Genomic DNA, 144,179 nt, shown 5'->3' with positions numbered 1-144,179 from the left:
AGTTACCACCAAAGACCAAGCAGATGTTCAGGATCTGGACTGCCACCAGAGACCATGTGGGTATCTGAGAGGTGTGTTGCCGCGTGGTGGGGGTGGGGGCACAATGACACAGGGAACATGATCTGAGTGGCCCACACTGACACCTGAGGCCATGGTGAAACACAGGCCCATGCTGCTGCCAGGGGTCATGTCTGTCTGTCTCCATGGTCCTAAGGCAGCCAGGATCTGTGTTGATGTCCAAGGTTTGTGTTACCCCAAAGGCCATGCAGATATCCCTGGTCTGGGCTGTCATCTGAGACCATGTTGATATCCAAGCACTGTGATAAGCTGGTCCTGCCCCTCGTCTGTGCAACCTGGGCGAGCTGGGTCTGGTGACATGGGTTTGGGAAAGCTGGCCCCAATGGTGTGAGTGCGGGAAGGTAGGCACTGCCCCTTGCCAGCTGCACTACTCTGGAGAATGGGCCCTGAACCTCGACTGGACAGCAAGGAGCTGACCCTGGTAGTGGAAGAGCAGGTGAGCTGACCCTGAGGGAGTAAGGAAAGGAGAATTGATCCCACCACTCATGCTGTGAGGTGGCATTGGCAAAAGAGAGATGCCCTTTCCCCTACACACACCTTGACACCTAGGGTAGGCACCTCACCTGAGGAGCACAGTAGAGCTGGCCCTGGTGGTGTGAGGCTGGGTGAGCTGGCCCCAAGGGCAAGAGAGCTGGCTCTGCCCCTTGCCAGCTGCAGAATTTGGTGAGCTAGCCAGGGCAGTGCTGGAGAGCTCACCCTGGTGGTGCAGGTGCAGGAGAACTGGTGGGGTGACCAACTCAGCTACCATCCAGGGCTTTGAGTTGGCCCACACTAACATCTACCCCACGTATGAACTGCTAGAGCACAGGAAGGGACCAGTTCTGTAGAACCAAAGCTACAGGATCTCCATGATACAGGATGAAAACAGAGTATCTGAGAGGAGTCCCGGTGAGGATCCAGAATTGATGGTGTAGCAGAAGCCAGGGGCCTCAAACCAGACAAATGACTCCTTACAATGTACATTTGCAAGTAAAGATATGTGGACGAAAGGGTACACTGTGTGACACCCTGTGACACACCACAGCTTCCATGACAAGATTTGTTGTTGCTGTGGTGGTGGTGGTGGTGGTGGTGGTTGCTTATTCTTTTTTATTTTATTTTATTTTATTTTATTTTATTTTATTTTGGTGGGGAGGTTGCAAGGGCAGAGGATGGATACAAAGAGATAGAGAGATGAGCATAATCGGGATGCATGATGTGAGATTCACAGTCAATAAAAAGGTTTTTAAAAAGCATATTCCCCCCTGAAAAAGAAAGAAATTGAGAGGGGAGGGGAAGAGAGAGAGAGAGAGAGAAATACTAATGCCAGGTATCATAAAATTACCCAGTCATTTTTCAAATTTCCCACTTTGTTTATGTGTTTTTATAATTTCATTCAAAAATCAAATACCCAGTAGCTATCAATAATAAATACCAATATCCACAGCAGCTCCCTGTCTCCCAGTACTGTCGGGTTTTAGAAACGCTCTTATTGTCCATGAAGCCAGGTCTTGTTTGTTTGTTTGTCTGCTTTTCTTGTAGCATCCCTAAAGCTGGAATTTTTACTGGTTGAATCTTGGTTGTGTAGTGTTCTCTGTTTCTCTGTCCTCCGTATTTTCCACAAACAAGTACTTGAGTTAAAATACTTCAACAGATTCAATATATCATGCATTGGCAAATTACATCAATGGTTAATATGATTTCATCAAAGGGTCTCTTTTTTAAAAAATTGTTAAACAGTTTTTGATAGTTGTTTCTTGTGTTCATGAAGAATTAGTTCTTTGGGGTTGCAAAATGGTGGGTTTTTAAATTTTTAATACATTTCTTAATTATTTTTTCTCTGTGTATACATGCATATGTATATATGTACACATATGGGGGGGCTTAGAAGTCCACTTTCTCATCCTACCATGTGGGTCTTAAGGATGGAACTCAAGCCACCAGCTTGGTAGCCAGCCTCTTTACCCACTAAGCCGTCTCACCAGCCCCACAAAAGTGATATTCTAATATTCTAATGCTTAAAACCCACTTCCATTTGTCAGCTGAAATATTTCTATGAAAACTACATTCTAAAAGCCCCTTCTAGCGAGCTATTGGTACCCCAAAGGTGAGGATACCAATATACATGCTTGTTTTCCCTTAACAGTTTTCAGAATAATACATTGGTTCCTTGCACTACTACAGAGGGGCATCACTGTGGGCTCCACATAGTATTTTTCATTAAACGAACTAAGGACACTTGAATAATTTCTATGTCCTGATCTGTAGCAGGAAGTGTGTAGGATGTCTACACTGTCATAACTAGAAACAAAGAAGCTACCAATATTGGGAGAATAAATAGTCTTCAAGAGCCAACTTCAAAAGTTTGCACAGACCAGATACAAGGTAACCCACACATAAAGGAAGAAAAGGAGGAAGAAGAGGAAGAGGAAGAAGACAAGGAGGAGGAGGAGGAAGAAGAGGAGGAAGAGGAGAAGGAAGAGGAGGAGGAGGAGGAGGAGGAGGAGGAGGAGGAGGAGGAGGAGGAGGAGGAGGAGGAGGAGGAAAACAGGGAATAGAGGTGGCAGAGAATACTCAGAAGCACTTCTTGCCCTTCCAGATGACCCAAACTCATTTCCCAATGGCTCAGGCTGGGACAGAGGCTGTGGTTCTCAAGTTCCTGGGCACCCAGACACTGCTGGGAGTTGAGAAGGGGTTGAGGCCAGGGGTTGGGGGGGAGGCACCTGAGATGAGCCCTGGGCAGAGGAGAGGGAAGAGCCAGGAGTGCAGAGGGTCCTTCTGTGGGAGAGTCAGGCTCTGCTCTGTATGATGAAGCCCCATCCCAGGCTGTCCTTGATGAAGGAGACAGTCTTTGCTTGTCCAAACTTTTTATTCATGGTGGGAAAAGATGCATATGCCTTATTCGGTGTGAACAAGAGATTAAATACCCTTTGCAGGAAGGAATGCCTGGGAAAGGATGTTCACTTGCTAGACATTGGGGCCTATCTAGACACCTCATTATCATGAAGACTCTGAGCTCTATGCTGTGTGACTTGTTGTCATGGTCCTCTTAGTGGGGTGTCGTGGTCATGTGCTCCAGGGCAGGAACCTGATCTGAAGTAGATTCAAACGCCTACCATTCTCAGTTACTGAGATTCCTTAGTCAGTTCGATCTTCCCAGTTCTTCTGTCTGGTTGCACAGTTCCACTTGCCCCACATTTTCCCTTAAATTTGTGCTTCATTATGTTTTGTTCAAGAAATCCCCCTTATCTTTGTATCATAAAAATAGCCTCCTAAATTTTTTAATTGCCTTTCATATGTAAGTCTTACTTCAGACTATTTTTCAATATCATGCAAGAGATGTTTCTGTGTTTAATTAAAGTCTCAGAAGGAAAGATTAGAGAAAAATCAAAGAAGATATTTTAGAAAAACTGTAGCTAGGACTTTCCTGGAATTAAAGTATAAATAAAAAAAAAAAAGAAATCTATTTCCCCAATTGATAGTCCCTCACAGATGAAAAATTAGTTTTCTCCAACAGAGCTGGGGTGGTTTGAATGAAAATGGACCCTATAAGCCTATAGCGAATGGCCCTATTAGGAAGTGTGGCCTTGCTGGAGTGGGTGTGGCTTTGTTGGAGGAAGTGTGTCACTGGAGGGGTGGGCTTTGAGGTTTCAGATGCCCAAACCAGGCCGAGTGTGTCTCTCTCTTCTTTCTGTATGAGGATATGAATGTAGAAGCCTCAGCTCACCCTCCAGCCCCATGCCTGCCTCTACTCTGCCATGCTTCCCACCATGATGAAAATGGACCAAACCTCTGAAACTGTAAGCCAGCCCCAATTGAATGTTTTCCTTTATAAGAGTTGCTGTGGTCATTGTGACTCTTCACAGCAACGACATCTAACTAACAAGAGTCTCACTGGGTAAACAAACCCCTCTGAAGGACAGACCTCATGCCCAACGGTAAATGTCCAGCACAAAACAAATTCAATGGCGTTTTTAGAGGTTCCTTGTTCATAATGCTATGTCTAGACGTTACTTTTTCCCCCTTATAGGTCTGTTGTATGTATACTATAGTTTCCAGCATTGTGTCTTTATGGGACTTCTCTGTGTGAGAATGTTTATGTCTCTGCATCTATGAGTGTTTCTTCTGCCCCCACCCCCCAGCTCTTTTTCCTATGTTTGTTTGTTTCATCCTTTTCTGTTTGTTTTTATTTATGATCTTATTTTACTTTACTATTTTTAACTGCTTGTTTGTATTCTAATGGGAGAAAGAAAGGGTGTGGATTTGAGTAAATGAACAATTCCTACAACTCCATAAAATAACAGAAAGCTCAGTTTCCTAAAAACCCGAAGCAGGCATTCATTTTAAAAAGACAAACCATATTTTAAAAAGTACAAATATCTGAATATACACCTTTCTGGAGAAGACATTAAAAAATGGCCAGTAAGCACCAAAAACATGTTTAATATCATTACTCAAAGACATGCAAACTGAAACCACAACGAGAAGCCAGACATAGTGGAACACACCTATAACCCAGTTTGGGGGAGGCTAAGGCAGGAGAACTGTAAGCTCAAGGCAAGCCTGCACTATACTGGAAGGCCCTGGATAAAGAAAGAGAGAGAGAGGAAGAAGGAGAAAAGGAGATTGGAGAGAGAGGAAAAGGAAGAGAAGGAGAGAAAGAGAAAGACAATACAGACTAAAACAGCCATACTCACTAGCACAGCTTTTCTTTTCAAATAGCATTTGTTGGAGAAACATATGTTATTAGTGAAAATGTAAAGTGGTGTAGTCACTTTGGAAAAGTTGGGCAGTTCCTCAGATGTAAACACTGGCTTGTTGTATGTGATCCAGACATTCCAGTACAAAATCTTTGTGCAAGCAATTCAAGATATGTATACACAAATGTTCACAACAGTATGCTCAAACCAATTAAATGTGTCCTTCCTGTTATAAAATATTAACTCATAACAAAAATGCAATACTGATATATGGAACAAAGTAGAAGAATTTTGAAAACATTATGCTGAGAACAAGAAACCAAGTCACAAAGGCTACATGTGGCTGGGCATAGGGAGCAAACATCTTAAATCCCAGCACTCAGGAAGCAGAGGAAGGCAAATCTCTGTGAGTTCAAAGCCAGCCTAGACTAGGTAGCAAGTTGTAGGACAGACATGACTACATAGTTAGACCTGTTTCAAAATAAAATAAAGACTGAATTGTATGATTCCATTATATTCACTATCAAGGAGAGGCAAATCTATATAGAGACAGAAAATAGATCAGTAGCTGCCTGGGACTGGGGAAGTTAGGGAGAAATGAGACTACTCAGTGATAGGAATTTCCTCCATGGGCTGTAAAAATATATTAAAGTTAACTATGCTGATGACTATACTAAACTTATCTCTAGCCCTCAGCTCCCTGGTTGGTATGATCACCTGAAAATTCAGAATAAACACATACAGTGTAGTATAGAAGATAGGTAGGATTTACTAGAGTAAAATTAAGTTCTGTAAAGACCTAAGAGTGGACTATCGCCAAAAGGACCATTGTGACCACCTAGATTTTTGGTAAGCTTTATAGTATTTCTAAAGGCTCTGGGGAAGAGAGCTCTCCATTTACAGGAGATAATGAAATGTCATGGTTCCTTGCCAGAAAGTCTGTGGGTAGATAGTAATTTTAAGACCTTCCAGAAAAATCCAAAGCATCATATCCACAACCAGGATCAAAAACAGGACTTGAACTTGATTCATTTTATCAGTATTCAGAATCCACAGCTTCAGTTCCTGACTTTACAAGCCGCTTGTTTTAGTTACTGTGCTGGCTAGTCTTATGTCAACTTGCCACAAGCTGGAGTCACTGGAAAGGAGGGATGATCAACTAGAAAAAGGCTTCCATAAGATCCAGCTGTAAGGCATTTTCTTAATCAGTGACCAGCATGGGAGGGTCCAGCCCACTGTGGGTGGTGCCATCCCTGGGCTGGTGGTCTTGGATTCTATAAGAAAGCAGGCTGAGCAAGACATAGAGAACAAGCCAGTGAGCAGCTCTCCTCCATGGCCTCTGCATCAGCACCCGCCTCTAGGTTCCTGCCCTGCTTGAGTTCCTATCCTGACTTCCAATATGAAAGTGTAAGTCAAGTAAACCCCTTGTTTCCCAACTTGGTTTTTTTTTTTTTTTTTTTTTTTGAGGGGATTGTGGTGTTTTGTCACAGAGTAGAAACACTAACGTAGACAGTTATCTTTCCTGTTGCTGTGCTCACGACAGCAGCTTATGTAAGAACAGGTTTATTCTTGCTAAAGGATTTAGTTTATCATAGCTGTAGAGCCAGGGCAGCAGGAACTTGAAACAGCTGGTGACATTGCATCCACAACCAGGAACAAAGAGCAATGAGCACATGCTGATACTCACCTGGCTCCCATCTTTCCCCATCTGCCACTCTCCTTTGTATATGTCCCACGGCCCAGGCTCGAGAATGGTGTCACCTACAGTGGCCCAGTCTTCCCTCAATCAAGGCGATCAAATAGATTCAGTCAAGCTGGTAATTAACACTGCTCGTCATGAAGGAAGCTGTCCATCCTCAATGATCTTCAAGCCCCGCCCCCATGTGTAACTAGCTACCTAGCATAAGTTAATGAAATGAAAAGCCCTCACTTGTGCTTTCTGTATAGTAAGTGAATTATATATCCAGCAAAGGTGCTGAAAGTAAAGAAAACAAATTAAAAGATTGTTGGAGCCAGCATAGTAAGCTCTTCCTCAGCCATGCATTCCCTTGTCTCCCATATCAGCAAAAGATTGCTCACAGTGCAGGGAGGTACACTGCTAGTTGTCTTATAGACTCTGACCAACGAAAAACCGGGCTTTTCTTCCCAGAACTGGTTTGAAGTAGTGCAGAATGTCTCTAGTTGGCCCTACTGAAGACTTGCCCTCACTCTTCAAGGCACACTGGCAAAAGACATAAAGGATTGTGATCCATCAAGTTTGAGCAGGTGGAATAGGCTAGGCTGTTACTAGAAGTCAAAGAGAGAACAAAACAAGGAAGGAGGGAAGGAAGGAAGGAAGGAAGGAAGGAAGGAAGGAAAGGAGGAAGGAAGAAAGGAAGGAAGAAAAGAAGGAAGAAAAAGAAAGATAGAAGAAAAGAGGAAGAAGCAAGAAAGATAAACACTCAAGCTGGGATTTACTGTTCATCTACATCCCCACATCAAATAGCTTTTTTATAAATCACAGTCAAGAACCTTAATCAGTTTTCTAACCGAATAATTTGCATCTGGGCAATAGAAACATCCAGCTCAGGGGTCAACCTGTGGATGCCCATATTTATGTGAGCCTGGCCAGCTACTTATTATACAAGCCTTTGTCTAAAGAAGGTCTAATCTACTTGGATATTACACAATACAGAAAGGTTACATAATTGAATGATTTTGCCTAGCTTTATGATGACATTTATGTGATTGCTTTTTGGCAATGGCCAAGGCCAGAGTCCCTCTGATAAATTAATTTCTTTTAATACCACTCTTAATCATTTTTCTCAGAGGCTCATATACTTTAAATTTTACTTGTATTAATTCACCTCAATAAAAAAATCATTTTTTCTTCCTTAGCTTCTCATTTATTGTGCTTTTTAAAGTCAATTGTATCAACATAACTTCCAAAATTGCCAAAGTACAAGGATGAATGTCAGAATGCCAAGGGTTTTCAGATGAATCTGACAAGACAGAAAAGGTCAGAGCAGATTTCTTCAGCATGTTTAAATGTGATCCTGATTATAAAGATTTTACAAGGAGTATTTAGGTTATTTCTTAAAATGACTGTGGTATTCCACTCTACTTGACGGATTAAATTTTGCTTGGAATGTTCTTTCTGGAGCTCCCACCCTCTGCCTGGTTTCCAGTTCACCCCACCTCATGTTTCTGCTCTTGGTTTAGATGTCATCTCGTCAAGTCTTTCCGTGCAGGACAGGACAGGTGCCATTCCCAATACCCTCAATGGGACAACTGAATGGAGCCAATTAGATCAGATAGTAATATGCTATAAGTATTAAATTTTTTGGTTGAATCAGATCTAGCTGAAGGACATAAGAGAATTTTTGAATCTTCAGACTTTTTTAATCAACCTAAAATTATTTCAACACGGAAAGCTATTTTTTAAATGGAAGCAAGTTTGTATCTGTTGACTTAGTATAAATGGGGAGACACGATGGAGAGAGGCAGCGAAGGCCAGAGGAATGAAAGCCAGTAGCTAGCTGGCTCTGGGAATTGAGCTAAAGGGATGGGCTTGGGGACTTTATAAACATGGTAACTGAAAGGCCATATTGTTGTTCCATTCTCAGCAGCCCAATCAGGAAATCCCGCTTCAACCACAGCGGTATGCAATCCTTTGCTACTTACTCCTGAGTTTTGTTCCATATGCTTTCAAATTTTGTTTAATTCTGTTTAACAAATACTTACTAAGTGCTTGTGTGCCAGGTACTAGGTATAAATGCAGAGGTAGTAAAATTGATCCTTGTCCTGGGCAGGAGCCCGGCACAGTCCAAAGGGAGACTGAAATCACAAAATGCCCACACAGTGAGAAGCATGCAGTTGTAGACTCAAGATCTAAGTAAAGAAGTAACATAGTATTTTTCTTGGACCACAGAGGCCTCACAAAAGGTGTGACATGCAAGCTGAGTTTTGAAGATCAGTAAAATTTTCCCAGGCAGAGAAGTTGGAAAGAAACTTCCAGGCACATCCAGGGTAAGACCTATGTCGCGATGAATTCCAAAGAGTGAATTCAACAGAACTAAAAAGAGAAGCAGCCACAAAAAATCGCCCTTCTGTTTTCAGTAGCTTTATTGGGATATAATTCACTCATCACTTAGTCTTCGTGTTTAATGTCTATCCTCTGGTGGTTTCTCAAATCTTCACAAGGTTGTGCAATTGTCACTACTATCTAATTTCAAAACATTTTTGTGGGACTGGAGAGATAACTCAGAGGTTGAGAGCACTTGTTGCTCTTCTAGAGAACCCAGGTTTAGTTCCCAACATCCACATGGCAGTTAACAATCATCTGTGACTCCAATTCCAGAGAATCTGATGCCCTCTCTGGCCTCCATAGACAGCAGACCTGCATGTAGTTTATAGACATGCATGCAGGCAAAACACCCATACACATAAAACAAAACAGATTTAAAAAAAAAAAAAAAGAATCATTTTCTGGGGTTTGGAGAAATGGCTCAGCAGTTAAGCATGAAGTGCTGCTCATCCAGACGACCTATGTTCAGTTCCCAGCACCCATGTCACATGCTCACAACCACATGTAACTCCAGCTCCAGTCACATTAAATTATGTGCCAACTCTAATCTAATATGACCTTATTTTGACTTGATTATATCTGCAAAATCCTTATTCCCAAATAATGCCATTGTCATGAACACAGGACCTCACTGTACATATTAGAGAGACACAAATAAACTCATAACAAAGCTTCTCAGTTATTCTATAGAAACCTTTAGGATATGTTTTGTTTTGATTGGTTGGTTGGTTGGTTTGGTTTCGAGACAGGGTTTCTCTGTGTAGCCCTGACTGTCTGGGAACTCACTCTGTAGACCAGGCTGGCCTCGAACTCAGAAATCCGCCTGCCTCTGCCTCCCACGTGCTGGGATTAAAGGCGTGCGCCACCACCGCCCGGCCGTTTTGTTTGTTTTGATGAAGTATAACATCTATATTTCTGCTGCTTATACTTTGGCTGCTGTTTTGTGTTTATAATTTAAATCCATTCTGAACTGATACATAATATCCTGGTGAGTTTTTACTCCCAACTTGAAGCAACCTAGACTCACCTGGGAAGAGGGAACTTGAACTGAAGAACAGCCTCAATTGGCCTGTGGAAGTATCTATAAGAGATTATCTTGATTATGGCTGATGTGGGAGGGTCCAGTCCACTGTAGCCAGCACCATCCCTAAAGAGGTGGGCCTGAGACATGGAGCAAGGAGAAATCAAGCTGGTGCCAACCTAGGATCTTTGTCCCTCTAGCTAGCTTTAGTAGTGATAAAGGATTTTATGTATGTTACCAGGAAAGCAAAAATTGTCATCACTCTTACCCAGCTGAGAACTCTGTGAGCTACAGTAATTTCCAGCCTAATAAGACACGCCCACTGGTATGATAGTGGCACAAACGTAATGGGAGTGACCAATCACCTTACACTTGGTACTAAGGTACATTCTACAAAACAGAATTCATGCCCGCCACCATCAACAGGGACAAGAACCTTCCTTTTCTTTATGTGTTGAATTATCTGCAGGTGAACTGAAGTACCTGACATAGTACAAGTGCCACATAAATAATTATTATACCATATTGCCTGGGGAAATAAGGACAAAAAGTATCAGTACATGTTTACAAGAGGTGAATTTTGTTCCTACTGATATTTCATCCACATTTGAATCCTCTATGCAGACTCCACAGATACACACATCCAACTAAGACTATCAACTGTTCCAAGGGAATGCTTTCCTAACTTGCAGTGGGATGGAAATAGTCTGTTAACTGCATGCTACCGCAATTGGCAAGTCCATGAATGGAGAACCTGGAGGACAGACAGTACTCTTCACTCCTTTCCTGTATGTAAAACTCTCGAATGGATAATTCCTGACTTTTTAGTAAATTGTCTCTCGAGCTCTTTTGCCCATTTCAAAACCATGTGTTCTCCTTCTTGACCATATTTTATGAAACAAATAACATAATACATGCTCAAATCTATAGGCTGATCTCCCAAATCCCATTTTAGAAGAGCCACAAATCCAAACTTGAAATAAAAAAGGATGAAAAAAATCAAGATAAATTATTTTTACTAATACCAATTTAATTACTTGGTTTTTTTTTTTTAAATTAACTACAAACCTTGCCCTTCACAAAAAGTATTTATACACAGAAGTTGGAGAGATGGTCATTTGAGATATCCATGGAAATCCTAAAGGAGACTTCTAGTCCCATCCAAGGGATTCAGAGAGGGTAAGAAAGAATCTTGGCTGATTCTTTTTCTATCTTTTCTAAATCCATTTTTTAAGTATGATTTTTTTCTCATGCAGCCAAGTGAGAATATTTAGTAATAATATTTTAAGGTATTATTTTTCTTTTATATGGGAATTACAGGAAAAGCGCCCTTTCTAGGATCTGGAGTATATAGTGCTTTGGATCGTTCATCCCACCTAACCCCGTATAAGTCCTCCCACGGCTAAGAAAGTGCTCCGCCTTCTTGCCTTTCTATTCTGCTGACCCTCACTTAGCTATGTAGTTCCAGAACTATCAGTTTACTTTTTAAAAATTGTTTCTTTTCAAGTCTTAAAATTCAATGGTTTCTTTCTTTTAAACAGCGGGCGTGTTTGTCGTATGCTTTACTTTCTGTTTGTTTATTTTAATCTGTGCAAAGGGCCAGGCATGGTTGGTGCAAACCTTTAATCCCAGCACTTAGGAGGCAGAAGCACTCGCTGTGAGTTTGAGACCAGTTTGGTTTCCATAATGAGTCCCAGACCAGCGTAGGCTCCACAGTGAGAGAGTCTCAAGAAAAATCCTACAAGGCACAAAGAATTTTTAAGCCTAAAAATGAATGCTTTGATGTCAAAATAGATCAAAGATATCACTTGCCAATTTTGATGATGAGATAGATAAAACAATGTGTATACTTTGATTTAGAATCAATGTACTTGATTTATAATATAATGGGAATTCTGTAGCAGAAATCTGACCCTGCTTCCTAACTTTATGATTCCTATTACTTCCAGGTTCCAGTGTAGGATGTAAGAGGCATGGGTGTCGAGCATTCTGTGATGATGAGCATTAAGTGTGCTGAATGATACTCCATTTTTTTTTTTTTTTTTGGATAAGCAGATGAGAAGAAATTCTATATCAAATGTTCTCAGTAAAATGTAAGTTAAGACAATGAGGTAACCACTACGTAACTAGCCCAAATTCAGACCATGGAAAATGCCAAGTCCTGCTTAGGGTATAGGTAACACAACTGTCACCCTTGCTGACAGGGTTGTGAAAACCACAGCCATTTAGAGAGACAGTTTGTTCTTTTGGGTTTTTTTTTTTTTTTTAAGATTTATTTATTTTATGTATTTGAGTACACTGTAGCTGTCTTCAGACACAGCAGAAGAGGGCATCAGATCCCATTACTGATGGTTGTGAGCCACCATGTGGTTGCTGGGAATTGAACTCAGGACCTCTGAAAGAGCATTAAGTGCTCTTAACTGCTGAGCCATCTCTCCAGCCCAAGAGACGGTTTTGAAGAACTGAATAACCCAGCGATCATGGTCCTTGATATACCCAAAGCAGTTGGAAAATTATGTTCACATGAACCCCTGTATACATATATTTAGCACCTTCATTCGTTACTGCTAAGTCTTGGGAACAACAGAATGTCCTTTAAAAGATGAATGAATAAGTTCTAACATACTCAGATACATCCAAATAACCAAATGACAGAATATTATTTATCACTAAAAAGGAAATTGGCTATCAAGCCATGAAAAGACTTGGAAGAAATGAGATACGTGGTACCCAGACAACTGACCAGCTAGTATTCAGTCACTCAGCATCATGGAGAGGGCACAGTCATGGAGACAGCAGGCTCCTGGAGACAGTGGGCTCCTGGTTGCAGGGGATTAGAAAGAAGATCTCAAAGAATGGACGAAGCACAGAGCTTTAGTTTCTGTAAAACTATTCTGCATGATACAGTCATGGTGAACATATGTTATTATACATTTGTTTAAACTCAGGATGATGACAGCAAAGGTATAGAATGTAAACTGTGGGCCTCGGAAGATGATTTGTCAGTGTAGGGCCATCAGTTGTGATGAGTGTCCACAGTGGTGGGGAACGCTGACAGCATGCGTGGGGATCGGGGCATGAATGAGCAAACTCTGTAACTTCTCTTGCTTCAGAGAACCTAGAGCCCACCTAAAAAATTAAATCTATTCAAAACATATGAGGTAATTTTACCTCAAAGGCCAAACTAGAGAAGGTTTTCAAGTACAGATTATAAAACTACCGGGGAGAAAAAATCTAAATCAAAACTTAAATTTAAAAAAAAAAAAAAAAAAAAAAAGCCAAAACAAAGAGCTAACAGCGTCTTCAAAGGCGCAACGAACACAGCTGCCCGAGCCTCCAGCTTTCGAGCATTACAAGTGTGCAGTTCTTTAGAATGGCTTCGAGCTCGCTGAAGAGAGAGCACTTCTCCACAGGCCGAATTACAACACTGAGGCAGATCCAGAGAGAAATCTAATCAACCATTTGTTGATTATTGATTCTTTAATCATGTCCTCAAGCACCTACAGATGCAAGGAGGCGTGTGGCCTTAGACTGAAGCTGCTTGCGAACAGCAGGATTGCCTGGCTCAAGAAATGGCGCTCGCTGTGTGGTGAGAGCCGCCCCTCTAAAACCGTGTCTGGTTAGCACCTATGCCCTACTCAGTTGGCAGGGCACATTCTCCGTGGGCATGCTGCCAGCCTAACAGATGGGCCTGGATGTAACCCTGCCAGAAAATCAGTGTGTGCAATGAGTTCACAACTGTGGTTAGATTCCTTTCCAAGGATGTTGCATCTACTTAGGCTGCCTGACAAAAACAGTCAACTTCCCGTGTTTTCAAATAGCATTAATAAATATGCAAATCATTCTCCGTGTCAGTGGTTCTCTGGAACAGCAGTACCAGCAGCATCAGGGAAATTGGTAGAAATGTGACTTCTCAGGCTCTACCCTAACTTAATAAACCAGAAACTCTGGGAAAGACCCAGCTATGTATGATAGATATACCGAGCCCTCTAGATAACTCTGATGCAGCTGGCATATGAACTACTGCTGTAAACCCCTAAGGTTCCCAGTGCATAGAATTATTTGAGAAATTTTTCAAAATAATGTTGTGACTGGAGAGATATCTCAGCAGCTCTTGCAGAAGACTAGAGTTTGGTTCCTGGTGCCCAGGTGCCCACATTATGTGGCTCACAACTGCTTATAATTCTAGCTCCAAAGGAACTGAAGCCCCTTCTAGCCTCCAAAGGCACCCACACATACATGTACACAAAATAAAGTGGTTTTATAAATAATAATTAAAAAAAAAAGCATTTAGCCAATGTTGTCAAATTTCCTAAAATATACAAGATGGCTTTAATCAAAATGGCATTGACACCATAGTGAGAGCAACACAATAACAGACTCTTAAGACATGACTGGGGTGTAAGAAAGATCCCCAGAACAGGGGCTTGGGAGTAGGAGCTGGGGGGGGGGGCACAGAGGATTAACTGAGCCCCAGAATGTAAGCAGAGGCCTTTGGTGTGGTATTTATTCAGTAGCAACCTTGAGACATTTATCTGTGGAACATATCAACATATCAACATCTGTGGAACAAGTCAACATAATTTGGGCAGAGATAGTATCGATACAGTTAGGGTTATGTAGGTGATGTGCCCTGGGGAGGTATGACCTGGGATTAAACTGTTCTATTTTTCTAAACACTGAAGAGGCCAACAAGTGATAGTTGCCAACCCATATGGCTCTGAGCGGCTGAGCTGACAGCTCCTTCATTACAAAAGGATCTTTGTGTTGCATCACAGAGACGGACACAGTATGCAGAACAGCAGGAAACTCTAGTAGTCTAGTAGTAGTAGACCGACAACACTGTTTCCTAGGTCGGCCTTAATGAATAACAAATAACAAATGCCCTAATCAGAACAGACTTGCCAGAGCCTGGTTGTTACCTCTGACGATGAAAAACTGCATGTTTTCAGATTAGTGCCCACTATCTTTGTGGTGATGTTGTCGTTGTTGTTGTTGTTCTTGGTGCTGGTGGTGGTGGTGGTGGTTTGTGCACCTGTGTGGTCATATGTGTGTGACCACATGCATGTGACCATATGCATGTGTGTGCATGTAGAGGCCAGAAGACACCTCAAATGTCATTCATCAGAAGCTATCTACCTTGTTTTTTGAGGCCGAGTCTCTGACTGGCCTGAGCTCCCCACGTAGTCCTGTCTGACTGGTCAGCAAGCACCAGGGAGCTATTTGTCTCCCATCCCTTTTGTCAGGATTACGAGCACAAGCCACTGTGTCCAGTTTTTTGTTTTGTTTTGTTTTGTTTTTTGTTTTTTGTTTTTTGTTTTTGGTGTGTACTGGGGAATCAAACCCAGGTCCTCATACTTACACAGCAAGCACTTCACCAACTGAGCCATCTCTCCAGCCCCCTGTCACACCCCAACTATGTTTACTTAGAATGGTCTAAAAGATGGAATTGGTCAATGACACCACAGAACTTCCCTAAAACCAACAGAAAGACACTGTCCTGCTGCCTGCTCCTCCCTGTTCAGTACAGAAACAGCCACTTCATAGAGGCAGGCTACCACTTCCATCCAGCCCAGTGGGTAAGTGTGCCCAAGTGTGGTTGTGCCTCTCTGTCATTTCATTAGCTTTGTCAGGGTGAAACACTGATATCTGCTACAGCAGGTTAGACAGTGTGGCCTTTTGGTAACAGCTCCAGCCTATTCAGTAGGCCATGCTGCCTTGAATATAGGAATGTTTCACTCAGACTCTACTAATTCATCTAGTCTTGGCCAAATTATTTACTCGGAATCTGACTGTGTTGATTCTACCCCATGTTGTACGGGATCCTGCTTTGACCTAAATCAAACTCACTGGGCATCACCAACATAGCTGCTGCTCAGAGAAACATACAGCAGGATTCCCAGTTCACCTTAACTAACAACTTTTTTAAAAAATAAAAAACCTTTTTACTGATTCTTTGTGAATTTCACATCATGCACCCCAATCCCACTCATCTCTCCATCCCTTCAAATCCACTCTCCACCTTTGCACCCTCCCCTACAAAATAAAGTAAATAATAAATAAATAAAAACCATCTTGTGGAAGAAGCTGTCTTAGTTAAGGTTTTACTGTTATATAAAACACCATGACCGAAAGCACTGTGCAGAGAAGAAGGCTCATTTCACCTGACAGCTTGTAAGTCCATTACTGGGAATCTAGAGCAAAAGCTCAGGGAAGGAACCTGGAGGCAGGAGCTGTAACAGAAGCCTTGGAGAAGTACTGGAGGTCAGAGGCAACTTTGTAGAGCCAGTTCTCTATATCCATCTTTTCATGGATTCTGGGGGTTGAACCCAGGTTGCCAGGTTTACAGCAAGTGTCTATCCACTGAGCCGAACCTTCTGGTCCTAGCCTCACATCCTCACAAATCTACTGTTGAAGGTACAGGCCAGCCACCAGTGAGCTATAAATAGTTGATGACATATCAACAGCCCTTATATGGCTCTTTTAACAAATTGCTTTGCTTATAAGACCAAAGATATTCACTGCCGGTTCTCTGAGTCATTTCTTTCTAAGACTTAGGGTGAAAACTGAAGTCTCGGGGCAGTCAGCGAGCGGAAACCAGAGCATGAACAGAAGCAGAGACTCAGGAGTTTTACCAGAGACTCAGCCCAGCCCTCTCCCTTCTCTTCCCCTGTCTTGTTGGCATTTCCCCCTAGAACTAGACCCGGCTTCCTTACCTGATTCTTCTCACAGTCGGCTTAATTAGCATCCTACCTACTTTCATCAGAATGTGGCTTCCTCATAACCTGGCTCTGCTCTTGGTCTCTAGCCTGTGGTACCACAGGGATGGAAATCCTCCATATCAATTACTGTTACCCACCACATACTCTACTTCCCAAATCAGATCCTCATAAATGACCAGACGACTGGTCCAATTTGTTCCCCTTTTAATAGAGTCTTTTGAGTCATGTCACCTCATCAGTTGTCCTCTTATCTTATATTTTGGCTCCCCCTACTCCAGTCGGTCATATGAAAGGCAGATTATATGGCACCAGAAAACAGTTACCCTCAAATGCCTCTAGTTGGGACAAGGTACAACCACATCTAGTAATTCTCATTCTTCTCCACACCTTCTCACTCATGCTCCAGAGTCAGAACCCCTTCCTAAGGCATTGTCGCAGCAATGACATCTGAGCTGGGAGCATCTTTGGCATTGGTTTACCCCAGCAGAACCTCAACTGTTGGTAGATGACTGACCAGGAGATGACCGCTGCAGCTAGAGCTCCAAGACTCCCTGCTTGCTCTGGGGACCAACAATAATACAGTCTTATTGGAGAGCCAGTAAGGTGAGAATACAAGGCAGGAACACGTTTTTAAAGCACATAGTTTGGGGCCCGAGGATACAGCTCAGTCGGTACAGTGCTTGCCTAGCCCCTTCATCCCGCCCCCTCTCTCCTGCCTTCATGAGAGAGTCCCATCCCTGTTGCCACATACACTGTGTCTGAACACAGCACTCACTTATTCTATGAGGCCAGCCTGGACTACATGAGATCTTGCCTCAAAAAATATATGTAGATTTAACTTGACTTTTCTTACTGCTAAATTATTGTGTTCTTAATTTTGGCACAGCATAAATTTTTAAAATGTTACGCAAATATATCTTTTTTATCAGCAAAATTATTTTTAGTCTTTGGTCTTAAATCTTAACATTATATATAGCAGCACATTTGGCTTGTAGCAAAGGTACTAATTATTGTTTTAAGCAGCACATAATGGTTTATGTGTGGGTAACAAGCTGAGTTACTCCCTGGACTTGAAGAGAAAGGAAGTCGGTTTTAGAGACATCAGATCTGGCTGTCTGGGTCTTCTAGAACAGACTGAGCTTGTCGGCTGGCTTCATTCCAGCTCTGCAGGGCTGGAAGCTTCTAGGCAAGAGAGCAGACAGAAAAGCTGCATTGTGGGTGCCCCCAAGTGGGTACTCTCTGAGGTGCACACTGCAGAATTTCTGGTCAATGCCACTAGCACGAGTTCCTGCGTGTACAGTGCTTTAAGAAACAGAGAAAAGCTAAAAAGTGTATATGTTTTTCAGCATTCACCTCTCACTGTCATATAACAACAGAACCAATATTTAATATAATATTCCAAGTTATCACAGAGCATTTATTTACCTCCAGCAAATCTCTTAAAGGAAGGTTTTCAAGTTATGTCTTATGTGAACTTGGGCAACCACGTAACCTCCATAATCCATGGTTGCCTCATTTTTAAAATTATGTCAGGAGTGCCTAAAATTAAATTTACCTCACAAAATTATATGTGTTATGAAACAGTTCATATAATAGGACCAAGCCCACCACATTATATGTGTTTAAGAAATATAACTTATCATTAGTATTTTATTTATTAATACTAACATTATTAACAATATTATTATATTTAACATACATTGAAAATAAAATGTATGAATTGAAATATATCTATATATTGGCTGGAATTGTAGGTGCTCCTAGATACCTTTTTAATAAGCTCCTTTCTTACTTTAATCATGAAGAGGAGGCAACTGCTATTACTCACAACTAAGAACTAGACAACTAATATGATTATCATAGTGCAAAAAGATGAGGTTGACTCACATTCAAAATGATGACTAGCATGAGAAATAATGAAAAGGTGAAGAAATGTTACAAATTATAATAGAATAAAAAAGATACAGCAACTAAACATAATTTTGCACAAGACCCTGCGTTAGAAATGGGTAATCCCATAAATAGTCTGAAATTTAAATTGAAATATGGATTGTGGAATGGACAAAAGGTTTATATCAATGAATTATCTCCTAAATTTGATAAAGTATTCTGGTTATATAAGATAATTTTCTGGTTCTTAGGAAATATATACAGAAATGTCAGTGGGTATAATGCTTGCTTTTATATGAATTCAAAAAATAATAAAATATGAGAGAACTTGGCTGGAGTAGTAGCTCAGCAGTTAAGAGCATTGACTGCTCTCCCATAGGACCCAGGTTCAATTCCAACAACCACATGGCAACTCACAACTGTTTATAATTCCTGTTGCAGGTGATCCAACACCTCACACAGACATACATGCAGGTAAAACAATGTACATAAAAGATTAAAATAAGTAAAGAAATTTTTTAAAAATATTAATTTTTCCCTTTTAATTTATTTTTTAATTCACTTTACTTCCTGATCTCAACCCCCCCTCCCTCCTCTTTTTCCAGTCCCACCCTTACAAATCCCTTACATCACTGCTCCCTCCCCTTCCTCTAAGAGAAGGGGAGCCCCACTTGGGTACCACCCACCCTGGGACGTCTAGTCCCAGCAGGACTAGGCACATCCTCTCCCACTGAGGGTCAACCAGGCAGTCCAAATAAGGGGAAGGGGATCCAGTGTTAGGGAACAGAGACTGAGACAGCATCTGCTCCCCTTGTTAGGGAAACACATGAGCACCAGGCTGCACATTTGCTACACATGTGTAAAAAGTCTAGGTCCAGCGCCTGCGTGTTCTCTGCTTGGTGGCCCAGGCTCTGTGAGCCCTCATGGTCCTAGTCCAGTGTATTCGGTGGGTCTTTCTTCTGGTATCCTTGACCCCCTCCAACTTGCTTACCAAGAATCTTCTTATAGTTACAAAAACTGTCTGTACATATAGACAGTACCACATATGTGGATGTGTGTGTAATAAAGACAGACAGGCAGGCAGGCAGGCAGGCAGGCAGGCAGACACACACACACACACACACACACAAAGAGAGAGAGAGAGAGAGAGAGAGAGAGAGAGAGAGAGAGAGAGAGAGAGAGAGAGAGAATCTAAAAAATTAAAAACAGAACTGAGGAGATGGCTCAGAGATCATGTGCTTGCCACTCAAGCTTGAGGACCTGAGTTCAGATCCCCTGCACCCAAAGCCATAAGCACAGCAGCACATGCCTTTAATTGAAGTACTGAAGAGGCAATGATAAAAGGACCCCTGGGTCTCAGTGGCCAGCTAGTCTAGCCTAGTCTGTGAGCTCGAGGTTCAGTGAAAGACCCTGTCCAAAAAAAAATGTAGAAAATGATCAAGAGGACTGGACTGGACAGATGGCTCTATGGTTAAGAGCACTGACTGCTCACGCAGAGGTCCTGAGTTCAATTCCCAGCAACCATCTGGGATCTGATGCCTTCCTCTGATGGGTCTGAAGACAGTTAAAACTACTTATGTTTCATTCAGGCAACTGGTAAGTAAGCAATTCATCATATCTTATCTGTTCCAACTGTAAGACAACACAATAGTTTACAAGGGGAAAAAAATCTTTGTAAAATAATTCCAGCTGATAAATGAAAGAGAAATGACAGAAAAGAACACTGTTGTTTTTCAATTCTAAAGAATGAATCGTCTGGGTGGTATCATTAATGGATACTAGAGACACTAGGCGGAAAGCTAGTGGCAAAAGACAGTGAATAAATTCAATCTGACCTCACTGGTCCATTTTACCACCAGAAAAAAGACAAGCAGATAAGTGTCTCTTAAATAGAGCACATGGAAAGACTATTTTAAGAAAGTAAAACTCCAACCTGACCATGTGTGCTGCGATGGTGGTATAGTGGAGAGCACAGCTGCCTTCCAACCTGGCCATGCCTGTAGGGCAAACCAATTTACAGGAAGCATGGTGTTCTGATAACAGTGTTAAGTGACGTCATGAAGATAAAATTGTCAAGATTCAGGAGGTGGGATGCTATATGGCCACCGTTTCTTCAATTACTAAATTTGAAAGAGGGAGGGTGAACCTGGAGACAAGAAGAAATGGTGAGTAACTGGCTGTAGAACATAAGCTTGTTCCCAGCCTGTTTGCTTACCTCTGAAACAGCGGCTCCTGACAGGTATGGAACTTGCACCCCTACAGGCTCTCAGACTCCAGTGCTGGGACTATCATTGTACACTCCTATGCTGGCCATGTCCGTAAGTTCAACAAACTTGTTTTTAAAATATAGTATAAGACATAAGGGATGTAAATATCAGCTGCATGTTGATTTTATAGAATTATTACTATATATTCTAAATATAATAATGCCATTGAGATTATAATTTCTCAGAGAGTCCTACACTGAAACATTTATACTTTAAATGTTATTATTTTAGGAGTTTATTTCAAAAATGACATGATAGTAGGAAAAGGAATGGAAACCAGAACACACAAAACTATGTGTTGCTGCCATTGAAGCCGAGATAGATAGAAATAGAACACAATCCCTCATAACTATGATTATGTTTTACATTTCCATTACAAAACCATTAAGAGGCAACTGTGGTTAGTGCTCATAAGTGATCAATGGGCAGAAGCAGAATAATCACAAGTTTGAGACCAGCCTGAGCTAGAGTTCTCGGCCAGCCAGGGCTATAGCAAAAGACAAGAAAACACACACACAAACACACACACACACACACAAACACACACACACACACACATACACCTCTCTTTCTCTCTTTCTCTCTTTTCCTCTCTCTCTCCTCTCTCTCTCCTCTCTCTTTTTCTTTCTCTCCTCTCTTTTTCTCTCTCTCTCCTCTCTTCTCCTCTCTCTCTCTCTCTCTCTCTCTCTCTCTCTCTCTCTCTCTCTCTCTCTCTCTGTGTGTGTGTAGTTCTAGCTGTTCTGAAGCTCTCTATGTAGACCAGGCTGGCCTCAAACTCACTGACATTCTCTTATCTCTGTCTACCAAGTGCTGAGATTAAAGGTATGTGCCACCACACACAGCTTGTCAATGTGTTTTTTATTGGCTTTTCTATTATGCTTGATGATGATACACTTCTGTGATGAGGTGTGAGGACTACATCTATCAGTGGGTATAAGAACAGGTATTTAGAATGAAGTTAATGCTGGCTTAGTAAAGTGATAGGTGTAGGTTCTTCTCCAGGTCCCATGACTTTACTAGCCCAGGATAATTGGCTAGGTTCCAGGCATGATTTCCTTCTTGTTGAGCGGATCTTAAGTCCAACTAGAGAGCTGTTATTGCTGCTAAGACACGGGTATCACGACTGCAGTTTTAGGGTTCTTGTGACAGACTGATCATTACCATGGTTCATAGGTGTCAAAGCTGGGCAGGACTGCTGGTTGCCTCCCTTCTTTGGAAGCTTGCATGGCACCTTCTGGTACCTGTATTCCTCAAGAAGGAGACTTTCCAACCAGTGCCACTTCAGGAGTCTCAGGACCCTGTGTCTGAAATTTATGGTGTCTTCAACAGTAAGGATTTACTGTCCACCTCAGGGGACAACCAAAAACAATAACAAAAGCTATCATGTTTGGGAGTCTCTTGGACAACCCTAACCAACAACTCAAAAGAAGGCATCTCAAGACAAATGTCACATATTCTTTCTCATCTGAGGCTTTTAGCTCAAACTCTTTATATAAGTACATATCCCTAATGTAATTGCAGAAACCAGGAGAGAAAAAGGGGGCCATTGCTGAGGCAGAGGGCAATAGAGAGGGGACTTGCAGTCTACACATGATCTGAACGGAAAAATGGAGACTCTAATTGGGGAAGCAGAGAGACAAATATAGAAGATAGAAGGAGATAAATGCAGAAGAGAGGCAGGTAAATAATAAAAATGTCTTTAAGGTCATAAGGAATCATACTATTAACTTTCTACTTAAAAACTTATAATGCAGGTAAGTCTCGTGTGAATATATGAAGGGATGTATAGACAGATGGACAGACAGACAGACAGACAAATAAAATTTAATGAAATTTCCCCATTTGGGCTGACAATGCTTTCACCAGGTACCAAAAAAAAAAGATGTAACAAAAACAAAACAAACAAACAAAAAACCAACCAACATCAGACATGAATTACTTATAATTTTTAAAAGATCATTTTACTTTTTTTTTAAAAAAAGAAGTTGGTCAGATATCAAAGCACGTGCCAATGAGGCTGAGAGTCAGTATTTTGGCAGACTGAAGATCCAAATTAAATAAAAATGCTGAAGCAAGGGATCTCTAGAAGGAATTAGAAAATCTCAGGGGTGGTGCTGTTTGTCTAGATAATCTGGCAACAGCAAAGGGAGACAGTAAAGGATTTTGGTCTGATTTTAACTTCTACCTGGCTGGCAGCGCCACACCCACACACCCGAGCTCTGTGAATTTGGGGTTTTACTCTCCGTCTGTGTTTTGGCTGCACATGTTTGGATTGTATCCACATGAGACAGCCAAAGACTCAGAGTTCCCTGTGAGTTTTACTGATGCAGAGCAGACACAGTTACAAAGTATCAAAACTTTCAGTGCCCAAGCCATGTGGTGGTGGAGTATACCTTTTAATCTTAGCACTCGGGAGGCAGAGGAAGGTGGATCTCTGTGTGTTCAAGGCCAACCTGATCTACAGAGAGAGTTCCAAACAGCCAGGGATACATAGAGAAACCCTGTTTCAAAAAACTTTAAAAAAACACAAAGCTTGTGTCCTGAATCAGCCTGCTGTCACTGCCCTTTTGGATGATGTCCTCATTTACCTGCCACTGCTGTTTATATCTATGGCATTGTACAAATTTAAAACCTGTAACAAATGGCCTATCTCACATGACAATGGATAACTCAACAGCCTGAATCCCAAACCAAGGCTTCAGCCCCACCTGCTTGATTTGTGCTTCATATGAATAGACCATTCATGGATAAATGGAATCTGACAAGAGCTTGACAACTTTTTCAGTTTCAAAATGTTATTATAACGAATTGTTGCAGACTTAGTGAATTACAACAAGATTTGCTGTCTCATAGTTTTGGACTTCAGAAGGCTGACCTGGTGTCTCAATAGTCTAAACTCTGTGTATAGGAAGCATGCTTCTTCTGCAGGCTTTGCAGGAAAATCTATTCTGAGCCCTTTCTAGATCCTGGAAACTACCCTCCATGCTTGGCTAGTGGCCACTTCCTTATTTTCAATGCTTATAACAATCAGTGGAGTCTTATGCTGCATGACTCTAACTCTGCTTCCATCAAGGCATCCCCTGACTCTCCTCTGCTTCACTTATAAAGGCTCTTGTGACTACATTGTGTTTATCCAGATACAAGATAATTTACTCATTTCAATATCCTTAATCTCATCAGGTCCCTTAGACCACGTGAAACTAAAGCAACATTCTATCTACCAAAAGGACACTTCATGCCAGACATGGTAGCCCATCCCATAACCCCAGTATAGGGGAGATGGACGCAAGGGAATCAGGAGTTCAAAGATAACCTTGACTACACTGTGAGTTCTAGTCCAGCCTGGACAACATGAGATCATGTCTTTAAAGGGGAAATAAAAAAGGTCCTCCAAAAACTTATATAAAGAAGCTGCAGAGCAGAAAAAGAAACATAATAAATAATAAACCTTCCAATGTAACTGGAGCTGATATACTTATACCTTTGGTGTAGACAATGGTGGTGGGGGGGAGGTGAAGATAGGTGGGGAAATCACGATGTGCCTCTTAGAGAATAAAATGGGAAAGAATTAAGTAACTTAATTGGCCACTTGATTTAGATGTTAGAGAGATGGCACCAGTTTAGAGCACTTGCTGCTCTTGTGGAGGACCTGACCTCTGTTTCCACCATCACACAGCAGCTCACAATAGGCCCTAACTCCAGAACCAGGGGATCAGGTGCCCCTTACTGATTTTTTTTTAGGTACCAGGCAAATACGAAGTGTTCTTACATACTTTCAGGACAAACACTCACACACATAAAATAAATCTTTTTCAAAAACATTTAAATTACATTAAAGTATGAGTCTAAAATATAAACATTATATGATTTTTTTTTACTGACTTAAAGAATATTAATTATTGGGGTGGCTTTGTGGGCACCTTAAAGGGGGTTTGTTCTGGTTTAGTTTGGTTTGGCTTTTTGGAGACACAGTATCATTATGTTGCCTAGGCTGCTTCAAAATTATGAACTCAGATGATACTCCTGTCCCTGTCTCTCAATATCTGGGACTACAGATGTACTATACACTGTTTGGAAGGTTCTCTGCTCCTTTAAGGATAAATGCTCAGTGTTTGTGTTTCTTTGTGGATATGAGTTCTGGTCAATGAAGTTTAAAAGACCCCTTAAATGGTCAAAAAAGGGAATCTGACAGTAGACTAACTGAAAACAACTGATAGAACTTGCAGTTAAGTAACATGTGGAACCCCATGACGTTCACACAGACACATGAACACCAGCCACTCTCTTATAATGACTGACCTGCTATGTAAGCAAAAACAGGACAGAGTGTTTTTCCACGCACAGCTTTACAAATCGAAATGTTCTCACCTCACAGAAGAACCAGACCTTCTCAAATCAAAGCATTCATTCATTCATTTGTGTGTTTATTTAGTTATTCATTTAATTATTTATTTAAACTCTTGGCTTTGCTGTATTTATTGATCATAAGTATTCATCTTCACTGTTGGCAAAAATTAAAAACGTTGGTCTTGCCTATTTCAAATGAAGGAGGCAATTTCAGCAAAGCCCTAATGTAACATATGAGCAAATCTTAATGTTTCCACTTACAGATTCTATTTTGTAGAATGTATTTTCTTAATGCTTTGCTTCTGAAAAATGCACTTTAAAATTACATATCCATCACTACTTTAGCTAAGTTACCTGACTTGGAGCTGTGTCATTAAAAACTAATCTCATTACCAAAGCATTTAGATTAGACATTCTTAGAAAGGTGAAATGGGTAATGTAAAGTGTGACATTATCTATATAATGGATACCTTTTAAAAATTAGTAGTGAGGGGAAAGTTGGCAAGTAAAGTATGGTTATTGCTGTACAACCATGGTATTCCTTTATAAGGCCGTAATGACCCAGAAATGGATTCAAAATTAATATTAATCAGTATAAAGCATTTGTACAATATAGAAGCCCCCAAATCTCTTAATTGATAGAGTAGCTTCATAATCACATGACCTGAAAGCTAGTAATGCATCCTATAAACACCTCCTAGGGGCTAGCATAGGAAAAATGGCAGAAAGAACTGTCTTGGGTCTGGCTCAGTGTTTAAGACTATGTTCTGCTCTTCTAGAAGATCAGAATTCAGCTCCTAATACCCCCAAATTAGGCAGCTCTAATTTAATTGTATTAAATTAAAAATTTAGTAATTTTTAAATTATTTTAAAAATAATTTTTAAATTAAAAAAAGAAGAAAGGACTCTCTCAGATATTTCGTTAGTGTTTTAAAAATTCTCATCCCTTGAGTTTATGTTAAATACCCCAGTCTTCTTAAAAATTGTTTTGATTTTTCAAGGGAGAATGGGGACTTACACTAACAGTTGATCTTCAAAAAAATAAAATAATACAACCCCACTGAAATTTATGTAAAACCTCCCTGTGTACAAAATAATTCTAGTCAACATAAAGAAGCCATGCATACAGACACATGACAGTTTCAAACAGGGACAGCTTTGCCCTACATATATCATTAAGAGTTTGAATATAAGCTAAAGAATATTGAGTAGGGCTACTGCCTAAAGTAGATCCAAGTCCATTACCAAGACCTGAAATTTAGTCATGCTAACCTTCGTTTTTATTAATGTAAACACAATAGAGAAAATATTATTTTTGATCACTGTGAATTATTAAAACATTCCTAACATACTGATTTTTAGATTTTTACGCAATCCATTTTTACTATAGCACATCAAATAATACAGACAGATGGAAATAAAAGATTAAACAATTTCTGTATTCCTCAACCTTATTGCTCAATAATTTGCTGACTGCCCAAATTAATTAATGGATTAGTAAGCCAAGCATTTTTTTTTTAAATTGTGTGGATACAGCAATAAACACAACAAAAATCTCTGTCCTTGTGGACTAATACTCTGTAAGAAGCAAAAAATCAAGCAATAAATAAAAGATGAAGAAAGGAGGTCTGGAGAGAAGCATAAGAACCCTGGGGAGCCTCCTGCCCTTCCCAGCACTCAGGTCAAGCGGCTTAGAACCACCTGTAACTCCAGCTCCAGGAATCCGATAACCTCCTATGGCCTCCACGAATACCTTCACATGTAGCAGACATTCACCCGGGAATACATACAGACACATTAATAAAAATAAGCAGGAAGCTCAGTGGCTAAGTAAGTGCATTTGCTGTTCTTACAAACTCATGGTTCCCAGTACCCACATGATGTCTCCTTACCATCCAATTCCAGGGGATTTGGTAGTCTTTTCTCACTTGCTTTGCCACTAGGTATATATACGTATATATCTATGCAAAACCCTCATACATATTAAATAAAAATAAGTATTTTTTTAAAATTAAAACAAAAATAAACATATTTTAAGATGAAAAAAGGCAGCCAGGCATTGGTGGTAAACACACTCAGGAGGCAGAGGCAGGCAGATGTCTGAGTTCAAGGCCAGCCTAATCTACATAGTGAGTTTCAGGATAGCCAGGGCTATGAAGAGAAACCTTGTCTTGCAACACACTCTTTTCCCAAAATAAAAAAATAGAACACACACACACAGAGAGAGAGAGAGAGAGAGAGAGAGAGAGAGAGAGAGGTAGGTATAACTAAATTCATTCATTCTGCATATTTCCAATTTCTAGGGATTTTCAAAACATTAACTTTTGTAAGTAATTTCCATGGTTCCAAATTCAAAGAGCAGTATTCATAAAGTCTATTTTCTGGAGCTGAACATGGTGATCAATGACTTTAATCTCAGCACTTAAGAGGCAAAGGCAGATGAACATCTATGAGACCAGCCTGGTCTCCATAGTGAATTCCAAGATAGCCAGAACTACGTAGAGACCCTGTGTCAACAACAACAGGAAGACAGAGAGAGAAAGGGGAAGAGAGAAAGGGAGAGAAAAATAAAGAGAGTAGAGAGAAAACAAGAATGAACGTGCATGGTAGTAAGATGTGGAGGGACTGGAAGCCTTGTATTTACTTTAGAAATATACAATGGTACAGCCACTGTGAAAGATAGTATATCATTTTAAAATATAATTATTATATGATCCAGTATTTTGTGCTATATGTCCAAAAGAATTCAAAGGTGGGGACTTAGATGCATTCTTATATCTGTGATCATAGTAGCAGTATTCACAATAGCCAAAGAGTAAAAGCAACCCAAGTGCCCATCACCAATGAATGGTTAAGCCAAGTATGATGCATGTGTATATACATACAGATATTCAGCCTTATGAAGGAAGAATATTCTGACACATGCCTCTACCTGGATGAACAATAAAAAACATCTGCTGTGTGAAAGACATCAGTCTTTAACCAGGTGCTGTGACCCAGGACTCTCAAGACTGAGGCAGGAGGATACAAGTTCCAAGCCAGCATGGACTAAATAACTAGATCCAATCTTAAAATCCAAAACTTGAACTTAAGAAAAGGGCAGCTGCCTAGCTGTGGAGGCACAAACCTTTGATCCCAGTACTTGGGAGGCAGAGGCAGAAGAAATTCTGTGAGTTTGAGGCCAACCTAGACTACAAAGTGAGTTCTAGGACAGCCAAGCCTACACACACACACACACACACACACACACACACACACACACACACACAAAACCTGTCTCAAAAGTAACCAAGAAATGGCTGGAGAAGTGGCTCGGCAATTAAGAGCACTGTCTGCTCTTCCAGAGGTCCTGAGTTCATCTACCAGCAGCCACATGGTTGTATCTGAAATCAGCTAGAGTGTATTCATATACATTAACTAAATAAATAATAAAAAAGAAAAGGACGAGTATGTTGTGAGATAGCTCAGTGGGTAAGGTGCTTGCTTGGCCCTATGCTGCCGACCTGAATTCAGTCCCTGGGATCCACATGGTGGGAACAGAGCGCTGACTTCCTCGTGCTGCTTTCTGACCGTTACACGCATACTGTGGCACATGCACCTCTACACGTATGCCTGCCCTCACGTGTGCACAGAGGTAAGTAAATAAATGTAATGAAGAATTCAAAGAAACAGCAGCTAGTTACAACAGACAACTAATGCAGCACTTAGATGAAGGAACTAGAGTAGCCAAGTTCACAAAAACAGAATCAATGGTGATTTTCTGAGGCTGGAGAGAGGGCCATGAAAAATACCGTGGTTAAAACATACAGGCTGAGCAAGTTATTTTACATTTAAAAATATATTGTATATCATTAGATATAAAATATATCATATATATCTAAATATTTATAAAACTAAAGAAAAAGAGGACACGGATTTGAAAAGGCAAGGAGTTGAGTGTTAGGAGTGTTTGGAATGAGGAAATGGGAGGGAGTGGTGTTTGAATAAAAATTGGCCCCTATGGGTCCATAGGGAATGGCACTGTTAGGAGGTGTGGCCTTGTTGGAATGGGTGGGCCTTGTTGGAGGAAGTGTATTACTGGAGGGGGTGGGGTGCAGGCTTTGAGGTCTCCGAAGCTTAAACTAAGTGTCTCAGAAGCTTAAGCTAAGTGGTTCACTGTCTCTTCCTGCTGCCTGTCTCCTTCCTTCGGCTAGTCTCAACTCTGTCACCACACTGCCTGCACACTGCCTGCCTGCATGCTGCCATGCTTCCTGCCATGCCGATAATGGACTAAACCTCTGAAACTGTAAGCCAGCCCCAATTAAATGTTTTTCTTTATATAAGAGTTGCGGTGGTCGTCTTTATATAAGAGTTACAGTGTCTCTTCACAGCAATAAAACCCGAAGACATGGGAATCTGTGCGATTATATCACCTCAAAAAATATTTTTAAAAAGTCTGTAACAGGACCAGAAGTTGAACAACAGCCATTTATCTGAGACATTTCTGCATTCATCTGGTTTGCTCAAAATTACCAGAACTGGGTGCTCAATAGATTTTGAAAAATATTCAGGTACTTTTTAGTCCAAAATTATGATACATTGTAATCTCTGAATTCTTCAGATTATAATGGTGGAAGGCAGCAGAGCACAGAGGCACATGGCTTTAATCGCAGCCCTTGGAAGACAGGAGGATTTCTGTGAGTTGGAGGCTAGCTAGCCTGTTCTACAGAGTTGCAAAGCTCTTGAACCCTCATTTGTTCATCCCAGGACTTTTAGTCAGGTCTTCTTTCTGAGAAAAGACTTGCCATCTTTAAAAAATAAATAAAAATAAAAAGAAACCCCTTTTAAGGTTCTTATAAAGAAATAATCCCGCTGGACCTGGTGGTGAAGACCTGGAATCCTTGCTGGCTAGCTACTTACTTGTAAGGCTGAAACTGGATGATCAAGGCCTGCCTGAGCTACTCACCCTGTCTGAAATAAAACTGAAAACAGGGTCGGCTTATAGCTCCCCGGTAGAACCCCTGCCTGGCACGTGCAAGGAGCGAGGCTCGGTCCGCAGCAGCGACAAAAATTAAAAATTATCTTCACCGTTACTGACACTAACAATGGCAGGAGTAGTCTTCAGTGTGCTCCTTTTCATTTCACTGGCCGCCAGCCTGTTCCCGAGGACCTGTCATTGTCTTCCTCGGCTGGTTACCAATAAAGTTGTTACAAAGTGACCTTGAGCGTCTTCCCCCGCCTTCTCCATCCGGGTGCTGCGGCGTGGATAAGAGCCGCACCGCGCTTGCGCGCCCAGCCCCACTGCTTCGACCTCTGCCGCCGCTGCCGCCGCCGCCGCCTCGGGAGGTAAGCGGAGGTAAACGGAGGGCGCGGGGCCGGGGCGGAGCGGGTCTCCGGGCCCTATCCACCCGGCTTGCGCCTCCCGGGCACGCGGCCACGCAGACAGCCTGCGCGGGCCCCTCGGGGCCGGGGTGGGAAGGCCAGGCCCCGGAGGGACACTTGACCTTAAGCCTCTTTTCGCTCCGCAGAGAGGAAGCGGGAGAGGAGCCCACGTCGCCTGTCACCTTTATCCACGCCGCGCCGCCAGGAAGAAAGATGTTCGCCTGCGCCAAGCTCGCCCGCACCCCTGCTCTGGTGCGTAACCCGGGCGTTCACGCCGAGGGACCGGCTCTCCTTCACCCTTGCCCCGATGTCCTCTCCTCCCTCCCTCCCGACCCTGGGGCCTGCAGACTGTTCCCGGCCATGTGTCCCCCGAGGCCTAGCTGTCAGGCCTTCTGGGCGTAGGTCACAGCCTCCTTGCTCGTGGAGCTCGCCCCTCCCCCACCTCCCGGTCCCTATGGAGTTGGGGCGACGCGAAGGTCGGGGTGCTGGGAAGTTAGGAAGGGGGCCGCTGAGGCCTAGTTGGCTCCACAGCGTTTCCCATGCGTGTCTGTAGGTCACACTCGCCGCTGCAGAGGGAGGGACTTTGCTTTCTTGTGTGGGCGGAGAAAGGTATCGGGGAGCCCCGAAGCTTGCTTTTTTGAGGCTTTAAGTGAAGTCTGATTCTAAAGGATTTGTCCTAGAGAATGGGGTCCTGGTTCTGAAGGTATTTTCCATGACCTTTAGTGTCGTGGACATTCAAGGACAGAGAAGCCAGACTGCCAGATGTCCTTATAGTGAGAGTACTGCACCGATTGTTAAGCTGACACATCGAACTGCTTAACTCTTTAGTAAATTTAGAATTAGTGGGCATTTAGGAATCCTTTGTAACAGTAGGAGCTCCGTTAACTGCTAGACTATTTTAAATGATCACATTCACAGCGACACTCCTATGAGTCCACACAGACGTACTTGAATTACAGCACTACAATTACTGAAACTGCTCCAACATTCAGACACTTTGTAACTAATTGTTCTTAGGATTTTTGTTTACAACTGGATTAGGTAGATAGAATGTTCCACGGTTCATTAGCGTGAAGTTTTAGGTTGGCTCTGGATTCAAAATGACCAAAAGCCAAGCTAATTGCACAGATAATAATCTCTGTTCTTTCTCTCCTGCTTTCTCCTTTAGAATTTACAGTTACACAGGAGGTCACTGAAGACTAATCTGTTCTCTTAATAACTTGAAATTCTTTCCTTCCATTAATAGATCCGAGCTGGAACCAGAGTTGCATATAGACCAATTTCTGCATCAGTGTTATCTCGACCAGAGACTAGGACTGGAGAGGTAAGTAGTAATAACAGAAATTAGGAAACACTCCCAAATGAGTCTTACAGTGCTGTTATCGTGAAGGGGTGTATTAATGGATGGCTCCATGGAGGTTTCTTTCCAGTTTTATTAAATAATAGGTAGAAGGTGAGCCACTGAAAGGAACTTTGGTGGCCAGCACAACTCCCTGAATTAGCAAATATTTTAGGCTGTATTTATAGTTTTGAGTTGTCTGTATTTAAGATTAAAATAGCCATGGTTATCCAAAAAAAAAAAAAAAAAAAAAAAAAAGCCTGCTCTGTTGAAAAGCATACTCACAGTTCTGTTTTATACTTTTTAACAATCCTAAGAGGTATGGGTATTGTTAACTATCTTATACGAGATAAGAATTATATCAAACTCTTGGTTTTCTTTTTCATTGTGCCATATAATTATTCATACCAAGCTGCAATATGAGTTACTGTTTTGGCACTATAGTAGTTAAAATCAATGTGATTACTGAATTGACCTTTGCCTTATTTCTCTTCCCAGGGCTCTACAGTATTTAATGGGGCCCAGAATGGTATGTGTCAGCTGATCCGAAGGGAGTTTCAGACCAGTGTAATCAGCAGAGACATTGATACTGCTGCCAAATTCATTGGTGCAGGTGCTGCAACAGTAGGAGTTGCTGGTTCTGGTGCTGGTATTGGAACAGTCTTTGGCAGTCTTATCATTGGATATGCCAGGTAATCACATCTGTCTCAGAGTAAGGTAAAGACACAATGGGAAGCTATAATTGGAAATAGGAAAGTGATGAAATAATAGTAGCCCCTTTGAATGAAGTGCCTATTGTGTGTCTTGCATTATATTGTGAGCTGTGTGTGCATTGGTCACTTAAATGAGAAGGATAAAGCCAAGGGCTAGGGCACATGCCTGTAACTCCAACCAGTCAGGAGAGTCAAGAGGATATCACAAGTGTCAGGACCCCTCAGAATGCGTGTAAATTAAACATATTTCCATTACAAAGATAGCTCCCTAACTGTATGCCTCATGATTAGGCGTGGGTAAAAAAATCTGAGAGACAAAGCAAGTGGTATATGAGATAGCACCCCCATAGAACTTTGTGTTTGTGAAGATCCCCATACTAGTTATCTAACTCTTTACCATTTACCGAATGTGCTGACATTAATATATTACTTCAAAGTAACAGTCATCTGTGTTGTGTCTCTTTTAGAAACCCTTCACTGAAGCAGCAGCTGTTCTCATACGCTATCCTGGGATTTGCCTTGTCTGAAGCTATGGGTCTCTTTTGTTTGATGGTTGCGTTCTTGATCTTGTTTGCCATGTAACAGAAATTACTGCCTGAAATGTTGGCATTCATAGTAATTACGGATGTAATTCTGTGTATCTTGCTGTGACTCCGAAGACTAGTACTGGTGTCATGGAAATATGTGTTATTTCCAAAGTCATTTCATTAAAGATGAAAACTTTAATTTTTGCTGTGATTTGTACTTAAATAAATGTGGATCATCATAAAGATGATGCATTGAGGTAGGTGGTTGTCCAGGTCAGAGGAAGGGATAGCAGGTACTCCGGTTTTGGAAAAGTGCTCTATATGATTTTTATGGGAATTCTCTGATGTAGTGTTTCACAGATTACAATATATGGGGCTTTTGTTTCTTAATGTAAAGAAGAAATATTGTAGTCCTTTGAGCGTCTTTGAAACAATAATGCAAACCACATCAAAATAGTTTTGTGTTTTTAAAAGTTAACTATGAATCAGTACACATAAAAACATAATCTCCTTCCAGGTGGATATGGCCGCCCTTTCATTGCTGTTCTAAAAAGAACTCATGGCAGCTTCCTGGGACTAGGAAGCAGTTCCTGGAAGGGAATGAGATATTTGTGTTTCTGTAAACCTCACATTAAGTAGATCAGTATCTACATAAGTAATCACTTGTCTTTTGAGAAGGGATCCAGGCAAACTGGCAGCTAGTTTCTTATTTTTAACAAGTCTCTTTTAAACAGTTGTCAAAAGTAAATTGGCTACATTTTTTTAATCCTCTGAAACACTGCTGCTGCCATTTGTAGAGGAAGTTTTAGGAATGATGGCCAGGCAAGTGTCTATCTCCAGTACTGCATGTTGCTTCTTGCTCGATCAGACTTTTCCTGCTAAAAGGAAAAAAGTGGGTGCTACCATAGAAAGACCAACCGTTCTTGCCCTAACAGATTAAACTACCATTAGCTCAACATCTAAGTTCCTGGTTTGGGGTAGAAGATAGTGGAAGGTGGCAGGGTAAAAAGGGGCAAACCAGAACGATAGGATGTGTGAAAGGGCCGGGATGAAACCCACTACTCTGTATGCTAACAGAATTTTTAAGTTTCAGCATTTTTTTGTTTGAAGACGTAGAGAATTAGTACAAACAGGAAGAGTGCTTTACTTTAGTGCCCTCTGCCTAAGTTAGTTTCAACTGAGAAGTAGAATGGGTGAAGCACAGTGGGAACCCATCTGCAGCACCTAGATGCTTGTTTACGTTAGTCCCTCCTTTCTTAGCCTGTAGTGAGAGTCCTGATGCTGGGACTTAGCAATCTGAATTTTAAACAAGTTTCCTAGGCAGCTCTGTGTGTGTGTGTGTGTGTGTGTGTGTAAGTGTGTAAGAGAATACACACAGACACACACTATTAGAGAATCACTACTTAGACAACCTTGCTTTTTCTTTTTTCTTTTTCTTTTTCTTTTCTTTTTTTTTTTTTTTAAGAGGGCCTAAAAGAACAGAAACTATGTCATTCATCTGGTCTATCACAAAATTTCTGGAAAAAGTTTGCAACAAAATACACAGTAAAGTCATCACATTTTTTTTAAATCATAGGGAAAACTTAGATGAATTAATTTTTTCCAAGTTCATTTTAAATAAAATCAGTCTTGGGAAGACTTCCCTGTGGGGCTCCTTAGAGATCAAAATGGGAAGCAGTGTTGCTGGGAAAGAGATGCTGTGCTTGGGGAAATGCCAAGTATAAAAACTCCCTGTGCGCAGAGTATACAGACTTCAGTTTAACCGGGCAAGTCTTTTAGAAACTGATTAGAGCTACAGGGTCTTTTACCTCGACGGGACAAATGCTACATCAAATTTTATGCCCGGAGAAAGAGTTACAGTGTAGCATTTTGCTGTTTTTTAAGACAAATCTCACTAAGTAAGCCAATGCTTCTGCCTGGGGTCCCAAGCACTGGGCTTACAGGTTTGTGCACCACTCTTGGCTCTGTGGTGCCACCACAAAGCTGTGTTGTTAACCCTGCACTGCTTTGTAACAAGTGCCACCTCCCTTATGTTTATGAGCTTAGAAATAGATACAGAAGGGAAATACTTTTGAATAACTTGTTTCTGATGGTGCTAAAAGAGACGTTACTTTCATACCAACCAAAAGTTCTCTGTTGAGAATCCTAGGCTGATTTTATAATTCCCAACAGGCACGAGCACCTCAGAACAACAGTGCCAGTTCAACTCGTTTACTCCGAATGTTCCTTGGCACGTTGGCAGATTTTTCATTTGATTTTGTGTTTTCTTTAATAGAGGAATGTGTGTGAGGAGGTCATGCTGCTGAGTTATACCCTTGCCTTAAAATATGGTGTTTTTAATAGTTCAGTGGTTAACTCAGTTTGAGTATAAAATGAGCTTTGAACTAATGAGAAACTTATGTAGCTGTAAACTCCAGACATTTGATTAAAATTAAAACAGTAGGTGAATTTCCTACTGTTACAAATAAGCATAAGAATGAGATGTTTGGAAGGGGTAGGAATCATTTTCCAGGAAAGAGATCATTTGGAAACACTACTGCAAAACTTGCAGCTGTGTTTTAGAATTGTTAAAAGAGACCAAGGTGGGGTGGTGCTTGTGCATGCCTTTAGTCTGGGAAGGAGAGGCTGTTGTAGCTCTGAGTTCAAGGCTAGCCTAGTTTAGAGATTGAGTTCCAGAATAGCCAGGACTATACAGGTAAACCCTGTATTGGAAGAGAGAGAGAGAGAGAGAGAGAGAGAGAGAGAGAGAGAGAGAGAGAGAGAGACCAGTGTAGAATGGCTCTAAGGCAGCAGTACCAGTGGTTACCATAGCAGATCTTCTAGGGATAAATAGGATGTTGTGTGGCCAGAAATTTCCTGGAGAGATGCTAAATAGGGGCCCGTGATGAAACATGTATGGATACTACCAAACCCTAACTTAAACCAATGAGTTTTATTGGAATTATTTACAAAAATATTGGTGAGGGATTACTTACAGTAGCAGAAATGTCTCAAAGGCAGCCACATCACCAAAGCCCATCCCAGCACCTGGGACAGCTCACAAATCTGGAGCAGATTTACAAATCTGCAGATTTACCTTCCTGCTTAAGGAACTTTTCTATAGGTTAGAATGTTACAATCTCCAAGGAAACTGTTACTCAGAGGCCTTAGTCTAAGATGGTGCCCACGATAATTATAAAGAATCTTCAAAGGACCGGAGAGATGGCTTTGTGGATAAGAGCACTTATTACTGTTGCAGAGGACTAGAGTACTATTCCCAGCCCAAATATGGGGGTTCACAACTATAACTCCAGTTCCAGGGAATTTGAGCCCTCTTCTGACTTTTGCCCACACCAGGCACACATGGGGTGCACATATACACACAGGCAAAAAATTCATACACATAAGATTAATTTTTTTTAATTTTAAAAATAATTCTTAAAAAGAAAACCTTTAAAAGTAGTGTTGGGACCTTCCTAGATCTCTAGGGCCAGTCAGGAAAGGCAAGGGTGTCTATTCCCTAACTACTGAGTACTATTCCTGAGGAGAGAGACTTCACATGTGTTGAGGCCCAAGCTTGAGTCCCTGTTCGGGCGCCAAAATAATGTTGGGGTCCACACTAGCCCCACATTGGGGTGGCCAAAATAAATGTTGCAGCCCAGGCAAAATGTTGAGGCCCAGGCCGACCCACGTTTGGGCGGCCACTGTATCCTGGCCCAAGCTGCTGCTCTGGTCTGCGGGTCGGGGTTCAGCAAGAGCGAGGGTGAGGTCAGACTCAAAGAATGGAGACCAGACAGGGTGTGATTCAATCCCGTTTATTCTTCAGTCTCTCTTCCTCTAAGTGTCTCCTGTCTGATTCTCCCTCTATAGTCTGAATTCTGATCTGTTCTGTCTCTGCCTTTTATATGTCTCACTTCTAAGCCACGCCTTTTGGTCACACCTTTAATCATGCCCTTAGGTCTTGTCTCTAACTCTGATTTCTATACTTCTAAATCATACTCTTAAGTTACACACCTTTAATCTCACACACCTTTAATCTCACACACCTTTAATCTCAAGGTATCTAAACCAAGATTATCGGAGTGTGCTCAGCTGTTGTAGGCTATTGTAATCCAAATCTCATGTCAGGGTATATGGCTCAAGATGGCTGCAAAGCTGATAGCCGCTTTCTGCTAAAAGTCGGCCCCCAACACACATGTATACTGTCAATACTCAGAACAAGCCTGCAAAATTAGGAAAAATCAACCCATTTCCCAAATTATTTGGCCATTGTTTGGCAGTACCCAGATCCGAGTTCATGACTCCCTTGGTTTCAGAATGATGCTTGGATTTTCCATTTGATTAGGGATGCCAAAGAGAAATTGCTTTGGGAAAATAAAGAATTTTGATTTTTGTATAATCACGGTGATCCGCTCAATGCTCCAGCCCAGACCCGGATAATCACTTTAAGTATGAGATAGAATCTTACAAGTAGACTCGGTCCTGTATAGAGAGGACTAATGCAGTGTGCCTAAAAGCTGTGAATACAAGTTCAGAGCACAGGGTCTGAGAAGTGGCTCAGTTCAGAATGTGTTGCTGAGCCAACAACTGGCTCCACATTCAGCTCTTGGGAGAACTGGTACAGTGACTGTTATAAATAAGGACACTAAGAAAACCCACTTACATTTTTATTAGATATTTTCTTTATTTACATTTCAAATGTTATCCCCTTTCCCAGTTCCACCCCCCCCCCCCAGAATCCCCCTATCTCACCCCACTTCCCCTGCTTCTATGAGGGTGTTCCCCCACCCACCCACTTCTTCCCTGGCATTCCCCTACCCTGGGACATTGTATCTTCACAGGACCAAGGGCCTCTCCTCCCATTGATACCTGACAAGGCCATCCTCCACTTGCATTTTTTAAATTTATTTTATGTATATGAGTATTGGTACACTACAGCTGTCTTCAGACACACCGGAAGAGGGCATCAGATCCATTCCCAGAATGGATGGTTGTAAGCTACCATGTGGTTGCTGGGAATTGAACTCAGGACCTCTGGAAGAGCAGTCAGTACTCTTAACCACTGAGCCATCTTTCCAGCCCCCCTCCCCACTTGCATTTTTGATGTCTTCATTGTCATGGCTAATTGAGATTTATCAACAGGGATACAATTATTAAGATGGAATAGAGAGAGTAGAATAAGGCACATTATTTGAGAAAATGATGTTGAATCTCTTTGCAATAATTGTAGGATTTAATTTCATGGCATCTTCCTTGATGTCTTAGTTAGGGTTTTATTGCTGTGAATAGACACCATGACCAAGGCAATCCTTATAAGGACAACATTTAATTGGGGCTGGCTTACAGGTTCAGAGGTTCAGTTCAGTATCATCAAGGCAGGAACATGACAGCATCCAGGCAGGCATGGTACAGGAGGAGCTGAGAGTTCTACATCTTTATCTTCTGGCCTCTAAGAGAAGACTGACTTCCAGGTAGCTAGGGTGAGGGTCTTAAGCCCACACCCACAGTGGCACACCTACTCCAACTAGGCCACACGTCCTAATAGTGCTACTCCCTGGGCCAAGCATACACAAACCATCACACTTGGTATTTGTTCAGCTGAGCTTCTCTTGGCTGCTCCCAAACAGCATTCATTCAGTGCCCGTCAAAATTCTCTACAAGAGTTAACTCATGGTGACTTGAATTAGAAGCCAGTAGTGATTTGTCCAAAGAAAATGTGGAAAGATATTTAATGTATAAAATATATTATTTTACATTCATGAAAACTGAGTATTAAGGGCTAAGCATAGTGGCACACACTTTAATTTCAGCACCCAGAAGACAGGCAGGTGGATCTCTAGGAATTCCAGGTCAACTTTGTCTAAAAAAGAAAAAAAAATACAGCTTTTAGTCAAAAAATTTTAATACAGAAAGGGGATGGTAGAATTGAAATTTCTAAGATTTTTATTACAGAACTCATTCAATAATAAAATAATTTGGACACTAGCTAGTGAATACTTTTTCCTCCTTTAGATCAGTGGTTCTTAAATGTTAGTTGTGACCCCTTTGTGAGGTTTGAATAAAACCTTCACAGGGGTCACAGATCAGATATCCTGCATATCAGATATTTATATTACAACTTATAATAATAGAAATTACTGTTATGAAATAACAACAAAAATAATTTTATGGTTGGAGTCACCATAACATGTATTAAAGGGTCGCAGCATTAGGAAGGTTGAGAACCATGGGTTTAGATAGAGGTTTTATTTTTTAGTGAGAAATATTGAAAGCATCTTGTTTTCTTTGGGGGGATGGGTGGACGTATTGCTTTTTCAGAGGAGACCTAAGTACAATTCTCAGTTCCCTCATGATCACAACTACTTCTAACTCCACTTCCAAGGGATCCAATACCTACCATCTTCTGGTCTCTATGGGTACTGCACTCAGGTGCACAGACCCACATACACATATACATAATGTTGTTTTAGGATAGGATTTTATTATGTACCCCTGGCAGGCCTGGAACTTATTAGGTACACCAGACTGGCCTTGAACTCACAAAGCTCTGCCTGCCTGTGCCTCCCAAATGTTGGAATTAAAGGCATGTGCTATTATACCTGGCATAATTTTTTTAAGCAGCAGAACTTACTCCAGGTAGATAACTACAGAAATTGGTAACAAATTTGTAACAAGCCTAATTACCCCAGTTTTGTGAATTGCAACAATGTTGAGGATCATGTTAATTGTTATGAAGAGCAGAGAAGGTGAGCACTGGCAAAAGAAATAACAAAAATTCAGCAGTTAGAAGTACTGGCTATTCTTCCAGATGATCTGGGTTCAATTCCCAGCACTGACATGGCAGCTCAAAACTGTAACTCCAGTTCCAGGGGATACAACACCCTCACATAGACGTAAAACACCGAAGCATGGTAAAGTAAATAAATGAATCTTTTAAAAAATGTCAAGGAAGCTGTGGATAGAAAATGAACACATACGTTATTTAACTGAATGACCTGTAAAAGTGAATAAGGTCAGGAACAAGGGAAGACCATGAGGGAGAGAAACTAACAACTCAAAAGCCCTCGGCTTCAGTAAGATTGAAGAACCATTTCAGTGAGAGCTATAAGACGACCAAGAAATTTAGAACTTAGAACCTTAAGAAATGACTAAGATTTGACAAATTTGTGGTTACTGGCTATGTAGACAGTTTAGTGGATGAAATGCTTGCTGTGTACCCATGAGCGTCTGTCCTAGTCTGGTTTTTGTTGCTGTGACTAAAACCATGACCAAAAGCAACTTGGAGAGGAAAGAGTTTATTCAGCTTACAGTTGTAGTCTATCATAAATACACTGGATATGTTAGCCACACTTCAGGATAGGCCTCATGTCCGCCCAGTTCAATACAACTAACTCAATGGTGTTTTCATGCACTATTTGTCTTATACTGCTTTGTTTGGGCATTTTAAAATCTTAATAGTCTTTAACTTGTGTATTTAGGTTTCCACTTTCATGTTTCTGTGTGGACTTTTGGGTGGGGGTGTGTTTCTTGCTTTGGTTGTTTTTAAAGAGAGAAACAAAAGGCGTTGAGTTGAGTGGGTAAGAATGTGGAGAAGAATCTGCACAGGGACCTGGATACAGAGTGACAGAGAAAAACACCTGACACCAACCTTTGTCCTACACACACACACACACACACACACACACACACACACTGGTGAGTGAAAGACAGGCATATAATCACTACAGACATACATTAAAAAATACCCCCAAAATGTGTAGTGCTAAATTCAGCTATAAATACATGTCACTGACATGTTAATCTTCAAGTCACACTATATTGCAGTACTGCAATTCTCTCCATGTCATGACTCAGATTCCATAGCTTTCAACGTTGTCAATTCATTCACTGGAGACATTTTTTTCTCCCTGCACTGGAATGTATCCCTAGGCCAGTGATGCTCAAAGTGTGGTCTGATCTGATGACCTCTGGGTCTCAAAGGCCTTTCAGAAGATCAAGGGCTATGTTCCTTTTCACCTACCCCATGAGACCAAGTTTTCATTATATACTTCAAAATATGTCACAACTGACATCGTAGAGGCAGATGTGAGAATCCTTCTGCCTCTTATTAAGCATGACACAATAACTTACAAACATGAAAATGTGCCAGGTGTAGTGGCCCATGAGTCGAAGCAGGCAGAACTCTGTGAGCTTTCAATGCATAGTGAAACCCTCTCTTAAACAAATGAGAGTTTCTGGAAAATATGTGTTGTATATTATTAAGTGTTCAAAGACATCAAACCAAAAATGCAGAGAACCACTGATTTAATATCAGTGAGAAACATACTCTTAATATTTCATTTTCAACTTTGTAGACATCTCATTTACATTTTACTTAGAACTCTATAGAGAGGTACACACGCTTGGCTGGGTCTTTTAGATGCTGTTCAGCTCAGTTTTGTGAATTTTGTAACCCTATCTCTGTAGGTCACATTCTTTCAACTATTAATCTGTTTATACTTCCTAACCTGCTGCCTGGAAGAAATTGATTATTTTTTTCCACCTGAATGTCATAAATAAATGTTATCTCCTCTGAGAGATTTAGTAACTTAGACTTTTTTTCCCTCCAGGGAGTTTCAATACTGAAAAAAAAAAAAAAAAAAAAAAAAAAAAAAAAAAAAAAGCAATTGACCTAAGATCAAGAGAGACCCATAAACCAAAGACTCTTGGTTGGTCTTCCTGTTAGCATGAGCTAGCATTCTGCTTATGTTGGCAGAGACTCCCAAGGGAAACTATGGGTCTTGGCAACAGTGGCATTCAGTTAACACTTTCCAGCCATAGTGATTCCATTTCTTACATTTTAGTCCCAAGAACTGCATCCTTAAACAGCTACACAAGATTGGCTGGGTCTCTTGGCTTCTGGACAACTCAATATTATTCCCTCAAGTCTTGTATTTAGCAGAGAATTGGCAGATTTTCCTATCTCTCAAGATACCTAAAGTATCTGCTACTCTCAAACTTTCTGAAATAGTATAAAAAGTGAGTTTGTTACATTGCATGCTATCACATCTCTATTTGCACCATAGCACTTAATTTTTTTTTTTCCCATGAGGGCGGAGACAAACGGGACTGAGCAGGATTCAAACAGGCAGACAGAGAGCAGAGGGCCCGCGCCCTCTGAAGGCAGCCGCCTTAGCTGCTGTGCCACCGCTGGTTGGCTAGCACTTCATCTTTTAAAAGTTATTTTATTGGGAAAAGGAATCTTACTTAAATTGGGACTGGTAATGTACACCTTTAATCCCAGCACTTGGGAGGAAGAGGCAGGCGGATCTCTAGGTCTGAGGCTAGTCTAGTATAGATAATGAATTCCAGAACAACCAGACCTATATAGAGAGAGTGTCCTAGTTAGGGCTCCTATTGCTGGGAAGAGACATCATGACCATAGCAACTCTTATAAAGGAAGCATTTCATTGGAGTTGGCTTACATTTCAGTCTATTGTCATTAAAACAGGAAGCATGATGGCATGCAGGTAGAAATGTGCTGCAAAGAGAGCCAAGAGTTCTACATCTGGATTGGCAGGCGACAGGAAAAGAGAATGACACTGGGCTCGGCCTGGTGTGAGCATCTGAAACCTCAAAGCCCATCCCCTGGAGACACATTTCTTCCAACAAGGTCACACCTGCTAATAATGCCACTCCCTATGAGCCTATGGAGGCCATTTTCATTCAAACCACTACAGAGACCTTGTCTCAAAAAACAAAACATAAAATCATAACTTATGCAGCATGCCTCCATACAAGAGTCTTATTGCTGGGCTGCATTTCTGCCTTGCTGCTGGAGTGCCTGGAGGCACCAGCACATCCTGTAGGAGAGACAGAACACAGTCCATAATGGGGGTCCTCAGTCTGTTTTCCTGGGCGGGAAACAGCACAGTCTGGGATGATCGCTGTGTACTCAGAAGCTGCTGGTTGTTTCTCAGCCAGTAGCAGTGCCTAGAATGTTCATTCTTGAGAAGCACTGATGTTTTACAAGTAAATCACCTGGAGTTGGGAACAGGGGTCCCTGGTCCATGCTTCCCCTCAGGGCATCCACATGCCAAGCAGGAAGGGGAAGGTAGAGCCTGGGAATGGGGCAGAACTAGGTTTGATTCTGAGTGACTGCAAAGAGTGCAGAGAGGTTGGAAGAGAGAAGGTCTTATCTGGGATCCTCGACAGAGAGACAATCCTTGCCTGTCCAAACCTTTATTCGATGACAGATGTATACACCTTACACAGGGCGAACCAAGGATTAAATACCTTTTGTGGGAAAGAATGGCCGAAAAGGGAAGCTCATTGGCTGAACGATAGGCGCCTATCTCGTTATCATGGAGAACTCCAGGTTTGTATGCTACTTAACTGATTGCCATGGTACTCAGTGGTGTGTCATGTTCCAGAGCAGATAGAGTTAGGCAGAGAATTGGCTCCACTCCTACCATTCTCAATTCTGAGATTTATGGGGTTTAGACTAACTCAACCCAGTTCTTCTGACCGGTAGCACGGTCCACTTGCCCCACAGATAGTTTCTCCAGGAATGTAGTCTCAGCCAGGAGCAGTGCCTAGGATGTTCATTCTTGAGAAGCATTAATGCCTTACAAGTAAAGAGCTAGAGTATTGGATCGACAGTTTACCTAACAGGCTGTGTCCAAGGTAAGAAGGCCCCTGGAATGAACAGTGTATTAGTCTAAGAATCTAGGTGGGTCGGCAGGGACAGAGAGGCCTCCCTCAGTTTCTGGCATAAGGAATCATGGCTTTGGTGCTATATAGGCCTTAGGTTAACAGACAGACTTGTGGGGAACCATGAAGGACAGGTAATGGAATTGTTTTCTCAAACAGCTACACAAGGTTGGCTAGGTCTCTTAATTGTTCGGAAAGTCATTGTTGTTCTTCAGTATTTAAACTTCCCAGAGGCAAACTACCTATGTATCTCAGAGGAGATACATTATATCATTCAGGAGAGAAAAGTATACACTTTGCCAAGAATCAGGGCCAAGTTTTCTATGCCAGAAATAGTTCCATCCACTTGTATTGCTAACTTGAGAGTGTAGAATACGACAATCCCTCCATCTATCAGGTTAGATGGGAGACAAGAGGAGACACTGGTTGTCAAGGATAAAATCAAAGCTCTGAAGGTCCATTTTCCCTTGAGCTTCTCTCATAAGCTAACTGGTGTGATATGAAGATGAAGCATAGCCTTTTAATTTCCCCCACAATGTCATACAACATTAGCTACCGTTCTTTTAAGAAACCAAGGATTTGGTTTCACTTGGACAAGTCTATACTTATAACATTCGGAATAGAAGCCTCCATGGTGAAGACAGATCCTAATAGGTAATTCAAACATAAACATTTCAATAATGTGCCAGGAATCCCTGGGCCATCAGAGGATGGGAAAGACAATCTGCCATGATACGGAAGAGACTGGGATGTCTAAGGCCATGCTGTCTTTGTGTCACCTTAGACATTAGCCTAGTGGGCTTGGCCCCACTTTCTCCATACTTTCTATATCACATCATCTACATCTCACGTGACCCAACTGGCCAAGTCTAAGCTAATCCACTCTGCTAGGATGTACGTTGATACCATGAGAATGGGGACGCTTTTCCCAGGGGCTTGAAGTTAGCTGTATAAAACATACACAAGAGCCACTGGAATACTCTGTTTTGCTTAGCTAGACACACAAAACGTGTTTCATCAGTTAAATACCCCTCCCATGTATGTGTATGTGAGTACATACACCTTTTAGTAGACTTTTAAATGAGCAATAACAGACTAATAGATTAAAATAGCCCAGTCACAAGGCTGAAATAGCACACTCCATGACATCTAGAAAGTTTGAAAGCATTAACAGCTGATTCTTGTAGCATTTAGTAAAAGAGCACTTTTATGATAGAAATGAGTTTTCCCCAAACAACCTCTTCTTGTACCTAAGGGATGTTACTTTTGCTCAATAGCTGTGTTCCCTTTTTGTCTTAAAACAAATCATTGTTACCAGGTGATGGTGGTGGTGGCACACGCCTTTAATCAGCTGGATATCTGTGAATTGGAGGCCAGCCTGGTCTACAGATTGAGTCCAGGACAGCCAGGCGTCCACAGTGAAACCCTATTTCTAAAAACCAAAATGAAAAGATGTGGGGGTGAGGTGGAGAGATACTCAGCATTTAGGAGCACCAGCCACTCATTCCCAGCACCCACATGGCAGCCGACAACTGTCTGGAACTCCATACATACATGCAGGCAAAACACCAGTGCACATAAATTTTAAAAAATTATTGTTGCCGGGGGTTGGGGTGGGGGTGGGGGTGGGGGTGGGGGTGGGGTGGGGCGGTGGTGGTGGCGCACGCCTTTAATCCCAGCACTTGGGAGGCAGAAGCAATTGGATTTCTGAGTTCGAGGCCAGCCTGGTCTACAGAGTGAGTTCCAGGACAGCCAGGACTACACAGAGAAACCCTGTCTGGAAAAACCAAAAAAAAAAAAAAAAAAAAAAAAAAAAAAAAAAAATAATAATAATAATAATAAAATAAAAAATTATTGTTGGTTAGTAAATATATTTTGCATATAGGGACAAATATAACTTGATATTGGAACTCTCATCAGAAGAGATGTTCCTAAGGCATTTATACAAAAGGAGATAAAGACATTTCACACAGATAGTCCCTATATATCAAGTCACCAAGTAAGAAAAATGTAAAGAAAAACCACATGGAATAAAATGAAATACACGTTTTCAAACTGACAGCATTTCACTTCAAATTTCTTTAAATATTTTTATTTACATGTGTGTGCATGCATGTCTATGCCTGTGGGGAGTTGTGCGGGGGGAGGATCTCTCAAAGACCAGAAAAGTGTGTCAGATCCCTTAGAGCTGGTTACCAGTCCTTTTTGAGCCACCTGACAAGCTGTGATCTGGCCTTCGTGACACAGCAACCATGGCTCTTACCCATAGATCCATCTCTCTCTCCAGCTTTTGTACCAAGTTCTTAAAGGAGACTAACTCTCTTTGGAGATGAGGTAGATACATGTATGCAACAATACAAACATGAAAATAGGGCCCTACAGGAAGCTCCCTGCATTTGTAACCAAAGGTTGCAGAGAATTTTACAGCAGATGGGAATCTGAGAGGGAGAATGGGAAGCATAACATTTTATTAGGCTGGAAACAGAGTTGCTGGTACATGGGATCAGAAGTGAAAACAGTAATTATCCTCATTTAGCATGTTTCCATTTGTAGAAAAGCTAGGGTAAAAGAGTTGTTCTAGCACGGAGGTAAGGAAGCGTCTCTGTGTACGGCTGTCCTGCCAACTCGCCTAGTCAAGAGCACTCTTGCACTGGATTTGTTCTCCACTTAGATCTCCTCTGGTTTTTTTTTTTTTTTTTTTTTTTTTTTTTTCCCTCTCACTTTAGGTGTCTTTAAAGAGTTAGCTAAAACTTAAAGTTCAAAACAAAGCAAAAAACCACATTCCTTGCTTATATAAAAGAATTCTGAAAATATTTTCCTTAGAATAACATGTTCCTCTAGTACACGTTAGGCCTCAAACCCAGGACAAATAACTGAGGAGCCTATTTAACTTACCAAAGTCGACCTGGCCACCAGGTTTTCAGTATCCCCCAGTCCCTACCTGCTAAAGATTTTGGCTGGATTATTTAGGGAATGGCAGCCCTTCCTGAGACTGGAGACATTTAGGGTAGGAGAGCTGGGTTTGAGATCTAAGTGTACCAGATGTAGATAATGAATTACTTGGTAGCAGAAAATTTAATGCCAAAGCTACTGTCACTTGAGATGAAAATAAATCAATCTGCAGACAAGAATTTCAATTTTTACCTAGGTGGTGGTGGTGGACACCTATAATCCCAGCAGAGGCAGAGACAGACAGACCTCTGTTAGTTCAAGGCTCACCTACCTGGTCTACAGAGCAAATTCCAGGACAGTCAGGACTACATAGTGAAAAACAGAAACAGACAAAAAGTTTTTTTTTTAACACATATGGTGGAAAAGCAATGTAAAACTCAATTCTAACCAACTTAAAGTTCTTTTGAAATGCCTTAACAGTTTTAGGTTGTTTTTTTTTTTTTTTTTCTCCCCTCAAAATAGATATTGTTGGATGGAGGAAAGTAGCATTTTAGTGAAAGTTTTCTGGACCTAGAAATTTATGAACTGGCAGTCCTACATTTTTGTCTGTCATCCTTTCAACCAGTAATCTGAGCAGCTGACATCTTGCTGATATGATTAGTGTTTAAATATACTAACATTACTGCAGTATTACTAAGATTACAGGATGGTACTTCATTCTAACTTCAGAACCAACACTGTTAATATCTGGTTTCTTTCCAGTTTCTCAAGTAATTAATCTAGTTTTAAAGGAAGATTGAGTTGGCTCACATACATGTATACGGGCCAGGAACCTATTAAAAGGTCTAGTGACATTACAACTTCACTTTCATGGTAGACATCATTCTTAGACTGCAGGCTCATTAACTCTCAGACACTATTTCCAACAAACTTACAATTTTGTACTTTATGTAAATATACAAATTGTATTCATAAATCTAAATTAGAAATAAGCATTTAACAAATGGAAAAGCATAGTAAAAAAAAGGCTTGCTTTTTAAAAAATAGTGCAGGATTTCACAGGCACCTTAATCACATTTTGCAACTTGTACATATTTATTGGACAATCAACATCCCTAAAATAAACACCAAAATCTTCACTGGGCGTAAGTTTGTTTAGGAGTGTACCTGAACCAGCTATAGAACTGTAAAGGTCTGTCTCTTTTGTTCTCATTACACTAATCAGTCGATCTTTCTTCTTGCCCCCAGTTTTAAGGACATTATTTTGTGTCTATGAGCGTTTGCCTGCATGAACGCATCTATGTGCACCACATGCCCACGGAGGCTGGAATAGGTTGTACAATCGCCCTGTTTCTGAGTAGCCACGTGGTGATAGGAAACTAAACTTGGGTCCTCTGCAAGAGTAGCAAGCACTCCTAACCATTGAGCCATCTCTCCATGTCTTCCCCGTTTTTTGTTGAAACCTACTTCCTACATTAACAGACATTTCTTTGGCATTACAATTTACAAAGCGAAAGGAAAATATTGTGGGAAGAATGCCACTTCTCTGCTGGGTTCTCATTGGCGTCCTTTAGTTCTCTTTAAAACATTAATACTAATTTCTTAAGCTTTAAAAGAATGAAACGATCCTATTGAAATTAATAATTTTTAATTAAATAATTTTTATTTTATGTGCATTGGTGCGTTGTCAGGACCCCTGTAAGTGGAGATATAGACCGGTGTGGACTGCATGTGGGTGCTGGGAATTGAACCCAAGTCCTCTGGAAGAGCAGCAGTGTTCTTAACCGCTGAGACATCTCTCCAGTCCCTGAAATTAGTATTTTTATATGTAACTAAGTAAAGGGAAATTTGATAGAAGAAAGCCCCATAATTCCAAGAATTTTACTCCAGGAAAAAGATCGTGGCTTTGTTTTTAAAATATGGTGACATGGGGGTGGAAGACGGTGTATTTCCTTTTGATTATTGCCTTTAACATACTCATATGTAATGTAATATACTATGTCCTTGACGCAGGGTGGGGGCTCCAGGTCTGGCTTAGTAAAATCCGAACAAAGACCCCTCTGAGGAAAGATTTCTTTTTTTTTTCTACGCAGGGCTGACTTATTTTGCTTCAGTCCGCACACGGGGGCGGGGGTGATGACTGGCAAACCCCCTGCTCTCCAAAACCTTAAGCGTAGCTCCCCAGCTCTGGTTTCTGGGTACTCGGAGGGTGGTCCAGAAGCGCGTCTCCCTTCATATTTCCACATCCCTAACGAGGCCGGAAACCAATATGATGGAGACACCAGGAGCCAAGACTGGGTTCCTTTAGGTTCCCCCGACCTCACCTTTCTTCTCTCACACAGCCCACGCCCTCCTGCTCCCTCCACCACCACCTGGGCGCGCGCGCCCCAGATCCGGTCCCGCCTCCCGTGCCCGCCTCCCCAAGGCTGCCAATCACAGCTTTCTGCAGTTCCCTGGTTACAGAAACAACGGTCCTTGAGCGCCTTGGCCACGCCCCTTTGGAACTGCTTCCCGCCTTTCATGCTCTTCGCCCAATCACTAGCGTCCGAGTGTTCTTTGGTTCCCGCCTCCCTGCCCCCGCCCTCCTAAAGATTCCCCCCCCCTTTTTTCTTCTGTACGACGGCGTCACCTGACCTGCAGGCGCTCCCTCGGTGGAAAGCAGGAAGGGGCGTGTGCGTGAAGGGGAGGGGCGCGAGAAGAAAGCGGCGGGGATGCCGGGAGTGGGGCGGGGAGAAGGCTTGTCAGTCGGATCTCGCGAGAGAGGACGGAAGCCTGTGGGAGCCCGTGGCCTTTAAAGTGCGATTCAGCCCTTTCCTCCGGGGCTAGTTTGTAAACACGGCTGGGCTCCGGGCTCGCGGGTGGCTGAAAGGACCATGAATTAGTGACCTGGAAAGGTGAGTGATGGCGAAAGGACCACAGGTTTGGAGGTTGTAGGGATGCAGAGGAAGAAGGTGCTAACATGGCGACGTCGCTGCCTGTAGTCCCCACCCCCCGCCTCCCACCCCTTTTGCGCCCCTGCTGTGGACCCCAACCTTCCGGACGGCTGTAGCCGCGCCGTCGCCTCTGGCCTGGCGGACCGACCGGACCGTTAGGTAACGCGCTGCGGCTCCGGCCCCTCCCTCGCGCGCTTTCCCAAGGCTGAACAAGAAGGAATAACGGCTCCTCTTAGACCCCTCCCTCCGACTTATCCTCTTGTGTGGTCACTTGAGAGGTCCCCGGGGTGCTCTCCGGATCCGCCCATCTGACGGGGAGACCCCCGCCTCGGGTCCTTGATCGGGCCGCCAAGAAGGCCCACGCTGGGCTCCCCACCGGGACTCGGGACTCGGGCGATTGAGGACCGCGGGGTTTGCGATGATGCGGTGAAGGATTGGGGAACCGGACTGAAAATCTATCCGGGGTCTCTGGCCTCGGTGTAATGTGATGGAGCCAATGGTATGGAGAACCTGGGACCTGGTGGTCTTGGCCTTTTCTGTCCTTTCTGCCACCCTCACACTCCCGCCACCCCCCCATTTTTGCAGGTGGGGCGGGGCTGAGGTGTGGGTGCAGGTTGATTCTGCTATTCCCCCCCCCCCCATTTACTTCGACGAGTGTTCTGCAGAGCTTTTGTAGGGAGATAAGCTGTGCCTTTTATTACCCCAGGGACAAGGAAGAGAGGTAGGGAGGGAGGGATGTGTGTACGTCTCCCCGTGGTGCTCACTCATTGAAGCAGACCTTGGAGGAGGTGGGAACTATTTTTATGCACATAGGTAATATAAAATTGTCTCTTCTTAATGGGGAGTCTTAGAACTGAGGAGGTCGAGTAAAACTACCACCAATATAATGGAGTAAAAGGAATTACTCATGATAGATCCCTAGGCTTGTTGACTAATAACCTAGATTATCTTGTGGAAGTCACAGTTTCTTGGGGATTATAAATTATGAACAGGTCCACACCACATACATGTAATGCTATATTTAAAATCTGACCAAACACTGACTATTCTGAGCTCATTTTGTCCTGTTTGAAGGAATTCTTAACCCTTGGCCATTGTCAAGTAATAACCCTTCCAGGAATACTACTCATTCAGGGCCAGATGACCTGGGTCTCTTGCACCCAAACTGTAAGACTTTATAAAAGCTTATTTGAAAACAATTAACTCTAGATGACTTCCTGAAATAGAATCTTGTATTTAAATTTGCTAAACCTATTTGAAGAATCCCTGCAATAAACTTTTTTCAAAAGTATAGAACTATTTTGTGGATCATGCTAAAAACATATCCTATATAAGTCAAGAAAGTTAAGTACATGGATCTTTAAGGTCATCAATATTTGAGTGATAATTAAGCTTCTAGGTCTTAAAAATCATTAATAAATAATTGGAGAGATGTTTTCATGTGTATTTAAAATTTTAAAGCTATATTGTTTTGAAATGATACTTTTCACTAAATATTTCATGACTAACATTAAGTCAAGAAATCTAGGGTTTTGTTTTTTTTTTTAATTTTTAAGAAATCTTGAAAACTTGAGTTTTAATTATTTATCTATAATCTCCTAATCAATTATATTGCTAGATCTGGTAAATAGTTTTAACTTACATGCTGTTTCCACTCATTTTTGCCTTAAGGCTCTTTCAATATGTGTTTCTGTGAACTGGTATTACTTTCTTTTGTTACTCATACTGAAATGCCCTTAGAAAATCTTTCATATGTAAAGCAAAATATTTACTGGAACCCTCCTTGATTAGAAGTCAATGAAAATAATTGGATAATTCAACTGACCTGTATGAAAATTAATACATATAATACTCCCTGTATTAACTTGTAGCCTATAAAACCAACTGTCATGCTGGGCAGTGATGGCGCATGCCTTTAATCCCAGCATGTGGGAGGCAGAGGCAGGTGGATTTCTGAGTTCGAGGCCAGCCTGGTCTACAGAGTGAGTTCCAGGACAGCTAGGGCTATACAGAGAAACCCTGTCTCGGGGGAAAAAAAACCCCAAACAAACAAACAAACAACAACAAAAAAAAACCCACCTGTCATTATATAGTCAATAGTTTAACATTTTGTGTCTATCTTTTATAGTCACGTCTACTTCTTTAGACTGAAATTTTGCCTGACATGCAGACAAGGCATTTTTTTAAGATTTACTTATTTTTGTGTTTTGCTTCTATATATGTATATGCACCACTTATGAGCAGTGCCCTTAGAGGACATCTTACATCCTGAATCCCTAAAACTAGAGTTACAGATTATTATGAGCCACCATGTGGGTGCTGGGAACCTATCTAAGCTCCTCTGCAAGAGCAACAGGTACTGTTAGCTGCTGAGCCATCGCTCCTGCCCTTTGTTTGCTTTTTACCCATGCTAGGAAAGCTCTTTTTATTTTGTTGTTTCCAGACATGGTTTCTCTCTGTAGTTTGGCTGTCCTGCAACTTGCTTATAGACCAGGCTGGCCTCTACCTCACAGAGATCCTGCCTACCTCTGCCTCTGAGCACTGGGACTAAAGGCGTGCTCTTTTTTATGAGGTATGTATGCATCCTCAGAATCTTTATATGTAATTTGTTTTTTATTTTCACAGCTGTGTGTGTCTGTCTGCTTGTCTGCCTTCTTGCCTGTGTGGATAATGGCATATTTATGGAAATTAAAGGACACCATTGAGGAGTAAATGTTCTCTTTACACCACAGGGGTTCTGAGGATGGAACCCTGGTCAGCAGGCTCAGTGGCAAGTGCATTGCCCACTGGACCATCCCATTAGCCCTAATGTAACTCTAATGTTAAAGAAATAGTGGGCACTATCACTTTTTTTTGTCTGTGGGGAGAAAGTGCAGAAAAACACTTTCTTTGTTCTGTTTCTCAAAGTTAAAAAGTTAAAATTAAGGTATCATTTCATAGAAAATGGAAGAATCCATGAGTCTTAAGGCCATTGGTAATTGTAATTACATGTTTTATATTATATAGATATGAAATATACAATTATAAACTTGTATGTGATATATATGTCTTCTCATTTTTTTAAATTGACAAACCTAAAACTGATATATTTTCATTTTAAGATAAAGTCTATAATGCTTACTTTCTTCTTTTTGGCATTTTGGTAATTATAAAAGGATTTAAATGTTCTTTTTGTTACAGTATATGTGTATAATATGCCTGTATTGGTGTGTACATGCCACAACTTAGTTTGGCGGTCTGAACAATTTTATGGAGGTAGTTCTTTCTTTCTACCTTACAAGGGTTATGGGTATTGAACTCAGGTTGTCAGGTTTGCATGGCAAGTGCCATGCAAAGTGCCAGGTTTGCTGGCTGAGCCGTATCACTGCTTCTAAAATAATAATTATTATTTCTATTTCTTCTCTTCCTCCTCTTGCTCCTCTGGTTGGGGAAACAAAAGGCAGTGTGAGTGTATCTTCAGGGTTTAGGTATATTTACCCGGGTCCATATCTTAACTGGTAATTGTCAACCTTTCCCTACATTAATACCCAAGAAATTAAAAAAAAAAAAAAAAACAAAAAAAAAAAACAAAAAAAAAACAAAACCACTTGAAATATAGTAGTGAGTGATTTGTTACCATAAGACCCTTGAGAAGTTTCTTAGAGAAACAGAATAATTGTACTTGGCAAATTAGTAAATGGACTTGGGTTAATTTTAGTAATATATGTTTACATTCATCTATACCATTTGCTGTTCTTTTTTAGTTGTTGTTATTTTTTTGTTTTTGTTTGTTTGAGACAGGTTTCTCTGTGTAGTCCTGGTTGTTTTGGAACTCACTATGTAGCTGTGAGATGTCAGACGGTCTCAGACTCAAAGATCTGCTTGCTTCTGCCTCCTGAGTGCTGGGATTTAAGGCATGCACCACTTTTGAGGTGGTTTGTTTGTTTGTTTGTTTGTTTGTTTGTTTGTTTTTTAAGATTTATTTATTCTATTTATGAGTACACTGTAGCTGTCTACAGACACACCAGAGAAGTGCATCAGATTCCATTACAGACAGATGGTTGTGAGCCACCATGTGGTTACTGGGAATTGAACTCAGGACTCTGGAAGAGTAGTCAGTGTTCTTAACTACTGAGCCATCTCTCCAACCCCACCACTTTTGATTTTTAAGTATGTTCTCTAAAATGTTTTCATTTTGTCTAGTGGAACTTTGCATTCCAGTTTTCTATCTTTACTCAGTTTTACCTTTTCTACCATTATAGTTTTTTATTATATAAGCTTTGTGATGTTTGATGGTTATGTACAGTTAACCAAGTCACTTAAGCCACTTAATAAATTTCTTGACATTAAATGCCTAAATGAAAAAAAAAAAAAACTGATTTAAATTTTCGCTATTTATTTGAGATAGGATGTCACTCTGTAATCCAGGCTGCTGGACCTCATGGACTCAGACCCATGGCAGTCTTGTAACAGCCTCCCAAGTCCTGGGATTTCAGTCATCAGCCACTCTGTTATTTAAATTTGAAGACAGGAGCTCCTTGTGTAGCTTGCTCTGCTTTTTTTTTTTCTTTCTGATTTTAACATTGAATTAATGAGCATGTTTTTGTTTTTTTGAGACAGTGTTTCACTGTGTGTGTAGTCCTGTATTCTGTTGTCTAAACTTTGTAGTATTTGCTACCATTTTCTTCCTTTGAGTTGACTCTATAAGGTAATAAACTCAATGGAGTTACTAATCAGAGGATATAAATATTTGTGGAGTTGCCAGGACTTTTGCTTTCTTCCAGAAAAGAGGTAGGATCACACTGGTGTTTTATTGTGAGTGTGCTACTTTTGCCATCATTTTGTTAACTTGGTGGTTATGATTCTCAATATGATGTCATTACTTGACTGGGAGTTATTAATGGAAAAAAGTTATATTGCTTAGTAGCTTCAAAATTATAATATAGTTGACCGTATAATTTTATAGTTATGAACAATGACCTCTGTACTGGGACAAATAGTTATATTTTCTGCCAATTCCCTGTTTCTCTTACAATAGCTTAATAATATCACTGCTTAAATTTTGTATCCTTTGCTCATTGAATTTATTAGTTTTAATTTATGGGCTACTTTCTGAATTACAGATTTCAAGAAATTACTAATTCTTTTTTTTTTTTTTTTTTTTTTTTTGAGACAGAGTTTCTCTGTGTAGTCCTGGCTGTCTGGAACTCACTCTGTAGACCAGGCTGGCCTCGAACTCAGAAATCCGCCTGCCTCTGCCTTTTTTTTTTTTTTTTTTTTTTGGTTTTTTTTTTCTTCGAGACAGGGTTTCTCTGTATAGCCTTGGCTGACCTGGAACTCACTCTGTAGACCAGGCTGGCCTCGAACTCAGAAATCCGCCTGCCTCTGCCTCCCAAGTGCTGGGATTAAAGGCGTGCGCCACCACTGCCCGGCTCTCTGCCTTCTTTTTTAAGGAATTACTACTAGATTTTCTTTCATGTATTCTTCTGGCACAATGAATGTAGTTATAGGGTAGTTGTTAGTACTCAAATTGTGAGTCAAATTGGTTTTTGTGCCTCACTTTCTCTTCCTGCCAACAGAGTTTCTCTGTATTGCCCTAGTTGTTTTATAAGTCACTCTGTAGACCAGGCTGTCCTCAAACTTGAAGATCTACCTGTCTTTGCCTCCTGAGCACTGGAATGAAAGGCATGATCTACCCCTGGTATCTCAGTTTTCTTTAAGGAGAACAAACACTTAACCTTGTACTCATTTGACTAATGTATATCAGTGCTCACAGCTTCATCAGGGACTTGTTGCTTACTCAAGGCGTGTTATGGTGTTTACTATGAAAGTTCATTCAGAAATTTTCATCTCCTATAGTCCCTCTAGGCATGCTTATGATGACTTGAAAACAGTTCAACCGTCATTTATTTGGTAGTTCGGTAACAAATTTGGATTTTCCCTAGGAATTTATAATTTGTGGTAGAACTTACATCAGGATTTCCATAAACAAATTTCAGAAAATATTATTTTGCTCCCTATGCACTCTTCCCCTGTCAGACTGACCTTTTCATGTTATAGTGTAGCATATACATATTTTGAGATTATAAAAATTGATGTCACTGTTTTTACCAATCTCATCATCAACATTCTAGTGAGACCTTTCACATCATCTTTTGATGAAATTAAAATAAGACAGTTATATTTGTTCTTTTGAAGTCCTTATCAAGAATTTAGTTAACACGGTTATACCATCATTCTCAGTCACAATGTTAAAAGTTGTTGGTGTTTTTTTATCCCTTGTCAGGTATGGGTTTTAAAAGATTTATTTATTTCTACATTATGCATGTGAGTGCTCTGTCTACATGTATATATACTTGCATGCCAGAAGAGGGCATCAGATCCCAGGAGAGATGGTTGTGAGCCACCATGTGGTTGCTGGGAATTGAACTCAGGACCTCTGGAAGAGCAGATGGTGTTCTCAACCGCTGAACCATCTTTCCAGCTCCCTATCAGGTATGTTTTAGTGGTGAAAAATAAATATTGGTTGGATTGGGCTTTCAGTTTCTTGAACTTGAATATACTTTTGAGGAGAGAAATCTGTGTGTGTGGTGTACCTACACATCTCTGAGAGTATTATGGTTGTACATTCACATGTCTGGAGGCCTGGCACATTTTGAGTGTTTGCCTGGATTAGTTTCTACCTTAATTTTTAAGTTTTTATTACTGTTATTTTTGTGAGTATATTTTTTGTGCATGTGCATGATGTGTGTCTTTGGGCATGTATATCTTGACACATGTGTGGATATCAGGATAGTTCTGTGGAATCGGTTCTCTCTGTCTACATTTGCATGGGTTATAAGGTTCAAACTCAGGTCATCAAGCTTGTGCAGCAAGTACCTTTACCCACTTAGCCTGTCCTGCACATTAGTTTTTGAAATGGAGTCTTTTACTAAACCTGGAGCTCATTGATTCAGTGAGGCCAGCTGGTGAAGGAGCTCTAGAGAGCCACCTTATTCCTCTCCCCAAAGTACACATTCACATTTCTGTTCTTGGCCTGGCTTTTATGTGGGTGCCGGGAATCAAACCCAGTTCATCATGTTTGTATGTTAAGTAACTATGCTGACAGCCATTTCTCTAGCTTCTGAATAATTCTAATTCTCTTTCCTCCTCCTCCTCCTCCTCCTCCTCTTCCTCCTCCTCCTCTTCCTCCTCCTCCTCTTCCTCCTCCTCCTCCTCCTCCTCCTCCTCCTCTTCCTCCTCCTCCTCTTCCTCCTCCTCTTCCTCCTCCTCCTCCTCCTCCTCCTCCTCCTCTTCTTCTTCCTCTTCTTCCTCCCCTCCTCTTCCTCCTCCTCCTTCTTCTTCTTTTTTTAAGTGTGCTTGTATGTGTATGGTGTGTGTATGCATAAACCAGACATTGTAGTACAGGTATATAATCTCAGCAGTGGGAAAGGAGAGGCAGATAGAGCTGAAGTTTATTAATCTTGATGACATAGCAAGTTCTAGGCGACCCTAGGTCATTTGAGATTTTACTTCCCAAAACAAAATACAACTTTGGCTGACTTAGAACTCACTAAAGAGATTGTTTTATTTTGTCTCCCAAGTGTGGAGGCTAAAGGGATATGCCACCATATCTGACCTCCAAAACGTTTATATTTAAAAAACTAAAATTTTAGTTAGGGGAAGAGAGTAAATGTATTTTACTCACATGTTTTGAGCAAAAGTAATATTGTAAACATTATTTTATATAAATTATTCTATTACCAAATCTAAAACCAAGTTATTAGTAAACCTTCATCTACTAATCTACTACTGTTCATATTTGTCACTGTTAGTCTGTGAATTTTGTGAAACCTGAACTTACCTACTTAACCCAGGGATCAGTGGGTTTGGGAATAATTTAAAATAAAGTTTAACTTTAAAAATAACCTAATTTGTTTTCAGTTTTTTGTTTTGTTTTGTTTTGTTTTGAGATAGGGTCTCACTATGTAGATCTGGTTAGCCTAGAATTCACTATGTAAGTCAGGCTGATTTTCCCCTCCTAGAGATCTGCCTTTCTGTGCCTTCTGACTGCTGAAATTAAAGATATTGTATCCAGTATTATTATTGTTTTAAAAAAATAGTTTACATACTGATTTCTTGTGTTGCTTTTTGCTTCTCATCAACTTTGAGATCAAAGCTTCAGTATAGGTTGATGACAATATGCCTGAAAACCATCTGTTATATGTTGTGAGTAGAGAAAAAAATTAAAAACTACTGCTTCCCTCATTGAGGCTGGAAATAACATTTCTCATTTTTGAGTTTAATTCCTGTCTATTGATGAACTAAGCATTCTATATCCATTACATGCAAGGATAATATCAAAACCATAAACTAAAGATCAGTTTAACTCTCACAGAAGATTTTGGCATTATATGTATACTGTTCAGTTTCTAGCCATAAAAATAAAGTATGATTTAGTGTTAAGCATTAGGAAAATGTATTATTTAAAGTCAAAGTAAAATGCAGTGTAACTTACAAACTTACATACATTTAATACTGTTTGAGTTAATGCCCTAGTTTGTATTTTACACATTATTATTACTATTATTAGTATTTTTGAGAGGGTGTGGGTTTTTTTGTGTTTGTTTGTTTGTTTGTTTGTTTGTTTGTTTTTAAGGTAGGGTTTCTCTGTGAAGCTCTAGCTGTCCTGGAACTTGGTCTGTAGAGCAAGCTGGCCTTGAACTCTGTGTTTGAGTTCCACCTGCCTCTACCTCCAAAGTGCTGGGATTAAAGGAGTGAATCACTCAGCCACATTATTTTAATTCTTTTTGATATTCATCAAGTTCATTGACAGATCATTGTAAAATCATAGTATTTAAATTTTCCTAATAAGGGAACCTAAAGATACTTTAAACATTGAATGGGTAATAACTTGTTTTTAGGTTATAGCTATAGGTTTTTAGACTTGTAGATTTAGATTTGTTAGGAATATTTTGCTATTCCCAGGGTAGTTCTAAGATCATCTTGTACTTTGTGGTACTTATGAAGACACAAGGAAATTGTGACACAGAAAACTCTCTGCCTATTTATGTTGCTGCTTCCCTTAAATGACATTGTAAGAGAGCACAGGTCCATCCTTCTGGTACCCTAACATTTTTGTTCACTATAAGGATTTTCCATTACCAATTTATAAATTACCATATATTTAACATCTGAAGATAGTACAAAGTTATTTTTGTAGGTCAGGAAGTTTAGATTGCCTCATCTGGGTCCTCTGGGAGCACTCTACTTTAGCTAAATCATAAAAATATATTTAATAAGAAAGTTCTGTATGATATTTAAATGTGTGTATAGATTATGTAGTGTTTAAAAGTAATCTCTAGTTCAATCCTGTTGTCACAGATGACCAGATTTTATTGTATGTTTGGAGTCCTAAAGCCAAAATCAATGTGTTGACAGTGTTATGTGCAGTTTGAAGTCTCTGGGGAAGAATCCACTTCAAGATCATTCACCTTGTTGGTTCACTCCTCCCTCTTCTGTTGCTTCCCACCTGCCCAGGGCTGCTCTTCATATGGGGAAGCTGAAGTACTACTTTCCTTGTGGCCATCTCTGGCAATGGCAGATCCAGGTTCTCTATTTCTAATCCTGCTGAATTCTCTTCCTGGATGAATGTCTTACTCTGAATGGCTCAGTGATGCTCTAGATTGACTCACTTGGATGGATGCCTGAGGACATTTTGTTTTGGGATCTGTAATCTCTATATACCTGCACAGTTCCTTTTTCTTTTAATAGGACCTATTCACAGGTTCCAGGAATTAGAGCCATCTACTACAAATTGACTCCTTAAACTTTATTGTAAGTTTAAATCACTGAAGAATTTAATTTCTGTTTTTGTTTGTTTGTTTACAATACATCTTGATCTGAAGGCAGCAGGAATGAACTGAGCTACTAGACCTACCTTGAACAACTTGTTTTTGTTTTTCGAGACAGGGTTTCTCTTTGTAGTCCTGGCTGTCCTGGAACTCACTCTGTAGACCAGGCTGGCCTCGAACTCAAGAAATCCACTTGCCTCTGCCTCCCAAGTGCTGGGATCAAAGGCGTGCACCACCACTGCCCGATGAACTTCTAAGATCTCACAGCCCACCCCCTAGTAACACACTTCCTGCAACAAGGCCCTACCTTCCAATAGTGCCACTTCCTATGAATTAAACATTCAAACACAGGAGTCTGTAGGAACCATTCCTATTCAAACCACCACATCTAACTTCTCAATTTTAAAATTTCTTTTCTTAATTTTCATGGAACTCCCTCTTAGGACCATGAGTTTTCAGATAGTATTCCAAAAGTGGAAGAAGTAGTCATTAAGTAAGAAATACTGTTTTTATTATTAACTACAGAGCTACCTGAATTCCAAACATTATTGAACACAGGACAAGATAATATATATATATATTTTCCTTTTTAACATTACAAGGCTGGGCAGATTTGGGATAAGAGAGGAGTATGGGGGGCATTTCTCTTTTTGAAAAGCATGAAAATGAGGACTCAGGGAAAAAGGCAAGTTGAAGACTGTGAGAAACTAAGTATCCTTTGGAGAGTTTTCATATACTATTCATTAAGATAAAGCCTTTTAAGGTTGTGCCTTTGTAAAGTTGCCCCAAACCTGTTTACATAGTATCTTCATACCTGCATACCACTCAGGACTTCTCTTGGATATATAAGACTCTTGAGTTTGTGACTAAGAAAAGATTGGTTCCTCTTTAACAATGATGTCTATCCCTTGGGCTTTGTGTTCTGGTAGTGTTTAACTCTCTGTAGAGTGCTTACTAAGTTGGCAGTACTGGTAGCTTTGTGTGGAGATATTGCCTCTTCCTATAGGTTACTTAGATCCAGTGTAAGAAATAAACAGAAATGGGTAATATTGGTAAAGGCGAGATTCCCTACATCTGTGCCTTCCAAGCTTTAATAAAAGGTATTATTTTTATGTTTATCAAAGTCTAGATGATTATGGATAAGTCAAGCTGTAAAGGACAAGTATGGCTACTTAACCTTGTTGCTTTAAGTGATAATTGCCTTGCTATGTTTCAAGATGCTAGTTCTAGTTTTTTGTGACCAACTGCTGAAATAAGAATATAAACATCTGTATGCAGATAGGCAGACCTAAAGCCATGCTTGTAAAAATGAATATTTCTTTGAAAAACAAATAGTCTGCAAGAATCTATCTCTGCCTGAAATACGTGAGCATTTTTCTAATACCATCACACAGAGCCAATTTATAAGACCAATCTGCAGGTGACAGAGGAAGAAGGGACAATTATAAATACCAGAATAGCATTGTAAGAGCAAAGAAAAATGAATTGTACTTTGGAAGAGTAGGCTTATATAGACCATCCACAAAAGTGTCCATAGGGTTGCTGTTCCATTTAGAGCCATATTTTGCATTTGTGTTGCTAAATATCCCCTTTGAGTCCTTTCTTCATAAAGAACAGTTTCTCATTTAAAACTTGTTTCTTCCAGTTTCTAGTTTCCGGTTTTTCACTTTTAAGTTATTAAACATTAAGAAACCTTCACTGATCCTAAAGGAAAGTGTTGTTCTTCTTTCTAGTAGTCTGTAATTAGAAATCTCCCAGATTCTTATGTGGTTTGATAATGAGGGTTAATTTACAAGGTAATGGTACAGGAATATTTATTTCCTTTTGAACATCATGCGTGGGAAATCATTATCTTTTCCTAACATAGTTGATAGCTGAACCTTCTGCAAAGTTCTTACCTATCTCACCTTATCTAGTACTTATTTAATGGATCTGTGTGATAATTTATAAGTTTTGTGGATTGCCTGTAAGAGTTTACTTTCAGCTGGGCAGCCTCCCTGCCATTTTTGACCAATTGTGACTAAGTTCTGTCCCATAGAATGTGAGTAGAATTTTCCTTTGGAGTTTCAGAAGAGCCCCTAAAGAGAAGCCATTATTCATTTATCTTTCCCTTGCTGCCTGGTACACAGCTGTGATGGCTAGAATTTTAACATTTGTTACACACCTTTAAGGAAAGGGAATTATGATAATATCAGGGCAGCAGAGAGCCCTGAGTCTCTTATGATTATGGTTCTGGGATGCTGTGTTTATATGAAATGATTAAATCACAGAACAATACAAGATTTCTAAGATGCATGTGAGAAACATCAAGCTGTTTCCACATAAGAGGCACTTTTAAACTAGGGTCCATAGATTTTACTGTGTAACAACATAAAAAATATTAATTTTCACTCTGAACATTTTGATGCTTAGATTCGACTCTGACATTTCACCTGTTATCTATCCTTCAGGTATATGCTGCTAAAAAATCTCGTTTTCTTCCTTTTACCATAGTTCTATTGTCTTTCCTCCATCCTTAAAATTGTTTATAACTGGGGGTGGTAATGTGTTGGCAATTTCCGGGCTATATGGTGAACATCTTTTTGAAACATTTGGTATTTTGGGAGAAATTTTATTTTATATAATAGGAAATAGGCAAGATTTAAATATAAAATGTATATCAAACAGTTTAAGTTTATTCTCTTCTGCTTTTCTCCTTTTCTCTAGAGACACTAGATGGCAACTTGGGAAGTATTACTTGCTTAGCAAGAGCTTAGAGATTCCTGTTAACAGAGTAAAACTCATGGCCCACCAGCTACAAAGGTAAGAGAATTTGAATTTCTCCCCCCTCCTCTATCTGTGTGTGTGTGTGTGTGTGTGTGAATGAATGCATATTCATATCATGAGTATGCATATATGTTGAGGCCTGAGGCCTATGTCAAGTGTCTTTCTCATTTGTTTTCATTCTCTCTCTCTGAAAGAGAGAAAGAGAGAGAAATAAAAGGTTTCGCTATGTATCTTGTGAAGCTCTGGCTGTCCTGGAACTCACTCTATATCCAGCTCAGAGATTCAGCAGCCTCTGCCTCCTGAGCGCTGGGATTAAAGGCATGTACCACCACTACCTTTTTGAGACAAGATCTTTCACTATACCTGGTACTACTGATTCAACTAGCCTGACTGACCAGCAAGTCCCAGGGTCTCTTTAGCCTTTTTTTTCATAAGTTCTGAAGATCTCTTCAGGTTTGTACAGAAAGCACTTTACCAACTGTGCCATCTCTCAAAGTAAAGCTTTGAATGTAAAATTGTTCTTTTCATATCATAATAGTTGGTCTCTAATGAAAATAATAGTTGTTTCTGTGTGGCAGTTCTCAAACACTAGTAACCTATATTGATAGTGTTCAGTGGGGATGGAGGCCAGATCTGGAGGGTTAGTAAATTTAGAAATTCCCTTTGGGAGATAGGATGTGAAAACACAGGAATACTTAAATTCTTTAATTTTTCTTAATCCAAAAGTTTCTAAACTTACTTAGCTTTTAAGCAAAGAGTCCAAAAATAAAAGTCCTTATTACCTAAAAAATTTTAATTGTAGTAACAAGTTAATCTAGAAAGTGTTTTATAGGTTGCAGAATCACTTGGACAAAAAGTTGGTTTTCCTGTGGCTATGTAAACGTATTTGCTTTGGAATTATTGAAGCTTATTTTCATGTTTGTTGCCAGCCAATCCAGAAACATCAAGTTGAAGGTGCATAGTTTGTCATTCATACCTTTTTAAACATGTACATGCCAACTACAAATGTGTTAGAGAAATGAAGTGTGGTGATTCAAAAATATTACAAATATGTAAACCATTTACTGTTTATGTAGTCCTAAAAATGGAAGAAAAATAACAATGTAATGAAGACAGTCTGGTTTGCAGAATCTCTCTAGATATGGTAAATTAATGATAGACATTGTTTGATATATGAAAATGCATAAGTTGATCTATATGTTTTCTTCTTGAATCTTGAGAAATCTGAGAAATTATGTAAGTGGATAGTTTCTCTAATTTTGACTCTCCAAATTAAGGAGAAACTGAAATGTACATTCATTTAAAAAGTAAACTAGTTGGGCAATGGTGGCGCACGCCTTTAATCTCAGTACTCAGGAGGGAGAGGCAGGTGGATTTCTGAGTTTGAGGCCTGGTCTACAGAGCATTCAAGACAGCCAGTATCACACAGAGAAACTCTGTCTTGTAAGACCCCACCCCAACTCCCACCTAATAGTAAAACATTTTAAAGCAAGTATGAAAAAAAGAGGGGGGTAACACTTAATAATTTTTATATACACTTACTTGAATTTAAGCTTTTTGATGTGCAAATTAATGATCTGTTTAGAAGTATTTTCCATAAAATTTATTCCCTGAGGACAAGGGACTATGTCTAAATCATTGTATTCTGGAGATGGCTTAGCTATTCTTCTAGAGGATTAGAGTTTGATCCCTAGGACCTATATCAGCTGGCTCACAACTGCTTGTAACTACAGCTTTAGGAGGATAAACTGCCTCTGACCTCTAAGGACACCTACACTACTATGCACACACACACAGATAATACACTTACTTAAAAATAATAAAAATAGTTGTTTTGGGGGGCTTTTTTTTTTCTTCTCTTTTCTTTTTTTTTTTTTAATTGAAGCAAGGTATTGTAGTATACTCCTATAATCCCAGCACTTGGGAGGCAGGAGAATCAGGCATCATAAGAAAGCTACAGGAAACCCTGTGTAACTTTAGCCTTCTCCACCATTCACATAAGTTTCCTGTAATAATGACTCTTAACAACTGAATATGAAATTAAAAAGTTTGAATTACATGCCTTTCAGGTTGGGCATCATTTTTTAAAAACATAAATCTTTTTTACCTCCTGGCCACTTAGTTCCTAAGAGCAACAACTCCAAGACTAATTATTTATTGAATTCTAGGCTATAAGCTTTGGCTCATTCCCTGACTACCTCTTAACTAACTTAACCATTTAAACTATTTCTGTGTCTACCACTTGGTTACATCTCCTTCAGTCCCATTCCACTTCTTCCTTCTCATCTTTCTGCGTCTCTCTCAGCACCTCTACCTGCTGGTTACGTCTATCTCCTCAATCAGATTCCTTTCAGATCTCCCACAGCTCTTATGGAGTCTCTTTTTCTATCTTTTACTATTTCCCAGAATCCTCTCTCTTCCTGCCAGTGTCTTACCTCCTATTTCCTGCCTCAGCTCATTGGCCATTGGCTTTTTTTTATTGACAGGTGATGCTTATAAGAGATTTTCTCTACAATGGGTCAAAGAAAAAAAGTGAGTCATTCCTTGGGGTGCATGCCTTTAATCTCAGCACTCAGGAGGCACACGCAAGTAGATCTCTTGAGTTCAAAGCCTGCCTGTTTTATGTAGCAAGTTCTAGGCCAGTCAGGACTGTATAAATGGAACTCTGTATCAAAGAAAATGCTTGTGTGTTTATGTATATTCAATTTTTTACAAGGACAAATAAATGTTTTCTTTAAAGGTACACTTAGAGTATTTTAGACTTTTGGAGGGTCACATGTGATCTCTGTTGCATATTCTTTGACAACTCCTCCATCCCCAGCCATTTGAAATTGTGAAATACTTTGTTAGTTTGTCTTAGGGTCCATAGTTTATAAGCTTGGAGAGAGGTAAGAAAGAGCAAGAATAAAATCTGGGCTTTCTTTCATTGTTTTTTAAATTTATTTTTACTTTATGTGTAATGATGTGTTGCCTGCATGTATGTCTGTGTGAGAGAGTTGGATCCTGGAGTTCCAGGCAGTTGTAAGCAGCTATGTGGGTGCTGGGATTGAACCCAGGTCCTCTAGAAGAACAGTCAATCTCTTAACCACTGAGCCATCTTTCCATCACCTCTTTTTGTGGTTTTAAAGACCCTCAGCATTTGATTATTCTGGCTTATGTTGTTTCACTTAATCTGAAATCCCATACATCAGCCATCTAAAGATCTTAGATCTCAGTGTGTTATTATTATTGCTCTGTGTGATGTATGTGTGTATACATGGGCACACATGTTCATAGGATGAATACACATAGGCCACCACCTCATATGAAGATCAGATGACAACTTCAATTGTTGGTCCTTGCCTTTTACTTTGTTTAAAATAAAAGTTCACCCCCACCCCCCCAAACTGGAAATGCAAGGCTAGTTGACCTATGAGCTTCTAAAGGTTCTTTCTACCTCCTGTCTCACTCACTAGGATCATTAGGGTTACAGATGGATAATACTATCTTGCCTGGCTTACATCTGTTCTGTGGATTCAAACTCAAATCTTCATGTTTACACAGCCAGCGCTTTGCCCACTCAGGCATCTGTTTTATTTTGGCTCAATATGTTACCTCCTCTGTGTGAAATACCATAACTAACTAGCTTGTATTTTCCTTTGAGAAAGCTCAGTCATGCATCACTTCCTTTGGTAGTCTTCCCAGACCATCTCCAGAACTGGCTAGGTACTTTGGGAATAGAAACATCATCAGATAAATTGTTTAAAAATAAATTTAAGAAGACTACTAAATCTGGAACACATGGTCCGAAATCCATATAATAAGTAAAGCCTATGTCTATGAGTGTTACTCAGTTATAGAGCACTTGCTTAGCATGTACACATCCCTGAGTTTAGTCCTGATTAACTCACAGGCACATGTACATTCACACTATAATCATCTATATTCAAGAGAATTTTGGGCTTACATCTTAAATAAATGTATCATACCTATATTATTCAATAAATATAGCTGTTGAAAATGATGGATCTAGGATAGGCAACGTGACTCCTGCCTTTAATTCTAGGATGTGGAAGGCAGAGTGAGAAAGTTGTTCAAAGTTCAAGGCCATGGTCTACAGAGCAAGTTTCAGGCTAGGCAGAGGTAGATAGTGAGATACTGTTTCAAAAATAAAGAAAAGAAAGTGCCATTTAATATTTAGCATCATTACTATTATATACTATGGCAAAATTTAGGTAATTACCTTTTAAAGCTAAACTATATGATTTTAAAAGTCATATATTTTTATATATTGACAAGATTGAAATATATACTGCTGTGGACTCATGATAGCAGTTGTCTCTGGATGTTGAAATGTTGATATTCTAGGTGACTCTTGCATGCCCCCTCCACACAGATTTGCTGTAGTGGGAATAAATTTAAATTCTCTTACTAAATTCAACAGATGCAATTTATAGTATGTATTTTCAGAAGGAACATGTGATCTTCAGAAAAACCAATTAGGATGTGAACTTTAAGTGTTTGGTTTGCTCTTTTTGAATGATATATATATATGGGTAATTTCAAATTTTTTTTTTCTCAAAGAAGTTTATGTTATTTAGGTTTTCATGGTCTGGTAAGGGGCTTTAATTTTAGCTTATATTTGTGGGTATTTAGTTTTAATCATTATTTTATGTTCATGAATGAATACATTTCAATAGTTCAGCGATAGGGTTGGTTAATGTACCATAGCTCTCAATCTATGGTACCATTGAACCATTGAACATTTGAACAAGGAGTAAGAGTATGAGACCTTACTCAACCTGTACCACAGTTTTTGGCTGGTTTTGTTTGGGTGTTGTTTTGAAACAAGTCTTAGGCTGTTTTCCAGGTTGACTTTAAATTCAAGATGTTCTTCCTACATAAACCACAATAGCTAGCTTTATACCAATTTCTACACCAGTCAAATGGGAATAAAGTGATGCTTCATGTTTTTATATATAGAATGACTTAGAAATATATCAATGGAAAGTGTTAATGAGTTCTTAATATGGTGTTATTACCCAGTATTTATAAAATCTTTTTTTATATTATATTGCTTTATATATTTTAGTAGGTATAAATTTGTATAAAGTATTTCCTAAGTTATCGCTGGTCTGGAGAATTAGAGTCTCAGTAACAAAAATGAGGGATTGTAAGCCTAAAGTAATACCACTTTATCATCAAAATCATCTATACTACAACTTGCTTTTGTTTTAAAGAAAAAAGGCAGTGACTTCCATTTGAGTGCTTATGGTAAACAAATCATTGAACTTATTTTTTACTTTACTCTCGAAAGTATATTGTAGCTATCCCCTTTTATCAAACCACACTATGATTAAGTTAAAGCTTATATACTCTGAAAACAGTCTGTTCATTCTTAGATGTAAGATCTGTAGGATTACTATCTTTTTTGCATATCACTTGGTTAACATTAAAAAACCTTAAATGTAGTTCTTTGCTACTTGGTGGTGGTTAGTCACTGACCTATACCACAAATACCAGGTATTTGAATCTTCACCAGTACTGAAGCGTCAGAATGCAAGTATTTACAATTTCCTTAGGAATGAGAATACTATATTATAAACTCTTCATAATTTTGAACTTCAAGTCATGCACTTCACAAACCATTTATAAGCTCCCTTGGCAGCTTCTGTTATATAAAGATATTTCCAACCTTGCTGTGAAAACATGATGAACCCAGATTTAGAGGTTTAAGATTCACTTAGATTATCAAAAGAGATAACACATAGAATCTCTTAGAGAAAATGTTAGCATTTTTATCTGTAGATGCTTAAACTGTAGTATTTATAACAATCTCTACTAGGTGTTACATATTAATAATAAAAGAAAATTGTATTCATGTGAGTTGGCTAGGAAAGTAGCTGTGCAGGTAAGGAATTTGTTTGAAGGAAAACAGTGGCACTGGAGGTACCAAGGGTCAGTTCCTCAAGAAACATCTTTAGAACTATCAGTTTGTCTGTTTATAGTTAATATTTACATGTTCTTGTATTTTACTGAGTGAGGCATTAGGTAGTAGCTAACCCACAGATAACTGCGTTGCCCTGGCCTGAGCTTACATTCTCTTGTGCAGTTGGGTATGAGTAGAGAAATAGAATCTTATCAGTTTTACCTGGAGTAAGGGAAGATAGTTTCTTTTTCCTGTCTCCTAAACTAGGATAGTCTTTGCTCCAGGACTCAACATTATGTAGCCAATTGTACATTTCTGCATGTGAGTTATTTCCTTTTTTTGAGCAAAACATTGAATACACATAAATTATGAAAAATATAGGTCTTCCTTTACTAATTTATTTGACGTGAGAATATTATTTACTGTCTTTGACAGAAGACAGGAGAGGAAGATTTGGGATGGGAGAGATGGATCAGTAAAGTACCTCTAGTAAAAACAGGAGCACACTTCTAAGCCTAGCACTGGGGATCGGGTGGGCACAGAGAAGGGTTGATCCCTAAAGTTCATGGCCTGCCAACCTAGCCCAGTGAATGAGTTCTGAGCTCAGTTCCAAGTTTAATGACAGAACCTATTTCAAAAAAATAAGACATGCAAAGTGTATGTACATCGACATTCACGTATATCTGCATGTACATGTTGCATATATGTAAAGATTTGGCAGATTTTTAAACTTTATTAAAATTCTTTGCTATATTGTATCCTGACTGTAGTTTCCTTTCTCTTCTCTCCTCTAGACAGGGTTTCTTTTTGTAGTTCTGGCTGTCCTGGAACTTGGTTTGTAAACCAGGCTAGAACTCAGAGATCCACCTAACTCTGTTTCCCCAAGTGCTGGTATTAAAGATGTGTGCCCCTTGCCTGGCTCAAGAGTTGGTAGATTTTAGTAAATGGGCCATTTACATTGCTAGTTTTAATATGATTTGCTAACATTAAATAAGTGGTAACATTAGAGAAGAGAAAAAAATCATAGAAATCATTTATTTATATTTAAGAATAAATAAATTTTGATGAATTCTGCTGAGAACCTGATCACAGGTCAATTTTTTTTTTAATTAAAAGATTTCTAAGTAGAAAATTTGAAGTACAGAGAGACAGAATTTCTCTTTGTTTTGTAACAAAGTATTGCTGTGTAATCCAGGGATGGTTACAATCCTCCTGCTTCAGCCTCCCTTATGATGATTTTAGGCACATTACCACTAAACCTGGCTTAAGGCTGTTTTTTCTTCAGACTTCAAAAGGATTTAAGAAAAAAAATGCTGTTTTAATGACTGCTGGCTAACCATGCCCTAAGGACTAAATTTAATACTTCTTCCTTAACTCTTTGATGGAGATGGATGGATTAATATATCTAATTAATTCATTTATGTGAGTTTTTACATTTCAAAAATACTATATGATTATAAAGATTCTTGATTTTTTTTATTATAAATCATGTTGATTTCATTTGATTGAGTGCTTTCATTTGCAAAAAGGAATGCACTTCAAGAAGTGCTTCAGGGCTCTTTGTAACGGTATGAAACCATTTTTGTTTTTCAGTGTCTTTGCCATGAAACAGAGGACATGATAAACTGTTTAACTTAATGAAATTCAAGTTACATGTGAATTCTGCCAGGTAAGCCCATGATATAATAGTATTTTGCACCATGTTTAATATTATTTCATGAAACTTATTTTTCATTAATTGAATTTACTAGATTCCTATTTGAATCCCTTTTTCCTAAATCCGAAGCCTCTTATTAGTTTTCAGTTGGTACTTGTTTATAAATTATCAAGTTAAGAGCATTAAAATTACATTAAAATTAATGGCACAGGTCTATAATCCCATTACATAGATAGGACCACCACAAGATCAAGGTCTGTGCTACATAGCAATACCCTGTCTCCAAAAAAAAGTCATCCAAATACATGTTTTATAGTTTTCTTATAGTTTTAATGTCTTTTAAAATGAGTTCTTGATGATATAAGATGTGAGGATGTGTTCAAGTAGCAACTCTTAAAAAATGCGATATACTCTGGCTAGAGAGATGGCTCAGCAGTTAAGAGCACTGACTGTTCTTCCAGAGGTCCTTAGTTCAAAGGACCAAATAAATGGTGGCTCATAACCGTCTGTAATGGGATTGGACGCCCTCTTCTAGTGTGTCTGAAGACAGCTACCATCTGAAGATGAGCTACAGTGTACTCATGAACATAAAACAAGTAAATCTTTAAAAAAAAATGCTGTGTACTCAAGTCCTCTTGGTTCAGCTTTCCAGGTACTAGGATCACGAGGTCATACCAGTGCCCTGCTTTAAAAAATGTTACAAGTTGTTAAAAGGATTCACTTGGATCTTTTAGTGGAAATTCTGAAGCAGGAAAGTAATCTTGATCCAGATATATCATTTTATAGTTGAATTAGGATCAAAATTGTTTGTTAGTAAGTCATTTAAGCTTAAAAAGTCTCTCTCTCAATGAATACAGGCATTCTGCCTTAGAGGTGCTAATTTCTGAAATTGAAGGGAAAAAAATCCCCTTTTCCAATTATAAAGTTATAAATATCAGTTTGTCCATCCAAGCCACTGGCTCAAGTATTACAGGAGGGCCTGTGGGACATGGGAGAGGAGTGTTCTACAGGTGGAAACTCTTAGAGCCCGTGTGTGTGTGTGTGTGTGTGTGTGTGTGTGTGTGTGTGTGTGTGTGTGTGTGTGTGTGTGTGTGTGTGTGTGTGTTTTGTTTTCCGAAGCTTTACTGCTTGTGGCAGGTTCAGTTAACAACAGCACAAATTCTACTGGGTCAATCCAAGGACTGAATGACTTCACAAGCTCTGGTCTCAGTAAATTAATTTTCATATTGAGGACACATTTTTTAGGTTAACTGATATCCTAAATACTGTCTTGAATCACAAGATCCATCAATTTTTAGTATCGTCCAGACCTTCATCTAGAATTATAAAGTCTTTTTAAGCATATGTTAGATGTATGTGAAGAATTTTGTTTAAATATAAACTTCATACCATGTTATTAATTTTTGTCTTAATAAAAATAACATTTTTTTAAAAAAAAGTCCCTCCCTCTGCTATTCCTCTTTCCCCATGAATTTACTTATTGAAAAGAGTAGGTAGTGTCTTTATTTCAATTTTGTTGGTCACCCAATATGTTTTTGTCAGTTTGATCTAAGCACTGTAAATGTTCCATCATCTTTCTCCCAATCTTGTGGTGGTGGTTTGAGACAGGGTCTCGCTATGTAGTTCTAGCTTGCTTTCTTTGAATTCTCTCCCTCTACTTAGTGGTTTTTAAATAAGTGGTTCTTTGAGGGTATATAACCTTCTCAAATTTAAAAGTTTTTTTAAGAAACTTTTGGTGCTAGAGAGATGACTCAGCAGTTGAAGATTTGCTGTTCTTATAGAGGATCCAGGTTTTGTTTCCTGCATCTAGATGACCACTCACAGTCTGTAACTCCAGGGGATTTGTTGTTCTCTTCTGGTCTCTGGAGGCATTACACACAAACAGTACACATACATGCAGGCAAAAGACTCACAGTTATGAAGTAAATATAAGTCTTTTCTTTTTAAAAACAGAAAAATTTGCCTACATCAAAATCACGAAGATTGCTACCATATTGTTCTAACTCTTATCTCTGTGACTTGATTTGATTTGTGTGATATGAGATGATTGTGTTATATGCGAAGGTAGGATTTGTGGTTTTTGTTTTTTTCCTGATTCAACATAGCTTTAAAGACTCTCAAAGAATGTAGAAAAATGAAGCCCATATAAACCATGTCCTAAATTTATTTGGCTATAGTCTATTTTCTGTAACTACTAATATCCCTGTAGAGTATGTTTTTGAAAGCATTTATCTAGAAGATTAGCCAGAATTGTAAAGGTATATTCTACAACTACTAGTGAAGTCAGATAATTTTGATATAAAATTGTAAAACCAAATTTGGAAAAGATTATTTCTTCTCCTACTGAAATGTAGTTAAAAGTGAAATCTTTGTACGAGTATCTATTTCTGGACTCAATTCTTTGCTTTATATGTTTGCTGTTTGACTGATAACTACCCTATCTTAATTATTGCTTTTTATAAGTGGGTCTTAATATAATAATATTCTATTTTTACAAACTCTAAAGCTTGATTATTATCATTTAGGATTAGCTTGCTTATCCTTTATAAATATTAAAATCAAATCTCCCCCTCCTCCCATTCAAAACCTGCTGAGATTTTGGTTATGACTCTCCTTGATCTGAGAGATGCTGCTAGGAGCAGAACTACCATCTCACTAATAGTATAGCCTAATTTATCTAGACTATTATCTTCTTTGGTTACATGTGGAAATATATTTTTGGTCTGGGGTTCGAGTTTTTTGTTTTCAGATGTATAGTGTATGGTTTTCATTAGATTTATTTTTAAGTAATTGACCTAGTATAACAATGACATTGGATAGTTAGACAACAGGGATATAATGGAGTAAATGGGAAAGCCAAAATTTTAAAGCAAGGAAGTGAATTAACCTCTTAGGAAAACTAATTAAAAGCAAAGAAAAAAAAAAAAACTAAGAATATTACTAATTTAAAGAGGAGATCTCCGTGGATCTAATGGACATGGAAAAAAATGTGAGAGAATGTTATTAATAGTTAGGCCAATATATATGACAGCATAAGTGGAAAAATTCCTGGAAAATAAAACTAATATAAATGTTCTAATTTGTATCTATTTAAAGATACTGGATTTATGACTTAAAACCTTCCCACAGAGAAAACTGCAGGCTCATATATAGCTTCACTGGTGAGTTCTTTCAAATACTTAAGGAAGAATTAATACACTTTTTCCACATAAAGATTTATTATTTATGTATATGACTGTATTGCCTCTCTCTCTCTCTCTCTCTCTCTCTCTCTCTCTCTCTCTCTCTCTCTCTCTCTCTCTCTCTCTGTGTGTGTGTGTGTGTGTGTGTGTGTGTGTGTGTGTGTGTGTGTGTATGCACCACACGCATGCCTGGTATGCCTGCAGAAGCCAGAAGAGAGCACCAGACTCCCTTGGACTGGAATTATAGATGCTTGTGAGTTTGTGGGGCTAGGACTTGAACCTGGGTCGTTTGGGAGAACAGCAAGTGCTCTTAACCACTGAGCCATCTCTCTAGCCCTAATACCAGCCTTTACACAGATTCTTTTAGAAAATAAAGAATTAACATGTCCCAACTTTAATTATAAAACTACCACAAAATAAGCATAATATTTCTGATGAACATGAATGTAAAACAAATTCCAAACAAAATATTAGCAAATAAAATCAGGCTATTTATATCTCCAAGATGGGATTGTTCTAGACATTCTACTTGGTTTATCAGTGAGAATAATTCAGTGTGATTGACCACATTAAAAATAAATAAATTTGAAGGGGGGACAACAGGAGGAGTTAGATGAGAGTTAAGGGTGGGGTGATGTAAATGCAATATTTATGTTCCAATTCTCAAAAGAATCGAATTAAAAATAAACATAGGATCAGGCATAGTGTTAATTCTGGCACTTGGGTGGCAGGCAGATTACATGAGTTCCAGGCCAGCATGGTCTATGTTGTGATACTTTGTCTCAGAAAAAAGAAAGAAAAGAAAAAACATATGCACTTAAGAAAATAAGTAAATAAAGGAAGCATCAGGTACTCAAAGCTGGTTGGTCTGGTCTACATGAGACCTTGATTCAAAAAAACAAAACAATACTTCCTAGAACAGTCGATATTGAGGGACAGACATTATTTTTCTTTTCCTAATATGTTTATTGATTATTTGAGACTTATATACATCATGAACCCAGATCACACTTACATTCCAGGTCCATTCCCCACATTTGTGGACCCCTCCCCCTCAAAAAAAAAAAAAAAAAAAAAAGAAACAAAGAAAGAAAGAAGAAAGAAAATGTCTCCAATTTGTGTTACCTGTATACTCACTGGAGCATGGTCAAACTCCTGATGATCAGCTCCTTAAAACTGAGTCCTTTCCCAGCTCTGGAGAGCTATTCTTCAGCATCCTTATCACATTTTTTAAGATTTCTCTTCCATGGCTTTCTGTATAGGCTGTTACTTTTGTGGCCAGGGTGGTAGGATAAGGTATAGACCTTCTATGTCTTTCTCAACTAAGAGTCTGTAGTCATCAATATCACAGCAAAAGTAGCTTCTTTGCCCTTTACAGTCAGCAGGAACATGGATCATGGACTTCCATATCACATCTGGTGAGGGAAACTAACTTTGTTTTATTTCTTTTTATTGATCCTTTGTGAGTTTCACATCATGCACCCCAATCCCACTCATCTCTATCCTTTTGTATCTATCTTCTCCCCTTACAACATCCCCCAAAAGAAAAACAAACAAATAAATGAAATAAAATGTAAAAAAAAATCTTGTTCTAGAAGCTGTGGTGTGTCACAGTGTGTCATACACTATACCCTTTTATCCACATATCTTTACTTGCAGATTTTTATTGCAATGAGTCATTGATCTGGTTCCAGGCCTCTGGCTTCTGCTATACTATCAATACTGCATTTTCACTGGAACTCCTCTCAGATATCCTGTTGTTGCCCCATGTCATGGAGATCCTACAGGTTCGGATTTGCAGCACCGGCCCTTTCACATGCTCTAGCCGTTCATAAATAGGGAAGATGCCTGGAGTAACCCTGAATCTGGGCCTGAGTAGTACTTGAGTTGGTCAGCCTACCACCTCTCCTGCTACCCCACCACCAGTGTACACACACCACCAGGGGGAGCTCTTCAGCACTATCCCAGCTCACTCATCCCCATGCCACCAGAACCACTTCAACTGTACTGCCCAGTCAACATGTAGGGCCCTCCCTCCTGAATGCTACAGCTGGCAAGTGGTGGGGCTAGCTCTCTGGAGTGCCACAGCCAGTAAGGAGCTGCAGCTCAAACCAGGGATGTCTGCATAGTCTTTAGTGGTAATATAAGCCACACACATGGATACAGACCCCTGATGCTGCCTGGCCACAGACCACACATTGCCCTCAGCAGTAGCAGAATGGACAGGGACTTCAACGTAGCCTCAGGTAGTAGGGCAGGCTACTCACAACAGACTGTTCCTCTTTACCCTCTAGTTCTACCTCTCTTCATAATGCTCAAACTGTTCTGCTTCTCTTTCCCATCTGCCTACCACGTACTTTTACATGTAGTAGCTTGGCTGTGGCTTGGTGGCAGGTGGGCCTCTGGGTTTCCTCTGCCCAAACGTGCTTGTTGCATGGCAAGAGAAACTGTCTTACTTAACAGTGTGTATCTAAAAAATCTGGCAAATCTATTGCTTTTCTGAGAGTGACTTTTTTTTTTAAAAAAATAAACTGTACTATCAATTTCTATAAAGTTGTTGAAGAATGTATATGGGTCCCAAATGTACTTCCTGAAGTAAAAGCCACTGTCATAATAAATAACTAATTTGTTATTTGCCATTTTTTGTTTTCATTCTTTTTTGGAGGGTTGGGGTGGGGAGGGGGTTTCCAGACAGGGTTTCTCTGTGTAGCCCTGGCTGTCCTGGAACTCATTCTGTTCCTCAGAACTCAGAAATCCGCCTGCCTCTGCCTCCCAAGTGCTGGGATTAAAGGCAGGTGCCACCACTGCCCAGCTGCTTTCATTCTTTAAGAACATACAAGTAAGAGTTTCTCCATAAGCTGCCTGAATATGAGTCACAGCAGGTTGAATATAAGAAGCAAATATGAAAATTCAACCATATTATTCTGTTGAGCCAATCATTAGATTTGTAAACAAATTCATCTCACTGTATCTCTAGCCCTGGTTTGTAAAAATTTTAAGAAGCTCAAAAGGATGTGTTACTGAGATAAGTCATGCATATATAGAAATGTTCCAAACCTAGTTGTGACAAAACAATACAGATTATATAAGTCAAGAAGTTGACATAGTACAGTAGGATGATTTGTCTGTTTCTTGATGAATAAACCCCCACATGGGTGTTTTGAGTGGCCACTTTCATGGTGATGATAGGACTCTAACTTTGGATGATCTGAGTAGTAGTGTTTGAAGACCAAGAAATTCTACATGACCAGGCAGAGGGTATAAGACTTGTGACCTAACCTTGTATCATTTCCACAGCACTGTTAGTTGAAATAATTATAAACCCACATCAAGTCAAGGGAAGGAACATAAATTCTTATTATGAGAAGCACTCCAAAGAATTTGCAGCCATATTTTAACAACTTACAAAAGAAATTTGATGAACTAAAATATTTTTTATTGGATATTTTATTTACATTTCAGATGTGATCCCCTTTCCCGCTGAACCCAGGAACCCCCTATCCCTTCCCCCCACCCCCACCCCTATCCCTCCTTCTTCTATGAAGATGATCTTAGAGTATAAGCCATTGGTGTTCTGTTCAGGAACTTTTCCCCTGTGTCTAGGTATTCGAGGGTCTTCCCCACCTTCTCTTCTATTAGTTTCAGTGTATAGGTTTTATGTGAAGGTCCTTTATCCACTTGAACTTGAGCTTTGTTTAAAGAGATAAAAAATTGATTGATTTACATTCTTCTACATGCTGACCTCCAGTTGAACCAGCACCATTTGTTGAAAATGCTGTCCTTTTTCCACTGGATGGCTTTAGCTCCTTTGTCAAACATCAAGTGACCATAGGTGTGTGGATTCATTTCTGGGTCTTAAATTCTATTCCATTGATATTTCTGCCTGTCTCTGTACCAATACCATGCAGTTTTTTGTTGTTGTTGTTGTTGTTGGTGGTGGTGGTGTTTGTTTTGTTTTGTTTTGTTTTATCACTTTTGCTCTGTAGTACAGCTTGAGGTCAGGGATGGTGATTCCCCCAGAAGTTCTTTTATTGTTGAGAATAGTTTTAGCTATCCTGAGTTTTTTGTTACTCCAAATGAATTTACAAATTGCTCTTTCTATCTCTATGAAGAATTGAGTTGGAATTTTGATGCGGATTGCATTGAATCTATAGATTGCTTTTGGCAAGATGGCCATTTTTACTATATTTGTCCTGCCAATCCATGAGCATGGGAGATCTTTCCATCTTCTGAGATCTTCATCGATTTCTTTCTTCAGAGACTTGAAGTTCTTGTCATATAGTTCTTTCACTTGCTTAGTTAGATTCACACCAAGGTATTTTATATTATTTGTAACTATTATGAAGGGTGTCATTTCCCTAATTTCTTTCTCAGCTTGTTTATCTGTTAAATCCATTTGGTTCATAACTTCTGTTAATTTCATTGTGTCTCACTTCTGTTAATTTCATTGTGCTCTGTTTAGTTTCTGTTTCCATGATCTCTCCATTGCTGAGAGTGGGGTGTTGAAATCCCCCACTATTATTGTGTGAGATGCAATGTGTGCTTTGAGCTTTAGTAAAGTTTCTTTTATGTTTGTGGGTGCCCTTGCATTTGGAACATAGATGTTCAGAATTGAGAGCTCATCTTGGTAGATTTTCCTTTTGATGAGTATGAAATGTCCTTCTTTATCTTTTTTGATTACTTTTGGTTGAAAGTCAATTTTATTTGTTCTTAGAATGGCTACTCCAGCTTGTTCTTGGGACCATTTGCTTGGAAAATTGTTTTTCATCCTTTTACTCTAAGGTAGTATTTGTCTTTGTCACTGAGATGCCTTTCCTGTATGCAGCAAAATTCTGGGTCCTGTTTATGTATCATCTTATAGTCTACGTCTTTTTATTGGGGAATTGAGTCTATTGTTGTTAAGAGATATTAAGGAAAAATGATTGTTGCTTCCTGTTATTTTTGTTATTGGAGGTGGAATTATGTTTGTGTAGCTATCTTCTTTTGGGGTTGTTGGAAGATTACTTTCTTGCTTTTTCTAGGTTGTAGTTTCCCTCCTTGTGCTGGATTTGTGGGAAGATATTGTGTAAATTTGGTTTTGTCATGGAATATCTTTGTTTCTTTATCTATAGTGATTGAGAGTTTTACTGGGTATAGTAGTCTGGTCTGGCATTTGTGTTCTCTTAGGGTCTGTATGATATTTGTCCAGGATCTTCTGGCTTTTATAGTCTCTGGTGAGAAGCCTGGTATAATTCATATAGGTCTGCCTTTATATGTGACTTTACCTTTTTCCCCTACTGCTTTTGATATTTTTTCTTTGTTTTGTGCATTTGATGTTTTGATATTATGTGACGGGAGGAATTTCTTTTCTGGTCTAGTCTATTTGGAGTTGTAGGCTTCTTGTATGTTTATGAATATCTCTTTCTTTAGGCTAGGGAAGTTTTTCCTCTGTAATTTTGTTGAAGATATTACTGGCCCTTTAAGTTGGGAATCTTCATTCTTATCTATACCTATTATCCTTAGGTTTGGTCTTCTTATTGTGTCCTGGATTTCCTGGATGTTTTGGGTTAGGAGCTTTTTGCATTTTGCATTTTCTTTGACAGTTGTGTCAATGTTTTTCATGGTATCTTCTGCACATGAGATTCTCTCTCTCTTCTATCTCTTATATTCTGTTGGTAATGCTTTCGTCTGTGACTCCTGATCTCTTTCCTAGGTTTTCTATCTCCAGGGTAGTCTCCCTTTGAGATTTCTTTATTGTTTCTACTTTCATTTTTAGATCCTGGATGGTTTTGTTTAATTTCTTCACCTGTTTGATTGTGTTTTCCTGTAATTCTTTAAGGGATTTTTGTGTTTCCTCTTTAAGGGCTTCTACCTGTTTACTTATGTTCTGTACTTCTTTAAGGAAGTTATGTCCTTCTTAAAGTCCTCTATCATCATCATGAGAAGTGATTTTAATTCTGAATCCTGCTTTTCCAGTGTGATGGGGTGGCCAGGACTTGCTATGCTGGGAGAACTTGGTTCTAATGATGCCAAGTAACTTTGGTTTCTGTTGCTTATTTTCTTGCACTTGCCTTTCACCATATGGTTAACTCTAGTGTTACCTGTACTCACTGTCTCTGACTGGAGCCTGTCTTTCCAGTTACCTTGCTTGTGTCAGAACTCTTCAGAGTCCAGATGTGATCCTGAGCTCCTGGGTGGAAGAACTCCTGGGACTCGGGCTGCCTCTGGGATCCTGAAATCCTGCTGCTCTGAGTGCAGTGGCTCCTCTAGGATGACTCTGGATATGGTGTCTTCACAGGAGCAGTCCAGCTAGGTGTTTTCTGCTCTAAGATGAGTGGCTCCTCTAGAATGGCTGAGGATATGATGTCTTCACAGGAGCAGACCAGCTAGGTGTCTGCCCCAGTCAAAAGGACCAAGTGAGGGGTGGAAGGGGAGTAGTATTCCGGAGGGGCAGAGTTGAGGTGGCTGATGGGTCCTGAGTACTCCAGGCTCTCAGTTGTAGTTCCACTGCTCTGAGTGCAGTGGCTCCTCTAGGATGGCTCAGGATATGGTGTCTTCACAGGAGCAGCAAACTAAAATATTTACATTGAGTTGTTTACTATTTAAAACCATAATTAATAAAACAATACTTGTTCAGTCTGTCAACCTTTTGTACCATAGCCTTTTTATTACTAAAGTGAAAGTCTTTTCAGTACTAGGGCAAGTCATTAAGTGACAATTGCTTTATAACCCTCATTTCATGCTTCCTGCCTGGCTAAGAAATAATCTTTAGACCATCAATATTTACCTCTTTTTGTTTCTTTCAGTTTTTGATCTTCCTTCAAGATAGTTTGCTTTTGCTTTTTTTTCTCCTCCCTTGACCCCCCCAACAGAGTTTCTCTGTGTAGCCTTGGCTGTCCTTTAACTTGCTTAGGGATCCATCTGCCTCTGCCTCCCAAGTGCTGGGATTATGTTTGCACTGACATACCTGACAAGATATATTTTCTTAATTTTCTTGTAGTTTAACAATGATATGCTGAGCCGGGCGGTGGTGGCGCACGCCTTTAATCCCAGCACTTGGGAGGCAGAGGCAGGCGGATTTCTGAGTTCGAGGCCAGCCTGGTCTTCAGAGTGAGTCCCAGGACAGCCAGGACTACATAGAGAAACCCTGTCTCGAAAAACCAAAAAAAAAAACAAAAAAAAAAAACAAAAAAACAATGATATGCTGAGTTCTTAATTTTTGTCACTCATTTTGCTGCTGTTTCTTTGAGCTTCCAGACTCTCTGGTGTTGTATCTTGCTAATTTAAAAGATAAAATAAAACTCAGCTGGTATTAAATAGAACATTTCTTCTGTTATTTTCTTATTTTTTAATTTATTTTATGGAAACAAGTTCTCACTCATAGTTTAGGCAGGCCCAAAATTTACTAGGTAGCCCATGTTGGCCTTGAAGATATGGCCAGTTCTGCTATCTTAGTCTCCTAAATACAGGTGTAGAATATAATTTGAAATTTGAGATTGTGATACCTCCAGCACTTCTTTTATTATCCAGGATCCTTTTAGCTATCCTGGATCATTTGTATTCCCATATAATTGAAGATCTTTTTTTTTTTGTTGTTTTTTTCAGTTTCTTTGAAGAATTTTGTTGGCATTTCTATAGTGATTGCATTGAAACTGTAGATTTCTTTTGGTAGGATAGCTATTACCAAAGTTATTACAATATTATATCAATCCATGCATGACATGGGAGGTCTTTCCATTATCTAATATTTTCAGTTTCTTTTAAGTTTTTATTATATAGGTCTTTTGCTTGCTTGGTTAGAGGTATCTCAAGATAATTTTATTTTAGTTTTTGAGGTTATTTTTCAAGGTACTGTTTCCCTAATTTCTTTCTCAGTCTGTCAGTTGTATATAGGATGGCTACTGATTTTTGTGTTTTAATTTTATATACTATTTTGCTGAATGCATTTATCAGCTGTAAAATTTCCTGGTGGGAATTTTTAGGATGTTCTGCATATATATTTGTGTTCTGCATATGTATATGTGTTCTGCGTGCATATATATGTATATGTGTATATATATATATATATATATATATATATATGTTCTGCAAATAAAGATAATTTGACTTTTTCCCTTATTTGTATCTCCCTTAACGACCGTCAGTTATTTGCTCTAGCTAAGACTTAAGTACTGTATTGAATAGGTATAGAGAGATGGACATCCTTGTCTTGTTCCTGATTTTAGTAGATATGCTTTATGTTTTAATTCATGTAGATTGGTATGGCTGTGGGCCTGTTTGAAATGATCCATTTATTATGTTGAGGTATATCCTATGGATTCCTAGTCTCTCCAGGATTTTTGTTATGAGAGGATGTTGTAGTTTTCAAAGGCCTTTTCTGCATCTAATGAGATGATTGTTTGGTTTTTGTCTTTCAGTCTGTTTATGTGTTGGATTATGTTTATCAGTTTACATATGTTGAACTATCCCGGGATTTCTGGGATTGAGCTAACTTGATCACGTGGATACTCTTTTGATGTGTTCTTGTATTTGGTTTGCAGGTATGTTGTTGAGAATTTTTGTATTTATATTCATAAGGGATACGGGTGTATAGTTTTTTTTGTGTGTGTGAGATCTTTGTGTGGTTTTGGTATCAGTGGTAATAGTGGCCTCAAAAAGAGTTAGGAAGTGTTCTTTAGTTTCTATATTGTGGAATAATTTGAGGAGTGTTGGTGTTAAGTTTTTGATGATCTGGTAGAATTCTATGCTGAATCTATCTGGCCCTGGGCTGCTTCTTTGTTGTTGTTGTTGTTGTTGTTGTTGTTGTTGTTAGACTTTATTGTTTCTGCTTCACTAGGGGTAATAGGTCTATTTAAATGATTATTTGATCTTTAACTTAGGCAGGTCATATACATCAAGAAATCTATCCATCCAGTTTCTTTTAGGTTTTTCCAGATTGCTAGGCTGAGATCTTTTAACCACGGCCTTATGATTCTCTGAGTTTCTTTGCTGTCTGTTGTGATGTCCCCCTTTTGTCTCTAATTTTATTAATTTATGACTTCCTCTCTCTTTTAGTTAATTGGCTAACGGTGGGCTCAGGCTCTATGCAAATGTTAAACTATTTTATATGGAGTACTTGAACATCTGCAGGTTATCTGTCTACAAGAGATACTGGGAAAGACCCTCACAGCTTAGCTTCTCTGCTGGGAGAAGAGGTACCTAGAGGCCAGAATATAGTTTTAGATCATATTTTCCTTTTGAGAGTTTTCTATAGTACTTTGCTCACATGAAAAAGTAAGCAGAGTTTGTTTATAATTAATTGGTGTTTTAGAAGGATATTCAGACAAGACATATTTAGCCAAAAGATTTTTAAAAAGTACTCGGCAAGAATTTTAAAATAGGTCTTGCTTTATGACTTTAACAACTCTGTAGTCTGACCCTTGAAAGGCTGCCTACTGTGTGGAATCTGTTCTTTTTGAGTGACTTTTACACTGTTGCACAAAAAAGAGTCCAATGGAGTGTCTTAACCCTTTTCTATAGCACAGATTTTTGCATATTGCAAGTGTCTACTCTCAAAGTAAAGTGGAAGATTATTGACCCACCCTGTAGCCCATGAAGCTAAGTCTCTGCAGATCAAAGGATATTTCAAAAACCTGTATGGGTAGCCAAGAGGACCCCAGGCATTTGAGCTTAAGAGTGGTGCAAACAAAGCATCTCTCATTTTTATTATTAAATCAAGAAAAACATGAGGTGACTGTTAACTTAATCAAAAACAACTTCAGTGAGGGAATGAATACACCTGGTGTTAAGTTTTACCATCTTTGGTCACATGAAGAAGCCAAGAATATTCTTCCCAGGGCTTTGCCTTTTCTAGACCTAATGTGAGTGTTTCCCTCCAGGGCATTCCCTCCATGGAGTTCTTGCTTTCATGTACTTTGAATCATCATAGTTTCTGCAATTCTTTCTAGAAAGACACCTTGTGGGAAGAATAGTCTGCACTCTGCCCCATCCATAGTTCACAGTAAGTTCACAGCTTTTTTACATGGGCTCCCACAGAAGACAGGGTTAAAAATGTCAGCAGAAGTGTTTGGTGGAAATTGAATCTTTAGATTTATATTTGAAATTCTTCTTTATTCAGAAACACCATAAAACACTTCATTCTTGGTTTGTGCTTTGTTACAGATAAATCAAGGACCTGTGGAATATGAGTGATGACAAACCCTTTCTATGCACTGCCCCTGGGTGTGGCCAGGTAACATATCCATTACTTAGAATAATCTTGTACGTTTCTTTTCATTAAATCATTGCTAGAATATATTGTCATTAAGGTTTACTACTGTGATTTTCTTTAAGATTAGAGTTAAGATAAAAACAAAAAAAACATTAAGAAATTCTTTAATAATCCATTCTAGTTCTAGAATATTATGGTGTGGTATTATGGAAGTAGATTATCTTATAATAAAAGTCAAACTATAGACAAAAACCAAGGATTTAAAAATATATTACTTGATCTATATTCATTGAAAATTAATGTTAAACTACCTAGTTGGAAATCAAAAATGTATTACTATATTTAGAAATTACTTATTTTAACTCTTATAAAACTAGCTAATACCTACCTCAGACATACCACTAATCTATTAATGTTCTGAAGTCTAACATCTTTAACGAATGTGTAGAAGCATTTTCAGGAGATATTTTAATTTTTAATAGTCATTAAATTATTAATCTAATACTATTACCACTATCCTAATCTTTTAACTATAGGCACTAAAAAAGAACCTATTTTTAGATTTATTTTTTGTATATATGTAATGCTGTCGCTGACATGCCAGAAGAGGGCATCAGATCCCATTTCAGATAGTTGTGAGCCACCATGTGGTTGTTGGGAATTGAACTCAGGACCTCTGTAATCACTGCCTTACAGATATGTAAATACAGAGTGTAAGTCAGAGCCATTAAAGTAATTCATTGGTTTTAATTTATTTTTAGTTGGTATTTTAAATTAAAATATAATCAACATATAGTAAACTGCACTATAAATCACAGTTTGGTGCTTTTGGGTTTTTGTTGTTGTTTTACAGTTATTGATTTTGTTCACATGTGTGTGCATTAAGTGTGTGTTTGTGTATGTTTGTTTGTGCACGTTCCACTTCAGCTGTGTAGAGGTCAGAGAACAACTTGCAGGAGTTGGTTCCCTCTTTTCATACCTGATGGGTTTTGTGGGGATCAAGTTCAGGTCATTAGGCATAGAAGTAAGTACCTTTACCTGCTGAGGTATATCACCTTACCCAGTGTTATAATTTATCATATATACATATACTTATAGAACTGTCACTCCGGTCATGATAGTGAACATAACTCATTACCCCGAAAGTTTCCTTGTACCCATTTGTAAGTTCTCTCACCTTTGTCAACTACTGATCTGCCTTCCATTGCTGTAAACTTGTTTGTACTCTCCAGACTGTATATAAGTGGATGCATAGAGTATGTAAAGTTTTCTGGATTCTTTTATAACAAAATATAAGATTTCTCAATTGTATCTATGTACTTCTATAAGTATTAACTAACACTACAGATTAGTTACTGGCAAATTTATAAAGGAAATGCTGATTATATAACAGGGATATTGTGATTTAATTGGACCGCCCAGAAATTTATGTATTAAAAACTTAACCTGTAAAGTAATATGTTAATGTACTTGGAGCCAGAGCCTTTGTGAAGGGTTTAGGATCCCACAACTTTAGACCTCACAACTTCCAGAGTAGTGACTAAATAAGCCTCTTTTCTTTATTTGGATACATTTATTCCACGAGTTGATCCAGCATCTGGTTTAAGTTCAATTTAGTTATCACAGGTAAATGAGTGAAATTTACATACAAGTCTTTATATGTATGAATGCTGTGGTTTCTTTTGGATACTACCCAGAGTGTATTGGTGAAATCATGTTATAGATCCCTCCATATCATTTTAGGAAATTACTAATAGCTTTCTAAAATAGATGGGCTATGTTTTGTTTCCTTCAGTAATTTATAAGATGTTTATGCCATACTCTTGTTAACTTTTAGAGGTTTTATTCTTTTAAATTTGATTCATCTTTATGTGCATAGGTTGGTATCGTATTGCACTTTCTCATTTCTTTGATGAGTAGTGAAAGGACTTACTTTGTAAAGATGTGTTTATCAGCCGTTTATATACCTTTATTGTTCCGTGAAGGTGAAATCTTTTATTAACTTTGTTGTCTGTTTTTAAAAAATGAGTTGTCAGAGGGTTGGGAATATAGTTCAGTGGTGAACTGCTTACCTAGCGTGAAGTTCCTTAGTCCCTAGTACCATAAGAAAGGGTGACTTGAGGCTGGATTTTATTTTTATTTAACTTTTGTGTTATGTATATAGATGTTTTGTCTTGAATGTAAGTCTGCGCCATGTTCATACCTAGTGCTTGCAGAGGCAGGAAGAGAGTGTCAGATCCCCCAGGAACTGTTGTTACAGATAGTCAGTCACCATGAGGGTGCTGGGAGCAAAACCTAGATTCTCTAGGAGAGCATCAGGTGTTATTAAATCACTGAGTTTTTTTTTTTTTTTTTTTTAGCCCCTTAGTTTACTTTGTATTAAATCATTATTGTAGGAGGTACATGTGTCATGTACATGTGTGGAAGTTAGGACACAAGGACTTGGTGTCTCTTTCTACCTGTATGTGCTTTCTGGGGATGGAATTCATTTCATAGCAAATTTCTTTATACACATTGAAACTATCTTTATTTCCCCTGCCCAGATGTCATTTAAAGTAGCTTGGTGAGGAAATGTGTTTCTGGTAATGTGACAATTGGATCAAATTTGACAACAGGACAAATGAAAAAATATGAAAGAAACTACATGTTTCAATTGTGGCTGAAGTGTAAAATGATCAATGAGGAGCTCTGAGAGATATGAAAAAATCTTATTTGTAGAGTTTTGTGGACATGATTAGGTATGTTGGTTTATTCACAGAGCAATATGAAACAAGAGAATTAGAAGATAACAATGGTCAAGATGAAAGATGGACGCAACAGAATTAGACTTTTATATCTAATTTAGGGCTATAGTTTTTATACATTTTTAAAAAGTGAAGAGTAAAAAGTAAAATCTTAAAGTCTTTGAAACTAAAATTTCTACTGACTAGATTTACTCTCTGATAAACTAAATTTACTTTTATGTTTGGATTTGGTACAAAGTTAAATGAAGAGATCTGGGTAGTTAACTGATTTCATGTGCATGTTTGTGGTTGGGCACCTGCGTGTCATAGTGCACATGTGGAGGTCAGAGGACAATTTATAGGAGTCAGTCTCTTCTAGCATATGGGTATAGAACAGTATAGAACTCTGGTTGTCAGACTTGGCAGCAAAGACTTTTCCCTGGTGACTCATAATGTTAAAGTTTTTACTCCATGTTCAGTTAACCCTGTTTCTTAGAGCCTGTATATCAAGGGAAGTATAAAACAAGACAGTATATCAAGGGAAGGCAGAAACTAGAGCAAAACTAACTACTCACATCACAATCCAAGGAATGAAGAGATACCCAGTCCCCTTCAAGGTCGTAATGCAAATGGTTGAAGGACCTCTCCAGGCCCACATATGACTCAGGCTCCACTACTCCCATTGCTACCACCCTGGGAAGAATCCTTTGTATTTTTTAGGGATATTGGAGCTCTAAACCGTAACTCCAGATAGTGCATTGCTTCTGGAAGCAGTCTTTGGAAATTAACCAGTTTTGCCATATTGTTCTATAAGTCATTCTTGGAAACTTGGCCTTAAATAAGCCCTAACTTTTTTCTGCTTCAAATCAAATGGTTGCTGTTATTTTGTGTGTGATCCCTTCTTAATATACACTTTTTTAAAGTTAAAGGTATTACTTTTAATTACATGTATGTGTGTCTGGAGTAGGGGGATTAGGTTGGGTTGTTAGTGTGGTGCCCATGGAAGCCAAAAACCTGTATTGGGTTCCCTGGAGCTGGAGTTAGAGCCAGTCCAATCCATCAAACATGCTAGGAATCAAACTCAGTCTTTCCCAAGAGCATTAAGCACTTTTTACATTTTTTTATGTGTATTAGTGGTTTGTTTGCATGTATATCTGTGAACCACTTGTGTGCCTGGTCTCCAAGGAGATCAGAAGAAGGAACTGTAGTTATAGATGATTGCAAGCTGCCACATGAGTGATGAGAATCAAACTTGGGTTTTTTGCAGTGTATCAAGTGTTCTTTACAACTGAGCCATCTCTTTAGCGCCAGCATTAAATACTTTTAAACTATAAGCTATCTTCACCCCAAGCCCCAGTTTTTAGACAGAATCTTTCTATATCTCTATATCTATATATCCATCCCTGGAACACACTCTATAGACTAGACTGGCTTCAAAGCCAACAGAGATCCACTTACCTCTGCCTCCCAAGGGCATTAAAAGTGTATGCCACCATACCTGCAGTATTAACACATGGTATTTTTAAAAAGTGTTTTAAAAAAAGAATTAATTTATGTATTTTATGTGTATTATAATGTGTGCTGCTTGAGATTATATGCAACATGTGCATGTTGTAGTCTTAGAAAACAAAAGAAAGCATCAGATATCCTGGAACTAGATTTATTGGTGATCTTTCGCCACTGTGTGGATATTGAGAACCTAGTTTAACTCCTGAAAGAGCAGTAAGTGCTCTTTATGGCTGAACCATCACACCAGTTCTATACATGCTGTTTTTTGTTTTGTTTTAAATAAAAAAAGCATTGTATTTAAGTTTGTTTAAATAGAAGAAAAACAGTCAATAGCTGAAAATTAGATTATATGTTTGTATGTGTACCCTAAGAAATTGTTTAAGAGAATTCCCTAGCATTAAATTGATAGTATTTGTTAATGAGTTATACATGTGAACCTCTATGCATGGCTAAGCATGGTTTTAAGTTGTGTGTGTTCTGCTAGTCCTGTCATTTGCTCATATTTCTATTATGAACTTTGAAATTAATTTTAGCATTATAATAAACATCATTGTGCTATCATTTTACACAGTTATTTGTGTGCAACTCTAATTAGTTTCTTAGACTACATTTCTCAAACTACTATTACCATCTCAATATATATCTATAGTTGGTTGTAGTGGCTAAGCATGCAGACTACAAATTCAAGACCACCATTAGCCCTCGTCTTTAAGAAACAAGGGCTGAAATGAAACAAGTATCACTGGGTTGAATTCTCATTCCAAATTAATTACTAATAAACAAATAAAATGTCTGTATAGTTATTCTTATTCCAAATGAATGGATGAATGGGTAAATAAAATGTGTGTATAGCCATATATTGGGCCACAAAGATGGCTTTCTGGATAAAGGAACTTGCTCTAAGGCTGACCTGAGTTCAGTCCCTAAAACCCACATAGTAGAAGTAAAGAACTGATCCCTGCAGGTTGTTTTTTTAACTTCCACAAATACACATGCTTAAAAGAAAAAAGAAATGAAATGAAAGCTCACTCTGATTTTGCTTTCATTAATAGTTTAGCCCTCATTAATGATAAACTATTTTTCTTATAAACACTCCAGTTTTGGGTATTACATTTTTAGCCAATGATTTTTGTGAGATACTTAATATTTATATTGTATACTATCACTGCCCTAAACAGCCAAGTGAATGTCAGCTTCATTAGTTAAATCTTGCTGAAAGTAGCAGGTGACATAGTCTCTCTTTATAGTATTTCTTATTTATAGTATTTATAGTATTTCTTAGGATGTTGAAGGTGGTTATTTATTATTATTATTATTATTATTATTATTATTTTGATATAGGTCTCACTATGTAGCTCTAGCTATCCTAGAACTCACACTGTGTAGATCAGGCTGGTCTCAAACTCACAGAGATCTCCTGCCTTCGCCCTCTTGAGCACTGGGATTAAAGGTATATACCACAATACTGTGCAATAATTGATCATTGATTTTTAGAAACACCAATTTGATGATGATAGTGCAAATTATTTTTTCTCATTTCTATGAAATGATCCAAATTTTGCTCTACTTAATCTAAGTTTAAAATTTCCAGTAGATTATCACATTTTAAAGTGTACTTTGTTGGTAGTATCACTTAGGAATGGCCTATAAAAATGAGCACAAAGAGTTTACTTGAAGATTCTTACTATGGTCTTGTAAATGCCTAGGTAACTTTAGATGTTGCACAGATTCCTATTAACATTATTTGTTTTTAGAGGAATACAATGGTGTTATATTGAATAAAAGATAGAAATTAGATACATAGTAAAAGAATCATTTACATACTCAATCTTGTTGGCTATATCTTTGCCTTTGCTGTCACTTTAATTGAAACTACTTTGTGGTAAATTATCATACATCATAAGCTGATTCAGAGGGGAGATTAGATACAATATATACTTAGCTTAAGTCTTAGTGGAGGTATATGTGAGTTAATTAGTAGTTTCTGCTATTGAATAGTTCCTCTTCAGCTAAGGAAAATGTAGCAAAAGGAGCTGTTACTCTGATTACATTAAAACTTATTTCTATCCATTCAACAGTTAAATAGTAGTAATAATATATGGTGAAAATAACTGTAAAACCATAGATGACTGATTCATAGGAAGTTAATTCTGTAAGAGATGGCTTAGCATCTAAAAGCACATGTCAGACAAGCCTGGCAACCTGAGTTCAATCTCCAGAGCCCCTGTGTAAAGACAGGACAGAACCAACACCACAGAGTAGGCCTCCAACCCCTCACATAGGCACTGTGCTGTGCGTAACACCCCACCCCACCCCAGTATTAACAAAGTCTGAAAAGATATGGCCAAACCTTGGAAACAGATTTCTTACCTATTAGAATTTACATTAATTTACTGTGGACTCTGCATGTTCATTTTCTTCCTATCTGCCCATTACTCTTTTCTACCTTATAAGGTCCCATCCAAAAAACTTCTCTTCATTTTCTTCCAACATTGTTGATTGAGGTAAATGCTTAGGCTCTTGTTTTTGTTAACAGAAATGCTTGAATTTTGTGCATACCTGTTGCATTGTGCATTCAAATTGGACTTTGTCTAGAGGAAATTGTATTAAATATGTTAACACTGCCAGTGATAAAATTTTTCTACAGAGTTTATTCTTAAAAAAAAATTCTTTTTAGTTTATCTAGGAAACCATATATATATATATGTATATGTATACACACACACACATACATACATACACACACACACACACACACACACACATTTTAACTAGAGAGTAAAAAAACCAATCTGTTTTTTTTCACTTAGAAACTTAGAGAATCAGAGTAAACAGCCAGAGTTTCTTGTTAATACAAATTTTCTCAGGTAATTTCTCAAGGTCAGATTCACCTGTGTTCTTCACATTTAAAACAATGTTGCTATCTTTGTAACTAGTTGTTAATTTAATCTTTGGATATTGTATGAGAGTTTATAAATGCATAACCCTTATATTTTTAGCTAGTCACTCCTTTTCTCTGAAGACAGTTTACTTTCATTTTTACATTATACAGCAGATAATGTTATTTTATAGAATATTTGGTTGGTTGATTAGGGGGGTTTTGTTGTTGTTTTTGGTTATTGTTGCTGCGGCTGAGCATCAAACCTAAGGTCTTCTACATAGCACTTTACCACTAGACCATGCTCCCAGCTCTAATTGCTCCTTGCCATTTGCGGCCAAACTAATCCAAGAAGAGAGAGCACTAATTGAATAAAATTCTAGGTGAAATTTCCTGAGTTTTTAACCTTTTAATTTTGACAACTTTACTGTGAATAAGCTTTTCAATGTGTTGGTTGACTTGAGAGCTTTGTTTCTAAGGGTGCTTGTCAAAACACCACTACTAATTTCACCAGATTGGGGGAAGACTTTTGAAAGGGTAAAATAATAGGAAGGTTGCCTGAGTAGGAAAAAGTTGGATTGTACTCGCAGTGTCCACAGGTGAGTGGATAGGTAATAAAGGAGTAAGCCAAGGGACAGACGCACTGAACAGTTAGTTCCCTCAATATGGAGATACAAACAGGTTCTGAAGAAGTACTTGTTATTCTCATAAAATAGTGGTTAACTTTCTGTTGGTGTTTATAAGTAAAGTAAAACTTGATTGTCTTCTGCCTTTTACAGTTTTTTAAGACTCAATTGTTAATTTAAGGAATTCATTTTTCCCCATTAGTCTTTATATAATGCTTACGACAGATTTGGAAGTCATAGAAGGTGTTCGGCTTACTTAGAAGGGTAGACATGAAGATAATAGTGATAACTCAATAACAAACATTTAGAGTACCATGGACACTGATAAAAGGTCTTTTAACTTGAAGCTGGAGGGTCGGAGAGAGGGCTCAAGTAGTTAAGAGTGATTGTGCTCTGCCAGAGGACTGGAGTTTGGTTCCCAGCACCCACATCAGGTACTCACAACTTTGTGGACTCCAGTATTATTCTTGTTTTTATAAGCGCGCGCGCGCACACACACACACACACAAATAAATAAATAAATATAAACATAAATTAAAATAAAATATTTTTAAAAACTGAAGTTGGGATTCTTGCATTGGACATAGGATGCTAGTAGGTACTAGGTATCAGACTTCTTAACAGTTACATTAAAATTTTAGCACCCCTATTTGTAAAGCAGTAGAAATGAGAAAGGGTTAATTTAACTTCTAAACCAGGGAATGGGCAAAATAAATGAGTGGTTTCCTATTCTGGGAACAGTGGTTCTTGATAAGGAAGTCTTCTTAGGTTGATTTTCAGTAAGAATTTAAACATGGATGTGTCACAATCATAAGTATCACTGGTCACATGTACTTACCAGTGTAAGGTGACGAAAGGCATAATAAATAGCTTTGAACATATATTCATTTTAATATGTGTTAGGATTTAAAAAACACTTTCTTAGGTTAAAACAATTTAAAATAAATTGAATTACTATATGGTGATTGCTGTTTGCTGGATTATAACACAGAAATCCTTCACTATGGTAATAAAACGTCAGACTTCTTTATTTATTCTTTTTCTTCCTCCCCTCTCCCCTCTCCCCTTTCCTCTCCCCCCTCTCCCCCTCCCTCCTCTCCCCTCTCCCCTCTCCCCTCCCCCCCTCCTCCCCTCTCCCCTCATCCCTCGTCTCTGTCTTTGTCTCTTTTTAAAATTGAGACAAGGCCTTACTAAATAGCCCTGGCTGACCTGGAAAACTCTATGTAGATCAGGCTAGCCTCAAATTTACAGAGATTTGCCTCCCTAGTACTGGGATAAAAGGTGCACCACCATGCCTGGCCTCAGATTAATTTCTTAATTTGTATAGGAGTCATTTTTAGAATATTCTCAGTTAAAAAGTGGTAAGTAACTTACATCTAAACAAATACAGTATTTTTTAAAAGTCTTTGAACTACATATAAAGTATATATTTCTCTGGCATAATAAAAGAATAGTAGTCCATTTTATTAATTTTTTTTTGCCTCAGGTTTTATTTTCAAGTCTCTTAGATGAGTTATATACTATCATTTTTCAATAGTGGGTTTCTCTGATTATTTGAAAAATACTATGTCTTTGTGTGTTAACAGTAGATTGATTGTCTTATAGTATAAGCTGGTATTTCACTGCTAATGGTGGTTTTACATGTTGTGGAAATTTATATCCTTTATCATTTTTCTTTGATCAAATTGAAAATCTTAACTATATTTTAAAACTTTTTGCCACAGCGTTTTACCAACGAGGATCATTTGGCTGTCCATAAACATAAACATGAGATGACACTGAAATTTGGTCCAGCACGTAATGACAGTGTCATTGTGGCTGGTTAGTATATGCTTTTATTAATGGCTTACATAATATTTCACCCAGAATGTGCACAATTTTGTGTATTTTATGTAAATACTATAGTCTGGTGATAGTCCAATTGGTTCATTTACAGTAAATGTTGGCAACATGTATTTACCCATTACATTTCTATATGTTCTTTTGATCATCCATTTCTCTTTTGTGTGCTTTTCAAATACCCATTTAAAGTTGGTTTTATGGAAGTTATTTAGAACCCTTGGAGCATTCATGCCTTCTATAAATTATGTTTAACTGATAACTGAACCCATCGGTGTTTAGTGTTTCTTTTAGTTGTCATACACCTGGTTTTCAAAACTTTGTGAAGATAATAAATGATCAAGCACTCCCTAATCTTGGTCATTATAATTTTGTTTAAAAATGTTTCAAATGAAATGTTTTCTTAATAAAATACTCTAAAGCTGGGATGTAGATCAGTAGTATAGTGCTTGCCTGACATTCACAAGGCTCAGGTTTTAATCCCCGGCACTGCGAAATAAAATAAAATGTTCTTCATAAAGAAAATCTAAGTTCAGTTAGTGTGTATGTGTATTTGTGTATGCGTGTGTGCATGTGTGCATACCCTATAACCATATGGTATCACCCTGAGCAGATCATTGTTTTTTATATGTAAAAAGAGGAACCCAATTCATGTGTCAGCTTACCGTTACTCTATCCTATATTAGCTGTTTTCTTTTATGTTTTATATGTAAACACATAATCTTTGTACATGAATAATATATATTATGCATAAGTTCAGTATATTTGTTTCTTTTCTAGATATTGTGATAAGTTTTATGTCAGATTTTATATATATTTTAGCTCTGTCAGAACTACAAATATATATGTCATAAATATAGAACCTAGAGTCCATAGTTAAGTGAAGCTTATGTTATCCTATCTATAATTGTAGAATTTAACTAGAATACTGAACAATATTCGTACTTTTAAATTATAACTTAGTCTAAACACATGCAGTGCTTTGGAGAGGTGTTAAGGCAATATCAAATGGTTCCTCCTTTTAGTTCTGTAATTTTTGTAATGAATAGATGAGAGGTAGCAAAAAGTTGGTGATTTATTAAAAACAACTTATGGAGGAGAACTTTTGATAGTCTTCATTCAGTACTATAAGTAAAAGGACATGGAAGAGAGTGAGGTATGCACTTCTTGGAATATGTAAATAATAAGGAGAATCACAATTTTAAAAAGTAAAGAGCAGTAAGAAAAATTTAAAACTACCTTAGAAAGTGTTTTCCTGGGTCTGAAGATCTTTGTTTCCTTAATATTTACTGTCTTAGATATTCTCTGTAAACCTTGATCTCAAGAATGTTTTTAATTTGGTTCCTAGATGTTACTTTTAGTACAGTATAAAAATAGAACATGTTCAATCACAGCATTTTTACTAACATTGAAATGGTTTCATATAACTGAAAATAGAATGCATGATGATGAGTAGCCTTGAGCAGTCTGCATGTTCACCAATTGTGCCTGTGATGACTTTTCTCAAATCTGATAGTACCAGTAATAATCCTCAATAAAAGTGCTGTGGGCTTGTGCATTTTCTGGATGTTTTCCTCGCTAACATAAGTTGTGTTCATCCCTGGTAGCTTGGAGAAATCCTTTGGGTATGAACAGTAGTCACATTTATATTTGGCTAATTTGAATTAAAATAGACTTAAGCTGATATGTATACTCAAAACCCTTATTAAAATATTATTTTGGAAGTCTTTAGAGCAAAAATTAGGGTATAGGTTAAAGATTAAATAACGGGTACGATTATGACATAAGTAGACCCTGCAGTAATTCTGATATTGTTTTCACTGTCTAAGACAAGTCTACCTTATGTCTAGCATGTATGAGAAGTGAATTATTTTTGCTAAAAATATTTATAGGCAGTACATCATGAGGGACAAAGATAAAATTACAATACTCACTGTTGAAACTCAGTAATTAACAAATATCTGACCTTTAGCTAAACGGATTTTATTCTAAATCAATGCTGTACTAAGTAGACTAGATTCTGTGTATAACCTCTAAAATTGCTGACCTAAAATGCATAAGGTGTGAATAAATATTTAATGTACTACCAACTCTAATGTAAACAAGTATCCCTGAAAATAATTAGACTAAATTAGAAAGACTTGTAAATTTTGTGTCAGTCATTCATTTGTTCTGCATACAATATATGAATACTCAGTATAATGTTAATATACATGTCAGTGAGTGTGTATTCAGATATAGTTGAAATAGTTTAGGTTGTAAGAAAGTTGAGTTTGCATCATTAGGCTTCTTTTAGGGGTTGGAGAACTTTTGCTTTCGCTTTTTTCCTCCTTTCAGTATTTTAATGTAAAAATATAAATATTAAGCTTGAGTTCATAATACTTTATGAACAGATAGTGAATGTGCAAAGTTTAAATATTTATTTACCTTCAGTAGTTTTCCCTAAATTGTATGCATCTAACAATCAGAATTTTTAATGATGTAACTTTGAAAAATCCTTATACTTTGATACATACTAGTAATTATTTCTCCAAAATATGCTTATTTCACTAAGAGTAGTACACTAAGCATAAAAGAACTTTGGTACAGTTGGCAAAATATCTTGATGTAAAATAGAGCTTAATCAAATTTTGTTGATTTTAAAGAAAAGCATCTCTTTAAAGAGAGAAATAGCATTTGAGCCAGTGCCACTGATTTGTTAATGTACTAGCAGCATTTTAGAGCCTTACGTCATGTGATCATTTATATTGTATGCTTACTTCTTGACATTTATTTCAGATCAGACTCCAACACCAACAAGATTCCTAAAAAACTGTGAAGAAGTGGGTTTGTTTAATGAGTTGGCAAGTCCATTTGAGAATGAATTCAAGAAGGCTTCAGAAGATGACATTAAAAAAGTATGTTGTTAACCATCAAATTATAAAAAGAATACTTCTATTAGGAACGCAATGATGGTTTTCACTTTCTGCTTTCTCAGTTTAAACATTTTGCTTGGCCATTTTTTTTTTAACTTTTTACAAAGTTTTCTTTATCATTTGTATTAGATGCCTCTGGATTTGTCTCCTCTTGCAACACCTATCATAAGAAGCAAAATTGAGGAACCTTCTGTTGTAGAAACAACTCACCAGGATAGCCCTTTACCTCACCCCGAGTCTACTACCAGTGATGAAAAGGTTAGAACCATGAAAAAGATAACCTTTCAGAAAATTAATTTTTTTAAAATTTAATACCTTTTTTTATTGTTTATATTTGTGGGTGTGCATGGCATGTGGTGGTCAGAGGACAACTTGTAGGTACCAATTCTCTTCTTACGCTATGTAGGTCCAAAGTTTCCAGCTCTGCTTTTCAGGCTTAGTTGTAAGCACCTTTATCTAATATGCTGTTTCACTGTTCCCAAACTTGATTATTTTTAATACGTATAAAACATTAAGGAATTAGTTTTTATATAATTCAATGGAAGATTATGGGTTTTATGTATAAAAAACGTATGTGAATACTTGAGGAAAATTCCATCTTCATAGATAATTATTTTTATTATTTAGAAAGATTATTTGAAGATATGAAAAATGTATATAGCTGAAAAAGGATATCCAAGGGTAATTATTACTCCAGTATATATTTGATATCAACAATGAGTGATATTTCCTTAAGTACATTAGTATCTTAGGTTTCCTGGGCTATTGTTAAGTATTGAGTTTACATTATGATGTGTACTTCATCACTTTTTCACTTGAAAAACACAATTTATATAGGATCACTTTGTCTACACATAGAGACAGTGACAGTGTTCCTTTTTAAATGTTATTATAAAATTATAACATGAATAGATTTCTAATATGAGAATATAGTCAGTTATTGCTGACAGGAGTATATCTTTAAAAAAAAAAAAATCAGTAAGTAATCTTCTCATTCTTTCCAAAGCTGAGTGTATCTACACAAATGTAGACAAGATAGTCTACTATATACTTAGTGTGTTACAGGCTGTTGTTCCCATATTAAACCTATACTACTTGATACTACTATATTGACCATGTAGGTAATTACAACATACTGGTATTTAAACATAGAAAAGGCACAATTAAAAGTGCAGGCTAGGGGGATAGTTCAGTAAAACTTGCTTCATAAGCCTGACAACTTGAGTTTTGATTTCCCAGAACCCACATAAGAACCAGATGCTGTAGCACTAGTGCCTGTAATCCTTTCATGCCCTTAAGGGGGGAGGAGAGGAGGAGTTAGAAAAATCTCCAGAAACTCATAGGCCTGATACCTAGTGTACACAGTGACAAAGAAACTTTGTGTCAGACAAGATAGAAGGTAAAGACTCACACTCAAAGGCTGTCCTCTGGCCTCTATGTATGCATGCCTGCATCCCCACACACAAACATGTACACATACAGGTATATTCACATCACAGAGGGAGAGGGAGAGACAGAAAGAGAGGGAGAGAGGGAGGGAAACACCACCAGTATAAAAAATTATAAAGGGTACACTTTAAAGGGCACTGACCATGAGTAAAGCTTACAGAGTGGAATTTACACTGCAGAACTAAGTGAATGAGTGTCAAGTGAATGTGAAGGCCTGGGACATGACTTTAATACTCCTGTAGGCTATACAGACACTGTATGTAGACTACACTAAGTGTATCTTTTTAATTCTTTCAATAAAAAATTAACCTGGTTTACAGTAACTTACAAAGTTACTCATTTTGTAACTTCTTGCCTAATAACATTTATTTTGAATTACAAATAGATGGTATAGACATATAATAATACTTTATTTATATCCTTATTCTATATTACTCCTTCCCCGAGTACTGAGAGTTGAAAGTCTGGGCAGGTACCCTGCCACTGAGCTATATTCTCAATCCCAACCTTAGAATTCTTGTATGCTAAGCACATACTCTCTTCCTTGATTTCCCAAAAATCACAGTTTTAATGGTTATACTTCATTATTATCTTGATATATTTAATTATCCTCTTTTTTCTTACCATCATTTCCATTTATTATAGTTATTAAGGATCTTGAGAACAGTCATATTTCCTTGCTGAGCATTCCTTTCCCTTTATATTTTCCAGTTTTCATTCTTTGTGGCTAGTTGTAGGAGTGCTGCTTCTGCATTCCTTAGTCATTAGTTCCTTTTAGGTAGTACATAGTTTCACTAAGTTATGGAAAATTAATTATGGATCTCATTCTCTGTCCTAATTTTCTTTTTAGGAAATTCCATCAAGACTTATAATTTTAGAAACTATAAATTGGTAATTCCCAAATTTATATCAGCCCAAGGTATCTATCCTGATTGCTGAACATAGTTTCTCTGTTGGCATCTCCTTTCCTTTGTCAAGAGAACATCTCAGTATGTCTGAAACTAAGTCCTTAATTCTGTTCTCATTTTTCTCCTCTGAGAAAATTTTCTCCACCCATGCATGGTGGTAGTATGTCTTTGTAATTTCTGCACTATGAAGGTAGTGTCAGGAGTATTGCAAATTCAAGGCTAGCCTGTACTACTAAAACTTTCTGGGCTATGTAGCAAGGCCTGCCTCTCACTCCCAATATCCTTCCTGTACCTTCCAACAAAAAAGAAAGGGGAATCTGCATCTATCTACTTATTTAAGCAAAGCATTTAGGTGTCACCTTTAGTTTTGTTTTCTACTTTGACTTTGAAACCAATAGCAAATTGTAGTGTATTCATTTACCAAGCATGCTTTGAATAAGGTTCAAACCTCTTTTGTGTTCAGTGTCATTGTCTTAGCTATCATCTTTCAGTTTTACCACTACTACCCCTACTTCTTTCTCTCTCCCTACTTCCAGTGTTGAGAATGGAATCAAGAGCCCTAACATGTACTCCAGACTACAGACTACTGAAGTTTCCTCATCCCTTTATTTTTCTTGTACACAGTTTCTTTATGTTTACCAAGCTAGTTTTATATTAATAATCCTCTTGTGTGAGTTTGCCGGAGTTGCTGGGACTGTATAACTACATGACAACCACACTAGGCTAAAATTTCTTTCTAACCTGCTTGTATGCCTGATTTGCTGCTTCCCTTAGTTCTGAGTGTGGGAACTTAACAATTTATTGAGTCATTCTTCTCTCTGCTGAAAGTCTTCTAGCAATTTGCTCTTGAAGACAATTTATATTTGTTCCTTAGGAAAAGCCTCATTGATTTTGACTGTTTACCCATCCATCCTCATTTCATGCTTTTTATTCATCAAATATTCTAAGGTTTTTCCTGCCTAGCATTACTTCCTTCTTCATAGCCTGTTCTCCTCTTGATTGTTTCAATATCAGATCAGATTTCTTTTTGCAAGGTTTTCTTCCTTCACTATTACAGTGCCCAGCTCTACTTTACCCTCTGCTAAATCATCTGACTTACTACATCATTGTTGAACATTTAATGTCTACTTTGGTAGGAAGTTTCCATGATGGTTTTACTCATTGTTGCTCTGCTCACTAGTTCTTGAGTTGGAAGTTTTTAGATGTGCTGAAAAGTGCAGTTACAATGTTAACCAATTTCTCCTTTCTAGTATCTTAATAAGACTCGAAATGTAAGTAGCTATATAAAGGCCAGTTCAAAAGGGCACGCTAGTTAAGAAGTTCTGGGTAAGGCCCTCATCTCTTTTGTAATCTGTAACACTAGGAAATATTTTAAGAATCATCCTGGCTGATTCATAAATTCTGTTTCTCTTTAGTTTGGAAAGCTCTCAGCTATACTTACTAATTTTGTATAACTCACAGTATCAGCGTTAATTAGTCTTTTGATACTAGAAAATTATTGTTACCAAATAAAAAACTACCTAATAAGTCTTTTTTAAAATTTAAATAAAAAACTACCTAATAAGTCTTTTTTTTTTTTAATTTAAAATGTCTCAAAACATTTCCCTTTTTGGTTTTTTTGAGACAGGATTTCTCTGTGTAGCTTTGGCTGTCCTGGAACTTGCTCTATAGACCAGGCTGGCCTTAAACTCAGAGATCCACCTGCCTCTGCCTCCCTGGGATCAAAGATGTACATCACCACCACATCTTAAAACATTTCTAAACATCAAATTATCTAAGTCATAGCACTACCTTGCTGGATCAGTTTCTTGATTTTGCAATACAATAAGCAAATAGGATAGCATAATCCCTTCCAGGTTTTTTTTTGATTACTAACAGTAAGTTGTATTTGTATTTCTTACTGAAATTCTTACAGAAACATTGCTTAGTAGCCCAGCCCAATCTGGATTAATAAAGAAACACATTGAACCAAAACCACAGACTTTTTTTTTTAATTTTAAGAATTGTATCGAACTTTACAACTGCGTAGATATTTTCAATTAACTTTAGATATTAATTTACTTGTAGATGCATTAAGTATTATCTAGTGGTTGCTTTCAGAAATGTGTTACATTCTGTTCACTGAGGTACATGAATTAACTTGCGTTTTTAAATACTACCCCTTTATTTATCTTAACATTTAAATAGGAAGTACCATTGGCACAAACTGCACAGCCCACATCCGCTATCGTTCGTCCAGCATCATTACAGGTTCCCAATGTGCTGCTCACAAGTTCTGACTCAAGTGTAATTATTCAACAAGCAGTACCTTCACCAACCTCAAGTACTGTAATCACCCAGGCACCATCCTCTAACAGGCCAATTGTGTAAGTGATTCCAGTCAGTCACTGACTGTATGGGAGTTGTTAGGGTGTTTGTTGGTTTTTTTTTTTTTTTTTTTTTTTTATATTACTGTGGTTTTCTCTTGAATATCTAATTATTTGAATTAAATCGTGTGTGTGTGTGTGAGAGAGAGAGAGAGAGAGTGTGTGTGAGAGAGAGAGAGAGAGAGAGAGAGAGAGAATGTGTGTGTGAGAGAAAATGTGTGTGTGAGAGAGAATGTGTGTGTGAGAGAGTGTGTGTGTGAGAGAGAGAGTGTGTGTGTGAGTGTGTGTGAGAGAGGGGGAGAGAGAGAGAGAGAGAGAGGGGGAGAGAGAGAGAGAGAGAGAGAGAGAGAACGAAAGCGCGACCTGACTGTCTTCAGTTTTGGAAACTTTTAATATTTATAAAATAATATTATCTGACACATTGGACAATAAATATCTAGATCTTAGCTAAAACAATGAACATAGACTATAAGTTTAAGATGGTCTTATTTTTATGCTGTTTGACACAAAAGTTATTCCATTTCAAGATGACATTTGTTTCAGTTCTTAAAAGTAACTCCCAAGACCTTTCTGATGAGAACTTTTCTTGTTTTACAAACTGGAAATCCTTAACTTTTCCCCAGGCTTTTTTCTTTTTTTTTTTTTCTTTTCTTTTCTTTCTTTTTAAAAAAAAAAAAAAAAAAAAAACACCACTCATACATAGATTATGCATTTAAGATGCAATTAAAAATATCTAAGTTTTGGAATTTGCCTTTTGAAGGTTAGAAAACTTATTTTTAAATAATACGAGGAAAAAAGACTGTTATTTTGCAGAGGTGGTTGGTATAGATCTTTAAATTTTTCCCTTGTTTTGTTTTTCTTAGTCCTGTACCAGGCCCATTTCCTCTTCTATTACATCTTCCTAATGGACAAACCATGCCCGTTGCTATTCCTGCATCAATTACAAGTTCTAATGTGCATGTTCCAGCTGCAGTCCCAGTAAGTTGGAAAGTTAGACCATTTAAGTCTCTGTGTCAAAACTAGTCTTGGTAAAATAACCAGGAAATATACTCGAACTGCTTGACTGGCTCATTTACTAAATGGAATTTATCAAAATGATTATTAATGGGAAATAGTATTTATTCATCGATACCTGTAATATTCTAAGCAGACATAATTGGACAGAAAACATTTCTCTATGCCCCTGCCCATACTTGTTTTCTGTATTTTTTTTTTGTACTATTTCTTGATTCAGCTCACTTCAGTTTGACTAGATTTGTGAAATTCAAATATTTCCAGTCTCTTATTTTAAGATATTTATATTGGAATGCTGTCAAATAGCTATGGTGTTCATAGTTATAAAAATTCTTCAGAAAAACACACTTGTCCTTTATGGTTACATGAACTTTATTGAATTTCTTTGATGGCCCAAGTATGTTAAGGTCTAAACATTCATATCTAGGCCTGATGACATGTCAGTAATCCCAATAGCCAATAGGCAGAGATTGGATCAGAAGTATATAGTTAGCCTCAGCTAGATAATAAATTTGATGTCAACCTGGGCTACTTTGTTATGAGAAAATCTTTTAAAAGTTTTGTGAGAAACTTGATAAATACACAAATTTTGAAAAATACAGAAAAGATAACTATATTGAGTTGTCTAGTGAACATTTGAAAACGTATTGTTAGAGATGTGTGGTTAAGAGCTTGTACTGTTCTTGCAAAGGACATGAGTTCAGTCCCCAGCACCCAGCAGTTCAGTTTTGGATGCCTCATAACTGATTATTGCTTCTGCTATAGAGGATCTGACAACTTGGACTTCCATGGGCACCTGCACACAGTGCACATGCCCACACATAGATAAACACACATGTACACGTAATTGAAAAAATTAAATCTTCTTTTTAAAAAGCACAGTATTTGAAATGATGAAATTTTTCTCTTTTTCATATCATATTTCACAAAATAGTTTTACTCATGCTTTCATATTGGTCTTCAACATTTCACATTTTCATCCTGAAAAGCACTTTTAGATATCTAGCAAAGTCGTCCAAAGCATACTATTTTCATTTTTCCTAAGTTATTTATGACACATATATAATTTGAAACTTTCTTAATAATTTCCCATAAAGAATACTTTAAGTCGTAGTCACTCATGTAATGAATATAGTTGGGGATTTTTGTTGTTGTTGTTGTTTTACTCTGGGACTGGTGAGATGTCTCAGTGGATAAAGACACTTGCCACCAAGTTTGACTGACAACCTTTGTTCCAATCTCCATGACCCACATTGTGGAAGGAGAGAACCAGCGCCAGCAATTGTCATCTGACCTCCGTATGTGTGCCATGACACGTGTGTGGGAACATATACAAAGGAAACAAATGTAAAAATTTTATTGTTATTACATGGATAAATAGTGCTGATCCGTGTGGTATAATTCTTTACTATATAGCTTTTTGAGATTATTTTCTTAAAGCCAGCTTGTGGCAAGATTCTAAAATTTGTGGTTTGGATATGCTTCTCAGTAATATTATAGCATATTAAGTATTAAGTTTATTTAAAAACCTTCCAACCTGCCTTGCCTTGCCTGCCCTCTCTCCTTTCCTCCCTCCCTCCCTCCCTCCCTCCCTCCCTCCTTTCCTTTCCTTTCCTTTCCTTTCCTTTCCTTCCTTCCTTCCCTCCCTACCTTCCCTACCTTCCTATCTTTCTTTCTTCCCTACCTTCCTATCTTCCTTCCCTATCTTCCTGCCTTCCCTCCCTCCCTCCCTCCCTTCCTTCCTATTTTGAAGCAGGATCCCACTGTGTAATACTGGCTGGTCTGGAACTATGTAGACCAGGCTGGCCTTGAACTCACAGAAATTCACCTGCCTCTGCTACATGAGTGATGGAATTTTTAAGTAATCTAAATATTCAAATTATCTTTGATTGGGGTGTTTCCAAAATATTTTGTCTTCTGTAAAGGGAACTTTGTTACTCAAATTTTATTACTTAAAATTCTTAATGAAAGCTGGGCAGTGCTGGTACACGCCTTTTATCCCAGCACTTGGGAGGCAGAGGCAGGCAGATTTTGAGGCCAACCTGGTCTACAGAGTGAGTTCCAAGACAACCAGGACTACACAGAGAAACCCTGTCTCAAAAAAAAAAAAGTCTTAGTGAAGACTCAGGTAAAGGTTTTCTTTCTCATTTTTGTAGATATTTTTAAAGCAGGAAACATTCTTACTTTATATTTGAGATAAAATGGTTATCCTTTTACATGTGCCTGTATTGAAAGCAGCTTGTGATGAAAAACGAGATTAGCCCTGTTCACATAGTAGCTCACATAGTTCACATAGCTGAAGTGAGAAGTGAAAGTGGCAAACCCTATTAAAGTATCTGAGATGTCAGGGGACACCACCTCTATTAATATATCAATGCACATAATTTTAGAAAATTCATGTACTTATTTTAATAAATTACAGTTTATGTTCAAATAATTTTAATTTTTGTTGTCACAGATTTGATAGTCCTTTTAAATGTAAAATTGGAATGTGAAAGATAATGTACACATTTTTCTACCACTCACTTTGAATATTTTGAGTTTATAAGAAGGAACAGTTAAAGCCAGGCCAACTGATACAGGCCTGTTAGACCAGCTACTTAGAAGGCTGAGACAAAAAGCTAACCTGGACTACAGAGTGGGTTCAAAGCCATTCAAAATAACTATGAAATCCTGTCTCAAAAAAACAAAAGTGGATAGTGATACAGCTTTATAATAGATCACTCGACTCATGTGCACAAGACCTTAGGTTTAATCCTTGCAGGTAGATTGGGAGGGAGGATACAACCCTTTGAGAAAGGTTAGAACATGGAGATTATTATTTCAGAGAAATTGACAACTTTTGAAAGATAAATCAAATTATATAGTTAATCAGAATTCAGTGCAAACATATAATCAGCTATATTTAAAATTTATAATTTTCTGAGTCCAAAGGTGCAAATTACAGTCATGTGTAATAAAAAAGGTACATCTTGTTTATAAATACTGAGCCAACTTATTTTAAATATCTTTTTCACAGCTTGTTCGGCCAGTCACCATGGTGCCTAGTGTTCCAGGAATCCCAGGCCCTTCCTCTCCTCAACCAGTCCAGTCAGAAGCAAAAATGGTAAGCAAAATTTTTTTGAATATTTATTAAGACTCATTTTTTTTTTTATTAAGGCCAGCATTTTATAAAGTTGTGGGCTGTATTGCACTAAAGAAGAACCAGAAATTTTGGAAAAGAAAAGCTCCCATTAGTGTAGTGACTGAATAATGATACTTTAAATATAAAGGGTGAGCTGGAAATAAAATTCTAGTTAATAAATACTATAGCTGAAAGTAAGCTGGAGCCCTGAAAGTCATGCTGAACAGTTACACAGAGCTTCTCTAACTAGTATGCCAGTTAAAAACATTGCGTGATTAAAAGGAAAACCCTATTTTTCTTTTGTTCTTTCAACATTATAGTATTTATATTTTTAAAAAAGATAGGCTAAAGGCGCTGGAAAGATGGCTGTTTAAGAGCACTGGTTTTTCTTATAGAGAACCCAGGTTGCATTCCAAGCACCCACATGGTAGCTCACAACTGTCAGTAGCTCCAGTTCCAGAGGATCTGACACCTTAACACAGACATGCATTTAGACAAAACATCAGAATACATAAAATAAAAATAATTAAATCATAAAATACTTTTTAAAACAAAGCTATAGATTAGAAATCAGGAGATAAGTTTTTATTTTAATGCTAATTCTGTATTTGCCATCCTTTGTATCTTTCCCCTCATATAAGGTTAGGCAAGTACTCTGTTACTGAGCTACATCTTTTTTTTTTTTCTTTTCTTTTTTTTTTTTTTTTAGTTTATATTAAAGGCAGTTTTATTGGGAAGCTGCTCTTTTTTTTTTTTTTTTTTAAATTTTTTTGGACATTTTATTTACATTTCAGATGTTATCCCCTTTCCTGATTTCCCCCCAACCCAGAAGCCCCCTATTCCATCCCCCTTCCTCCTGCTTCTATGAGGATGTGCCTCCACTCCCACCTCCCCACCCTCAAATTCCTCCACACTGGGGCATCCAGCCCTCACGGGACCAAGGATCTCCTCTCCCACCTATGCCCAACAAGGCTATCCTCCCCTACATATACAGCTGGAGCCATGGGTCCCTCCCTATGTGCTCCCATCCTGGTGGTTTAGACCCTGGGAGCTCTAGTTGGTTGGTATTGTTGCTCTTCCCATGGGGCCGCAAACCCTTTCAGCCCCTTTGGTCCTCTAACTTCTCCATTGGGAACCCCATGATCAATGGTTAGCTGTGAGTGTCAGGCTTTGGCAGACCTCTAAGGAGACAGCTATATCAGGCTCCTGTCAGTCTGCACTTCCTGGCATACACATCGGCATGTCTTTGGTGATTGCACATGGGATAGATACCCCAGTGGAGCAGTCTCCAGATGGCCCCTCCTTCAGTTTCTGTCCCATACTTTGTCTTCATACTTGCTCCCATGAGTATTTTGTTACTCCTTGTAAGAAGGACCGAAGCACCCACACTTTGGTCTTCCTTCTTCATGAGTTTCATGTGGTCTATGCGTTATGTCTTAGATATTGTGAACTTTTGGGCTATTATCCAATTATCAGTGAGTGCATACCATGTGTGAGTTCTTTTGTGATTGTGTTACCTCACTCAGGATGATATTTTCTAGTTCTATCCATTTGCCTAAGAATTTCATGAATTCATTGTTTTTAATAGCTGAGTAGTACTCCATTGTGTAAATGTACCACATTTTCTGTATCCATTCCTCTTTTGAAGGACATCTGGGTTCTTTCCAGCTTCTGGCTATTGTAAATAATGCTGCTATGAACATAGTGGAGCATATGTCCTTGTTATATGTTGGAACATCTTCTGGGTATATGCCCAGGAGTGGCATAGCTGGGTCCTCAGGTAATGAATGCTGTGTCCAGTTTTCTGAGGAACCACCAGACTGATTTCTAGAGTGGTTTATACCAGCTTGCAATCCCACCAACAGTGGAGGAATGTTACTCTTTCTTCACATCCTCGCCAACATCTACTATCATCTGAGTTTTGGGGGTTTTTTTTTGTTGTTGTTCTTGTTGTTTTGTTTTTCTTTTCGAGACAGGGTTTCTCTGTATAGCCCTGGATGTCCTGGAACTCACTCTGTAGACCAGGCTGGCCTCGAACTCAGAAATCCGGAACTCAGAAATCCGCCTGCCTCTGCCTCCTAAGTGCTGGGACTAAAGGCATGCACCACCACTGCCCAACCACCTGAGTTTTTGATCTTAGCCATTCTGACTGGTGTGAAGTGGAATCTCAGGGTTGTTTTGATTTGCATTTCCCTGATGATTAAGGATGTTGAACATTTCTTTAGGTGCTTCTTGGCCATTCGAGTTTCCTCAGTTGAAAATTCTTTGTTTAGCTCTGTACCCCATTTTTAATAGGGTTATTTGGTTGTCTGGAGTCTTAATTTCTTGAGTTCTCTGTAAATTTTGGATATTAGTTCTCTTATCAGATGTAGGATTGGTAAAGATCTTTTTCTAATCTGTTGGTTGCCATTTTGCCCTATTGATAGTGTCCTTTGCTTTACAGAAGCTTTGTAACATCTTAACTTCCTGCTTTTTGTTTTGTTTTGAGACAGGGTCTCACTAAGGTGCCCTAGCTGGCTTTGACCTCACTCTGTTGCCTAGACAGGCTTTGAACTTGGGATTCTCTTGCCTCAACTTAGGTCTGTATTACTAGGCCCAGCATGGCTGACATTTTTCTGAGATTCAGTTTCTATATATGTAAAGTAAAAGGATTAAGCCTTCATTCCTAGATTTTTTTAAATTCATATCCCATAAACTGTGTTAACATTCTTGAAGGAGGCATGAAACAAAATTCTCATATTTATCAAAATGAGAGTCAAAATTAATAGATTCTCTGTGGTCTGTTAATGATTCAATGATAATTTTTCTTAATATCAATTAATATATCTTAGTAAATAATAGATAACCATTGCTAGATTCTTATTTGCTTCAATTCTTTATGGTAATACAAATTTTACACAGGATATTTCTTGTTATACAGCTTAGTTTTTTATTTTAATTACTGTCTGTTCATTCAAATCATCTGAAAATTTGCACATGATAACTTTTGTAAAACTTGTATATTAAATGGAAAAAAGATGATTAAGGTTCATAAATTAGCTAATTACTGATTATGCTGAGAGAAGAATTCAAAAGCTGAAGAGACAAAGTTTTCACATTTTTAGCACATTTAGGTCAATACTGGGAAATTACTGAGTTGAGTCTTATTTAATGACAGAAGACCTTCACTGGGGATATGTTCTGTTAGGAGTTTTCTACTTAAATATGGTGTGTTAATGATGAGAAAGTGGGTTTAATTTGTCATGCGTGCAGAAAACAAAAGTTGTGTAGAATAGGCATGAAGGGCCTGTTGAAGTGCATGTGTCTGGACATACTCACATGCACATAATCAGTGCAGCTTTTATCCTATAAACTGACTCAAGAGGAGCAGACACTAAAGGAAATTCTTTTGGCTATAAGATCCATAATTCTAGCACCTGTTAAAGTTAACAGTAAATCATTCATTGAAAATTGGGGGAGGCAGAATGACCCACTTAAATTTAACAATTCAATTAAATTTATTATCAGAATTGTTGGAGAAGTAAATATGTTTTCCTTAATTTTGATTAAATAAAAATATTTTTTTAAATTTTGTGTATGCTCACATGTAAGTGGATATGTGCGCCCATGCATGCATGCATATATGGAGGTCAGAGAGAGTGTCCTGTGTCTCTCCACCACACTTCTTTTTAGACAAGACCTCTTACTGGATCTGGAGTTAGGTGTTTGAGGTAGACTGGTTAGCCAATAGCCCTTGGGATCCACCTATTTCCACAACCCCAGCACTGGAGTTAGAAGCACTAGCAAGTACTTTATCCACTGAGCAATCTCCTTTGTGCCATCCCCCACTACTCCTGCTTTAATTTTTTTTTTTTTTTTAGTATTTGTTTTTATATATGCAAGATATATAAAAGTAAGCAAGAAATATAATAGATTAGCATGTACCTATTACCCAGTTTCATTTGTTTTATACTGTCATTTAGGTTTTAACCTGTACCTAACCTCTACTTAATTGTTTCATAGATTTTAACACAAGCTTTACATATTCAAGTGAGCCACTTGTAACTACAAAGTTCTGACAAGTATGTCCGTTCATGTAATATATGATGTTATTATCATATAGATCATGAGTGTGTACCCAAAAAAGTTTTCATATTAGTTATCTCTATTTTGTGGTTTGGCACCAAAATTTCTAGTTTAGTATAGACTCAATTATATACTGTTTTGTTTGTAACTCAGCATATATCTTTGAGATTTATCCATGTTGATGAATATCTCATAACTTCATTTTATTGCAGAGTAGTATTTCGTTGTGTGATCGTACTACAATTTTTTGTCCATTTTCTCAGTGATGTACATTTAGTTTTTAGTGTTGAGCTGTTATGAGTAAAGCCACCATGCACTTTTGTTGTTGTATTGTCATGTCTTGTAATGTATCTGTAGTGATAGAGAGTGAATCCACTGCCTCACAAATACTCAGTGAACAAATACCAGAAGAACACAGTTGGTGAGTCAGATACACATTTAACCTTTCCTGTTTTTAAGTGGTCAGGCTGACCTGAAACTTACTATGTAGTTAAAGATGACCTTGAATTTCTAACTCTCCTACCTCTACCAACTAAGTGCTAGAATGTTACCATAAGGGCTTTTCTATGTCTAACATGCTCTGAATGACAGGAAGACTGGTTTTTATTTTATATGAATGCCTAGGCCTTAAGCTAGTCTGGCTCCCAACTAGCTCATGACTTAATTAACCATTTATATTTATTAATCTCAATTACCTCTCCTCAGTTTCTTATGTCTGTTTTCCTCTGCATCTCGATGGTGAATCCTGTCACACCTGACTCTTACCCAGAGTTCCTATCTTTGTCCAGAAGTTCCACATTACTATTTTGCTTTTGCTATAGGCTATACACCATAGACTTTTTGTTTTGACCAATCAGAAGGTTGCCTTAGGCAGGCAAGGAAGACATACCTTCATAGAGTGCATATAAACATTATTCTAACACTAGAAAAACAAGTATGTGCTTTATATGGTGCCAAGAATCATTACTAGAACTTTGTGCATGTAAGGCAAACACTCTACAAACTGGACTATATCCCATCCATTTAAAAAAAAAAAAAAGTTTTTCTACAGCTTGAATTTTTGAGTCAAGTTCTCACCAGGCTGACCCAAAATTCAAGTTGACCTTAAACTTGAAGCAGTCTCTAACTTTGACCCCAGGTGCTAGTGTGAACTGCCATGCTCATCTCACTTTTATTTTTTGTAAGGCTATATTTATGATCTTTTAAGTTTTTCTTTCTTTTGATCTTTTAGCTTCTTACAGTAGAAGCCTATGTCATTTATTGAAAATGTTTAACTTTTTACTATAGGCATTTAAAGCTATACATTTTCTTGTATTCACCAATTTTGATTTACTACATTTTCATCATAACAAATCTTCTAATTTTCCATTTGATTTCTTTGGCAACTGGGTTATTTAGAAATATATAATTTTCAAATATTTGGGGACCTCCAACTTAATTGTTTCTTACTGATTTATATTCTGATCATGTTGTGAGAACTTCCCATTTTGTTGTGAGAACTTCAGAACTTACTATTCATGTAACAAACCTTTTGCGAGTGCTAACACATTTGTCTAGGAAGATCATAAATTATGAGATTTTTTTTTTCTTGGATATATTTCTAGTAATGATGAGACAGTCAAGAGGTCCATCTTCTAGAATGGAATTTTGATTTGTTTTTAAAACCCAGAGTATTAGACTTACATGCTATAGTCAGGTATTTGAGTTTTGTTGGTTTTTTTATATTGGTGCATTTATTTATTTATTTATCCATCCAGATAGGGTTTCTCTGTGTAGCTTTGCCTGTCCAAGAACTTGCTCTGTAGATCAGGCTGTCCTTGAACTCACAGATATCTGCTCTTTGCCTCCTGAACACTGGGATTAAAGGCATATGTTGCCACTACTTTGCTCATGATGACTTTTATGCACAAAAATTATTGAGGGACTACTTTTAAAAACAATTTATACTAAAATACAGTAAAACAGTTTGCTTTTATTAAAGTTACAGATAAGAAAAGAAAAGAAATCCAAGGATAACCTGGTTCTCAATGTTACCAAATAAGTATAATTTGCCTATTTGGAATTAACTTTTGTGGGTTATATGGGATTTTGTTTGTTTGTTTTTGTTGTTGTTTTGTTTTTTTCAAAATAGAGTTTCTCTGTGTAACTTGGCTCTCCTGGAATTCATTCTGTAGACCAGGCTGGTGTCTAACTCAGAGACCCTCCTGTCTCTGCCTCACGAGTGCTGGGATTAAAGATGTGCGCCACCAAGCCCTTCTAAAACTAACTTTTCAAGGACCAGCGAGGCCAGTGAGTTGACTCAGTAAGGAAGTGCTTGCCATCAAACCTGATAACCTGAGTTTGATCCCTGAGACCTACCTACATAATAGAAGGACAGAGCCAGCTCTGACCTTCATACATGCGTATGTACACACAAACACAGTAGTAAATAAGTAAATAAATAAATGTAATAATCTTTCTTAAAGCATAAATTTCAGTGCCCAGTTTAGTAAGCTTCTGGGAGTTGAAAAAATTTAACAAATAAACAGTTCTGTTATTTCATCTGAAGAAGGTTGCCATTGTGTTCCTGTCCCAGTATACAGAAGCGTCCTAATTGTCAAAGAAATAATTTTCTACATTCAGAAGCACAACTTCACATCTATTCTTTCCAAATATATGAGTTTCAGTTCACAGGCCTAGATCTGTGTAACGCTTTAAATAATCCTGACTCTTTACCTATGTGTAGCTCCCATTTAAATTCTATTTCCCTTTCACTAATCTAGTTGAATTTTACTTTGTTGTTTTGGTAGTAATACTGCCATTCAACTAGCTGAACATCTTTTTTTTTTTCCTCAAAACACTTCATCAGTATTTGTACATACATAAATACTTATACATGTATACGTATATACATACATATATGAACAATAATTAAATAATAAGATGTATTTGAAAAGTATGGTGGGTTGGGAAGAGTGGGAGGAAGGAGAGAAAGGGAAAATTGTATAAATACAGTGCTCATATATGAAATTCTCAAAAAGGAATCCAGTTTTTTAAAATGTTCAACAGATTAACTAGCATTTTACAATATGAAAATAAATATGACCTACGATTATGTTGAAGGACATTTTAACTCACTACAAACTTTGAAGTTTAAAGTGAAATCAATAAAAATTATTTTACCCAGCATACTAACAAAAACCACAATAACGTTTTATAATTCAAAGTATTTCTGAGAACAAGAAAATGGATTGTCAGAAGCTAAGTCAGCAGAGCCAGGAGGACACTGTGTGTTATTTCTTTTTCTTTTTTTTTCTTTTATTATTATTATCAAATCATAATTTTTACTTTTTAACACAGGGGTTATAAACACGAAAATGCAGGATGTGGGGAAGGGGATGACACAGGAGCATAGGTGTTCAGGGGGAGTACAGATATCTTCCAGAACAGGGTATCAGCTGGGTGAAGGTTCAGGGGTCAGGTCACTATGACTCTGCCTATGATTCGCTTGTCCTTATCTAATTTGGTACTATCCGCCAAGTCTGCCTATTTACAAGGTCTATGACTACTCAGGCTGGTAGATTTCCACAGAAGTTGCCTGTTTACAATAGTTTATAGACATCTGTTTCAGTGTTTTTCCATAGAGACCCAAGACTGGGTTAGCAGGCATGTATGTCAGGCCTATTGCTGATTTTAGGCTTATGGCTGATTTTAGGCCTTCAGTATATAAGCAGGGCTGCCCCTGACATCTCCTCCCTTCTCCAAATATAGAAGGGTTGTGACGATTCTAATCTTGCCAAGGCGGGGATAGAGGCCTGACCTCCAGTAATTAAAGGGGACCTTGTAATGGCTCCAGTCCTCCTGTCGTTGTCCTGTGAGGCATGAGGGCCATACCCGTCCCGATGTCTTTTTCCTGGAGAGGGGATACTTTTGACATCAACCCCTGTGCAGTCAGGCTTGTCCCTCAGGGAACCCAGAAACATATTTTTAACTTTTATTTATATTCCCTTGCAGTGCTTAGCCTCAAAGCCTAAGCAAGAGTTCAGATCACCAGACAGAGGGGTTCTGGGTGGCCCCTCTCTGCTTGGTCTAGGGGCAGAAGTCCCCTCTTTTAGGTTGGGTGGAGATGGGACTTGGGAGTACCCTGGATAGAGTAACATCCTCATCTAGAGTCTTGTGGTCCTCCATAGCTAACTTATGATAATGTATCTGAATAGATTTTGCTATCAGATTATCTATCTGTTGTTTCACAAAGTTAGTTAGCCTATTTAAAGCCCAGAGACCAAAGGAAATAAGCAAAAATAACCTAATTAATGGTCCCAAGATGGAAGGAAGTAGGGTTAACAATCATGGAGAGGTTGAAGACCAATTCTTATACAAGCTCTCATTTTTCTCTTTCACTCTCTGTCTTTCTCAAGACCTTCTCTGGCCTTTTTCATGCTCTCTTTAATCATCCCTGTTTTGTCTATGTAAAAGCAGCATTCTTCTTTAAGGGCTATACACAGTCTAGAGCTGTACACAGTCTTTTGTAAAAGAGAAAATCAAGTCTAATAAACTCCTTTGCAATTTTGGGGGATCGCATCAGACAGTGAAATGAGGGATTTCTTCAGATTAGTGATGTCAATCTCTAGCTGTTTAATGTCCTTGTCAAAGGCCCATCGAAGGTCTAAGTAGTCTAAGTCCGGAGGCCAGCATCAGGATTAGAACTCCTAACAGCAGATATCACGGGTGATTCATTTTTACCTGGAAAGGAAAAAAGAAGGGAATTCTCAGGGAAATTTCTCTTCCCTGGATGTCAATTGTTATTCATCTTATTTATAATTGGGCCTGGTTTTGTGGGGTTATCTATTTAATTCATTAATCTTTTTGGCAGCCATTTAGCTGTGCCTTCTGTGGTATCAAACAGGCATATCAATCCTCGGGCCCCATATAGGAACTGGGTCCTGGCCATTACATTTAAGGGTAAAAGGGTCCTTCCACATAGTTGTGGCATAGTTTTTATTGGTCTCAGCGATGCCAGAGGCAATCAGGGGCAGATTTGCGGTGAGCTTTCAGTTTTAGAAAGTTAAGAGTAAAAAAGGCATGTTCCTTTCACCCTCAGAGAGTCATGAAGACACTATTTAAAGAAATATAATTATTAATAATTTCTTTTATCAAAGGACTATTATAAAACAGCCAACAATTAATCAATCTATATAATATGTCAGTTAATAAGAGCTTCTTCTACTTTTTGTAAAATTACACCTCTTGTCAATTAATTGTTGAGGGAAATTAGGATTTGCATCTCTCTTGAGAGTATTAAAATTTTTTTTTTGCCAGACCCATTATCTGTTTTTTTTTATTGGATATTTTACATATTTACCTTTCACTGTTATCTCCTCTTCCTTTCTCCCCCCAAACCCCTTATCCCATACCCCCTCTTCCAATTTTTATGAGGGTGTGCTCCCACCATTCTTCCAATCCCGTCTCCCTGCTCTCGCATTCCCCAACACTATGGATCCAATCTTTTGGGGACCATGGCCCTCCACTTCCACTGTTGCCTAATGAGGCCACCCTCAGTTACCTATACAAGTGGAGCCATGAGCCCCTCCCTTTCTATTCTCAGGCTGGAGGTTTAGACCCTGGGAGCTCTGGTTGAATATTTTGCTACTCCTAAAAAAAAAAAAAAAAAAAAAAAAACAAAGCACCCACACTTTGATCTTCCTTCCTCCTCTTGAGTTTCATGTGGTCTATGCATTGTGTCTTAGGTATTGTGAGCTTTTGGGCTAATATCCACTTATCAGTGAGTGCATGCCAAGTATGTTCTTTTGTGATTGGGTTACCTCACTCAGGATGATATTCTCAAGCTCCATCCATTTGCCTAAGAATTTTATAAATTCATTGTTTTTAATAGCTTAGTAGTACTCCATTGTGTAAATATACCACATTTTCTGTATTCATTCCTCTGTTGAAGGAAATCTGGGTTCTTTCCAACTTCTGGCTATTATAAATAAGGCTGCTATGAACATAGTGGGGCATGTGTCCCTGTTGTATGTTGAAACATCTTTTGGGTATATGCCCAGGAGTGGTTTAGCTGGGTCCTCAGGTAATACTATGTTCAATTTTCTGAGGTACTGCCAGATTGATTTCTATAGTGGTTGTACCAGCTTACAATCCCACCAACAATGGAGAAGTGTTACTCTTTTCTTCACATCCTCGCCAGCATCTGCTGTCACCTGTGTTTTCAATCTTAGCCATTCTGACTGGTGTGAGGTGGAATCTCAGTGTTGTTTTCATTTGCATTTCTCTGATGACTAGGGATGTTGAACACTTCTTTAGGTGCTTCTCAATCAACCATTCAAGATTACTCAGTTGAGAATTTGTTTATATAGTGAATTACATCATTGATGGACTTCCGTATATTGAACCAACCCTACATTCCTGAGATAAAGCCTACTTGATCATGATGGATGATTGTTTTGATGTGTTCTTGGATTCTGTTCATGAGAATTTTATTGAGTATTTTTGCATCGATATTAATTAGGGAGATTGGTCTGAAGTTCTCTTTCTTTGTTGGATCTTTGTGTGGTTTAGGTATAAGCGTGATTGTGGCTTCACAGAATGAATTGGGTAGTATTCCTTCTATTTCTACTTTATGGAATAGTTTGAAAAGAATTGGTATTAGGTCTTCCTTGAAGGTCTGATAGAATTCTGCACTGAAACCTTCTGGTCCCAGACTTTTTTTTGGTGGATAGACTTTTAATGACTGCTTCTATTTTTTTCAGGGTTATGGGACTGTTTAGATGGTTTGTCTGCTCCTGATTTAACATTGGTAACTGGTATTTGTCTAGAAAGTTGTCCATTTCATCCAGATTTTCCAATTTTGTTGAGTATAGGCTTTTGTAGTAGGATCTGATGATTTTTTTGGATTTCCTCTTTCTGTTGTTATGTCCCCCTTTTCAGTTCTGATTTTATTAATTTGAATACTGTCTCTCTGCCCTCTGATTAGTCTGGCTAAGGGTTTATCTATCTTGTTGATTTTCTCAAAGAACTAGCTCCTGGTTTTATTGATTCTTTGTATAGTTTTTTTTTGTTGTTGTTGTTTCTATTTGGTTGATTTCAGCCCTGAGTTTAATTATTTCCTCCCGTCTACTCCTCTTGGGTGTATTTGCTTCTTTTTGTTCTAGAGCTTTCAGGTGTGTTGTCAAGTTGCTAGTGTATGCCCTCTCCAGTTTCTTTTTGTAAGCACTTAGAGCTATGGGTTTTCCTCTTAGCACCGCTTTCATTGTGTCCCATAGGTTTTGGTATGATGTGTCTTCATTTTCATTAAATTCTAAAAAGTTTTTTTTTTCCCTTATTTCTTCCCTGACCACATCATCATTGAGTAGAGTATTGTTCAATTTCCATGTGAGTGTGGGCTTTCCATTGTCCTCCTGTTTGCGTATCCAGCCCGTTAGCCTATGTCTTTTTATTGGGGAATTGAGTCCATTGATGTTAAGAGATATTAAGGAGAGGAGATTATTGCTTTTTTGTTATTTTTGTTAACAGTGGAGGCATTGTTTGTGTGATTATCTTCTTTTTGGTTTGTTGGAAGATTACTTTCTTGCTTTTTCTAGGGTGTAATTTCCTTCCTTATGTTGGAGTTTCCCTCTATTATCTTTTGTAGGGCTGGGTTTGTGAAAAGATATTGTGTAAATTTGGTTTTGTCATGGGATATCTTGCTTTCTCCATCTATAGTGATTGAGAGTTTTGCTGGGTATAGTATCCTGGGCTGGCATTTATGTTCTCTTAGGGTCTATATGACATCTATCCAGGGTCTTCTAGCTTTTACAGTCTCTGGTGAGAAGTCTGGTGTAATTCTTCTGATAGGTCTGCCTTTATATGTTACTTGGCCTTTTTCCCTTACTGCTTTTAAAATTCTTTCTTTGTTTTGTGCATTTTGTATTTTGATTATTATGTGACGGGAGGTATTTCTTTTCTGGTCTAGTCTATTTGGCGTTGTGTAGGCTTCTTGGATGATTATGGGCATCTCATTCTTTAGGTTAGGGAAGTTTTCTTCTATAATTTTGTTGAAGATATTTATTGGCCCTTTAAGTTGAGAATCTTTACTCTCTTCTATACCTATTATCCTTAAGTTCTGTCTTCTCATTGTGTCCTGAATTTCCTGGATGTTTTGTGTTAAGAACTTTTTGCATTTTGTGTTTTCTTTGACAGATGTGTTAATATTTTCTATGGTATCTTCTGCACCTGAGATTTTCTCTTCTATCTCTTGTATTCTGTTGGTGATGCTTGCATCTATGACTCCTGATTTCTTTCCCAGGTTTTCTATATCCCTGGTAGTCTCCCTTTGTGATTTCTTGATTGTCTCTACTTCCATTTTTATGTCCTGGATGTTTTTGTTCAATTCCTTCCACCTTTTTAGTTGTGTTCTCTTGTAATTCTTTAAGGGATTTTTGTGTTTCTTCTTTAAGCGCTTTCACCTGTTTATCTGTGTTCTCAATTTCTTTGAGAGTGTTATTTATGTCCTTCTTAAAGTTCTCTATCATCGTCATTAGAAGTGATTTTAGATCTGACTCTTGCTTTCCTGGTGATATGGGTAATTCAGGACTTTCTAATGTGGGAGAACTAGGTTCTGATGAAGCCGAGTACTCTGGGTTGCTGGTGCTTGTGTTCTTGCGCTTGCCTTTCTCCATCTGGATCTCCTTGGTGCTACCTGGGCTGTCTGTGACTGGAGCCTTGTCTTTCCTATTATCTTGGTTGTATCAGAACTGTTTGGGATGAGTGTTGCTGCTGGGGTTAGAGCTAAGGTCCAAGATCTGCCCAGTGTTCAGGTGGAAACAGGAAGGAACCAGTGCTCTGGGCCAGGAGTGAATTCCTGGGTCCCTGTGGGTCCCAGTTACTTCCTGTTTGGGTAGAGTATTGCTGTCTCCTGACCTAAGATACTGCCCAGGTTAGAACTCCTAGGAGCCCTGCCAACTCTGTGTTTTGCGAGATTGGGTGCAGAGCTATCTCCTGGGATCTGCTGAGCGCTCAGGCCCTGGCCAGGAGTGAATTCCTGGGTCCCTGTGTGCCCTGGTTACTCCCTGTTTGGGGTAAGTGTTGTTGATTCCTTACCTGAGATACTGCCCTGGTTAGAGCTCCTGGTAGCCCCGCTTCATCTGGGTTTTGTAAAGTTAGGTGCAGAGCTGCCGCCGGTGATCCTCTCAGTGCTCGGGCCCAGACTGGACGTCTGAACATTTTTTTTTTTTTAAAGATTTATTTATATGTTATGCATATTGGTGTTTTGCCCAAGTGTGTATGCACTATATATATGTGCAGCAAAGAGTACAGAAGAGGATGTGGGAATCTCTGGAACTGGAGTTAAATACCATTGTGAGCCAACTATGTAGGGGCTGGGAACTGAATTCTGATCCTCTAGAAAACTAAAAATATGATACAGAGATAAGTAGATACTCCTAAATATCTTAAGTTTATTTAGTACTTTTTAACACTATAGAAGAATTTTCAGAATCTGTGAATTTCTACAGAATTACCCTAGGTCTTATGAAATTTAGGCTTAAGGGATTTGTCACTAACTCCATAAACCATACATACTTATTTTTTCATATTACTCTTTTAATAAATGTAGCTTTCCTGAATGTTTATACTTTAAAAAGCAAAAAAACAAAAAACACTCCTTGGAGTAAAAGATGTTAATCACCTTGGAGTTCTGTTCAGATTTAGTAAAGTGAGTTCCTCCAGAGTGACTTCTTTAAGACTTGTGTGACAAACCAAGAAATATCTTTGCACACAGTGGGTAGTCAGTGGTTTTTCTGCAGGGGGTTTCTACTAAAAGCTGAGAGAGGGCATCTTGGCGAATGTTCAGAAACCTACATAAACTTAGCTGAGCCCTGCATGAAACCTCATGTTCAGCAGAATTCTTCTGACCTGTCTCTGCATGCCGAGCTAATCAGCAAACACCTAATGAGCCCACACTTAAGAAACAGACCCTCTCCCTACCGACTTCATTTTCATGTGTTCTCTAGGGATAGGAACAAAACTTCATGAGGACTGATGATACTGCAAAGACTACAATAATGATAATTAACTTGCTGAATTTAGAAGATTATGCTGTTAATTAGTTGCAAAATAAAGATAAGTAATACAGCAGCAGATGGTAGGATAACACCCAGGAGAAGGAGGGTTATCACTCTGATGAGCTTCTGTGGCACTTGTGAAATATGGATCCAACTTGTTCATGAATTGCTCCTAGAGCACATTACCTTTTTCTTTGAACTATGATGGAGTAGTTTGTTCCTACTGAGTTCTGACAGATGTGATAACATTTATTTTCAAGTGCTGTATAAACATCGAACATAAATAACATTTTTTAAAGCAAACATCTCTGAAAAATGAGTGTGTAAGATGAGTGGGTCAGTGCAACAAGCTATTCGTCCTTGAATTGGTCTAATCTGTCTCTAAGAAAAAAAGCCTTTACGTATAGCAATTGAAATTTATATCATGAAAAATTAACTGTAAACACACATTTGTTTCCTTCTTAGAAATAATGTTTTATTCTTTGTGACAGTGAATATCTTTACCTTAAAATTAAAACTATGCCCTAACTCATTCAGTGATTTTGAGAAGAAACTTGAGTCTTCAGGAAGTTTCTTCACTTTTAACATGGTGATTGATTTCTGTATCTCCGCCCATCCATCCCAAATGTCTATTTGTAAATCAAATGTCCATTATATTTAGATTTGTATTAATTCTTTTAACAAAGGTATTTGTCCTATAAAATATCAAAATAATTGAATGAGTGAATTTTAGATATCCCTATGTCAGTTGGTGTGAAAGTTTACTGACTACTTTTATCACCTTAATCTATTTTTTTTAAGCTTACATGCACTTTTGTGTAATTTTAAAAATCGGCAGTTCAGAGCAGTGTTAATTAACCCTTAAATCTCTTGTAGTTTATACCCAGTGGCACACTTTTATAAGTCAGACCCATTGTAATCAATGTAACAGCATGGAGCAAACATTAGTGCTTTCTCACTGGATGAGTATTGTATACCCTAGGGCAGTCAAGAGAGGATAACGAATGAATACTGATGTTGCTGTAAGTGCTCTAGATGGTAGTAACTTGCCCTACTAAAGATTATTCAAGAGAGTGATGTTTATGTACTTCAGACTCCCCTATGTGTAGTTACTGTATTTCATTAACTCTGAGTTAAGCTCTTTACTATAAAACTTTAAATGCTCTTAAATTCTATGATGTTTTATACTTAAGGACTTAAAAGTGTTTTGCCAACACAAAATCTACCTAGCTCAATCTCTGAATACATTATACATTTTATATTCAGATAGGAAGCTTCAGCATAGATTAGGTATTATTGCTTATGTTTTGATGTCTAATATTTATTCTGATGTTGCAAGGCATAAATCTGATCTGTTCTGTTTATGTGATGTAACCTACGCTGCTGTTTCCCAGCTTTTATCTTTCTGCCTTCCGTTCTTGAATATTTTCCTAAGTGTTCCTGATTCTGTCAGTTACTAATTTGGCTAGTCATGTGACTTGTTTTAATTCATCCATTTAGTTTTATTTTTGTGTATTTGTTATTAATGTTATTTCAATTTGCTTAAAAGGGGTGAAGGGATTAGTGAGCATATCTAGATTCATGGTTTGGATATCATTTATGTACGGACTGTTAGGCCATACCGGTGCTTCAGATGATCTCCAACTACATTTGGAAAACAAAAATTTGTATAAACTAAACTATCCCAATTCTTTACCCCTATGCTGAGAACCTGCAGGCTTCTATAGCTTCCTTTAAGAAGTCATTTAAGGAATCCCTTTGTAAGTCGGCTAATTTCACATATTTAATTTTTACTTAAATTCCTACAAGTAAATTATCACTAATTTCCTAAATGAAGATATTTAAGACTTAAAAGATTGATGATTTGTTTAAGGTTGTAGTTTGAGGGAGTTAAATCTAAATTTGTGTCTTTATTTATTGTATAGGACTTAATAATACATTACATGTGTTGAGCAGTGAAGATGCTAGAACCTTGCAAACATTGTGCTTTTGTCATTCATAAAATTAGCCAAAAAAAGAGAAAGAAACACATTTGATCAGGGTGGTGTGATTTAGCAGTTGGCAATGTTAATGCTTGTAATTCTCAGTCCCCAATATTTTTTATTTGAATAATTCAACTATGTAGTCTCAGGTGATCTTTTCTGTTCTCTGTGTTTTCTAGTGATACTAAGGACAATACATATAACATGATATCCTAGGTTAGTTGAGACCTCGTCATTGAGTAACTTAGTGGCTATATGACCTTGAGTCAAATTATGGTTGGTTATCTAATCTGTAAAAGTGGGACTGGTATCCAATGAAAGAGGAAATGCCTACTAAAATACATATATAATGATCTCAGGTGAATTCTGGTGACATTTTTATATACCTGTTCTTAAGAATTATGAACCATATATAATGAAGAAATTGCTAAATTTTGTATATTTGTAGAACTTATAAGTTGTGTTAGTTGGAATAAATGAAAGCAATTCTTGAATTATTTAGGAACCTCTTTGAAAAGCTCTTGAATAACTATGCTTGGATCCTCAGAGCAGTGAATAATAGTTGCCAATAATCTGCTTAGCATTTAACATCCCATACAGTTATATTTACATCTAGTGTGTTTGTAAAGCATTAGATCAACTACATGACCCTTACACACAAACAGATCCACATGTGTATAAATAACTCTTTTTCTCCAGATACATACATTAAGCTTCTTAAGAAAACTGTAGAAGCTGAGGTTGGGCTCAGTGGTAGAATGGACATGTAGCATTCATAAAACCTTGGATTCACTTTTTGGTGGGTGGATGGATGGATGGGTGGGTGGATGGATGGATGGATAATAAAAATATCTCTGATTCAGATAGTTGGGGCTTATCTAGATTTGCAGAACAATGTCAGCAAAAAGCCTCCAAATCTTTGAGGTCACTGCAGTCTCATCATTAATCATGTTTCTTTCTTTTTTTTTTTTTTTCTTTTTTTTTTTTTTTTTTTGGTTTTTCGAGACAGGGTTTCTCTGTGTAGTCCTGGCTGTCCTGGAACTCACTGTAGACCAGGCTGGCCTCGAACTCAGAAATCCGCCTGCCTCTGCCTCCCAAGTGCTAGGATTAAAGGCGTGTGCCACCACCGCCCGGCTAATCATGTTTCTATTAATCAGTGAACTAGTTGCTTAAAAAAAAAAAAAAAAAAAAAAAGATAGAAATATACAAGACAACCTCTGCTTTAAAGATCTTATTATCTGATTGGTAGATAAAATGATGGCATGCAATTAATTATAGAATAAACTTCATTCAAGTTTTATTCATTGGTGGTGGTGGTGGTTGTCTGTGTGTGTGTGTGTGTCTGTGTGTAAGTGTGTGAGTGTAAAAGAGAGGGAGAGGGAGAGGAGAGAAAGGGTCTCACTATGTAGCTCTGGCTGACCTGGAATTCCCTGTAAAAAGTAGAATAGGCTGGCCTTGAACTCAAAAATTTAATTGTCTCTGCCTTTCCCTAGTGATAGGATCAAAGGCATGTACTACCAAGCCCAGTTGAAGTTGTTTATAAAGAATGTGTCAGTAATATCTAAGGCATCATTCTAACACCGGATTTGTCATACTATCAAAGTTCATAAGCTCTAATTCAGTTACTGGTAAAATAATGTAGAACAGATAGATCTTCCAGGAGGGAGATGGCTTAGTGGTTAAGAGCACTTGCTTCTCTTGTAGAAGACCTGGATTGCTTTCCATCAACCATGTGGCAGCTCAAAGCCAGACACCTATAACTCCATTCCAGGGGGATCCAATGCCCTCTTCCATCCTTCATGAGTACTAGGCACACAGCATCATGTACATACCTACATACAGACACTAACACATACACATGAAATGAGTAAATCCCAAAGGGTAGAGGGAGTAGTCTTTCTAGTAGAAAAGAAGAGGACCATAGATTTAAATTTTAAGTTCTTCAGTATGACAGATTCTAATAGTGGCCTAAAAAAAAAAATGCAACATCAGATTACTATGGTGGGTCATCTGGTAAAAGTGCTTTCAACTGGAATCCATGGTGGAAGGAGGGAACCTGCTTCTAAAAGTTGTTCTCTGAGTGCACGACATGTACATGCACACACAAATTTTAAAAATACATTTCAAAATAGAACATGAAGTTATCATCCAAGTAAACATTAAAAACCTGAAAGCAGAGATCAAATAAGAACCAAGTCTGGATCTTAGAATCTGAGCAAAGCCTAATAATAGGTATGGGCTTAGGATAGGAGATGGTAGGTCAAAACATACATAATAGCATTACATTTTTTAGATGAACAAGGCCAGCTATATTCAGATAGCTTATTTTCATTTTTTAGGTCTTCTTAGAAATAAGTAGAACAAAGTACAAAGTCCTACAGTTGTACCAGATAGCATGTTGGAGAATTTTTCAAAATCCCAGATTGTCCTGTTGATATTTATTATAGTCCAGTGAAGTAAAGTAAATGAAAGCAGTGTAAAAGCCAGTGTATTTATGTGTTTCTTGACAAGCACTGTCTTTGGGTTAAACAAAGAGTATGTTGAGAGTTATATTTCATATAACATAGGAACCATTGTTTTAAAATGGTGTTTGCATTTCAGAGATTAAAAGCTGCTTTGACCCAGCAACACCCTCCAGTTACCAATGGTGATGCTGTAAAAGGCCATGGCAGTGGATTGGTTAGGACTCAGTCAGAAGAGTCTCGTCCACAGTCCTTGCAGCAGCCAGCCACCTCCACTACAGAAACTCCGGTATGTATGTTGCTTTCATCATTTACCATTCTGGTCATCCTTAAAAAGAAAATACAGTACAGCTTATGTGACTTTTTTATGTAATTATAGTCTAAAAGCTTATGAATAGAGTATAAATATAGCCATCTTAATTTGATATTTGTTTTGTGTTGATAAGGAATAATTTTTCAAGTTTATCCTTTGGATCACATGCTAGTAGTCAAAAGTCCTCATTCCTCAGCGTTATTTCCAAGAGCTTTGTTTGGCTTTATTTTGTTTTGTCTCCCACACTGCCATATTCTATAGCACGGTTTGGGATTTGTAAGACTTAAGAGGGTACCTAACATTGGACACTTCTATTATACAGTCTGATTAATGACTAAAGATTTATGTTCTGGGCTGAATAAAGATAACGAAACTGGCCGATTAATGAAAACCAAGGTCCCTATGGGGCTCTCCTTACCTGAAAATATTACAGAAATAACTATTTATTTTAGTGCAACTAGTATATTTAATAAATTTTACTTCAAAATAGAGTTGAAAAAAGTTATAAACTTATAGTGACTAGTTTTCAAAGAATTAATGATATGAAATCAGTTAAAAAATAACATTTGTAAAAATAGTTTATCAAAATACACATACTTTTTTTTTCCTTTTATTGTCTAGCTGTGAGTTTCTGTATTTTTTCCCATTTGCTGCAGAAGGAAGCTTGTCTGATAATGTCTGAAAAGGCATGGATCTATGAGTATAGTAGAATTTCTTTAGCAAGACACTAAAGAATACACATATTTTAAGGAAGACCTTCACTATATATTGCATTGAGTATTTCAATATTGCATAGCTATTTAAAAGGGATTCGACCATAGGGTGAATTTTGTTCCAGAGTGCTGATGTCATCAAGGCACAAAGCATGACTCGTTTATACTGTGTCTTGCCCCTGTTAATTTACTCACTACACACTCACAGGACAAGCTCTCTCCACATTGTCACAGGCTTCTCCAGCTCACACAGCTCCACAGACCCAAAATACAAGTGGCCGTCGAAGAAGAGCAGCTAATGAAGATCCTGATGAGAAAAGGAGGAAGTTTCTAGAACGAAATAGAGCAGCAGCTTCAAGATGCCGACAAAAAAGGAAAGTATGGGTTCAGTCCTTAGAGAAGAAAGCAGAAGACTTGAGTTCACTAAATGGCCAGCTACAGGTATGGGGCATAAATGCAGTTTACTTCTATTTATTGGCTAGGAACATAGGTGTTTGTTTGTCTGTTTGTTTGTTTTGCTTAATTGTTGTTGTTTGATTTGGTTTGGTTTGGTTTTATGTGTGTGGCTTTTCAAGTCAGGGTTTCTTTATGTAGCCCTGGCTGTCCTGGAACTCCACTCTGTAGACCAGGCTGGCCTCCAACTCAGAGATCCTCCTGCCTCTGCCTCCTGAATGCTGGGATTAGAGGTGTGCACCACTGCTGTCTGGCTAGGAACATTGTTTTTCCATTTCTCTCGAGATGCTCCTGCAAATACTTTAGGACATGATGTATACTGCACATATGTGGACTCTGTAATAAGCCATGGTTTCCTAAAGCTTGTGAATTTTGACCAGAAGTAATACCAAACTTTCAACCCTGGCACAATGAAGAAATTTTATGTGTAACTGTTTGTGTGGTACACAAATACTTTAATTACCTTGCTTGAACTTTAAAAAAAAATTTTTTTAAATCACTATTTTTTTTTAAATTTTACTATTTTATTTGTGAAAAAACTACAAGCAGAATTCATAAATAGACATTTCTATTTAAAGCAGGAAAATGATGAGTGGCTTCTAATAACATAGTCGTGCACATGCCAATAACAGGAATATATTAACATCTTTTATTTGCTAGACAAAGAGCAGTGTCCAATATAAATTTCCCTCAAACATTTAAGACCTGTGAATTTGACCAGTTCACAAAACCACTGACACTTTAGCATGAAGAGAAAACAAACCTAACAGACTGTCTGCTCTAAGACGGACGGAGCAGAAACTTCCAAAGCGTTATACAAGCCATCTTTCTGGGCAAATGGAAAATAGAGCTCGTATAAGACATTAACAAAAGTTCACAAGGGAAGAGTATGTTCTGGCATACTTAACAAGCATTCGCTAAAAAATCACTATTTTGTTTCTTTGTTTTGTTAGTTATTTTAGGTTTATATTAACCCAAAGTTGCTCCAGTAGCAGTTTTTACATTCTTTCTTTGAATTACACTTCTATTGTTCTTTCTTTTTTACTTTCTTTTATCTTAAGTGGATGTAGCGCTCATGAAAGATGCCAGATTGACAGCTTTGGAAACTGAAAGATTCTAAGTATCCACAGAACAGGTACTATTTGGTCAGTGGCATAACAAATTATTTCACTGCCCTGCCAATGTGCCTCAAATACATTTATTTCTTAGGATCTCATTTGTTATAAAGATTTTAAGGCTCTCCATTCAGGTCATTGGTAAGATTTCCAATAAAAGCATCAGGTAGTACCAAACATGTTTCTTTCCTTCCTTCTCTCCTTCTTTCTTTCTTCCTTCCTTCCTTCCTTCCTTTCTTCCTTCCTTCCTTCCTTTCTTTCTTCCTTCCTTCCTTTCTTTCTTTCTTTCCTCCTTCCTTTATCTCTTGCATTTCTTTCTTTGTTTTCTGTTTTCATCGTTTTGCTTTTGACATTGTGAATATTCTCCCGTAGTATCTTTTGAACTATTAACTAGAAGTTAATGTTAATTAATTGTAGTTGTTTATTAATATAGATCAAGTGTTTGCTTGTTTAACAACAGAACTACAAGTCAAAGTTGGAGCTTCAGTACTCTACCACTAGTGCCTCTGTTAATGTCTTGGTTTTAGCATATGGAGCTAAATTGCCCAAACTTGCTTCAAACTTGAGATCTGATGTCAGCTTTCCAAGTAGCTGGTATTATAAACATATGAGTAGATCAATCTTTTGAATTATCTGTCGCCTCCTGAACCGACCAGCAGACAGAAGACAACGGACACAGGATCCCAACACGGTTTATTCAGGAACCTTGAATTACCGCAAAAGCCCCACCCCCCACCCCCCCAGCTCTAGCTCCCAGCCCTTAAATCTCTGTGTCCTCTCCAATCAGAACCTGTCACGAAGTCATTCTCGATTGGTGCTGAGCACATACGTTACATGGCCAGATCTTACGTAACGATGAACAAGCAGAATGCATGCGCAGTAAAGCTTAGCTTACGTGCCACCCAGGCTTCCTGAAATGGTGAACCAACACTCCAGGGGCGTCTGGCACCCAGCCAGGAGCCATCTTGAGTTCCACTCCCCACATTATCTATCCCCAGTTTTAAGTGAATCTTCCTATTTAAATACAACTTATAGTAAGAGGGGCACTTACTTCTTAAATCTATCTTAAGGTGCCACAAATAAAATTGTTTAAATACTTAGAAAACTCTTTTTGCCATCCTGTATAGCACTTAACAAACTAATTTTTATAACAAGTTTTCATATGTGAGACAGAAATCCTTAAAAGCCTTTGTTGCATTTTGCATATTGATTTGGTTATTTTAGGACAAACTGATTGTCCCTTATAAAACTTATATTTAGCCATCTAACTTGTAATTTGAAAATAAAAGATTAATCAGGACTTACCAAACAACATAAACTCCAAATATATACTATAATTTAGTAAGCAATATTATCGTTATCATCCTGAAAAATGAATTTACTAAAAAACTTAAGTTTTTTTAGAATAAAATTCATTTCGTTTTTAAGTAAAATGAAACAGATTATATATACTGATTTATGTGTAGACCAAGAAAATGTTCTTTGCCATACCTGATAGAATATCAGTTACTATTAATTACATTATTAGATATTCATGCTAACAGTGATTTAAATGTATCTTTTTCTTGTTCTTAACTAATAAAACTTTTTAAAGATTTTTTGAAATTATAATTTATTTATACTTCTCCCTTTTCCTCCCTCCAAACCCAGAATATACCCCCTTCCACTGTCCTTCAAATTCATAACCTCTTTTTTTGTTTCAACAAATTACTACTTCAAATCTATATATATGTACATAGATACTCCTAAATATAACCTGTTGAGTCTGTATAACACTAACTGTATGTATGTTTTGAGATTGACTCTTTGACACTAGACAAACAATTGGTATATTCTTCTCTGGGGAACACCATCTCTCCCATTCTCAGCTTACCTCAGTTGGCTATAGTTCTTGGTGTAGGGTTGCGGCCTTGGGGTCTTTATCCAGTTTGGCATGTTCATTGATCTCATTCTTGTTCAGTTCACATTTGGACAAAATCATGTTGGTGAGACTTTATGGCTAAGAGTAGGGATTAATAGGGTTCAGGTGACCTATCTGATCAGGGAAATGGAACAGGGAGTAGCTCCTTAAGGAGAGGCAGAGAAGTTGAGGAGGGTAAAGGACAATAGCAGTATACAAGTGGTCTGATAGGGGAAGTGGCAAAGGGATGCTCTTCAGGAAAGGAGAGGCAAGGCAATACAAAAGGAGAGAGAGGTGGTAAAATAATAAGGCTGTCTGAAAAAGCCACAAAGAATCATACTATTATCTATTTCTAAACTATAACTTAAAACACTATAATATTCCATGTATGAATATAAATATACTTTTAATGAACTTTTCTCATCTGAATGGGAAAAGCCACAAGGAATCATACTACTATTTTCAGAGTATAATTTTTAAAATTTTAATATTCCATGTATGAATATGCATACACTTTTAATGAACCTTTCTCATCTGGGCAGACGAAGCTTCCTCCAAGAGTCAAAGACCACCTAACAAAACCTCCAATACCAGACATGAGATACTCTCTTTTTAGTTGTTGTCCAAGAGACTCACAAAACATACAGTCTATTGCTGTTGCCCTTGATAAAACCCCAGAGGTAGAAGGTAAGTTTGTATTGCTAAGACACTATGCACTTTAGGGCTTAGGAGCTAGAGAGATGGCTGAGTGGTTAAGAGCACTGACTGCTCTTCAAAAGGTCCTGAGTTCAATTCCCAGCAACCACGTAGTAGCTTACAATCATCTGTAATGGGATCTGATGCCCTCTTCTGGTATGTCTTCAGACAGCTACACTGTACTCAGAAATAAATAATTTTTAAGAACAACAACAAAAAAAAAGAAGTAGGGCCCAGAGATCCCTCAGCTTGGACACCTAAATGCCCCTTCCCAGAAGACTAGTTTTCGTATCAGAAGTCGCTATGCATGCTTCCAAATGAGGGAGGCAGCCAGCAGTCTTACCCGGCTGTGATACCTATGAGCCACAGCATGGCACAGTAACCCTCATCATGTAGTAGTAGTGTGCATACTTTGGTAGTAACCAACAGCTCTCTAATTGGACTTAAGACCCACTCAACAAGAAGGAGACCAAGAGGTACTGGAAACCTAGCTTGGTGCTAGTGAAGTCATGGTTATTAGAGAAGAATCTACAACCACCTGTATTTTTTTTTAATGTGCATTGGTGTTTGCCTGCACATATTGTCTATGTGAGAGTGTTAGGTCTCCTTGGACTTGGACTTACAGACAGTTGTGAGCTGTTATGTGGGTGCTGAGAATTGAACCTTTGTCTTCTGAATGAGCAGCCAGTGCTCTTAACTACTTAGCCATCTCTCCAGCCCCTACCATCAATTCTGAAGTACAGTAGTCTAAGGATACTTTAACCTTTTACTGTTTTAGGATATGCTAACATAAATTGTGTTCTGTGCTTTAATACAGTGTTGCTAGTATTGTTGGACTACAGAAAACTGTTTCCACACACTTGACTTAGATTGCTTGACTTTTTTTCTCGTGGTTTTGTTTTTAGGAAGGCCTAAAAACTAATCTGCTAAAAGTATTTCACATTCAGCTTTCTAGTTTAAGAGGTAGAGTAGAGGTTGGGTTTGGTGATGTGCACTGAATTATGATCCCAACCCTTGGGCCTAGGGCAGGAGGATTGCTACAGTTTAGAGGTGACCCTGGGATACACTGATATCCTGTCTCAAAAAGTGAGATGTTAGTGGATTATGTGCCTGCAATTTTATGTATGCCAGTTTATTAAATATTCTTATTTATTAATACTTTGGGGCTCACGGGTGAAACCTAGATGGTTATAGTTAATGTAAATTTAAATGAGAAGAAATATTCATAGTGACTTTTTTAATGTTACTAATTTATTAAGTCCATAGTATTTCTTAATTCATGAGTGTTGGTAATCACTAATGTCTACTTTTATATATGGTGCTAAACCAAATTAATTAGGTAGATTTATTCAATTTGAAACTTTGTTGTGGAACTTAGTAAATTAATGCATCCCAAACAAAGGCTAAAATAGGCTGAGCCATGGTGGGGCAGGGGGTGGGGGAGTGGGGGGGTGGGGGGGCAGAGGCAGGCGGATTTCTGAGTTCGAGGCCAGCCTGGTCTACAGAGTGAGTTCCAGGACAGCCAGGACTACACGGAGAAACCCTGTCTCAAAAAACAAAAAACCAAAGGCTAAAATAATCATTCTATTGTAAGAAATAAAACAGAGCATACAACATTTAAATTTAGATGCATATATTATAGGCAACAAGTCCATTTAACAATACATGCACTTTCTTGGTTCTGGGGCCTAGCATAGCGCTCAGCAGTAAGTATAAAGATCCATGATTCTTTAGTAAGTTTAATTTTTTTTCTAAAGTATAAACTTGCATAATTACATTTCCAGAATGAATTTTTATTTTTAAAAGGTGAATGTAATCAATAAAAATTCATTCTGATTGATATTAAGTTTTCAAATAATCAAAAGAACATATAAGACATTTACAGTAAAGACCTTCAGTGAGTAACCTATAATGCATATGATTCCCATGGCAAATAGTGAGCTAGGCTACCTAGTTATGGTCTTCAGATGATTTTAGTTTTTTAAATTAAAAAACATATATAAATGTTAAAACAAACCAATGTATACTGATTAAATGTATTTAAACAGCGTATGTCCCTTATTGTTTTGCCAGAGAGATCCAGTTTTCATACCTTAAGCCTTGATTTCTTTAAATAGTAAAATATGTTCCTATCTAATGCTGGTAAAGCATATGAGTTGTTTTTTTTTCTCCAGAGCGAAGTCACCCTGCTGAGAAATGAAGTGGCACAGCTGAAACAGCTTCTTCTGGCTCATAAAGATTGCCCTGTAACCGCCATGCAGAAGAAGTCTGGCTATCATAGTGAGTAATGTTCCATTCCCTACAGCTGTAGGCTACATCAGTGACAGGCTGCCAGAGTGAGCAGAGCTACAGTCAAAAAAAGTGCAAGCTGCAGTTCTAGTACTTAAGATTAAATATCAGAATTTCTGCAAGATTATTATAGTCTGGGATAGGAAGAAAAGTTTTCCTATTTCTAGATTTTTTTTTTTTCTAGGTATTAGTGTGGATCACAGATTGGTTAACTTAACATTTTTAAGTACACTGTTTCCTGTCAGTGATCATTTATCTTCACAGAATAACACTTCGTCTTGGATTAACAGAGCCAAACAGTTTTCCCTTTCCTGCTCCCATTTAGTATTGATGAGAATTTTTTAATCAACTATCTTTATTCAACCATATACTATCTATTTATAGTATCATCTCTATTCTTTTTTAGATAGTGTCAGCATTGGACAGTATTTGTGTGGTTGTGAGCTTTTATGTGGTATTGTCACAGTCATAAAAATGCTGAAACAGAACTGTATTGAAATGATTTGTTTATAAATTCCCTTCTGAATGTTTTCCTCTCCTAAAATGAGATTCTTCTGTTTCCAGCTTTGTAGAGGTTAATTGTGCTTTTTCTTTTCTCTGATGTCCTTCTTGACAACATGCAGTTTTGGAACCAGCTGTTACTCCTGAGTAAATGGCCAATTTTGTCCATCACACACAAATTCATAACAAATAACAGAGCTGGGTATGCATTAGACAACATTCATAATACATAATCCACAGCCTTTCTTTTGTTTTTATGATTTAGTGATATTTCAGGATATTTGTAATTGTGAAGATTGTTTCAACCATATGTATCCACTTCATTTTAATTTGGCAATGTCAGTAATTCAAAAGAAGGGAACATTTTGTGTTGGATGCAAACAGTTCCTCAGGTACTTAAATAAAACTTAATGGCCACCATCTTTACTTGTAGTCTATTGTAAACAGTTTCATCAAAATGAGCAATATTTTTTAATTTAAAAAATTTTGTAGACAAAGCTACTTTCAATTGCCATATATATTTAGAATACTGATTTTTGTCTGCTTTGAGTATATAAGTCTCTGTTATTTGATATCTAGTCATTTTGACATTGAAACACACTGTGGAGTAAATTGGAACCATATAAGAATATGTTTGGGATTTGTATTAACAGTATTTGTATTAACAGTGATTGCTTTTGGGATTAGGCCACTATGGTTTCCATCTGACTTAGCTTAATTTCCTGTGGATGCTACTGAGTTTAACATTACGCGTACATGGTTTTCTTCAACAAGAAAGCTGCATTGGATTTTGATGACTTAAAAGGAAATTTATGATGATTTTTTTTTAAATTAGAAGAAAATTAACACTTACATTGTATCTAATTGAAAGTAATCTACAGTTTTAAAATCTTTTTATTACTGATTAGATTATCCCAACTATTTTAATTATTATGCAGGCAATATATGCAAATCAATGATTGTTTTATATAATTTTAAGCATACAGAAGTGTTAATATCTGTTGTTGAATAGGTTGAAAACCTACATTCATAAATTCTTAGTAAATTTCTCATGTGAAAATGCAAGAAATAGAGATTTTTGTTTGGAAAGTAGTAACTTCTGAAAACAGGGTGTCTTTTCTTGTTGTTATATGTACTTACACATCAGAGAGGGAGAGGGGTTAAATTCTCAAACACTGGAGATGCTTTAAGCTAAAAGTGCTTCTTTTGAGTACAGCATGTGTTTTCTAGTGTTTTGATTATTCTGGTCATTTTCTCCCCTCAGCTTCAAGAACTAGACATATGTGCAAATATAACTCATTGCAAAGTTATGTACATGAGTTGTAATTACCTAATTTATAACTGATAATTCTTTGTACTGCCTTCTGTGAGTCTAGATAAGCACTCCTTCAGTGTTTGATTTTGAGTCATTCTCTCCTATGTATTTGTATCTTGTATTATACTACCAATCAGCCTTCCTATCTGATGTTTTTCAGGAACCTAACATTCAAAGATTAGCTTGTTGTTTTGCCAAAGAATAGTAGCAAAATAAATAACAGCTTTTTAGTATTCTCTCTATTTGGATTGTCATTAACAGTGTTTTCTTTAAATATGACTGTTACATTGGCAGAAGAATAGAGTTATAAGGATGTTATAATACTAATTGTTGCTTAAAATATTTTTTCTGATTCTTAATATCCTTTTTAGATTTCTGATTGAGATTTGATTTAAATTGTAGTTTGAGGTCAGATTTGATTCAGAGAACATTATGGAAAAGATAGAATTTCATCTCACTAATGTATTTTAAAATCTTGTTTTCAAAAATACATGGATTTGAAGCTGATGCATAAATTCTGTAAGAACTACTTACAGAATTTTTCAGAAAATTCTCAAAATGAGGAATTTTATGTTATACTCATAGTTGTCAAGTATTTTTCCCTCCACAAGATACCTGTAGTGGGAGATATTTAAAACGGCAGCATTCAGTCTGGCTTTTCTTAATCAGCCACCATGTTCCCGACTAGTCTGGGCCTACAGCCACGAGCACCAGCGGTGGCAGTGTATCAACGCTGCTCAGTTTATGCCACTACTGCCCGGCTAAAACTTATTTTTAATGCCATGTGAAACAAGTCATATGGAAAGGCAAACATTGAAGTTGGACATTTCATTACACACCTGTAATCCCAGCACCTAGGAGACTGAAGCAAGATGATTGGTCATGAGTTTATGGCCATCCTGTGCTATATAGACCCTGTTTCAAAACCTAAAAGAAGGAAGAAAAATAAGAATATCTAGTATAAGCCAGGCAGTGGTGCGCACACCTTTAATCCCAGCACTTGGGAGGCAGAGGCAGATGGATTTCTGAGTTCGAGGCCAGCCTGGTCTACAGAATGAATTCCAGGACAGCCAGGGCTATACAGAGAAACCCTGTCTTGAAACACCAAAAAAAAAAAAAAAAAAAAAAAAGGAATATCTAGTATAATGGTATTTCATGTTGTGTAGCAGCAAACAATACTAAGCTATTTTTAGGGATTATATATACCACTTTGATAAATCTAAACACATTAAGGATCAGATTAAAGTAACGTCCAAAGAGTAACTGCATGTGAAGAAGAAAAAAAATAATATCATTGACAATGTTCTCAATGGATATGAACGCTGGAACCACATTGTTTATGTTATTATGGTGCCTAGAACTTGCAGATTTAGCAAATAGTTATCTCTGTTGAGTATCAAAAATTTTACCAAATAAAATTATGATCTACTGAAATAAAGGTATAAGAGATTTGCTGTTCAGGTCAATTACTGTAAATTTGTTTCCATAAATAATTAGAATGCCCTTTCCTAAAGATCTCTTCATTTTTAATATCTTAAGTTTTGTATGGATATATATTTGAATAGCTCTAACAGCTGGTGACATTTAGTCTTTGAATATTACTTATTCTCGTGTGTGTGTGTGCATCATTAGACTCAAAGTGTAATAATTATCCGTGACTACAGTAGATGGAAATTCAGGCAGGAAAAAAAATACAGTTCTGATAAATGCAGAGGGAGTAATTGAAAATATAATCTGTATATAAGATTCATTTTGTTTATGCATGTGGTTATAAATTGTTTTTTTATATTTTAGTAAGGGTGACAGGTAAGCAAATAGACTACGTTTGTTAAATGTGTTGTGCAGTGCATTCTTAAGCAACTATCTGTGAGCAGCTGTATTCCAAAGTCCTAATTAACTTTCTTGTTGTATTAAGACCAAGTAGCTCACACTGGCCTAGAATTCTATATAGCCTAGGTTGTCCTCAAATTTGCAGTCTTTCTGCCTCTGCCTCTGGAGAGTCCTGAGATTGTGGTTGTGTACTGCCACCCCATCTTGCCTCTTTTTTGTTGGTTTGTTTATTTCTTTTTTTGGCAGGGTCTCATCATATAGCCCAGATTGGCCTTGAATTTAAAGTTCTGCCTGCTTCTACCTCTTGAGGGCTGGGATTAAATGTTTGTACAACGACACCTAACTCTGCCTCATTTTCTTTGACCCTGTTTAGCAAGTCTGCATACCCTGATGATCCCGTGATACACAGTTGTGACTTCATTTGGCCTGTCTCAGACACAGTTGACTACTTTCTGACTGGAGCCACTATTCAGTTTATTTCAGTTGTACAGCTTGTCCTGAGTAACCAGTACTTTAAAACACCTCTCAGGTTTGTGTATGGATTTACCTCAATAGTGCTTTTTTGTCAATACTTCTATTTTTCTTTTTACCACTCAGCTGCTGATAAAGATGACAGTTCAGAAGACCTTTCTGTGCCAAGCAGTCCACATGCAGAAGCGATCCAGCACAGCTCTGTCAGCACATCCAATGGAGTCAGTTCAACATCAAAAGCAGAAGCTGGAGCCACTTCAGTCCTCACCCACATGACAGACCAGAGCACCGAGCCTGCACTCTCACAGATTGTCATGGCCCCTTCTTCCCAGGCACAGCCCTCAGGAAGTTGATTAAAGACCTGCAGTGAAACAGTTTTAGATACTGATTAGTGACTTCAAAGGGAAATCAAGGAAAGACCAGTTTGCATTTATGCGAAATCTGTGGTTGTAAATTTTTTTTTTTACTTGAAGTTAAATTTGTCTCTAGAGTTGATATAGTAGCAGTTGATGATCAGACTGAATACATTTTTAGTCTCTGGAAGACTGATTTTGCTTTTTTTTATACATATTGTTAAGATTTATTAATTTTTCTGTGCTCAGTGTGTAAATTGTATCATAATTCATTGTGGTTTATTTCACTTTGATTTAGTGGTATTTTAATAAATGGGGGTGTTACTGAATCACTCTTCCCACTTCCATTTCTTTGCCCACCCCTTCTCCCTGAGCTGTGATGTTAGTCTTGTTATCATTTATACCAAAGTTCTGCAGAATCCCTATGTCTTTGTAATATGAACAGAGCTGTAAGGCACTAGGGAAGAGAAAGACAGGAAGTTCCTTTTAATCTTTTTGCCTTTTATTTTGCACATTATGCAAAAGAAAGAATATTAGAGACACTTTTTTTTAAGTGAGTGAAAGTATGGTAAGACGTTTAGTGCTTTGTGCACATTCTTAGACTAATCAAGGTCATTCATCGCCCTGCAATGTTTTTAAGATTAAGTAAACAAAAATTTTGGAATCTTGAGCATTTCAAAAATGACTTGATTTTTTAAGTCTTAAATTCAGTATTTTAAACCTGTGTTCTTGAGGCTGAAAACTATGAAATTATGTATGATACAGGGTTATCAGACTAGTAATTTTTTTAAATTTGCTCTTGTCATTTGGGATTTGTTTTGTTTGGGAATTTGTTATTGTGTGTGATTTTTTTTTGTTTTGTTTTGCAGATTTCAGGTAGCAAAACAAGAAGCTTATGCATAATGAAGTGTGATGTGGTTGCCAGAAAAGCCTAAAATTATGACTTAGAAATGTTCAGACTGTTTCCCCCATTGTCGTACTTGTTCTTGCGAACTAACTTGTACTTATTCTTGTGAAAGCACTGTCATCTTTTAGTAGCCGATTTTGATAATGTTTCTCGTGGAAAAAAATCAGTATCTATCTTTAGAACAATGTAATTATAATGTGGGAATGTGAGAGAATGAGTGTGTGTGTGTGTGTGTATGTATGTATGCATCTTTCACTAGTTTATGCCAGCGATATTGCTTGAATGTTTAACGATGCCTTCAGTGTGATGCTGGCAATAGATGACTGCAGTTGAGATGCCATTACTGTGCAGGCTTGGATAACTAACATTCCATGATGTAGCTTGTTCTAATGAGATGATTGTAGTTACACTTTGCTCATTATCCAGTCATCTGTGGAATACTGAGTTTTCTAATGTGCCATTATCTATTTTTATTCTGCAGTTATGTTAAAAATACAGTACAATATTTTAAATAGACTAAATTGTTAAACATAAAAATAAAAAAAAGTAGTAGATGTGTGTAAGAAAACTTTGTAAAATAGTTATGAGTCCTACCCAGTAGCAACTTCTGGCGTTCAAGCAGGATTCCATTCTGTAAATACTTGTAATGTGTTTATAATAAGTTGTGTAGTCTGTTCTGCATCCATACTACATAATTACTATGGTCTCAGTGTCATCTCTTAAAGAGACTGATGTTTCCAAAGCCTATATGGAATGCCCTTGAGAGTTCAGGGGACACCCATCCCACCTGCCTGAGTTCCAAACTGGGAGACATGCAAATTATATAAATGACATTTCAGGACTTTTAAGTATGAAGATAATAGGAATTTTATTACTTGGCTATTAAAAATGAGAGCATTTTGTTTGCTGATTCTACTTTGTATCTATTACTTTCACCTGATCTCATATTTAATCAGTTTTAATCACAATTTTGTCGTAGTTATGCTAAGGAGTTGATCTCAAAGGCACAAAACATGAATTCCCCATGCAAGCTTTTTGTCGTAGATGGATAAAGTTGGTCAAAGCCTCCATGTCTCACTCTTTGCACTCTCGACATTGTTCTTTCATCTTCCTATTTGTGCGAGCTTCGGTTCTTTGGTAACAGATTCTTGCAACTGTAAAGTAGAAGTACATAGATGTGAGAAGTCATGTAACGGTTAATGAGCTACCACGGTTGACAAAGCTCTCGTTGTAAATCAGTCTGTACTCAGCAAATAAGAATCATTATTAGTTGTATAAACACACAAAAAAATTACATTTTGAATTCCAGGATGTCACACTACTTCTGTACTTAGCATTTTGAGTCCTTATATTTGCAATGTTACACAAACTGTACTATTTTCTTTTATGTACAGTTTGCATGACTAAACCATCAGAGAATAAATTCTATCTTTAAATTATATTTATAATTTGCTTGTTTTTAATCTGTCTTTCACAAAGTAATATCTGATAATGTTTTCCCACTTAAGGGCATTTAATTCCTGAGAAGAACGTGAGATTCTTTCCATTTCTGTACATTTCCACTTCTTTGCAAGGCCTTTTTAACCACCAACAGGCATTGCTTCTATTCTCTGTTTACTTTAGGTTCTATTGACATGTAGTGAGTGACCTTTTCATTTTGTGTGTCCCATTTGGGACATCACTCAAAGTTTAACCAGGAGATCTACCACTACCCTAGAAAATATCTTAACCCATCTCCACCACTGAATTAACCTTCCCTCATCTACCCTTCTTCCACAGACTTTCATCAGTTGGTAACAGTTCTTCCAGCTGCTTAAGCCAAACAAACTATGTCACCATTGATTCTTCATTCTCATAGCCTGTGTACACCTAACCTATCAAGAAACACTGTTTTCCTAAATAATGCAGAATGCAGCCAATTCAAGACATTTACATTTACAGCTCTGACCCATGTTCTCACGGTTCTCTCAGATTGCTGTTGCCTCATGTCTCTTGCCTTCTATCCCTGCTTACCATAACATATCTAGTAGAGCAGCCAGAGTGGTACTCTCAAAATTCATCACAAACATTGTATAGCTTAGATTGGATCCTCTTTTCACTCAAGGTTTAAGCCTTCAGAAACTGCCTTCAGGCCCTAGACTGTTCCCCAGTTATGTCCTATTACCACAACTGACCTCTTTTTTCCTACAAGGTTCTCAGTAAGTGAATGCCTAGTGCTCCTAGGTGTGTCAGTGTTGTAAGCATTCTTAAAATTGTCCAATGTCCCAAACCAAATCTTTCTGGAACTTGCATTTTAAAGAGAGTGCAGGGAATTATTGGGAAACAGTAAACTATGAGGTAAGTACCATGTGAAAGCTTGGACCAGTTTTCTGGACTGCACTTGGAGTGGCATTTTAATAATAGCCATACAACTGAACCAGCAGGAAATGCAGTGAATTGTTGAGCTAGTTCAAATATACCCACTCTGTCATGTGATAATCTGACATGCCTCACGGTGACAGCCTGGTGTACATCCATACCTGATTTTATTATAATTTAAAGATACTGCATTTTCCAATTGAAGGTTGTAACTCATTTAAGCAAATACAGTCACCATTTTTCTTTTTAAATTTTTATTGAAAATATTTTTTTATAAAATATATTCTAATTGCCTCTCTTAGCCCCTCCAAGACCCTCCTTCCTACCTCACCCACACGAGTCCACTCTTTCTCTCATTAGAAAACAGGCACCTAAAAAACTATAATGACAGAAACCGAAAGAAAAAGCACAAGAAACAAACTCAAACCCATACAATAACAGAGAACTCCCATAAATAAAGACAAATGGAAACCATAATATGTAAGCAAAAGACCAGACATGGCGTTCTGAGACAAAATCTTCTCCAAACACCATTGAGTTGGTTTTGTGTTGGCCATCCATTGCTGAACATGGGCTGTGCCATTAAGTCATACTATTTTTTAATTAATATTTTTATTAGTATGCTAGAGATTATTAGAATTTTAAAGAATGAAACACGTGTGCGTGTTTTACTAGACACAGTGCCTTTGCATGTTAACAGGCTATTGTCTAGCAGAAACAACTTCCATGTGAAGGGGAGATCCAAAACATGTTACTGTACTGCAGTGATCTGGAAACAGACTCGTGACAGCTCCAAGATGTGTTCTCTAATGAGAAGATTTTTCTCTGATTTTCAGCAAATAAGGGGTGTTTTGAAATTTCAAATCCACATTCTCTTGACTTACTCCTGAAGGAAGATAATTGCTAGTTACTACTAAAAGTAGCTTTTGAGTCCTGCATCTGTGAAGCTCAGTTTGAGGCCTGATACTTTGTGAAACTAGAGGAGAATCCCTTGTACTCCTAGGGTCTCAACTTTGGTAAATGTGCATGCAAACACACAGTACCTAGAGAACATAGTTACCTAAACAGTACTTTAAAGATACTTTGAAGAAATAATTTTTAGATGTGACATTTCTAGATTACAGACACAGAGATAGACCATTTTATAGCTGGTGGTTGTGGAAAAGCATGTCTTTAAATACAAATGAACTTTCTCCGTAACTACTCCATATGCTTGTGTGTGTCCTTTTAAAGTGCAGCAGGACTTTGCAGTAACCAGTGCTATAAGCTGAGATGTGGGTGTCCAGAGAGAGTTTGCATCCTTTTGTGTGGGGAAGGAAATGGGAGAATAGACTTCTAAAAAAATGTTTCAATTCGGGATAAATGTCATATGCAAATTACATCTACTGCCATGAAATGTGCACCCAGTGGAAATGTCAGGAGTGGTCAGGGCCTGGTTCAGGTGCTTTCAAGTTCTTGGCATTTTACCAAAAGAATAAAAACTAAGGCCTCATACTGATTTACAAAAGAAGGTGATTTTATTTGGAGTAAAGTAATAGTTCATATTAAAGGGGTACACTGTCAAGATTGATCACGGGCCACAGGAGTTAAGATACTCTCTTTGAGGTCTTAGGGAGGGAGGGACTGGTTTCTGAGAGCTATGGTTTGGGTGGTTTTCTATTTTGATTGGAGGATAAGGTTATATAATTTACTGCACATGGTTCATCCCATAATGCATCCAATTTTATTTATATGTACAACTGATTATGCATAGGCATAATATGCTGAAATGTTACTAGAAGACATAGTTTTCCCTTACCATGCACACACCCAAAACCAGCTCAAGTCAAAAGGGCCCTACTTCATATTTAGAGATGCATTGGTAATACACTTGAAATGGTCAATTTGTTACCAGAAGTAGAGAAATGAACACCATTATTCAAGATGGTAATACATGTAGCCCAGCGCAGATATACAATAGAGAGTGTGATGGTTTGCATAGGATGTCTCCCATATTCTCTGGCATTTAAGTGCATTTTCTTCAGTAAGTGACCCTGCTTGGGGAGGATTATGAGGTATGGCTTTGCTGAAGGAAGTATGTCACTGGGAGCAAGTTCTTTTGTTTTTTTGAAACAGGATCTTGCTACGTACACTATGCTGGCCTCAAATTCACATAGATCTTCCTGTCCCTACTTCCTAAGTGCTGGGATTGAAAGCATGTGCCACCATGGTAACGTCGGGACAGGTTTTAAAAACTTAAAGACTTGTGCCATTTCAAGTTCATTCTCTGCTTGCTATGTGTGGTCTAAAGTGTGGGTTCTCAGCTGTTTCTGCTGCCATGCCTTCTGGCTGTGATGATGTTGGATTTACCCTATGGAACCATAAGCCCCCCCCCCCCAAAAAAAAGCCCTTCCTTCTATAAATTAATGTGCTCACAGTGTTTTATCACAGCAATAAAAAGGTTCTGATACAGAGGGATCCCAAAGTTGCCGGGTGTTTTGTTTAGAGAGGTTGTGTAGGTAAAACACGGAAAGAAAGGAGCTAGGCTGGGAAGTGCATTTCCAGAGGAGGTGGTGTCCATAACCCCAAAACAATTTGAGGTCACAGACTAAACTGCCTGACTGTGTCAGAAATGTTTCCAAAACTAGCTACTTGAATATAACAGACACCACGTGACACTGGAACCTGTAATTAAAGAAAAAAAAAAAAAAAAAAAAAAAAACATGTTTCCTATCCGGTTATAGCAGTCTAGAGTGCCATCTCCAAGGTTCCTCCTCCTCCTCCTCCTCCTCCTCCTCCTCCTCCTCCTCCTCCTCCTCCTCCTCCTCCTCTTCCTCCTCCTTCTTCTTCTTCTTTTATTTTTAATGAAGCATACCAACAAACAAGCTGCAAAGGTTCTGTCATGTTACAGGCCAAACATTCTATTATTACATCATCTTTCCCTGTAGTTGACAGAAGTGGCTTTCTGAGTGTATTGTTCTCATCTCTGTCACACCATCCTTGCTAGACCGTTAGGACCATGCCTTACCTCTGTTTTGCATTGGATTTTACATTTAAGGCACCAATCCTTCAGACGGAACTTTTAAAATTTGTCTTTGTGGTTTTAATACGCATTGAAGGATCATTCCTCAATGATTTTTTGGAAGTGTGTCGGACTCTAAATGTCATAAGGATGTCAAATAAGAGTTGGCTTATTCACTTAGCACTTGGGTTTTGTGGATTTTGCTTCCTGTGAAAGTACACAAATGAGAATGTTTCCTCAAATGAGCTTCTGTTAAAGTTACTTTTGCTTACTTTAAAAAAAGAAAAAAAAAAAAAAGAGCATGTTAATGACAAAGAGGTGATCGTTTCCAAAGTCTGAAACAAGCATTAAGCAATTCCTCTGTCTTTGGCCTTCTATTGCTGAAACACTGACCAGAAGCAACTTGGGGAAGATAGGATTTATTTCCTCTCACAGCTTGTAATTCACCATACAGGGATGCTGGGGCAGGAACTGATGCAGAAGCCATAAAGGAGTGATGCACACTGGCTTGCCACCCATGGCTTGCTCAGTCTTCTTTCCTAAAACATCCAGGATGACCAGCCCATGAGTAGAACCACCCACAGTGATCCCTCCCCCATCGTTGTCAATCAAGAAAATGCACCATAGTCTTACCCACAGGCCAGTCTGGTGAGGGCATTTTCTCAGTTGATGTTCCCTCTTCTGAAATGACTCTAGCTTGTTTCAAGTTGATGTAAAACTAGCCAGTGTGTCCTTATTCAGTTCGGATGACTTAGCAAAGTTTAAGAGGATAGCACTGTTTATTAGGAGTTTTCATAATGAATAACAAATGCACTCTGTGATGTTCATGAAGATATAAAAACTTATTGTCTTCAGAAATAAATTTTGATTATTATCCCTCAATCTAGTGTGATCTTCGGTTTGATTTTCATTCTTCACTTTTTAAATCTGTAATTTAAAGGGGTAGTCCATTTTAGAGAGCTGCATTTGTTAAAATTTATTACCACAGAGTCTAATTTGCATCAATTGCAATAGAATGAGTCATGTATCACAGCATAGTTAAGTTGGACACTGAAAAGATTACTCAACATATACTTACTATCTTACCCCAGTGTCTACATTTGGTTACACATCAATGTGTTCAGCCAGTGCTTTTGAAGCAGACTTCTATCATCATGGGGCAGTTTGCTAAGCAGATAGCCATGTAAAATAGACCAACCTAAGCAAAGAGCCTCAGATCATTTCATGACACTGAAATGCAATTCACATAAAACTGACTGCAATTCTTTACGGAGTAAAATGTATTTGTGACAAGATAACATTTTGAAAATCAGATGTGTTTCCATTGTTTTTATTACTAAATGTCTTCTTTACCTGCCAAGGCTTTATATGCACCTTAAGAGCAATGAGCAGTCTTTGAAAATGGTATTGATCAATAATTCAACAACTTGAATAAAATAGATTGGTATGTCTGCTGTGGCTGTCTAGAGGTACTTTGGCATGTAAAATTCAAATCGTAACTTAAACTTTTCAGCATCTTGCTTGAAATTCACACACACACACACACACACACAATCTCTTAACACAAAATAAAAGCTGATGTGTTTTATAGACAAAAGTACTTAAGTTCACTACAGGCATGGAAAAGATGACTTTGGCTAGAAAGGACCCATTAAGTGTCTGCTTTGTGCTTAAGTGTTAAATGTCAGGACTGCCATGTAAATACTTACAAACAGGTAGGGTCCATTTAAAAGATAACATGTTTGTTATATATCCATCAAGAAAATATTTACATCCTAACAACTAACAGAAACAATTTGGATTTTGAGGAGGATCTCTTACGACCCAGACTAGTCTTGAACTCACCATATAGCTGAGGATGACCTTGAATGCCTGATCCTTTTGCCTCCACCTCAAAAGAGCTAGTATAGATGGTTATGTATCACCAGACTTCTGCATATGAAGTGTTGGGGATCACATGTAGCCCTGTGTGTGCAAAGCAAGCACTCACTCTGCAAACATGAGCTACAGCCCCAGCAATAAAATGGCTTTTATGGTTTAAAAAAAGTAAGGGATAAGCCACATTTGATTTGAACCTCACTTGAAATTTTGGATGGGATAAGGACAAAGGAAGTAAACACATGTAAAAGTTTCAACACATATGCCTTGTTCATGCTACAGTGGGGAGACAGAAAGAAGCACATTGGAAGTGAGGGATTGTAGCAAGGTGATTCCTTCAGAGAACACAAGGACTCTTAAAGCAAATAGAAATTTTTTATTCACAGGCCCAGAGGGCTACACAAGAAACTTACCCAAACCATGTAGCCATGAGTCTTACTGATTGTCTTAGTTAGGGTTTTATTGCTATGAACAGATACCATGACCAAAGCAACTCTTATAAAGGACAATATTTAATCAGAGCTGACTTACAGGTTCAGAGGTTCAGTCCATTATCATCAAGGTGGGAGCATGGCAGCATCCAGGTGGGCATAGTGCAGGCAGAGCTGAGAGTTCTACATCTTCATCTGAAGGCTGCTAGTGGAAGACTGGCTTCCAGGCAGCTAGGATGAGGGTCTTATAGCCCACACCCACAGTGACACACCTACTCCAACAGGGTCACACCTTCTAATAGCACCACTCCCTTGGCAGAGCATATACAAACCATCACACCGATCTTGGCTTTTTGTACACAAAAACCATATCCCGGTTGACACACTTCAATTAGCAAGAACAGTTAGCAATAAGAAGAGCAGCAGAAGCCAAACAGCAAGGTTAGTACATTAGGGACTCTCCCAGAACTAAGGACTATGATGGATTAGGTCTTTGTTCTCATTCTGGCAGGTTTTGGGGTCCATGTGCTGGACTCTTCAGTCAGAATGATGTCTTGATGCCTCTAACATGACACCAACTACGCTGAGGTCTGGGGCCTGTTGCAAAAAAGAAGTTCCATAGATAAATTAGTATAATAAAATTTATAGCCCAAAATATTTTAAAATCTCTTCATTTTTATCAGCCTTTTTTGGTAATAATATAACTCAAGAAATTGTGAAGACAACCAAAGAACATCAAAA

At 38.0% G+C, this 144,179-nt stretch overlaps 2 protein-coding genes and 1 long non-coding RNA gene across 15 annotated transcripts; 2 read left to right on the top strand and 1 right to left on the bottom strand.

Moving 5' to 3' along the window:
• Positions 1–30,235: 30,235 nt before the first annotated feature.
• Atp5mc3 (ATP synthase membrane subunit c locus 3) lies at positions 30,236–33,209 on the top strand. Of its 2 annotated transcripts, none has more exons than XM_034496827.2 (5): positions 30,236–30,395; positions 30,578–30,683; positions 31,678–31,755; positions 32,269–32,462; positions 32,951–33,209. In XM_034496827.2, the coding sequence occupies exons 2-5, from the start codon at positions 30,645–30,647 to the stop codon at positions 33,063–33,065; spliced, it is 426 nt and encodes a 141-aa protein (XP_034352718.1). In that variant the 5' UTR covers positions 30,236–30,395; positions 30,578–30,644; the 3' UTR covers positions 33,066–33,209. The 2 variants fall into 2 exon arrangements, with proteins under 2 accessions (XP_034352718.1, XP_076785032.1); XM_076928917.1 differs by having other exon boundaries at positions 30,383–30,405.
• Positions 33,210–37,795: 4,586 nt separating this feature from the next.
• Positions 37,796–49,245, bottom strand: LOC143441339 (uncharacterized). The gene is made up of 3 exons (XR_013108646.1): positions 49,208–49,245; positions 46,905–46,938; positions 37,796–38,849 (listed from the first exon to the last, which is right to left on the bottom strand). It is a non-coding gene; the product is annotated as an uncharacterized LOC143441339 (long non-coding RNA).
• Positions 49,246–49,251: 6 nt separating this feature from the next.
• On the top strand, positions 49,252–137,211 carry Atf2 (activating transcription factor 2). 12 transcript variants are annotated; one of them, XM_076928915.1, is made up of 15 exons: positions 49,315–49,467; positions 62,025–62,120; positions 69,586–69,661; positions 81,228–81,350; positions 82,972–83,041; positions 92,481–92,577; positions 95,374–95,492; positions 95,640–95,768; positions 100,055–100,233; positions 101,097–101,211; positions 104,267–104,353; positions 123,054–123,203; positions 124,175–124,381; positions 130,279–130,384; positions 134,637–137,211. In XM_076928915.1, the coding sequence occupies exons 5-15, from the start codon at positions 82,994–82,996 to the stop codon at positions 134,861–134,863; spliced, it is 1,464 nt and encodes a 487-aa protein (XP_076785030.1). In that variant the 5' UTR covers positions 49,315–49,467; positions 62,025–62,120; positions 69,586–69,661; positions 81,228–81,350; positions 82,972–82,993; the 3' UTR covers positions 134,864–137,211. The 12 variants fall into 12 exon arrangements, with proteins under 12 accessions (XP_034350699.1, XP_034350694.1, XP_034350698.1 ...); XM_034494799.2 differs by lacking the exon at positions 81,228–81,350 and adding an exon at positions 72,746–72,810; XM_034494800.2 differs by lacking the exon at positions 81,228–81,350 and adding an exon at positions 55,772–55,980 and having other exon boundaries at positions 49,333–49,467.
• The last annotated feature ends 6,968 nt before the right edge of the window (positions 137,212–144,179 follow it).

The sequence above is a fragment of the Arvicanthis niloticus genome, chromosome 2, assembly GCF_011762505.2.
Source record: "Arvicanthis niloticus isolate mArvNil1 chromosome 2, mArvNil1.pat.X, whole genome shotgun sequence".
In the NCBI taxonomy this organism is placed as follows: domain Eukaryota; kingdom Metazoa; phylum Chordata; class Mammalia; order Rodentia; family Muridae; genus Arvicanthis; species Arvicanthis niloticus.
The sequence above is the reverse complement of the archived record's forward strand: the minus strand, read 5'-3'. Positions and strand labels throughout refer to the sequence as shown.

What these genes read in the sequence shown, in the direction of transcription:
- Atp5mc3 (XM_034496827.2), top strand. Translation starts at nt 30,645, where the DNA reads ATGTTCGCCTGCGCCAAGCTCGCCCGCACCCCTGCTCTG. An exon ending in TCGCCCGCACCCCTGCTCTG is followed by an intron (nt 30,684 to 31,677) that starts GTGCGTAACCCG and finishes TTCCATTAATAG; the next exon opens with ATCCGAGCTGGAACCAGAGT. An exon ending in CAGAGACTAGGACTGGAGAG is followed by an intron (nt 31,756 to 32,268) that starts GTAAGTAGTAAT and finishes TTCTCTTCCCAG; the next exon opens with GGCTCTACAGTATTTAATGG.
- Atf2 (XM_034494798.1), top strand. Translation starts at nt 82,994, where the DNA reads ATGAGTGATGACAAACCCTTTCTATGCACTGCCCCTGGGTGTGGCCAG. An exon ending in TGACAGTGTCATTGTGGCTG is followed by an intron (nt 92,578 to 95,373) that starts GTTAGTATATGC and finishes CATTTATTTCAG; the next exon opens with ATCAGACTCCAACACCAACA. An exon ending in CACTAAATGGCCAGCTACAG is followed by an intron (nt 124,382 to 130,278) that starts GTATGGGGCATA and finishes TTTTTTCTCCAG; the next exon opens with AGCGAAGTCACCCTGCTGAG.